The sequence below is a fragment of the Homarus americanus genome, unplaced genomic scaffold (assembly GCF_018991925.1).
Source record: "Homarus americanus isolate GMGI-L3 unplaced genomic scaffold, GMGI_Hamer_2.0 scaffold32340, whole genome shotgun sequence".
NCBI lineage: Eukaryota > Metazoa > Arthropoda > Malacostraca > Decapoda > Nephropidae > Homarus > Homarus americanus.
In genome coordinates this window covers 81,943-226,121 of record NW_024747232.1, presented here as the reverse complement: position 1 = coordinate 226,121, position 144,179 = coordinate 81,943, and the positions used below count along the sequence as shown (strand labels likewise).

Below are 144,179 nucleotides of genomic sequence, written 5' to 3'. Positions count from 1 at the left end.
TGAAAATTGAAATAAATATGATATTCCTCCCAGCATAGAGGCCCACCCCACCGCCATCCTGGGTGCTGATGCTCTCTATAGTCTGGGTATTATTCACAAATTCCATAAAAATTAATAATTGCTCAACTTCAGGGCCAGGTCTCAAGTGCTTGTAGTGCCTGTGGCGATGTAGGAACCAACCCAAACCTCAAAACCCCTACGGATTTGTTGCTCACATGGACAGTAGCCTAAACGATCCGGGGATACGAGTCAGTGTGGCAACGGGGTACGAGACAACACGAGTCACCCCTCATTGTGTGCGGGAATACGAGAGGATCACGGGGATTGAAGAAACAGTAGGCCTCACGATTTACGCACAAGACGGCAACTACTTCCAACAACCAACGTATGAAGTCAGTAGGTAAGATACGTGTGACATCGCCCTTGGTAGAGACGTCATCGGCAAATATCAATCTCTATTGGACTACAAACATGGAGACTGGTTCCTCTATGCTTCACTTGGCGTTTATCATATTAAGATGTCAAGAAAGGAATGATCTGACGACCATAAGTTAGGAAATAGAAAATGGTATTGAGGGGGTTAGGTTAGATTAAGTTAGGTTAGATTAAATTTGGGTAGATTAAATTAGGATACATTAACTTAACTTAGAATAGATTCTATTAAGATCAGATCAGGCTAGAGTCATTGTGGCTAAGATTACGGTAAAATAAACTCAGGAGCCTAATCTTCAAATTTATCGGAAATCCATCACGTGTGTTCGACCAGCTGACGCAAGAGTCAAACTTCTACCACCGTGACTGCCATCGTCAAACTTTCGTTCTCATCATTTTCTCATGTGGTCGGCGGTGTTCGGTTAAATGACAAGGAGAAAAAACCGTGAGAGACGAATGAGGATAACTCGGGAAAATTATTGAACGAAGAGAAACTGGAGTGGTATTTGGATCATCTTGTTGCACACACACACACACACACACACACACACATTGGTCTCGAATGGTCCCCTAAAATGGTCCAGGTCACAAAAATGCCTCCGATGACCCTCTCAGTCGCACCTCCTCACCACCACCACCTGCACCTCCCCCGCCTCACCACCACACCTGCACCTCCCGGCCTCACCCCACCACCTGCACCTTCCCACCACCACTACCCCCTGCCCCTCACCACCACCACCACCTCCACCTAAAGTACAGCACCTCACCAACAGGAAGGAAGGAAGGAAGGAAGGAAGGAAGGAAGGAAGGAAGGAAGGAAGGAAGGAAGGAAGCCGCGCACATAAGTATTATTTTTACCCTTTTTCCATCATAATATAAACATTATTTCTCAGAGGCGGTAAACAGGAGCAACATAGTGTTATAAGGAGACGTTAGCCACTAAGGGTAAGGGGTGTCGGGGGGTGCTTCCCTTTAGGAAATGGTGGTGGTTAGATGTTGTTCCTACCACATACCATCACTCCATACTCCTCCATCCTCCACATTTCTCCACACTACTCCATCTAGAAGCCATTATCCTCAACACCCCTCCACCTCCCTCCACCTCCACCTTCCTTCACACATGTCCACCTCCACACCACCACCATCCACTTCTGTACTCCCCCCACCTCCACACTGCTCCATTACCCTCAGCACTCCTACACTCCTCCACCTCCACATTCCCCACCTCCACACCATCACCATCCACACTCCTCCACACCACTACCATCCACACTCCTCCCCACCACCATCCACACTCCTCCACACCACCATCCACACTCCTCACCACCACCATCCACACTCCTCACCACCACCATCCACACTCCTCCACACCACCATCCACACACTCCCTCCCACACCACCACCATCCACACTCCTCCCCCCACCACCATCCACACTCCTCCCCACCACCATCCACACTCCTCCACACCACCATCCACACACACCTCCACACCACCACCATCCACACTCCCTCCACACCACCACCATCCACACCTCCCCCACCACCATCCACACTCCTCCACACCATGCCCTCCACACCCCCCACCACCACCATCCACACCCTCCACACCACCATCCACACCCTCACCACCACCATCCACACCTCCACACCACCACACCATCCACACTCCTCCACACCACCATCCACACTCCTCACCACCACCATCCACACTCCTCACCACCACCATCCACACTCCTCCACACCACCACAAGTCTTTAAAATACCTAGACACATAATGCTCCTTAATCTTCCTCATCAACTTTTTTTTGTCTTCGGCCATAATGGGTCGTAAAGGCAGAGGTAAAAACAACACTTGTGAAATTTCAACACTATTATTGTTATGTTTTCCTGAATACGTCACTGACCACACACACACACACACACACACACATCTAATCCTAAGCCGATGATGTAGTAGGTGTTAATAGTAAGGTAAAGTTAGTTTAGGTTAGGTTAGGTTAGGTTAGGTTAGGTTAGGTTAGGTTTGGTTAGGTTAAGTTAGTTTAGTTTAGGTTAGGTTAGGTTAGGTTAGGCTTGGTTAGGTTAGGTTAGGTTAGGTTAGGTTAGGTTAGGTTAGGTTAGGTTATGTTAGGTTAGGTTAGGTTAGGTTAGGTTTGGTTAGGTTAGGTTAGGATACCGAGCACACGCTAAAATACTGCCGCACTTTACTGTACATCAGGTTGGGATTTGACCTCTGGGTGTGACCTTGATCTTAATAAATAGGTTGTGACACAGTGGGTCCTGTTAGCGTGTTGTGGTATATTTTCAGGTAAGACCCGTCACATAGGTCTGATATTATGACTCACGACGAAGGGAGGAACTGAGGGAGGGAGGGAGGGAGGCACTGAGGGAGGGAGGTAGGGAGGCACTGAGGGAGGGAGGTAGGGAGGCACTGAGGAAGGGAGGTAGGGAGGCACTGAGGAAGGGAGGTAGGGAGGCACTGAGGGAGGGAGAGAAAGTCTATGCTGAGGTCACCCTCTTTGTCAGGAGAGCTACAAAAATAATGTAAAATACGATCACCGGCAGAAGTCTTCCAATTCCTCGCTTCTCTTTCCCCTGCCAACCCCCTCCCTCCTCCCTTCCTTTCCTTCACCCCTTCCCCATCACCTTACTATCCTAAGTGTTTTCTTCCCTGATCACCATCCCTCTCCTCCAACCCTCACCACCATCCCTCTCCCACCCTTGGTCACCACCCTGTCCCCCACACCTGGTCACCATCCCTCCCACCCACCACCACCACCCTCTCCCCAACCCCGTCACCATCCTCCCCACCACCCCCCTGAACTTCCTCCGCGGTAATCTCCAATATTTAGTCATGACATGTGAATCCCTAAAGCCTCGAGCTTCACCACGGGAGGTTAAAAACATCCCCTTGGTTGACGGCCACGAATTTTAACCAGTTGGGCAAGATGGTATGACGGCGAGTGATTGTGTGTGTGTGTGTGTGTGTGTGTGTGTGTGTGTGTGTGTGTGTGTATTACCCCTTTATCCTCACCCAGATACCCTTATCCCCAATAAATTACTGATATCTGACATCCTAAAGGAACACTAAAGATCACAGACGTTGCAGAAAATATAGTTGGCAAATAATATAATTCAAAGATAAATTGTGGGTTCAGTGGCCCCGACGCCCACCAGTCCAGTGTGTGTGATGAACGGCGTGACTGGTGCTGCCCCCCCATGGGTCTTGACGGCTGCTGGCTGAACTAAGACTTGATCACTCGCCCCAGAAAATGACGACTATCAACCCAAAACGCACGACTTATATGTTTGGGAAAATGACGAGGATGATCATTAAAAACTGTTCATGTGGAGTATAACGAATAAGGAAGAAGTTAAGGAGGTGAAGGAGTTAATATTATGTAGGTTAATATTCAGTTATAGATGGTGCCGCTGTCCTTCGGGAACAATGATGTATCTTAGTGATTATCTTAGTGACGTTCTCCTGGGCAGATCGTACACTCAAGTGACGTTCTCCTGGGCAGATCGTACACTCAAACATCCAAGAGTTGAAGAAAAAAAAACCAGATGATGGAAGTGAGAAAAACTTAAGAATATTTAACTGAATGTGTGAGTGTATTCTTCAAGCGAGCGTTAGTCCGAGTTTTAATAAGCAGAGAGAGAGAGAGAGAGAGAGAGAGAGAGAGAGAGAGAGAGAGAGACAACACTGATGTCCTTGCCAATGTATACCAGCTCCAACAAGACGACGTATGTATGTATGTATGTATGTATGTATGTATGTATGTATGTATGTATGTATGTATGTATGTATGTATGTGTGTGACCTCAACAGTCCTCCAGTACAACTTACTTAATGTGTACATATACCAAGTGTCTAGTGACTCTCAGGTGTCTGTAGAGAACACTGTTAATTTATGGACGTGTAACGATGCCTCTGGTGATCACAGGTAAGGTCAAACCCACAAAGGCAAGGCGAAGAATATGCAGCTCACTAACAACAACAACTAAAATACGAACAACAAGAACAAGAAAAGGATTAAATTAAGAACAAGAAGAATAACAACAATAAAAACAAGATGAAGAACAAGAAAAAGAAGAATAACAAGAACAAGGTGAAGAACAAGAACAACAAAATGAAAAATAACAAGAATAACAAGAACAACCAAACCAAGATGAAGAACAAGAAAAAGAAGAATAACAAGAACGACAAAAACATAATGAAAAACAAGAAAAAATGACGAATAACAAGAACAAGAAGAATAAACGAAATAACAAGACGGAGACGAAAAATAACAAAAACAACAAGAGGAAACAAAATTAAATCAATATTAGGAAAGATGGCGACAACTCTAGCCACCACAACGAGCCTCCCACACACCACCCACTACCCACACACCACACCCACACTGCCATATCCACACCACAACCACCCCACACTACATCATCGACAACTCCTCATCCTCTCCTAATAAGGTAGAGGGAAAAAATAAATCCCTTACGAGTGATTAACCAACCTGGTGCGTTGTAGAAATGGTCGATCTTCCCGTCTCTTAGGATGGGTTTCTTAGCCATTACGAGTCTTACTAGGCTTTACTTGGGAATCTGATGCCTGGAATGGTGAGTGGGAATTATGAGAAGGTGTCCTCTGATGTGGATAATGGGACACCTATACCATACAACACTTGATATGCAGCCTACCTATTGTATATGTCTAGATATAAACTGTAGAATATACTGTAGTTGTGTATTCTTAAGGTTATTTTTTTACTTATTTTTTTATGTCCCAATTACTTAAACTTATTCATACCATTTTATATCTTATGTTTCACAGTGTTTAGAGGAAAGGAAAGGTTCATTTATGTGTTCAAGAATTTAAAAAATTAATTTTGATTAGAACATCCCCCCTCCCCCCCTTGGGCTGGGTAAATATTACCCGGCAATACCTATGGTGTTACATAAAATATAGTGATGCCTGTCTAGGGAACAACACATATTAATGAACTCGATAATGCTGTTACGAAAATAAAAAGCTTTGTAAATAAACAGCCTCTCTCTCTCTAGTCGCGTCACAGCTGAAGCAGCTGATGATGTCTTCCTGTAAGGATGATGACACTTATAGATAATGGAGGGAGGAGGAGGGAGGAGGAGGAGGGAGGGGAGGAGGAGGGGAAGAGAGGAGGAGGAGGGAGGAGGAGGAGGGAGGGAGTGGGAGGAGGAGGAGGAGGAGGGAGAGGGAGGAGGAGGGAGAGGGGAGAGGGAGGAGGGGAGGGAGAGGAGGAGGGGAGGAGGGAGGAGGAGGAGGGGAGGAGGAGGAGGAGGAGGAGGGAGGAGGAGGAGGAGGAGAGGAGGAGGAGAGGAGGAGGGAGGAGGAGGGAGGGAGGAGGAGGAGAGGAGGAGGGGAGGGAGGGAGGAGGGAGAGGGAAGAGGGAGGAGGGAGGAAAGAGAGGAGGAGGAGAGGAGGAGGAGAGAGGAGGGAGGAGGAGGAGGAGGAGGAGGAGGAGGAGGAGGAGAGGAGGAGGAGGAGGAGGAAGAGGAAAGGAAGAGGAAAGGGAAGAGAAATAGAAGGAAGAGGAAAAGGAAGAGGAGGAGGAGGAGGAGGAGGAGGAGGAAGAGGAGGTGGAGGAGAAGGATAAGAAGGAGGTGGAGTAGAAGAAGGAGGAGTAGAAGAAGGAAGAGAAGAGGAGGATTAGAAGAAGAAGGGGGAATAGGAGGAGGAGCAGCAAGAGGAATGGCTTAGTACAGACCCTCACATAAGCTGTACAGAAGGAAGCATAGAGATAGGAAGAGGTTAGGTGATGACACGAGGAGTAACTGAGACAGAGGAAGTGAAGTTGTAAGGTTGGCTGACTATTATGTACCAAATATGTTTTCTAGTACTGGAGTGTTATAAAGTGGTGACCGTGATGTAGTGTATGTGGTGATCTGTTACTTGAAAAACTAAGTCACTGCAAAGAGTCGTGGTGTAATATTGATGTTATTCTTTTGTGTTTTTCAAATATATAATCGTTTATTTCAGTGTTTGAGATCGACATTTAAAAGTAATAGCTTGAAAACGTCCATTGACCGAGAAGTTTTTTATTTTTTTTTTTTTTGGCACAAAAGTTATACGCCCGTATTATTAAACAACATCTCCCCTTGAAGATGGTCGTCGTGTCGAACACCATATTTGTAAATGCAAAGGACCTTTTACCGCAGCGCACGAAGGAGTATGGTGGCGGGAAAACGAACTAATATTACTGAAATTTGAAGAGGTAGCGAGTAGCTGCTTTTCGTCACACTCTTCATAAATATGTTGTTAGTTTTATTGAATATTTATAGTCAATACGATTGATGTACAAAGAAACACGTATTGGTAATTTTACAAATCTATTTTTTCACATTATTGGTTTTACAGCCCAAATTATAAAATTTGCAAAAGCTGAGCTTCCTGTCATTGCCAAAGGCAAGCTGCTGGAGTCATCTCATCTTACTAACGCTGGTACTAATGAGGTAAGAACATTTAAGGTAATTTATGAAACTTTTTAGCAGTTTTATAAGTGAGTTTCTGTCTGGAAAATATAAACTGGGGGTTTATGCCTAAAAATATTAAAATGGGTAGAGGCAAATTTCACTGGGAGGGCATTGTTACAAGGATGGTAACATTACCAATGATACAGTGGATCATGATATTATATGTGAAATACTGCAGGCTCTAATTTTTCATCACCAATTACAGTATTTCGTTTTGGTAAACTTCCATTTAGCTGAATTAGGTGCATAATAAAAGAAGATCACTGGGAGATGGAGTTTGATTATTCAATGATAATGTGACAAGCATATATGATACAGTTTGTTGGCTAATATAGAGGACTTCACAGCAGCTTCCCCCGTCTCAGTAATAATAAGTTCGCCCACGGCATGTGATAAGTTATGCTAGGTTAGATTAAGGTTAGATTAGGTAAGCTTGGGATCAAATGACAACTTTAAGACAGAATTTAGGGGGGAAACGAGAAGAATTGGCAGACTTTGTCCAGTTGGTGGTGATGGTGATGACGGTGGTGTTGATTAATTGTGGTCACGATGGTGGTAGTGGTGACGTTGATGGTGGCGGTGATGGTGGTGTTCATAGTGGTGGTGATGGTGATGGTGGTGACAGTGGTGGTGATGGTGATGGTGGTGACAGTGGTGGTAATGGTGGTGACGGTGGTAATGGTGATAGTAGTTGTGGTAGTGGAGATGGTAGTGGCAATGATGACAGTGTTGCCAATAGGGAGAGTACAAAGATACCTTTGGCCTGGAGTACTCACACCTGTATCACAACTAACTACATACAGTACAGTAGTTACCAACGATGTTCCTCCACTTAACCTCACAAAACAGCATTTGGGACAAGGCAGCAGAGATCTTAGTAATTAACAAGTAAACTACGACACAGCGTCTGCCAACCTCTGACCATCACCAAAAAATAATAATACTCCTCGTCACAGCAAAATGGATTAATTACTTCTATACAAAAATATTCAAACTAATCCTTACTAGTCCAAGCCAAGGATAATGCAGTTTATAATCCATGGTCCAGGCTACATATAACAAGAGACATCGGGAAAGTGACAATATTTCCAGGTGGGGTTAACAGCGTGGCTATAGATTATGTCCACCTGTCGACCTGATGACGTGATAAACGATGTACCCCTCTTCCATATCAAGGTATAAAGGAAGGGTTCAACCAGTGTGATGACGAGCAGACATTAGCAGACTCTCCAGTAATGATGATATGTGACCCAGCACTGCCTTGTCTTCTCCTCCCCACGACCACCTCCCTTTAACATTGTCTGTGATGCCTGTGGTAATGTGGCAACACTGGTTTTATTTACTATTTGGTGACCTCCTGAATTAAGTATAGTATTTATGGATCCAAAGAGGTTATATGACACCTGAAACCATATGTAGTACTTCCTCCCCTTATGTTTACACCTGAGTTCCACCCATCGTCATGTGCAGTCCTCGTCATGGCCAGTCCTCGTCATGGCCACTCCTCGTCATGGCCACTCCTCGTCATGGCCACTCCTCGTCATGGCCAGTCCTCGTCATGTCCACTCCTCGTCATGGCCACTCCTCGTCATGGCCACTCCTCGTCATGGCCACTCCTCGTCATGGCCACTCCTCGTCATGGCCACTCCTCGTCATGGCCAGTCCTCGTCATGGCCACTCCTCGTCATGGCCAGTCCTCGTCATGGCCACTCCTCGTCATGGCCAGTCCTCGTCATGGCCAGTCCTCGTCATGGCCAGTCCTCGTCATGGCCAGTCCTCGTCATGGCCCGTCTTCGTCATGGCCAGTCCTCGTCATGGCCAGTCCTCGTCATGGCCAGTCCTCGTCATGGCCAGTCCTCGTCATGGCCACTCCTCGTCATGGCCACTCCTCGTCATGGCCAACCTTTTGCACACCAACACATGTACGGCTGTTCTGTGTCTTCACCTCATACCTAAACCCCTTCCTCTCTCACGCCTGATCCTTAGAATATCCATCTTCGCTCCAATGTTTTGACTTTCCCCTATTCCTCCTCCTCCTCTTTTCCTCTCACCTTCTCTTCCTCACCTTCTCCTCTTCCCCTCCTCTATTCACACGGTAACCTTTATTCGTCTTCTTCCCATAACCACCACTACAACGTAAGTACTATACATCCACAGTATCACACCTGCATGTTTGGGACAGTGACACCTGTACACATTCATGACCCTACATCCTGCGTTACCAAGTGACACCTGTACACCTCCATTATCAAGAATAACACCTGTAAACCTTCAAGACCCTACACCTGCATTACAAGTGACATCTACAGACCTGCATGACCTTGAAGAGAGAATACTAACTTTGAACGTAATAATTATGAGGTAACTGTCCACGTAATTACGAACATTAAATACATCAAATAGACCAACAATGACAAAGGTTAAATCGGTTTATATTCACGGTCGATCAATTTCCCTTAATCTGGTAACAGTGGCTGCGATAACTCTTGCCTCTGTGAAGTTTTGCTGTAAATTTAATAACCGTACCAAGTAGACTTCATTGTAGGGATCACCTGAAGATTAGCACCTCCCTCTAGCTTACTTCACCTTAAGAATAACCACCCTAATGATATCGGGGGGGGATGAGAGGGGGAGGTTAGATTAGGTTGCGTTATTTTGGGAGGCGGTCAGGTCAGGTTAGATTAGGTTATGTTGCATTACGCTTGATTAAGTTAAGTTTGGTTAGGTTGAGTTAGATTATGTTAGATTAGGTTACTCGTAACAATGGTTTTAAATTAGACAAATTTAGATTTGGGCGCGAAATAGGTAAACATTGGTTTGGAAATAGAGTAGTGGACAACTGGAACAAGTTACCAAATATCATCATTAACTCGAATACGCTGGATAGCTTCAAACATAGGTTGGATGGATATATGAGCAATAGGGGTTGGGTGTAAATGGGACTGCCCAGTATGGGCCAATAGGCCCGCTGCAGTTTCCTCCATTCTTATGTTCTTATATTAGGTTAGGTTAGAACAGATTAGGTTAGATTAAGTTATGTTATGTCTGGTTAGCGTTAGGTTAGTTTAGGTTAGGTTACGTCGTTTTGTTACATTAGGTTTGGTTTGGTTATTCTTCAGGTGATCCAGATTTTAGTCTTAAACAAAATAACCCTTCAACCTACGTCATAGAAATCCAAACAACAGAAACAAAGGAAAACAAAAACAGAGAAGACAGAAACGAAGAGAGAATAAGAGAGAAAACAAGAGAATAACAACCCATGCGACACAGAGAAAAATAAAAAACAGATTAAGTGCGAAAAAAACAAAAAACAAAAGAACATCAAAACAAATGACTGTGTTAACTGTCCCTCTCGCTCCACCACCACCAAACAACAACACAAACTTTCCCGCTGGAGTTAACACATCCATTAATCAAGTGGCCACAGACAGGCCCCCCCCCTACCTAGCCACAGACAACCCCCTGCCCAGGCCATGGTCACCGGCCTAGCAACTCAGAGTTCCGCCTCATCTATAGAGCTCAGGCACTCGCAAAGCCAGAATTCAGGGAGGGGAGTTCACGGAGCTGACCTGACCTGACCTAACCTGACCGTGGCCCGAATGTCTGTTCACCTTCAGCCCATCATGTTATTGCGGTATGCTTGTTGTTGCTCACTTTGTATCTGTTTTTTTCTGGTTGAAAAAACTTTATTTTGCTGGCTAAATCAACTATGTTTCCGACTAAATAAACTGTATTTATCTGGCTAAACAAGCTGTCCTTTTCTGGTTAAATAGACTACTACAATTCCCATATTAATCAAACTGTATCCTTCACCTAATGTTGAACCTTAAAAGAATATCAACTTCGATATGTTACACGTCAGGCAATGTGAGGTGTTACTATACCCCAAAATGAAATAACTACCCCCAAAAAAGTTTATCAGTGTAATGGAAAAAATAAAATTCCTGTATACACGAATTATTCCATATAGTAGCTAAGTTTCAAACACTAATTAATGGCAGGCAATTAAAAAATGAATCCAGATCTATTACACTGTGTACACTGGCACTGTAAACCCAGTTATTGTGAATTTATAGACGCTGCCATTACCCCTCTTAAATACTGCACTAACCCAACGTTTTACAGTATTATCTTACACTCTGACGGTAAACTTTTATATAAGTCTGGCCGTAAAATGTTTTGTTATTTTGAAGCTTAATTCACCTGTTGATGTACCAGACATTTTTTGTACGTGTTTATAGAAAGTCTCTTGTTTACGTAATGCAACACACCTGGTAATTTTTGTGGCATTAAACACCTGCAGTGACTACACCTGGGGATTGTGGCACTAAACACCTGCTGTAACTCTCTACACCTGGTGATTGTGGCACTAAACACCTGCTGTAACTCTCTACACCTGGTGATTGTGCCACTAAACACCTGCTGTGACTCTCTACACCTGGGGATTGTGGCACTTAACACCTGCTGTGACTCTCTACACCTGGTGATTGTGGCACTAAACACCTGCTGTAACTCTCTACACCTGGTGATTGTGTCACTAAACACCTGCTGTGACTCTCTACACCTGGTGATTGTGGCACTTAACACCTGCTGTGACTCTCTACACCCTGGGTGATTGTGCCACCAAACACCTGCTGTAACTCTCACACCTGGTGATTGTGGCACTCAAACACTAAGCTGTGACTCTTTCACACCTGGTGATTGTGGCACTAAACACCCTGTTGTGACTTTCACACCCGGTGATTGTGGGCACTAAAACACCTGCTGTGACTCCCCACACCTGGTGAGTGTGGCACTTAACACCTGCTGTGACTCTCACACCTGGTGATTGTGGCACTTAACACCTGCTGTAACTCTCTACACCTGGTGATTGTGGCACTAAACACCTGCTGTGACTCTCTACCTGGTGATTGTGGCACTAAACACCTGCTGTGACTCTCTACACCTGGTGATTGTGGCACTAAACACCTGCTGTGACTACACCTGGTGATTGTGGCACTAAACACCTGCTGTGACTCTCTGCACCTGTGGTGATTGTGGCACTAAACACCTCTTTGTGACTCTCTACACCTGGTGATTGTGCCACTAAACACCTGCTGTGACTCTCTACACCTGGTGATTGTGGCACTTAACACCTGCTGTAACTCTCTACACCTGGTGATTGTGGCACTAAACACCTGCTGTGACTCTCTACCTGGTGATTGTGGCACTAAACACCTGCTGTGACTCTCTACACCTGGTGATTGTGGCACTAAACACCTGCTGTGACTCTCTACACCTGGTGATTGTGGCACTTAACACCTGCTGTGACTCTCTACACCTGGTGATTGTGGCACTAAACACCTGCTGTGACTCTCTACACCTGGTGATTGTGGCACTTAACACCTGCTGTGACTCTCTACACCTGGTGATTGTGGCACTAAACACCTGCTGTGACTCTCTGCGCCACCTGGTGTGGCACTAAGCACCTGCTGTGACTCTCTACACAGTGATTGTGGCGCCAACACCTGCAGCTGACTCTCTACACCTGACGATTGTGGCACTAAACACCTGCTGTAACTCTCTACACCTGGTGATTGTGGCACTTAACACCTACTGAGCTCTCTGCACCTGGTGATTGTGGCACTAAACACCTGCTGTGACTCTCTACGCCTGGTGATTGTGGCGCTAAACACCTGCTGTGACTCTCTCGCCTGGTGATTGTGGCACCTAAACACCTGCTGTGACTCTCTACACCCGGTGATTGGCGCCCAACACCTGCTGTGACTCTCTACACTGGTGATTGTGGCACTTAACACCTGCTGTGACTCTCTACACCTGGTGATTGTGCCACTAAACACCTGCTGTGACTCTCTACACCTGGTGATTGTGGCACTAAACACCTGCTGTAACTCTCTACACCTGGTGATTGTGCCACTAAACACCTGCTGTAACTCTCTACACCTGGTGATTGTGGCACTTAACACCTGCTGTGACTCTCTACACCTGGTGATTGTGGCACTAAACACCTGCTGTGACTCTCTACACCTGGGGATTGTGGCACTAAACACCTGCTGTGACTCTCTACACCTGGTGATTGTGCCACTAAGCACCTGCTGTGACTCTCTACACCTGGTGATTGTGGCACTAAACACCTGCTGTAACTCTCTACACCTGGTGATTGTGGCACTTAACACCTGCTGTGACTCTCTACACCTGGTGATTGTGCCACTAAACACCTGCTGTGACTCTCTACACCTGGTGATTGTGGCACTAAACACCTGCTGTAACTCTCTACACCTGGTGATTGTGCCACTAAACACCTGCTGTAACTCTCTACACCTGGTGATTGTGGCACTTAACACCTGCTGTGACTCTCTACACCTGGTGATTGTGGCACTAAACACCTGCTGTGACTCTCTACACCTGGGGATTGTGGCACTAAACACCTGCTGTGACTCTCTACACCTGGTGAGTGTGGCACCTGCTGCTGTAACTCTCTACACCTGGTTTGATTGTGGCACTAAACTTGCTGTGACTCTCTACACCTGGTGATTGTGGCACTTAACACCTGCACCTGACTCTCTACACCTGTGATTGTGGCACTAAACACCTGCTGTAACTCTCTACACCTGGTGATTGTGGCACTAAACACCTGCTGTGACTCTCTACACCTGGTGATTGTGGCACTAAACACCTGCTGTAACTCTCTACACCTAGTGAGTGTGGCACTAAACACCTGCTGTGACTCTCTACACCTGGTGATTGTGGCACTAAACACCTGCTGTGACTCTCTACACCTGGTGATTGTGGCACTAAACACCTGCTGTAACTCTCTACACCTGGTGATTGTGGCACTAAACACCTGCTGTGACTCTCTACACCTGGTGATTGTGGCACTAAACACCTGCTGTGACTCTACGCCTGGTGAGTGGCACTAAACACCTGCACAAGCTCTCTACACCTGAGTGATGGCACTAAACACCTGCTGACTCTCTACACCTGGTGATTGTGGCACTAAACACCTGCTGTAACTCTCTACACCTGGTGATTGTGGCACTAAACACCTGCTGTGACTCTCTACACCTGGTGATTGTGGCACTAAACACCTGCTGTAACTCTCTACACCTAGTGAGTGTGGCACTAAACACCTGCTGTGACTCTCTACACCTGGTGACACCTGGTGATTGTGGCACTAAACACCTGCTGTAACTCTCTACACCTGGTGATTGTGGCACTAAACACCTGCTGTGACTCTCTACACCTGGTGATTGTGGCACTAAACACCTGCTGTAACTCTCTACACCTAGTGAGTGTGGCACTAAACACCTGCTGTGACTCTCTACACCTGGTGATTGTGGCACTAAACACCTGCTGTGACTCTCTACACCTGGTGATTGTGGCACTAAACACCTGCTGTAACTCTCTACACCTGGTGATTGTGGCACTAAACACCTGCACTAAACACCTGCTGTGACTCTCTACACCTGGTGATTGTGGCACTAAACACCTGCTGTGACTCTCTACACCTGGTGATTGTGGCACTAAACACCTGCTGTAACTCTCTACACCTAGTGATGTGGCACTAAACACCTGCTGTGACTCTCTACACCTGGTGATTGTGGCACTAAACACCTGCTGTGACTCTCTACACCTGGTGATTGTGGCACTAAACACCTGCTGTAACTCTCTACACCTGGTGATTGTGGCACTAAACACCTGCTGTGACTCTCTACACCTGGTGATTGTGGCACTAAACACCTGCTGTAACTCTCTACACCTGGTGATTGTGGCACTAAACACCTGCTGTGACTCTCTACACCTGGTGATTGTGGCACTTAACACCTGCTGTGACTCTCTACACCTGGTGATTGTGGCAATAAACACCTGCTGTAACTCTCTACACCTGGTGATCGTGACACTACACTTCCTAGCTGACTATGACTGTTAATCTCCAATAGCGAAGCATTTCACCTGTGCCTGAAGTGTTGCACCTTGTTAACCTGGTGCTAGAGCTTGTTACCAGCCTCTTCAGATGCTATACACCACTGCTATGCCCTCTACCTTGTTATCAACCCGCTACACTTGTAATTGGTAGTGTCTCTTCTAGAAACTACTCCCTAACTGTGATGACCAGGGCTGTTAGTCTCCTTAATGACGGTGTTACTCTCACCATCACAAGTGTTCATGATCTTTACCAATAACACCTTGTCAAGTTTAACTCGAATTTAATTTCTCATAGTGGTCAAAATACCGTAATTTGTTCTGAACTCAACTCAAATTGGTATTTTTAAGTCTTTATAACTATTCATTAATTTAATTATTGTATTATTCTTTATTTCTATTGGAGGTAACGGCGACTTATTCATTTAGCGGAGATGTAAGACTCCCGAGCAAGTACAAAAACAATGGTAACGAATATATAAAACTGACTTGAACAAACCTGAAGCGAAATGTGTTATGGTGCGTTACGGTCCCTCGAGGAGCTGTTGACTTTCGCCAACGTGGAAAATATATCGGATTAATCTTCCATCCCGCTTTACTCCTATATTTTCTTTGGTAAAGGTTAAGGAGAAAGTCGCCACTTATACAGGGTTATATATTAGAAGGATCTCAAGGATGTGTTTGTTTTAAAGTAAAATGTTTATTAGGAGAGAGGATTAAATTATGACTATGATCATACAATACTACCCTTAGAAGAGTTCTTATGAAATGGCAGCAGATTTGACGGCAAGATCATAACGTTCAGAAGGAAAACTATATATTTCACATTCCTATTTTTTTTTCGGTCTCATTAATTAAGCATCTATGCATTACAAAAAACGTGTCCGAAAAGATTATGTCTCCGCAATAAAAATAAATAAATAAATGATAAGGTGGCGGCCATCTCGTTAATTTTACTAACAATTGTACTTCTTCAACTATAAAGGACAACCATAGCTCTTCAAGAGTGAGGTGCTTCCCCGTCTGGAGTACTGTCACCCCGTCTGGTCCCAAAAATATGCTAGAGACTGTCAATTGATTCAAAATGTCCAAAGAAGGAGGGCCACCTCATTTACCCAGAGAGAATAGAACGCCTGCAACTGCCTATCTTACACTATAGACAGGTAAGGGATGACTTAATTGAAGTTTATGAACATCTCAGAGGGGATTACTCAGTCGAGTGTTCATACCTGGAGCTGGCGGACGCCCCACTAAGGGTCACAGCTCAAAGTTGAAGAAACCACAAACTCAGAAAATTGTCAGGGCAAACTTTTTCGAAGTGATAATTATAAATTCTTGGAACAATCTGCCAGAGAGTGTTGCGACAGCACTGGGTGTGAGCTCACTCAAGACTAAACTAGACCAATACTGGCGAGGGTTCAGATACATTTTGGAACGAGTACATGACCAGTTTTTGCCAACCGTGTAACAGACGTGACCAACCACCCTAAACGAAGAGGATAAAAGTAAAAAAAAAAAAAAAAAAGTAAAAGTAATGTAATAAAATTAATAAAAGTGAATAATGGATAAAACAAATTAATACAATGAATACTGATAATAGATAAAAATAAAACAATGAATAAAATAACATTTAAAAGGATAAATTGTCCCTATAAACAACTTTTTAGTCTATAGGAAAAGCTGAAGCTTACTCCACGAACAATTAATTAGCTTAAAATAAAGTCAGTTTACCCCCAAAGCCTTGCTCCAACTTAGCATATTATGTGTATTCCCATCAACATGTAAAGTAATACAGCATACTATATGTACGTAATGATGTTAAAATTTCGTGTAGCCTTGAAGAGCCTTGGCTTCGGCTTCATGACTTTCTTATGGCTGACCTCGGCTTCGACTTCATGACTTTTAAATTGCTGGCTTCGGCCCAAGTCTGGTACACACAGTAAACACATCAGCGACCACCGGGTAATCATACTTACAAAATATTCCTTTATATTTTCCAGAAAGTATCAACGAGTATTGAAAGTAGTCGTGTACTATTGCTTTTTTTATCCAACTGGTGAAAGTTAGCAGCAGAGAACATCGAAACTCCTACATCATGATAATTTTTATTACAATGTAGTTTTGCAATTAAAGATAAATATTGCTTTGAATGCAACTATAAAACATGCTGGTAATTAGTTCATGCTATAATTATGAGGTAATGAATTTTCAATATACAGTAAAAAAATATATACGAATGGGCTAATAGAGTTTCATTATGAACGCATAAACAAATTGTAAATAAAGTTTTTACAAGCATTAATGTGTAGTTTTAAAGGTGAATAAATTAAGACCCCCCTCTCAGTGTGCTGGCTTTTGGACAACCACGGCTTTCTGGTATCATGGTCGCTGGCTGTGAACTACATACTGTTAAATACCCTGTCCGTTACTTGGTCCTAAAGTCTCTGTGGCCATGGAGTGAAAAGTTGCCCTGATGCTCGCCTTGGCTAGCCCAGTTTAGGTTGTTAGGTAGGTTCGGTTAGGTTAAATTTTGTTAGAATAAGTTTGGTTAGGTTGGTTAAATTAGGTTAGGTGTAGTCAGCTTGGGTTGGTTAAGTTAGGTTGTGTTGGTTAAGTTAAGTTAAGTTAGGTTGGGTTGGTTAAGTTAGGTTGGTTTGGTTAAGTTAGGTTGGTTAAGTTAAGTTAGGTTGGGTTGGTTAAGTTAAGTTAGGTTGCGTTGGTTAGGTGTAGTCAGCTTGGGTTGGTTAAGTTAGGTTGGGTTGGTTAAGTTAGGTTGGGTTGGGTTGGTTAAGTTAGGTTGGGTTGGTTAAGTTAGGTTGGTTTGGTTAAGTTAGGTTGGTTAAGTTAAGTTAGGTTGGGTTGGTTAAGTTAGGTTGTGTTGGTTAGGTTATTTAAGTTAGGTTGGGTTGGTTAAGAAGTTAGTTTTGGGTTGGTTAAGTTAGGTTGGGTTGGTTAAGTTAGGTTGGGTTGGTTAGTTATAGAAGTTAGGTTGGGTTGGTTACCTTAACCTGGGTTATGATAGAAGAATACACATTATCATTATTGACCTAACTATCCTAACCTAATTTAAATACGGTGTGGTTATGATAGTAAAAGTCTTAACAAAACAGATAGCCACAAAAACAGTTAATCCTTATTAGGCAAAAACATCAATTGTGTTTCAAAGTTTAATCAAATACTTATCCCTAAAATGTGTGTGTGGGTGTGTGTGTGTGTGTGTGTGCGTTAGGTAGCTACATCTTTACACAGTTGGCAACATAATAATGATATGCATGACCTTTCAAGAACTTCTCAAGTTTCTCCCATAGAAGGAAAATAACACGGCGATAAAGACAATAATCCAGCAGATATAAACCTTCACAATGAGCCCCTCTATATTCAGCCTTAAACAAAGTTGCTAACACCTCAGCTTTTTATGAGGCAGGGAGAGCATCACTGTAGCTTTTTTAAGTCCTCCTACGTGATGCTTTTCTTGCCGTAAGGAAGTAATGAAAACTCTTAAAGAGTTAGATATGAAAGTACATTGTCCAAATCTACAGTCATTCAATTGATTCAGTAGGGTCAAAATGAACTAGCACACAAAACAGGTTAAAGTTAACGAACTGTAAGGGATGTTGTCTGAGAAGATTCTAGTAGTACACGCTTGGCAGTGTTACCAACTTCAGGTTGACGGTGCGTGATTATCGACGAAGCCCCTCGCCAGCTAGAGGTGGGTGGAATACTGTACATCGTATTTGTTACCGCAAGCAGTAATGAGTATACAGTATATAGAGTATTGAGATGGTGAAGATGGAGAGACCCAGAGGAGGAAGGGTGTTGGGTGGTAGTAATGGGAGCTTGTTTGTGTATAAACGACTTACGCAGCAAAGTCGGCCAGCCAGTGCATGTGAAGCCGGGCAGGGCACTGCAACTGTAGCTATCACCATCATAGTCAACACCTAACCTGTTTCTCTTGAGACTTTCAACACGTAAGTTTAACTTGTACTTATTGTTTACACAGGTACACTGTGTCCATTGCATCGGTTATCATTGTGACAACATAAAAATATGGCAAATTAAGTACTCATTATAAGTGTTAAGATTAGACTAATTACATAGCTATGATTGTTATGTAAATATATATTGGATTAACATTTATGTATGATTGCCTATGTATGATTTATTTGAAATACTAAAATGAATTGTATTCAACAGGTTTGACCGAATTATAACGTTCGAGTTTAACGTGAAAAGTCTGATTAACCTTTAAACGCCCGGAAGGCGTTCACAGATTTATTTCCACTATACAGGGGGGTATATCACCTTCTTAAGTAGCTAATTACCTGCTGACACAAGCTTTTAGTCTTAAAGTAGACTACATTATATTTTTTTGACTAAAGGCTGGCTGTTTGCGGAAACCTCCACTGAAAGTTATCTATTTCATGTTTACAAACACTCAAAATTTACCTAATTATCGATAATAGATGTCAACATTTATGAATTCTTCTTTAAATATTCCATTTTATGTTTTAAATTTAATTAGTTTATGTGCTGCACCTTTTTTTTAATATTACCTGGGAACATGTTATATTTTCATACTTTAATTTGAAGTTGGTCTTGGTTTTTACATATGTAAATCCATACTTCTTGTATCATCAACTTGCTCAACGTTTTCTGTATCTCCTGAGGTACATATATAACAGTACTGTATTTTTTTTACTGTTGGAATTGGCCTGTAACAACAAACTACACTAACTTCAACGGATAACCCGACCACCGTACCATCCAACCAAAGAAAATAAATCTTCACACACGGTTCTTACCTTAAACGCTGGCGTCGACGTCAGAATGCCACGCGTCTGGTACCTCTGGCTGTGAGAGTGGACTGAGTACCTGACGGTCGTCGCTAATTGGCTACCGCCTTCCCACAATGCAAGACATTTAACAAATTCCGAACGAGCCTCGAGTTTCATTGTTTACCTACTGCCGAGAACAGAACTCTTCAAGGGGATGTTGTTGTTGTTGTTTAACTCGTTATATCTCCGTTATTTCTCGTCAGCGCAGAAAGTGTCATAGAGAAAATTCGTCTTATTTTGGTTAGGTAATGTGGTTGCCAACAATAAAATGACGGAAATCGAAACCTGGCTACTATCCTAAATTGACCCCCTTATGGTTTCATGTCGGAAATGACCAGTAGTTATGGAAATATGCCTGACCCCAAATTATCAACAATTTGGAATGCACAAAGTGGGCAGGGCTTTGAAGTAGAGTGAAATTGTGGGATAAAAATATGAAAAAAAGACCAAACCAATGACACCGAACCTAACCTAACCTTACCTTAATTACCAAGATGGAGAAGGATAGTGACGCCACTTGAAGAAGGATGTGGTGCAGCATGGTGTTGTGATGAGGTTGAGACGTACAGAGCAAAATATTGGCAGTAGTATTCTTTCTCTCTGCAGTGTCCGCCTTTTACTACACTACCAAATGTGCCATCTTCACGATAGTGACAGTCACAGTTTGGACAACTTATTGAAGACAGCAGAACACCGTAAGCCTTGAATGTCTACAACTGCTGCTTCATTCTCAAAACTAATTGCATTCTTCGCAATCTGCTAACGAGTAACCTTCACACACACACACAGTAGCCATCTTCCCAGTCCACAACTCCACAATTTAAATGCCAGACCTTGCACAGGCGCACGAGTGTCACGTAACATGGACGCTTCTGCTGATTGGTTGACGTAAACAATGTTCTGTATATCCACACGAACTTGTACTTTGTAAGTGAAATTGAAAAGTCAAATTAACTCGAAAATGTTAAATTTCCAGACGGAAACTCTTCAGCATATATAGTATATATTTTGATTTATTTCCCTATTTAAAATTAATAAGAATTCCGTGCATGGACACTACCTACAGGTGTTGACTCATCTACAGGTAGAGACATACCTGTGAAGTTTCATTTCTTTATCGTCAATAATATTTGAGAAAAGTCAGGCCTTGCATTCGTGGCGGCGTTAAGTGTGGCAGTCCCTGTCCTTGGAAGCACTCGTCCAGGAGGAACAATCGAGAGGAGGTGCTTTCTCTGCCGCCTCATTTATTCTCTGGCGGTGATGATCATGACCATTCCTCTAACGTAGTTCCCCGAACTGGTTTGGCACAGGCATTTGAATGTTGTGGTTCCTGCTTCTTGGGTGGGAGGAAGTAAAGCACGGGGGATACAAGTAGTCTTAACCCACCCTCGTAACATCATGCTGTGTGTTTACGATCATATACGGCGGCCATTGTGACGTGGTCTCGTGTATCTTTCCGGATTTATCTCTGGTTCTCCACTTCCCTCCCAATCCTCAGAGCTCTCTACTTCCTTCTCTTTACTCTTCCCTTTATCTCCACCATTTATCTTGACGAATGTCGCCTTTTTCTAATACGCCCTTTCGAGTGGCTCCATTCAGTGTTACTCTCTTATCTGGACGTCCACTGTCTGCCAACAAGGATTTTCTTTTGTTGTTTTTTCTCTTAGCTATATTGGTGTGTGACCTAAATTCTGCTATGATTATTTTCATTCTTGTTATCAAATCAATTTTATGATGATGGTTAGCTTACTGGTGGTTAGGGTGTCGATTTTGAAAGTTATAGGTAGTGCTAATACTGTATCAACAAAGGGTATGGTTTGGTGAGTATGACGTGGGTGATAGCGGCCCCCCATTTTTTTTTTAAACAGTATTAACCAACCCGGGCACAGGTCACTGACCCATATCGGGGCCTGGGGGACGAAAATGTAATAAAAAAAACAATAATAATAATTAGTTCAAATTAAATAAAATTTATAAAAAATACAAAATTAAAAATAAATTAATAATAACAACATCACTGATAATAATAATAATAATAATAATAATAATAATAATAATAATAATAATAATAAAGAACCATAGAGAAAAACAAAAATGAAAATAGATCAATAGTGAGAAACGATATACTGTATGTACAGTATGTTGTGTTGTCAAAGTAAGAGAAACAATTGAAACCCTGCAATTGTAAGTGTGGCAGAAAGTCAGATCACCAACCTGGGAGTTAGGTCACAATTTTCGTGATGCCATATGGCAGCAGGGTCTACCATTATACAGCACATTATGCTTCCAATATCTTCCCAGGCGGTAGTACCTCCCTGTTTCATTGCAGCCTGCTATCTACATACGTCGGTTATATTCTTCATAAAATTTGTGGACCAAACTCTCTCAGTGAATTGTTAAGTTTGATCCAGAATGCAGCTTTAAGAACCTTAGTAGAGTGTTGTACTTATTTTTTACTTTATCTTCTTCACCATTGATTGACCCGTTGCCATTTGGGCGGTTGGTTACATGTCTGTTATGTACTGTTGACAAGTACCGATTCCAGAATATATCAGTACCTGTGCCAATTTTGATCAAGTCTGATCTTGAATGAGCCTACATTCAGTCTCGTCACAATTCTCTCTGGTAGATTGTTCCAAGAGGTTTTAACCCTCGCTCTGAAAAAGTTTGCCCTAATATTTTGTTTTAACTTGTGGCTTCTTCAACCATAAGCTGTGACATCTAGTGGGGCGGGCATCTGCCAGCTCCAGATATGAACACTCGACTAAATATTGTCCTCTAATGTGTATATAAACTTCTATGAAGTCACCCTTTGCCTGCTGACAGTATAAGCTAGGCACTTACTCATTATTGGATATACTGTACTGTATCTATAAATCCCTGAATTGCAGCCTAGTAAACTAAGGAACTTAAGAGCCTGAATAAACAATGTACTGTAATGGTGCTCAACCCTAGTCATCTCCTTGTCATGGGGGGGCCTTTAACTATGACGACATCAACAGTAGGAATAAAACCACATGGATTTAAGAGCATTTTTGTCATGTTGTTGACAATCACAGCTGACTTAATAATATTTACCTGTACAGTTCACTGGAGAGTGTTAAGTTCATAAAAAAAAATGAATATGAAGGCAGATAATAAATATTTAAGAATTTTTTTTTAGAATAAATAATAGTGAACAGTATTTTATATTTTCCTTTCGTGATGATGTTGTGTTGATGATGTTGGGGGTGGACGCAGTCAGACTCTTTCTCTGATAGCTTCACCGTTTTATCCTTATGTATCATACAGTAAACTTACTCACACCAAAATGCCAGACTACAATAGCTCTAACGCTCATAGCCAGCCTGTCTAACATGCTTACTCACATAAATGCATTACTTACTCCTAGTGGCCATGATTAAGAGCAAGCAATAAACATAAACGATTTTTATTCACCTCTGGGTGCTGAGTTTCGAACCCAGGCCACCACAGTTGGTAGTCAGACAGCAAGCCACTGAACCATGATAGTCTAAAAGCTACCCTACCTTAACTACTCACTTGTAGCTTATGGTCTCCTTCCTTGATGGGTGTTGGGCAGCCCGCCCACACACGGATCCCAGTTCTGATTTGCAGTAAGCCTACGTTGTCATCTCGTCGCCAGGTTTGCCGGGTTGTGATTGTCATTAACACGTCTCCACTCTGCCTGGGATAAAATTTACTGGATCTCTTCAACTCATTGATGTTCAACCACTAAAGCACCTGCTCTAACTGGTCCATCAGATGTGTTTAAACTAAACTGCACATTAAATTCAGAAGGATTACCTGTACCCTGCAAATTAAAACTATCAATTGTCTCAGACACCTTACTCACTTTTCTCATGCTCAACCCACTTGATAACCTTGACAAAACAAATGTATGTTGACTGCCTTGATCAAATAAACATCTGATTTCCATCGTTCCACCAATCTTGAGCATGATGAATACAACAGCAGTTGGCAACAACGTAGTTTTAATACCAGTGGAATTCTCTGACACTACAACTTTTAAAGTTATGACTCCTTGCTCTGGTTTCCAATTGTTTGCATATTTGCTTCAATCATGAAAAAAAATATATTAATGAATTGGCAACTCAACCACAACCACAGCTGCCACAAGATTCTCACATGAAATTTTCTTCATTATTTAAGCAAATACTGTATACAAACATTTGGAAACTTCTCATGATCTAAAATAATGTTGAATTATTTATTATAAAAATGCTACCCATGGTTTGTTTAATATTCATCCTGACAGTGATACAGCCAAAAATAGATCCACCAATCACAATCACCATTACATACAGCCTTACGTTACCAAATATTGCCACGTAAAATTGTGAACACGAGACCCAGGTTGGGGTAGCTGGATCTTTGGCTGACTGTACATTATTTTTGCCAAATTTGTGTGAAAATTTTTATTCCTTGGCACAACATTTCAGGATGCTGTTTAAGGGATATTGATATTTTTCTCCACACCTTCAGTCTCTTGATACTGACCTCTCTGAGTGGGGCATAATTTTCAATCGCTTTTCCAGTAAAATGATGAAGTGGGAATTGACATGTTTTTGTCATATTATTAATCTTTTAGAGTCAAAGTTTTGGTCTTATTTTGCACTCTTACATGTTTTTTCTCACCATGACTATATTACCCTGCATTACCAAAAATAAAGTAAGCCACCTAGCTGGGCTTCATACACTGACAGCCAATGGTTACTTGACATATATTTCATCTGCATTTTTTTTTCAATTAGCCAATAATTATGGATGTTTTGTAAGTGACTTTTGACCTTGACCTCTGTCTAATGTTGGTCAAGTTTCTTTACTTATTTCAGACCTGGACCAATAAGCTGGGTAAATTTCCTGACGATTGAATAAAAACTGCAGCTGCAAGAATCAGAAAGTGACATTTCCTTTTGTCCAATTTGGGTAAAAAAGTGGAGTACCTATTCTAGGCTAACCAGATGTGACAAGATCAAATACCAAATATCGATGCTACAGTGTAGTAACTTTCAACAACCTTTGACCTTTCAGTCAATGGAGTGAGGTCACCTGGCAGCAATGTAGGTACCTGCTGTAAATCGAAAGTTGCGAATTCGTATTCAGGGACAAGTTGTTGGAGCTTCCAACAACTTGCTTAGACATAAACCATTGACTCTTCAGGCTTCTACGCCCTTGATTCTTCAGGATTCTACGCCCTTAACTCATGAGACATAAAGGCAAGCATGAACTTAACATGCTTCCCTGTTGGGCGCTGTAAATGCTTCACCTTACACAAGGATGTACGGGGGTGCCAAAAAAAAAAAGAAAAAAGTAAAGTGGTCATGAGATAAAAGGTCCTATATCTCATTTCCGGATACTTTATAGTTATCAGTCAATAATTGTGGATGGCTCCTATCATGAGGGTAATGATCATTATCAGTCTAAGGTGATCATTAATAGATTTGGCTCGTTATTAAATATTAGTGTGAAGCATTCAGAATTAGAGAATCTGAGTACTGAATGGCTGAGCAGGTATCAGTTTATGTCACTCATTCATCGAGCACACAGCAGGGAAAAAAGACGAGAGTGTTGCATGTTGTGTGGTCACACGTGGAACATTCACCTAGTTTTAATATACAGTTAACCCTCACTTTACGCGGTTAATGTAACCCGGAGGGTACCGCGGAAAGTGAGGAACGCGTAAAGTGAATAACATAACATATGGGATTAATTGAAATGGAGTCCGGGCCGATCCCCAAACTCCACTTTTTGACGACACACAACTATGTTGTAGTAAAAATTTTATCTTAACTTTATGATGGTATGAAAAAACAAGTAATATAGAAGAGGTTAGGTTAGGAAAGATAAAGGTTAACATAGGAAAAATAAAGGTAAGGTTAGAAAACTAAAAATTAGGTGTAACACTTACGGTAGTAGAAGAGATGGGTCGGCATACGGGGATGGAGGCTGGTTCCGAGGCAGAGGGCAGATTACTGGCCCTCAGGTGAATCACCATTACTAGGTGAATCACCATCACTGTCACTTACAGTTGTCAGGGCTTCCCTGACAAATCCCTCAAAGTCAACTTCACTGTCACTATCACTGGCTTGGGCTGGCTGTGGTGGGTTGCGGGCGAAGAAATCTGTTATGCTTTGCTGACGGCTGGCGTTGATGTTGTCGTGATACACCTTGATGTACGGCTCCATAGCCTGCACCAGCCGGGTATGGAAGACTTCATAGCGGTCATCGTCATTGTCGCGGGAAAGGAAGGACTTCATCTTCTCTGCACACTCCATGGCACCCTTAATATCACTATGACTTAAATTGTGTTCTTCGGAGACTGACGCACCTTCTTCCTCCTCTTCACTGACGTGTTCTTCTTCCAACATCTCGTCGGCAGTCACTTCAGGATTTCTGATCACCTCCAGGATGTCGTCGTTGGTGGTCTCGGAGAAGCCTGGAACTGTAACAGTCTGCGCAGCTTCTCTGGCAAGGTCCACTGCTACTGCAACATTCTGAACCTCACCAGTCACAGATTGACTCCTCCTCTCACCTGGTATTCCATGCAACACATGTCTCCATGCGTGACGAATTGTAGCAATAGACAGCTGATCCCATGACTCCACCAAGAAGTCCACAGCTTTCTTGATGTTAAATACTCTCCAGAATTGTTTGAAGAGTATTTTTTGCTGTTCTAACTGTTGATCCTCATCTTCTTCGCTCTTGCTATCGGTGGTGGTGTCACTCAGGTTACGCAACTCTTCCCTGGTGTTGGTGTAGTCGTTCAGGAGCTGGAATTTTTTTGTTGAGAATGCAGCTTTCACATTGCAAATCAACTCCTGGTCCATGGGCTGGATTAAAGACGTAGTGTTGGGAGGAAGGAAGACCACTTTTACGTTGGGGTGACGATCTAACAGTAGGGGCGAGTGTCCTGGTGCGTTGTCCAGCAGCAACAAAATATTAAATGGGACATTCTGTCGCTCACAGAATTTCTTTACATCGGGAACAAAACAGTCATCAAACCAGGAGAGGGACAGTGTAGAGAACATCCATGCCTTACGTGCGGTCAGCCAGTGGACATTTAGCTTGGTCATGTCCATGCTCTTGTAGGCGTGCGGCTTGCGGGCTGTGTGGATCACCGATAACTTGAGCTTACAGGTACCGGAGGCATTGGTGGTAAACAGGACGGTGATGCGTTCCTTCTGCATTTTCCGGCCCCGAATCCTGCTGGCATTCTTCACAACGAAGGACTTGGAAGGTAGTTTTTTCCAGAAAAGACCAGATTCGTCCATGTTAAACACCTGGTCGTCACTGTACTGTCCTTCCTCCATAATCTCACGTAAAAACGGAGGAAATTCCCGAGCCGCAGCACGATCAGCACTCGCTTCTTCACCACCAATGTTTATATTGGTGATCTTGTTCCGGATCTTAAACCTCTGTAACCACCCAGAGGAAGCATTAAAGGGTTTGGGCTCTGAAGTTCCCATCTTTCGTGCCACTGCCATGTACAGTTCACGTGCGTAGTCCTTAACAGAGCGCGTGTCGACCGCCATGTTCCGTCGCGCCTGACGCACCAAGTACCTCACAAGTAATTTTTCTGTCTTGAGAAGCACCTGGTTGTGAAAATACTTGATCATAGAAGCACCTGTAGACTTTGTGATCTTCATGTGCTCCTTTATCTTGGCTGAATCCTTCTTTATAGTCCGGATCGTAGATTCGTTCACGCCATGCTGGCGCGCCAAATCAACCTGCCTTGTTCCTTTCTCCAACTCTTGGATGATGCTATACTTCACCTCGTAGCTTAAGGAACGTCGTGTCTTCTTTGGTTTAGTGCCGCTGGGTCCAGGTAAGGAAAGGTTTCTCTCTGGGGGTGGTGGTCCGGCGGAAGCCATTTTACGGAACAATGGATGCGCGTTTACACGGAGTGGCCTTGAGGGATGAAACTGCCGCGGCTAGGTCAAGCGTCGTCTTTCCTCCCTCCCTCCCTCCCCCGGGTGGACACGTCATAATACTTTAAGCCAATTACAGCTAGCAGCAGAGGGGGGTAGGGATGCATGGCCAATCACAGGTCTGATACGTCATATGACGTCAGTGATAACGCAACAAAGACACACACTGCGCAACCTTACCGCGCCGCTTGCCCAAGCGGAGGGAGGAGGAGGGAGAGGCAGGCAGGCAGGCGGGCGGGTGGCGGGTGGGGCGAATCTAAAAATAGCGTCGCGCCGGACACTCTCCGCGTAATGGGGTTCACGTACCGCGTAATGTGAGCACGTGAGGTTCTGGCAAGGCACCGCGTTAACGTGGAAACGCGGAATGCGGGACCGCGTAAAGTGAGGGTTAACTGTACAGTACCTGTACATATAATTTTTTAACGATTTCCTCCAAACTATATGTGTTATATTGAAATAGCATTTTAAGAGACAGCATTTTGTATTCTTTGAAGATATGAAGATAAATTGATATGGTAAGATAAACATTTTTTAGGCTCTTTTACATATATTTTGGCACCAAAAGTACATGGTATTTATGAATAATAATATATTACTAATAAAGAGCAAGTCATAAATCATGATTACCAATTATTTTTTAACAAAACCATTAATTTCTTGAACAGTATAACAAAATGTTTGTAAACAATTGTTGGTTGTCCAAAAATGCTGATGCATTGCCATAATGTAACCATAATTGCAAAAATATTTTAGACCTGAAAAAAAAAGGGAGAGCAAATTATCATGATACTAAGAGACTTGAATACCGGCATATGCTTTAGGACAAGTAATAAAATATGGATGATATACAATATGATATAGTGTGTTGCGTGAATATAGAATTTTTAACAATCACTTATCTCATAATTCATGTTTTTTATCTATTATTGTTATGGAAACAAAATAAATAGTTTGTTGATCATGACCAGCATGCCATATAATCTGCTTTGGTGCCTTAATGGATGATTCCATGAACATAACTTAACCTATTGATTACAAAAAGCTGCCCATGCTAAATCTTTCTCAAGGAAATTGTCCCAATATACAATGAGTTATGATATGCAAAGTTATTAATCATAATATTGAATCACTGAGTTTAAAACTACTGAAAATATTTTTTTCAGAACATCACATACAACAATACAGTATTTAAAAAATGAAACCCTAGCATTTCCAACTGACACAAATAAATGCTTTGAGGATATACAGCAATGTACTACTGTACTTTATTACAAGGTAAAACTTAATCCTAACTACAAAGATCAGCATGATCAAAATATTTTGGAATGATTAGCAAAAGAATGAGTTATCTATACAGTATGTGAAGTAATAAACTGTTGGTTGTTTTTGCCATATTCTTAAGTGCCACACTGCCCTACACTGATGGGTAATTCAGCTTACATTAAATGTGCAATTAAGATAAATGATTCCACATCAATTTCACCCCAAAAAGTAAAGTATAAGACTATCAACTCATAACAACAACTTACTAAATGATCAATATCCTCAGATTAAAGGCCCATGAACTGCATTATTCATCACATAGTTCTATAACTGTTTACCAATAAACATCACCAAATAGAATCCTGTATTCTATTTGACATTGACTATACGTGTACCCTGATTAATTCTCAAATTTAAAAACCTAGATTGAAATATAAATTACCTACAATGACTTAATTCACAGTTCAACTAATGTGTCCCATATGATATACCTGACATATTATAATATTTTAATAAGCATTGTTACTGCTATTGCCACCGCTTAAGGTACAAGTGTAAACTATGACAGAAAAATTAAAATTCCTCCATATTGTAAAGTACCTGTACATCTGATTATGCCATCTGCTGAGCAAGGTGATACCATATTTGTTATCAAGGGGCTGCCAGTGTGAAACCTGTTGATCCCCAGAGACCACCTCTACAGGTGATGGCATGTAATACTGTCCACTTTACCCTGCACCAAGATCAAACCTGGGTTCTTAAGTTGTGAAAATTCACACTTTATACAAGAAAATAGTTGGTCCACAATGTTAAAAAAAGTTTCAGGATAAAACATCAATTAAAAAAATACTTCATATCAGCTGAAATGCTTGAGATGAACATAATCAAATTAATGTCAAAATTCTAATGTTGAAAATTTTCCAATATACATTCATATTAAGGGAATGTAACTATAGAGGTGAGCTAATGGAAGCTTTGAACCACTAAGTAAAAATGGGTCAGTCCTCTTAATATTTCAATTAATGATAAGGAACATGTTATGCAAAAAATATATATATTCCTAAGACTGCTGGACAAATAAGGAATTGCTGAATATAAATATATAACACATTCAACATTCCTAATATTATCACTTATTTTCAATACACTTTATCACCAACTGATACTTGAAACTATTCATTTACTTCATATAAATATAGCAAAAGATAATTCACTGAGCACACCACATGCAGGTAAGCAATGTTACTTGCGTGTATACTGGAAATTAATTATTTGTGAACTTAACATTAATTTAGTTTGTCTTTTGTTTGTGACAAAATAAATTTTGGGGATTTGGTTTGTTAATTCTTGTATTACAGAGTATTTAAATTTAAGTACAGCATCAATTTTCACCAATTACTGACTGTCATTTGATACAAAAATATGTTTATACATAATAAAAGATGTCATCATAAACAAAATGAACATATACATATGAACCTAATAAAATTAATAATAAAAATAAAAGGAATAAGTCATCAATAGATTTGGACTCCCTTTACAGGGCTTAATCTTTACTTATTGATTAACCTTCTTTAAGGGTCTACTGGATAACATTCTCACAGTACACAATATTAGTGCAGGAGGCTGTTGCACCCCCCACAATTGCAAACATTAGGTATTTTATCAATTTACAAAACTATCTTAAATATTCCTAAGTGTGAAAGAGTAAAACATGCTCTAAATTGCATCTGCTGGACTCTGGAATTCTGCAAGAGCCTTGAGTGCCGAGACAGGCTTCTTTTGACTACCCTTACGTACTTTGGCTCTCACCTCTTCTGCTTTCTCACGTCGTACTAATGGTTTCTTCTCTGGCGCCTTCATCTTCCATACAACAATGGGGGACTGAAAAAACGAGACAAATAATCATTATGTTCCTAATAATGGATATGCATTATTTACTTGAAAGCAGCTTTTTGAGTTTATTACTAATACCAGCTGTGATACTCTTGAAACCATCAATCACCTTAATGAACAATTTACAGGGAAAAATGACTTCCTCAAGACAACAAATAATGGATCAAATATTATAAATAGAGGCCTATATCACTGTCTCATTTTTTCATTAACAGTTTAAGTAATTTGACAATTAATCTCTTACAGCAAAAAGACCATAATGTACTTAAATATGACACTGTACAACTATTCCCCACATTGAAACATCGAGAATAAATCTGAGACAAGAAGAGTACAAAAATAAAGTATTATGTGCACAAATTTTACAACTGGTCGTTTTAAATAACATTTACCAAAAGATATATTAAATAAATTCATAATGGTGAACTTAAATACTGATAAAAATTGTGTTAACAGCAACCATTCAAAATTCTACAAGGAAGGTAATAACTGTGCATAAAATTAGCATTTCTAAATTCGTTTTTACCCAAGTTATATGGTAAATAGGTTATGAACACAATCTACATTCCACACTGCAGGTGATTTAACCTAACACAGAACACATAAAACAGTTTGATAGTTGTAAGTGGCCTTATCACAATTCATTCAGAAAATTCCATAACAAGATATGCAAAAAAATCAGTAACTTTCTCCTTAAAAACCATCACCGTCCTTTAAGATTTAATGAGAGAAAATTACCAAAATCTCAAGTTTTGGGCAACAATTTGCCCCCGTTATTTTCCTGTTTCTTCATTGTTTTAATTTTGAAAATCCACCATACTAACATGCGAGTACACTGTGAAACATCGTTGCTGTATTAATATAGCAATAACTGTTACAGTCAATCATAACAATATCTATTTCATCATTCTTTCCCAATCTAATGCCATTAACAGTTTCTATTTCTCGTCTATTTCTAATAAGCCATTTCCCATATCAAAAACAGTATCTCTGACAAAACATCATCATCCACATAAATTTTACATCTATACACACTATGGTTTCCCTAAATAATCTTTCACTCTGTTTTTGTTTCATTTCCAGGTGTCACGTGAAGTGCGGGGCAGAGTACGTACGGTATATTAAATGCACAAGATATCCTCATATAAAGTCGCTTCAATTAACAATGTTTCTATATAGCATTGCTGATGAATTATATCCCATATCTAAATTATCTACAAAGAGTCACACAATATTTGGTTATAATGTTGACCTTTGTCCACAATAGCACAACTACTTTGTGATGTCATGTGTGGGTCAGCAAAGAGGACACTCAATGTTCCCTCCTTGATCTGCACTTTCATCATGTTTGTTTACATTGTGCCCAGCAGCTAATGTTTGTGTTCTGGAATTTTGGATATTTTCCTTTTATTATTTCTCCACACATACTGTACTAACTACCCCAAGATGAGTGCAAAGTGCCCAAGAAGTGGTGGTGATGGCGATGATGATGATGTCCCTCAAAGAAAAGGATATCTATCAGACTGGGCACTAAGTTAGAAGTCTTATGGCATTTTAATGCTGCTAAGCATGTGGTGGACACTGTTGTTGCTCTTGGTCTCACTCCCACCACTGTGAGACCTATTATTGGCAATGCTGACTGATTTACCCTCTTTGTGACCTTGACTCCACATACAAAAACATCATCCCCACACCCTCCACTTCAACCAAGCTTTACAATCATCATTCTTGAGAACTGTATAATATTTTTTTTAAACTTATTTCCCTGAACTAACCCCCTATTTCCATTAATTATATAAGGAATAATTGACCTGCTATCATTATTTCACTTAAAGTTGCAGTTTCAAGGATAGCAACCCCAATATAAAGTGAGGACATCCTGTACCAATACAGTACTTGTCTTTATTATTCTTCCACACAATCTGCAACACTCCACAATTTCTTCAAAGTACATATAACCAAGTTCATGAATAATCCTGCACATGAGGTGTACAGTAAACATAGTCTATAAAGTCAATGGGAAATACAGTGGGTCTCTCTCAACAATATAAAACAACTGGTTTTTATCCTACAGAACAAGAGTAACCTTTGATAGTAAAGCTTGTCTCTACCACTGCTGCCATGGAGGATGGCTCTTACTCTATTTCATGGAGATGAGTTAAAATGTTTTGTATATTGTAGAATATGTCCAACTTGAACGATGTTTCAAAAAATAAGCTGCGTTCAGAAGCTTGCAAGGACTAATTTAATGAATCAGTACCCCATCTCATCCACTTTAAATTATTATGCTAAACACCATCATGTTGTAGAGTAAAGAAATATATTTGAATTATGAACAACTAATGCAAATTTTTAAAATAGAACAAGTTAGAGCACACGTAACATAATACACTTCCTGTCGTAATGTAATACTGTACACCACTAGAGTATATTTTTTTTCAATTCACATATATGATGTCACTGTCCTGACACTACAACAGTGCTAACTTAATGTTCACAGTCCTAACTATATATATATATATATATATTTTTTTTTCTTTACAATTGTTATATCCTACTGTGAGAAGCTCTATTTTTCTCACTATGAATATCTTGATATCTTCAGACACACTCACACTGTTATCTCATGAAGGTCAGGAACCCCTGCTTATTTAACCTGATGATTAACCACTCTAATGCTAATCCAACCAAACACAATCTAACCTAACCCTCCTAGGCAGCATTAGGGTGTTTCATCATCAGGTGAAATAAGTGGGGGTTCCTAATCATAATGAGATCCCAAGCATGATATACTTATATATCTTTCTTCTGCAGTAAATATAACATTGGAAGCATTGTAAAGAAGTGAATACTAAAGTAAAATATTGATGACTGAATTATGTTAGTGACATCTATGCAGCAGCCATATATTACTGTACTGTACAGTATATTGGCCTGTTGCTTATCCTAAAGAAAAAAAGTATAGTACAGTGCTGTACAAGTACAGGTATATTCCATTTCGCTGTACTTTAACACTTTTTAAATAGTCCATAAATTCTTTTAATATATACAGTACTATCAATGTTGTAAGACTCATAGGAAAGCTTTACCCTCTCTTTTGTAACTCACGTAGAACAGAACAAACCATTTTTGTATAAATATAAAAGCTTGAATATTATATATCGTAACACTTGCTGTTGCATTCATTAATGTCACATAAACAGATTAAGGGATGTCAGACATCTATAAACAAAATTTTATCCTCTATAAAATAACAATGAACATGAGACACCTGTGGTAGTTACTGTTTCATATGGCATAACTTAATAACAAGAAGTACAATCACTCATAAAATGAAACTTGGCCTACACTGTAAATTGTTGCAAGTTCCATTCACATAAGATGTGAAAAGACATTATTTATGGAACCTCAACTTAATGAATGGAAATGGAAAATCCGAATTGCATATCGATGGCAATCAGAAAAATAGATAGGAAGTTAGAGATGAATGGATGGGCAACTGGGGGCCATATGAAGAGATAAGGAAAAGAGCAAAAACAGATAGAAGACTAGAGACAGAGACAACACAGTAGCAGAATACACACCGTAACTTGCATATAATACAATACAATACAGTGGTCCCTTGATTAACCAACACAATTGGTTCCACAGTCGGATGTGAACCAAAATTTTGTTAACTGAATCTATTATTTCAATGGTATATTGGGTAATTGGTTCCAACTCACAGAAAAAGTATACTGCACATACAAAGTTCTGTATACCGGTAATAAAATTAACAAAACATTAAATATAAACTAAATACAGTACTGTACTGTACAGTATACTGTATAATAATAAATAAAAACAATTGAATACTGTATTTTAACTTACTTTGAGGTGTGTATGTCGTATTACCGGCAGCTTTGTTAACATATCAAACAGCTGATTGTAGAGGCAGTCGATGATGACATGCCATATTCTTTACAGAGTGCATTGGTTCTAGTGCCTACTTCATGTTTCATAATAATTCATGCACTGTATATTATCAATATGTTAACTAAATTTCAGAATGACCAATAATTTTAATGTATAAATGCAAAAGTATTCAAGAGCACAACTTTCTTGATATTTACTTCACTGGAAAAGAATGTAAACATAGAACTGATTACTGTATTGGCGGACTAGCCGATCAGCTGATGCGCACAATAAAGCGTGTTTCTCGTAAGGCTGTCGTTAATCGAAGTTTTGTTCGTTAATGGAACTGAAAATCTTTATGGGAGCTAATTTGTTAACCAAATTTTTTTTAATTGAACCATTCGTTAATCAAGGGACCACTGTATTAGGTTAGATATGTTAGTACACAAAGCTTGTACTACATGTTATACTGCAGTTAATGACTAAGATTCCAGATAGTATTTTCACCATATTTTTAACCACTATTGTAAGAGCTATTGTATTAAACTACCACTACCACACCGTGAAGCATTCATTCAGTTATGTTAGTTCTTTCTCTTATAATGGATAAAGAATTCACTCCAGACTAGTTACACCTCAAAAACAATTCATGCCATCCCCACATCTATACCAATCTGACTCCGTAGAGCACCGATATGTCACTGTTGACAGGACAGTAGAAGACATGGTCGTTGGAAGCTTTAGTGTTGGTAGTACTAGATTCAGTGGGAGTTTGGTGTCTCAATGGTGAGACCTGAGGAACACTTGTCTTTACCTCCCGTTCCCTTGATTTAACATGTTTTCGGGGAACAGGATGGGCCTCCGTCCCTCGTTTCTGTAGCCCTGCACCTGCACTCACTTCCTGTTCCAACAGATGGTAGACTTCATCTAATCTATGGTCACTCTCTTAAAGTGACTTCAAAGTAATACCTAATCTATCACTACAATAATTTAACCTCTGGTACAAATGAATTTTATCACATAATATATAAACAATACATGAAAAAAAATAAGAAGCTAACTTGAACAATTTGAAAAATATAAATTCCTTATTTTTATTTTAATCCTTATCATGTTTCAGAGTCTAAATAGCCTGATGCAAGTCAATAAAAATGTCAAAAAGCATAATTAAGTTATATTACAACAATTTTCCAATAATGAAGATTACATACTAACTCAAGTTTGCTATTAAAATCTAATTACAGAATTCTCGATGGAACTATCATACTGTATACAAAAAACCTTTAATGTAAAAAAGAAAAATCTGGTAAGAAATAAAAATGGCTGAAGAAAAATCCAAATGAGTAACATTTAATTGTGTATCAAGTTTATCGCTCACTTGAGACAGATTTAAATATACAGTATATGTATAGTAAAGCTATGCACATTAATGTATCATTCCCAAATGAAACATAAAAACAATTAATTCATATTGCTATGAAAAAGCTATTAATATAAAAAGATAAATAAAACCATATAAGCACATAATCATGCAAAAGCAACAAATATATACAAAAATGCAAAATGAAACAAAATTTTGATACATCTTAATGGGATAATCCTTCTGTCTTAAATATGCACTTGGTCTTTCATAAAAACTCTCATTTTACCTCTTTCTTATCTTTTAAATCCTACTAATTATTTGCTTTAAAACTACTAAGTACAACTCCAGATAGTGACAAGGTTATACCCAACCATCATCATAAACCACAATGAATATTTAACTTCAATATGGATGCAGCAATTTTTTTATGATAATATACAGCAATACAAACTGTAATTATAAACATGATATCTCTTTTGTCATGCGTACAAAAAACTCCCAATTAGACTAAAATTTAAATGATACATACCTACAGTAAACTGTACTGTACAGTACTGTATATCTTGACAATAAAAAAAATGCTCTATGGTTCAGACAAGTGGTTTCAAAATTTAATGTAGTCATAATTATATTCATAGGTTCTTACAATGACTATTTTCCAATTTACAATGACTTTCATTTTAATTAATTATATTCATTGGTTCTTACAATTAATATTTTCCAATTTACAATGACTTTTTCATTTTAATTAGTACTGTACCTGTAACTTGCATGTCAGGTATAGACTTCTGGTAAGTTTGCCTTGGTAAACATGGAGGCACAAAAACCAAGCACTTGAGTTTTGTGATTAAACCTTTGGATGCTACATACAACTATAATTGAAGGGAATTTTATACCCACTGGCTACAGAATTAAACTTTAGTCCAAAGTGGAAAACTTGTTATCTTTTTTTTTGGCTGTAGTTTTTAACTCTGACTGCACGAATGTCAAATCTGGAATGTCTGATTTCTACATTAACCAGCACATCCTGTCATCTCTCAAATGTCAGAGAACATTATTGGATTGATGTTACATTCTGAAATTTTTTTGGCATTCTTATCTATTTAAGCTTAAATTTCATAGCTTTAGAGTTCATCATTATTTATTTCAATACTAATTATGTTTGAAAACCCTACACTGAATTAAAAAAGTAGAAAACCAAAAACACGATTCTGTATTTTGAATTTTACTATTAAGTGAGAATTTTCACAAGCCCTCTTGAAATTCAAGTAGAAGCTAAATGATTAATCATGGTGAATTTTCATCAAGATTCTCTTTTTAGTCTATGTACTAAATGGCTCTTTAGCTCAGCATGACAGCATCCACCTCACAAGCGAACGGTCCTGGGTTCCGGGTTTGATTCCCTGCCAGAGTCGGGACACTGGGTTCCCTTCTCATACACTAACTCATGCAAACTCAGCAATAATATAAGTAACATATTGGGTACAATTGCCAATGGCAGAATTACCCTTTAGTGGACTACCATCCTGCCATGGTAACGGACTAGATGCTGAATGCAAAAAATCAGAGGATCAGCATCAACTTGACCTCCCTGCATCATAGCAAGAAAAAGATTACAATACTGAAAATAAGTGACTATCATTTAATTGCTGTTGTTTTTTCTACTGTAGTTTCTTTTAAGATAAAATTGTCACTCAGTTTTTATATAAATTAAATTTTAGTTTTAAATGCAAATTTCTTTTAATGATCAATTGCTCTAAAAAAATCTTATAAGGCTTCTCTTTTTTTCAAAATGTATTTGGCTCTTTGACTGGAAAAAAGAAAATACAATATCATTGATATTGCTACAGGCCACACTAGCTTTACAAGTCAATTTTCTCATTTTTATTTTGTTCAGTGTAAATACACGCCTTCCTATCTTTCAGCTTTGTCTGACTTCCTACTTTCACTTTCCCACTTCATGTGTATATTGAAATTTTCAATCATGTCTCATCTCACATAGTAAAAGACGATGACTTAAAACTCAAGCATGCACCGTAACTGGGAAAGTAAAAGCCGAAGAACAATATTGCATAAAGATGTATTGTAATAAGGAAAAGGACAACTTTTGAAGGCTAGTATGCTGTTAAGCAAAAATAGTTATACTTTCCTCTAATTCAGTATAACTTTGAGCAGATAACTTGTGTACAACTTTGTTCTGAATTTGGTCAAGACAGAATAAACATGAGCTGGAGTTTATAAGTAAAATGTTAATGAGTTTCCCCTCTTTAAAAGCATTCAATAATTTTCTAAGCTCTTAAATTCTAAATGTTTGAATACAATGCCAAAGAAATAATTAAAGCATACTCTAAGAGTCTTTATGTATCTGCACTGCTAAAGTTTAACCTTATGCATTTTTTTCCAATCATAAACAACAAAGGGCCATTATTAATTACAGGAATTTTGGAATGGATGAGGACAGATATCTATCAAATTCTGTTGTACACCAGAAATTTTGGAACTTCTGGAGCAAGCAATAGTGGAAGAATATCGTCATTCTGTATGAAACTTGGCTAAGAAGGTACGTTCATTTACACACACTCGAATGATTACAAAGTAGCAAATATAAACTACATTCCACTACCAAGTGAATGAGATAGCTCCCAAGGAAAATGACTATTTATTATCGTTGACAAATAAACTTTTATAACATCATAGAGAGGAATTACTGTCTTTTCTAAAACATTCAAGTGCTAACTCTAAACTTTATCTGATTATTGTGATTTAAAAGACACAAAGAACATGTAAATTGTCATTCAGACAAAAACACATCAACTCATGCAAAGCTCGCCACATAAAAGACCTATTACATGCCTGCATTTCCATACCACATGGTGAATTTTTGCTGGTAGGCAGACAAATATGAAAAGTTTGGTTAAAACAGTTCACAGCATATGCCCAAGTGAACGTAAATATTTCCTAGACTGTATACTTCACATTGAACTTGGCACAACTACCTCTGCAATGTAGCTTAATTATACCTAAATTTAACCAAATATTAATCAATACAGTACAGACACTGGCTGTGCTTATTCATAAAACATGCAGAAGCAAAATCAGCAATTCACTATCTTAATCTTTAAAGAGTATGCTGTGAAAAGATAGCAAATATTATGTAAGTGCTTCTGGCATTTTCAAAAGATACAGAACAAACAACTAAAAATATATTTCACTTACTGCTGATCTTGCCCCAGGCTGGTATTAAAAGCATGAAAAATAGAAATGTTAAAGGAGAAACGCAAAGCAATGACTAGCCTAAGAGCATGGCAACTTTAGTACATTTGTCCTGAATTGAAAATAACAATTTGCTAGACTAAAAATTATATTACTTGATTGAAAAAAAAAGAAAAGCAAAGCTTTTGTTAAGGGTTATGGAGTATACTAAAGCTTCATCAGCTTCAAATAACTTGTAAGTTTAATCTAGTTACTTCAAAGGCTATTCAAATGCTATGAAGAAATTTTAGCAGAACTTTTTCAGTCATAAAACTTATAGTGTACAGAATGAAAAGGTCCTGTTTTGATTGGGGGAATAAACCTTGAAAGCCCATCATAAGTGTTTTAATGTGCATTCTAAGAAAACATATTACCAATTATTCCTAATACATCATGAATGATCTGTCTTGGTACATGCAGTTTTCCCCATAACATAGTGGCTAGTGACTGAGAGCAGCCAGTGTCAAGTTAATAGACACAATAGCAAACTTATAATACATACTGAAGAATTCTAAATACAATAAATTCTCATTAATTCTTTAAACTCTTCTGCTTTCAATATACTGTATTCACATTATATGTCTCACTGTACTGTACTGTACTGTACCATACAAATTCATAAAAATTACTGAATTGTAATGTGAACTAAGTGAGTCAATATTTTTTCTCTGCAATGTCATTCTAGGTAGTGCATCACCTAATTTTGCCTGACCTTTGAAGTTTGAGTTTAATTACAGAAGGGTACTAAGTAAAAAAAGAGATGAATTTGATAACTTACTTTCTTTTCCCTCTCACACAATTCTCTCTCTCCATTCTGAGGAATAAAAAATGAGATGCACACTTCCATATATGATACTACTATTTTACAACTGTTTATTTCCCTTTCCTATACATTCTCTCACTCCTTATTTCATTATCCTTGTGAGACCTAAGTTTCTATCAATCAAGTAAGTAGCCTGTAAAAGTGGTAATCATCAGCTCATGGAGGCACTCACAACACTCCATGATATTTCTGGAGATAAACAATGAAGAGTTGCTTTGACATTACAGTAGCTGGAAACTTATATTTATTTTTATTACACATTTTCAGTGATGATGTGGCATTTATACGGGTACTGTCTGTACCCCATGACTTTTAGCTTGGTACAGTCATATATTCAGGACCACAAATGAGATTGTTTGCAATTTTAGCCATTATAGATCACTGAGGAACATCCCCCTCACACAGTTAATCTGTGGTGAATCTTCAAATGATCCATAAAGGTTAAAATTCTATGTGATCTTGTTCATGGTTTTGACTACAACACCTCTTTAGTGTAAAAATTTTGAAGTGTATGTACAGTATACAAAAATGTGGAAGTAAAGTAATTGACATCATTAAACTCCCTGGAGGAATACAATGAGCTTTCAGTGTTCTAGTAATATTCTAAGCCTCTCACTAATTATCAAGCCCATCATTACTAAGTCTATTTTATATCCTATGGAGGAGCACACTGATCCACTCCAGGCACTCTGATCTCTAATTAGCACACCCTTGCACTCACCACTCCTGACGTCTGTCCTACCAACATGTTTCCCTCTACAACATGCAGCCATGATTATAATTTAATTTCACCTCAGGATTGTTTCAACAATTCTTTTCATTTTTTGTAACCAATTTATAAATACTGTATATGGTACTGTTTGTATATTCCACTCATGTATGTCAGGTCTTATATAGAGTACTGTATATTATTTCATATCATATAGGTATGTTAATATCATCTGTTCAAAAGTGGTTATATTTTCTTAAATGCACATTCTTCAATCAATACCATCGACCAAATCAATGTAATAAAAAGTAAAATATAATAATGTATGACAACAAATGACATTTAACAATGCATACATCTACAGAACACCATAAAAAAAAATGAATATCTTGATTTGATGAGAAACTATTGTAGCTAAAGATATGCAAGCCTACTGTATAATAAAACTTTGAAAATAATCACAGCCACACAAACAGCTTCCTTCAGTTATTGAATAAAACCTGAAAATCTTCCTTGTTTATGTCACACGGGGATAGACAAGCACTTAAGAATTTATAACAAATACTAGAAGTAAAACATCCATGAAAATGTACAATATTTCAACCTAATACTGGTAAACAAACTCAATACATAATATATGCATTCCTTAAAAAATACATCAAATAAGTGATTAATATAAAGACTTTTGATATTATATAGATAGGAATAATGATATAGTACTTACAGGTAAGGTAAGCTGCCGAGAAAACTACATTAGTAATAAACATTTTAAATACTAAAAAACGTTCTTCACATCACCATATGAAGGTTTTATTCTCACATCTAGAACAAGTAGAAAGTAAGAGAAATTATTTGAATACTCACAGCAATAGTTCCCTGACGCGGATACTTAGTTGAGGCAACGTATGAACACTTCACAGTCAGGACCACAGCATTCATTAAGTTCTTTGCTGCCTGAATCAAAGATGTGGCAGAATCCAGCTGAAAAGGAAATTACCCATTAAGAAAGTTAAATAGTCTAGATAGTAACTTACACCATAATATACCATACAAGTACTGCTACAGGTTTTCAATATCTTCTCTCATGATGTTAAAATCTTAAGTGATGTGTTTCAGTGGTGGCCTTGAAGATTAGGGTCATCAACACCATTCTCTTCAGCAATGATAAAGGTTCATCATCCATGAAATAGAGCACATTGTTTTAATTTCACAAAACAATCCTTTCATCTCAGTGCAATGCTCTTAAATCATGTTATCCATTGTATTTTTCATGAAGTACTTACCCCAGACACAATAAGTTCACCAGAAATGTTCTGTACATCTGCCTTGACCTTTGATGTAATATTCAACTGGTGACAATACAAAGCAATACGGTCCAAGTAAGCTAACATATCATCTTTGGTTCTTGATTCAGGACACTGATCAGCAATCTGTCTCGAGAGTTTGTCTAACTTTGTTCCTGCTTCAGAAATCTTTTTAGCAGCATTGATGACATCCATGGTTGTCTTGAGTGGGCCTCGGCCTCTGAAATTAAAATAGAAAGAATCTGTATATGAGAGAATTTCAAAATAAACTACACTGATACTTTCAGAGTAAACACCCATACCCAGTACAGAACACTGACATATTAACTTTTACAAGACAAAATATGATGTTAAACAGTCAAGCCACACCTGTCAGCAAGTTTCTCTTTAAATTTTTTTTATGCCTTATAAATTATAGTAATGCTTTGAAAAACATACAGGGTGTCCTAAATTATTACCCTAAAAACAGTATGCTCTCATGTTTTAATCAGGGTAATCATTTATGGATACCCTGTAAAAAATTTGGTGCTAAAACAGTAAACACTAACCTTGTGAAATCTGTCATCTCCATCATGATCATACACATATGCTTGGCCAAAACAATAATGTCATTACCAGTATCGTCCCACTTAGCAACTTCCTGGTCAAACTTCACCTTCTCCAGACGGAAGTTTTCAACCTATAATGTGGTTAAGTAAAGAAGGAAGCACAATATTATATCACAGATACATATAATGGAATAAATGTACAAATATTAGGACAACTTTGTTACACAAAAAAGGAGTGACAAACAATTTGTTTCCATACTAGTTGCACATTCATTTTTTTTTAAATATCTAACTTAAGTCACCTCCACATGCTAATTTAATTTTAAAGTTCTTAATAACAATAAAATAAAAAAATAAAAAATAAAGTTGTACAAAAAAATGACCTAAAATACTGAATAACAATTTCACATCAAAAAATTAACCCATCAAAATTTTGTTTAATAATTATATTATATGGTGATTTTCTTTGGAGAGGGAATAAAAAATACTAAATGAGAAATAAATCTAAAAATAATACATATTAAGATGTACAGTAATCCACAGCAATGTTAGACTTATCTGAATGACTGTAAGAAACCTTTAAACTTGTTCCAGAATAAAAAGAAAAAAGAAAAAAGGTATCTATTATTAACTTTTGCAGGTGAATGAAGCAAAAAATAAACTTGTTCATTCACGCATAGTTCTTGAAGAGTGTAAATGACACACACATACACATACATATTTTCCTTGATTTACTGTCCTTCATTCATTCTAGCTAATACAAAACAAGTACAATATTCTACTATGGTAATCCACTCCCACAAGACCCCATTTCTAGTTAACACCTGAACAAGCAACACCCCCCCCCCCCACCGTCCCCAATGTACATAATAAACAGAGAGTGTAACCAACCTGAGCTGCAATTTTGTCCTTGTCCTCCTCGCTCAAATTTCTCATGGCGTCTCTGGCTGTGGTAATGCCGCTCACTCCTGGGTACTCATCAATGGTGGTTTCTACTGTGTGAGCACTCGCTGTAAGACCAAGCATAATTACCAGTTTTCTCTCACTAATATACCATGGAAAACTATAGAATGGTGAATACATTTTATCCAATAACTTCAAATTAAAAACAAAACAAGAAAACCAACTCCTATTTACTTCTCCTATGGCAGTGTTTCCGTAGGTGACAAGAGCTATTACACGAAGGCTTTTGGATGAAAGTGTCTTATCATAAGCAGATTTTACAGAGCAACTTGAATGTAATATAAAAATAAATGGACTCCACCTACACATATGCACAACTATCTACTGTATGATGAGTAACCTTACATTATGAAAAAGTTTGTAAAGACACCTGTGACCCAAGTCATCTGTACAGGTGTATAATGAAATAAAAATGATAGAAAGCTGTTGGGAGAGGACAGAATAAGTAAACAAGTGAATTAGGAAATATAAAGAATGAAACTTAAAGGGCCATACATGAATTTAGTCTCAATAAGAGTTTTCCTTATCCGATATTGAAAGTTTGTTTGGTTATACAAAAGATATAATTAAGTATATTTTGGTGTGAAGATAATTAATGAAAACTACTGACAAGAAAATTGGTAGGTAACTTACATTTGCTTCTTATCTCCACAGTGTGATAGTCGTCCATCAGGACATCATCTGGATCAAGCTCATCATCAGCTTTGTTCATTAGCACGGCCATACGGATCTCTCTCACCCCATCGTACACCAGATGTGAGGCATCGATAAACTCGTTCTCATCGACCTCCTTGCCTGGAGTGCTACTGAGAGCTTCAACAGCCACATCCACACGTTGGGCAAAGTTTGGTAGCACTGAGGAGAAAAATCTCTTTCAATATCAAACAAATGCTAACATGAATTCAAGTTCACTTACCTGATCTCTAAACTTTCATTACATTCAATAATGACAAATTTTAGTGGATTTTTATATAAAAAAAAAATTACCTACTGAATTGTTTTTTCCCTATAAATGGGATAAATATAACTTCCATGCAGAGCACCAAAAAACATCAATGCCAAAGCCACACACAAACACTTAAATATCTCCTTCCCTCCAGCACCACGAATCTGAAAGTCATCTTTCTTGATCACCAATACAGTTTCTGCCAAGCAAGATTCACAGGTAATATTCTTATCTTTATCACCAATCACTGGGCATCCTCTCTAAGACATTTTGGGGAATCTGATGTTGTGGCCCTTAATATTTGTGAAAGCCTTGGTTTGAGTCTGGCAGAGGGCTCTAATCTCCAAGCTTTCCCCTTTGTAACACATGGGCTACTTACAACCTCTACAGCAGTAAAAAGATTAATAATTTGATATAAGTTAAGCATGATAGTCAATCCTACAATTTAAAACACATGTAAAATACAATACTTGAACATGTTTAAAATATTCTTACCTTGGTCTCGTAAAACTTTCACAGCCTCTAACACTCGATCAGTGTACATGCATGGCTCGTAATTGTCCATTTCAGAAGCAACCACATGACAAACACGAGTTGAGCGGCCACGGATGGCACCTGCAATGCGATCTAGGGTCTCTGGATCACCCTCATTAATGGCTCTTACACAGGTCTTCACATCCTCCAGTATGTGACTCTCTGTCAAGAAACACAAATGGGAACCAGCTCTTACAAAACAGATAATATTTTTAAAACATATGATAATCAGTTTTAAAATTAAGAAAGTATAGAATGTATTTATCAAATGTCTTGAGTAAAAAAAAAAGTTTCAGTGGCAAATAAAAAACAAAACTAAACAAAGCATAAAACACTATCAACCAATACCTGAGACGGCCAAGAAATCGTCAATCGTTGTTATGTCATCAACAGATTCTGTCAAAATGCGTACTTGATTTTCCCAAGCGTCCTTGAAGGCATCCATATTCTCTTGTGTTACCTACAGTGGTGTGAACAACAGGTTTGTAATAGGAAACCCATAAATTATGATTATTACAATACACAGTACAGTATAAAACAATCATTATCAATATCAAATGCTAGATTAAATATGCAGAGCCATACAACATTAAATATTACATTAATCTACAGATAATATATACATGTCATTATATTACTTGGATATTATGAGGGAAAAAGGTATACCAACTTACTTCTCCCAATAATTCTTTAATAATAAGATAAATACAAATTAGATACACAGTGTTTCTCGAAACTTCACACCTGATGTTATCCAGAATTAACATATATATCACAAGGCTGTACATTGGCTTGCTGCACAACTGTACAAAGTAAGGCCTAGTTTAGTACACTATCATATTCATGAAGGTCAGTGAACTACCAGTGGTGAGAGAAGCTATTTCTCTCAATACAGTATTTACACTAGTTCTTCAACCATTAAATACAACTATTCCACAAACCTTAGACTTGGGTCTTGCTGAGAGGATGCTTGCAGCATTAATAACCTGAGGACACAGCTGCTCAATTTGGGCTGCACCATATCTCACCATCTTAACGCCATCTTCGTTGTTGGACATCGTGCAGGCCAGATTGGCAACTTCCACTAACTTATTAGCGTGCTCAGTAAACACCTGCAAAGTAATATTGCATTAATAATGACATTCACTAAGCTTCTAGTTGTAATGCTTCTGAGGATATATCATTTACTGGAATGACAGTCATACCATGCAAATATGTGATTACTGTTTCACTTTCATTATCTTTACTTTCTCATTTATAAACCATTTCCAACTCTAAATAAGATCATAAAATGACACCTATTATTAGCTCCCACTAGATCTTCCATGTGTCCATGCAGCTCTCCATCTGTAAGTCCATGTGTGACATTTAGTCTGTGTTTTTGGTTTTCATGATATGAATGATCTCCCTGCTAGTGTCTGACAAGCCACCTACACACAGTTTGTTTCTCATGCATCTGTAGATATGCATGATATACATGTACAGTGTGAATGGTTGGAAATAATGCATCCCCTAAATGACAAGAGATAGAACTCAAAAACTACTTGGGCTTGCAACATTCTCAACAACCCTAAGAATGATCATTTTATAAAACTTTCATAATAGAATTGAAATAAATTTATTGAATCTATGTTAACTGTACAAACTACCCAGTCTGTAGTGAGTTATCAAAACAAAATTCTCACATGAGTAGCCCATAAAACTTGGTTAACAAACCTGCGCATATTCTTCCACTTCCTTCTCATTCCCATTTCGTGCTGCTTCCACCAAAACAAGAAGAGGTACATTTGTCTCCAGGAAGCTGCAAGAGAACCAGATTTTGAGCATATTAAGTTACTGCACATTTAGTAAGAGCAGAACAATGACGAGGTGCATGAGTTGCCTGACCAGCAGCTTAAGTGATGAGTAAGTAAGTAGTAAGTTTAAGTATACAAGTGTAAAGTGTATCCTTCTCACATGTCCATATCATCTCTTTACTCAATCCACTAGTTTACACCCTTTGCTAATCTGCCATTCCAAACATTTCACAAGTGTTTTCAGCTGTTATCACCTACAATTTTACGATCTATCAAAATGTTGTAGCATCTTGAATATACTTTAGAAACATAAATCAAAATCATAAGATATGAAACCAATTAAAAATTCATCTCCCAGTAAATTAAAATCAACTATAAAAATTTCAAGATATCAAACCAAATATAAATTTATCTTAAAAGTTATCTAAAATAACACATCAGGTAAAACTGTTATTTTAATGAAGAAATCCAATAAATAATGTGTACTGACCTGTCCGACACGTGATCAACCACCGCTTTACGAAGCTGTCGTCGCAAATCCTTCGTCTTCCGGTACATGTGATCAATAGCCTTATCTAAGTTCTCTGATGGTTGTTTGCGTCCCATCTACAACACAGGACAACAATGGGTTATATAAAAACTTAAAATGAAGACACTAAAATATCACCATGACTTACACAACAAACCTTGAATTTCACTTAAGTGACACGAGCTTCATTTGTGAGACAAATACATCAGTTAGTAGAAATATTCCCTAGAATACTTCAAATGTTACTACTGAGGATTATACACTCAAAGAGTGTGGGATAGTTTAATGGTTGAAGTACTTTGGGAATATTCTACAAGCGACCAATTTTTCTACGGTAATTCCCAGAAGGAAATGATGTCAGAGAGCGGATGGGTAGTAAAAGGGGTGAAAACAAATGGTGGAGACCGGTGCAAGTCTTGTGAATAAGTAATGCTGGATGTAACTGGCAAGTAAATTAGCTGCTGTTTGTACAAATGAAATGGCTCTACAGGGCTATTTGAAAGAAAAGTTACATATGCTACTGAATGGATTTGGAAGACTGTGTACACACTAGGAGAAAGATAACAGTGCATGTAAAAAAGGTGACATAAATCTGGGTTAGAGAAATTCAACCTGTATTTATTTAAAGAGATACAGGTTGCCTATATTTATACTGTGAGTTTGTTCTTATATAAGGAAGAGGTACAAAGGAACACAGGTTGCCATAGTTGTTTCCATCCAAAACCAAAGTCCCCCTCTTGACAATAATCCTGTGCTGTAAAAGTTTTCATGCATAATCTTATAGCATATTAATACATAATTAATGGAAGGTGAGTTTCAATTACAGGTAGAAAGTATTACCTATAGAAATTATAATTATAACTAGCTACTTCTTTAATAAAAATATGTTGGATGAGGTATTAGTGTGCATACTTTACTCAAACAGAGGTGCAGCTGTACATATACTACACATCTAGGACAAACAAGTAATGTACTAAATAGTGTTAAGATTTATTTTAAAACATCTTAACATCTGGTGGGTTTGTATTGCTTAAACGTGCAGGAGAGGATGGTAGTGAACAAACAATACATTATGAGGCTGCACACACATATATAAATCTCATGAACCCAAACAGTCAGATTACCAAAGACAGTACTGTATAATAATATATATATATATATATATATATATATATATATATATATATATATATATATATATATATATATATATATATATATATATATATATATATATATATATATATATATATATATTTCATTAGCCACGCTGGACTTTCTACATACAATCAACACCTCAACCCGCCAGGATTCGAACCCACGGCACACAAGCCTATGACTGTGACCGGGGAACGCTAACCGCTGGACCACCAGGATACTAAAAGCAGTCCTAGACTTTGTTATATTTCACACAAAGCCTGTTCAATGAGTAATATTATACCTGTAAGGACATTATTGGATGGTTGGTAATGAATGAAATTATCAAAGTCCTCAATCAACTAATTCAGTACAATATTTTGGTTAATACAAATGTGCTGGAGGGAATGTTAGCATAGTAATTTATAGGTGTTAATATATTGTCTAGTATGCAGTATACTGTAATGATAATTAGATTCGTTTGGTGGAAATGAACTGCATAGAATATAACAAATTTATATTGTACTGTACAGTATTTACACTGTAGTCACTGAAAGCAGTCACATTGCAGAGCAGTGTTTTATATCTTGACATTATATATCAATAAAAGGCTTTATAAATGTACAGTAGACACCCCTGAAGTATTGTACTTTACTTTATTCACTGAAAATGAATTAATTAAATAAATCATATAGCTTTTAACCCAACGAGAATGCATATGTGTGTTAGGGTGATAGTAGTGAGGTATGGAGGGAGTGAGTCTACAGCAGTGTGCTCTCCATAACTCATTCATCAATACCTGTACTTGTACCTTTTGCCTTCAGTCCTTTAATGCAAACATTTATCCACATGTTCTCTTCCCTAAGTTAACATCTTCCTCTAATTCTGGTGCAACATCAAATCTAATCGATATGTATTGTCCATTAAAACAAGAGTAATCTGGGGTTTTAAATTTTCATTATGGTCAACATGTTTTCCCTCAACTAATAATGATTCATTCCCTTGTCATGTTAATTAACTTACCTTGTAATAATCATCTGTTCTATCCCACTGTGATTGTCAAGGAATACAGTTACCAGCTGTATATATCAATTTTTTATTTAATCAAACTCTCCATTTTCAGGAAATCCTGTTAACATGATTCAATTTAAGTTGGGTCATTAATAAATCATTAGACATTTTACATAAACTTACATTGTCCATATATTCAGTTAGGAGATCTTGCAGCGCTTGTCTCACTGCATTACATTCTTCCACTATCTTAAGACGGCGATCATCACGCGTACAGAAGGAGTCAGCCATGAGGGCGGCACCACTAATGATGGACTCTAAACGTTCTTCCAGTGATGGACGGGTGCGCACCTCATTGTAAGTCAGAGGGTCCATATTGATGCGTTCCTGAATCAAAGAGAGTTAGTATATTCATTTCTTATTACTCAAAGAAGAAGGGTAAGGGGAATAGATATATGAAGTACATGCCCACCTGGTTAGTGAGGCATTACAGATACAAAATATTGTGTTTGAAAATATATATTATACATACTGTTAATATCCACTGAATAAAACATTACAACACTATATTTTATTTACAAAACTATATCCAGTTAGCTGTTCCCTAGACATTTTACCTCTAATTTATGTGTAAAGCCCCAACAACATAGTAGATACTGACCCCTTCAAGCGAGAAATACACAGCATTTGTACTGTATATTTCTACTTATAAAACAATTTGCTTGTACAAGTGAACAACCAATACAGGTGCAGAATCCTTTATCCAATATTCCCAAAACCATTGCAATAATGAATAATATTTTAGGCCAGGAAAAACACAAAACAAATAATAAAGACCTATACTGTACACTATAAATTGAAACCGCTGAAAAAAATGACCATAAATAACAAACACTAGATCATTCAACTCTTGTTAAAGCACTTACATCAAAGTCATCCAGAGCAGAGGCTAGTTCTCCAGGTCCCTCATAAGGCATCTGGCCAGCCCCTGTAGCCTTACCCTGCGCTACGTCACTGATGGTGGTAACTGCTTCACATACTTGTTTGAACACAAAGTCTCGATTGGCCTTTGCTGCTGCTAGCTCAGGATGTCGCACATATGCCTGTGAGATTAGTTCAAGAAGAATTGTAACTAAAAGACTCAAGGTCACATAAACATACTGTACAGGGCATTAAGGGACCTAAAGGGGTAGGGTTAGGGGTTTGTTATAATTAGAAATAACATTATTTATTTATACAGGGAGTTTGGATTAAGTTTAGGGTTGACTAGGATAAGGGTTTTGAAATAAGGATTATTTTCAAAACAATAAATATATTATAAATGTATTCATTGTCAACACTCCACTCTCAATCTAATACCTTTGAAGCTGTGAGCAGCATCATTGAATTCTTCTTAAGTACAGCCCGAGCTGAAGCCAAGTCATCACGAAGCCTTGGGTCCTTGAGTTCATTTTGTCGTTTGGCAGCTTGGTTAATGAGGTCACTTGTGTTCTTACCAAACAAACGGAAGTTATCGAGGAGTTCTGACTGGCTTGATGCATTTTTAACCTTTTCTAAATCATCTTCCACCTAAAAAATAAATAAAGAAATACCGGTAAATAAATAACATAAATCTGATATAAATGTGACTTATTAAGGAGCTGTTCACATATTTCATTCAAAACATGAAAGAAATTACAACTGTTAAAATATTGTAGAAGTTATAATCGCCAGCATAGATGGTTTAGTCCTATGACTATTCACAGATAAAACAATTAAAATAGGTATGCACACGCACACACATGCACTCACACATACAAAACATCACATAAGGTTGAACAATAGAGGCATGAGACTGATTTTTCAAGATGATATTATAGGCAGATAGAACTTTAGTAAAAGGCTAAATTTAAATATCTGTTATCATCTAATGCAATCAACTGTTCAAAAATCACCACTGAAAAATCAATGCCACATAGACAGCAGTTGGTGTGAGGCAGCAGTGATGTGCACAAACCATTTTGTTCAGCCACTCAAGATGCCACTGAGATATGACCACCACTATGCAGTTGCCACATTTTGTATATTAAGTAATAAACATTATAGGCACCTGATAGACAATTAATATGCCAAGGCTAGAGTTGAAGATTTAAAACAAATTTATGAAAATTTTCTTTATTTTTAGGCACTTATATAAAGCTGCTACCCCTCTAGCATATCTGAATGCTGTGATGCATAAAAAAAAAAAATCATTCAAAATCACCCCTTTTGTATATTGCCATTTTTCATTAAAATAATTGAGTACATTCTGGGGGAAGATTTCTATAATATACATGATTGCATATTGAGCACAGGTATCCCTCGCTGAGCATAGTTCCTACAATCCTTGTACTGTATATGTCAAGCTGAATAAAAACACACTTAACAACCATACAAACACATGTATTGAGGGAGTTGCATTCCTCACTAAAATTCTTTTGGACATGGGAACTTTAAAAACATGCTATATAGTCATAGTAAATTTTCAAACACTGAAATATCAATATCAATTACCTGATCACCTTACTCATGACACGTAGCCACAGTTAGTTTCATCTCTAAAGTAATAGCAAAAGGAGCTGAAGATAATTTTCACTTTAGCAGACATGATAAGGGATTGAGGGTATATATATATTGTACTGCATCAGTCACTTCACTACAGATGTTATTAACACTGGACAATGTTGTATGTACATAAATATAAAGCATCCCATAGAATAATTCATATTGAAACAAGTTCAACAGGACATAACATGACAGCTGATTATTTATTTGTCAGATACATTTATGTGTACATACTCACCCTTGTGCTTATGTCATGTTTGCTCAATATTATCCCCTCCTGAGCAAATATATCAATAAAACATTAATACTGTACATTATCAAACTACAGTATATATACTTGTTTTCAATACAAACCCACCAGATATTAAGACAGGTAAATATAAATGTATACAGGTCACTACTTGATAACACTGGTGCTTCATTCGCCATATACTGTACATATAGTGTACAGCTGCAGCAAAGTTATGCTGTATAAGGTATGCACACTTATATCCCCTACAGCACTTTTTTATTTAAAAATATGAATACTGTACACTATAAAGTACCTGCACTTGTATGAATTACTTATTTCCATAAAAACTCATCAGATACTAAGACATGAAAATATAAATCCATACAGTATTTATTAACTCAACCATTTTGTTCGTCACAGTACACAAACAGCATGAATAATCAATCTTGGCTAAGGTTTGTTGGGAGTAACATTCATGGAAAACATCACAGATATTAAAGCCGTGAATACCAAAACTAAGAGCATTTGGGGAAAAGATGGTAAGTTTAAGGCTCATATGGAAAAGAAGGGTACTTCCTGGCTAACATATGGCTACTCAGGGGTATTTCTTATGTGTACTGTATGGTCTTCTATCCATATATTCAGTGATCTCCATGTTTGGATCATGCAATATAAATGATACTTCAATAGCTTTTAGAAACATTTGCTGCCACACTATTTCTTACGCCTGCTTCATTAATCTGTGTAGTGTACGGTGGACTAGTAGAACTGTGAAAAACATAAGCCTACAGTATTTGTATTGATTGGTGCTACTCCGGGGTAACCACAAGACCACTGCGAACAAATGGCACATCTCATGTGCCATTTTGCTACAAAACAAAACTTGATAAAAAATATCTGTGTTGACTGGGCACATTACAGTACAGGGGTATTTGAAAACCACAATAAAATAAAAACATGCTCAATGAGGTATACCTGTACTGTAAATTGTATCTATGTTTTTGTCTGATAATTATCTTAAATGGTTCAGCTCCTTGGATGGTGAGTATAATTGTACTGTTTTACACACATATACAGTATATCTATTTTTAACATTGTGCTTCTATTCAACTTAGGCTATTAGGGACAATGTTAACTTTAAGTACAGTACAGGGTGTCATAGGTTGCACACCATAGGAAAATTAATGTTCTCTTTTTTTTCAGGTGAAAGAACCAATAGAAACCAATGAGGCTTGGGTAACAGGGACCAAAGGAATGGTCAGTGAGGTCTTTGGACCCCACACCTTCTGATTTTTTCCTCTGGGGGCCCACCTTAAATCTGTTATCTATCAAGACTGCCCAAGGCCCATGATAATCTGTGTTTATGGTCTCTGGGTCCAATTTTAAACCTTTCATAAGTCCGATGTTGCAGGTTCCCGGTCCCAAAGTCCACTGCACCCATGATATATATCACTCTTTAGTTCCCCTAATTCATATGCTTGCCAAACAGTCAACCCCAAAGCTGTGAAAACTAGAGTGGTTCTACTGTACTGTACTTGTACCATGAATTGTAAACAATATCCAATTTGAAATTCATTAATTTGTACTGTAATCTATAGTACGAGAAGTACATTAAATTTTGGTCCATATAAAATACAGGAAACTCTTATTTTGGACTTGAAATATTTCAGAATTCACCTTCTTCTGGACATTTAGAGACCATCTGTAAAAAAGTTTATACATGTGGGAGAATTCCTAAAGCTCAAAATAAAGATCACAAATGCACACACAGACTCACACTCAGCTTAACATAGTACTGTACATATATTGCTGTGAAATACTATATTGTGTGTACAGTAACTACAAAGCACTTATACCATATCCAACTGTATCACAAAATTGTCTTGATCTTGTAGTGTTAAATCAACTCTTTTATGCTTTTTAGATAACTGAATGCTTTCCCATCGTGGTTTCAAAATCATACTGTTTTGTGTTTATGGTAAGCAGTGTCAGTAAAATAAAAGACAGTCATGGAGCTCAACGTACAGTGTGTTCAGTGGTGGAAGAACTGAAAGAACGACTCAAGTGGCAGGAAATGTAAACTTTCACTTTTGCTTTCACTCAACACACTCTTTCAACTATAGTTTTTTTTTAACTGTTGGTAATAGGTTAAGAGGCCACCCCCCCCCCCTGCAGCTCCTTGTTTTTTTTAAGACGAACGTTATGTGAATATGTGGTGTGTACACTTGATTCTACTACTGTATTTATAAAATGGTGATTATTGTCCATTGCTTTATATGTTTGGTGTTATTTCTCTTTAAATATATATATATATATATATATATATATATATATATATATATATATATATATATATATATATATATATATATATATATATATATATATATATATATATATATATATATATATATATATATATATAATAATTAGTGAAAACAGAAGAAGTAGTGATGAATGTGTTCTCCAAAAGCGTAAATTTGTTTATGGCTTCGTCGACAGTATATAATCTTTTTTTCCCACTCATAAATTTGTTAAACTAACTAAATCTTGAAAGTTAATGTTTTCAAGCCATTAAGTCTTTACATACATTAAATTCAGCATTAAAGCAAGCTAGAATTGGGTATCCTTAACAGTTTTATATGGATTCATTTGCGATATATAAACACTGAAAAAATATTAAGTATGAGCCAATGAGCTACATGGGGAGGGGGCGGGGCCTTGTGCCATCAGCTAAAAACACCAACTATGGTGTCCATGACCACAAAATACAAATGGAAAGTTGATGCTTACAGATATTACAGTGAATATGCAGATAGCAACAGGTATTACTGAGAAAAACTCTTGGATATATGCATAAAATAAATCTCAATTTTATATCTTTTTACCAACTATCCAAATCTCTCATCTTTAAATTAAAAAACTTAAAAGTTCCAGTAAAGTATAAGATTGTCCTGTATAACATTACAGAAATTCAAGCACATACCACTTGCAAACTCTTCAAGAGACGATGAACATCCACCATATCCGCTAATATAAGAAGGCGAGTGACAGCAGATAGTAGATTCCTGGCAGCACGGACCATGTTGCCACGCTTGACACTACTGCAAGGGTCTTCGGCAAACTCCCGGGCAGCTCGTGACATAGTATCTCCTTGGGCAGGGTAATGGAGAGAGTGAGTCATTCTTAATTCCCAAGCCTATGATAACCTTCCAGAGACAAATCTACTAAAATTAACTTTAAAACAAACAAAGATAAAAAGATACAAGAACAGGCTTACAAAAAAATAAAAAATATATATTAATGAAGATTTAAAAAGAATGATCTTGTATGAAAGTCAAGATTTAATTATCTAGAAAGGTAAATTGAAGTGAGAAATACTGATGAACTAAAAGAGAGAGAGAAAAAAGGCACTTGGCACCACAACACAATATCTGATGATGATGATGATGATGATGATCTCATCTTCAACAAGGGGAGAAGAGTATTACAACAGGCAGTAAGAAGTAAACCTACATAACCATGGTATATAAAGGCTTCATTTACCACAAGTGCCATGGATCCATACATAAAGCTTAAGGGGAGAGTCCGGTTTTTGGTGTAGGTGCTTTTAATTTTGGTCGATTGCTATGATATTCCTGTCATCAATCAAGGATCATATGCACATCAATTCTAGCCCCATAACCCCCCTTCCGAAATTTTCAACCCTTTACACATTTTCTCATACAGTATTTGTCTAAATTTTCAAGGTATAATATCTCCATTACTTCTTTCTATTTTGCCTTGAAATTGATAGTACTAAGATATCTAATTCTGTCATTGAATATTACAGGGCGACATGTTTATTTTTGTCTTTTGGGTTTAAGGATAAATTTTTTTTAAATTTGGTTGAAATTTTCGTGAAAATATCGAGATTAAATATTCAACCAAAAATAAATCTTACAAGATAGGAAAAACTGGAATCTGTAGTATGTTGAGGAAAGGTTTTTCCACTGCTGGTTGGTTGTTTGTTTCATTGAAATCAGTCAAAAACTGGCAGAGAACTGTCAATCTGAGTAACGGAAAAGTTAATTTTGAGATACAGGCTGATAAAGGTTCTCAACCTTTCTCCCCTGTATAAGTTCTCAGTCTGAGCTGATTTTACATGTAATAGCTTGTTTTTTTGTGTATTTTTACATCTCCAACTGAACTCCAGTTATATTCTTTACGTGAGGTAAAGGGTAGGGGACTCCGAGGGGTAGAAGGCTGGGGCTGGGCTGCCTCAGGTGTCCCCCGAGAGGGTTGTTACTGTCGTTGGTTTTAGCGAATATTTTTGTCTTTCATCCTCTTCGATTTAGCAATGCTCTTGGCATGTGCTTTCTTTTGTTGTCTTTTATGTTTTGAATCGCATGCCATCCCGATACTCAAAGAGAGAGGCCTGGTACAGCAGTACAAGTGAGGTAAGATATGCGGTGCAGCAGAGTACACACCTCTCCTTGACAAGGTCCGGGACCTTCTGATGACACGTGACTGTTTGTCTACCCCTCCCTATACTCGCCAGAGAGGAAGATAGTTGCCTGAAATGAATTTTTAAAGTATTTTTTGTGCTATTTATTCCATATTTTTGGGTAAAAATAATTTACCACAATCATTCATGTCTACCCAAGGGGATGTAGGAAGGTTTGAGGCAGAGGGAGGGGGGAACCATACATAACTGCATAAATATTACGAATATTGCCATAAAACTCCATCCAAACACGGCTATAGGCAACACCTTTGCTCGGAAATTTTTTCACATTTTATGATTTTTTTCATTGATCTAAGCCAGGCGCTCCCCCTAACTAACGTATTGACGCCGAGGCAAAAGATACACGAGTAGATTCGTTCTCTTTTTACCCGAACTTGACCAATACCCAGTAAGTTGGTGGGAAGGTGAATCAGGTGGTCAAAAATGATGATGAAAGTAAAGACACAAAAACACTGTCAACACATGCATAGAACTGAAATTACAATTATCCAGGTAAAGTACTGCATGATTTTGAATAGATGAGAAGTGATTGGTAAATATGGAAATTGTTGTAATACTTTTCTGTGAGATCACACGCAAATTATGGTGAAGAATAACAATGATAAGACAAGGACACGTATAGAATTTTTAGAGAAGAATAAACAATAAGGAATGATACATGTGCAGGGGGTCAATGCAGAGAAAAGATCTTAGAAAGTGACTCCATACTACTACACTACATTATGGGAAAAAAAAAAAAAAATATATATATATATATATATATATATATATATATATATATATATATATATATATATATATATATATATATATATATATATATATATATATATATATATATATATATATATATATATATATATATATATATATATATATATATATATATATATATATATATACTGTATATAATAATAATAATAGCAAAAAACACCAGAGCAAAATACTGTTATGTAAGAATTAATGAAACAATAACATACTGTTTGTAAATCTAAATAAAGGGATGATAATTGATAATACCTGTCGCATTAACATGAAAAACAATTTCTAATCAAAACAGGTGCAGTAAAATGCCATGCAAGCAACATTACGAATGCCTACCTGTCTTTCTGACTTCCTCCACAGCACCGAGCATCTCTCCCCTGATGTCGGGGTTCTCATATGCAATCTCCTCCCCCCTCTCGATGAAATTTGCCGTGGCTGCCTCAACTGCCGCCACCAAGACATGAGCTCGTTTACTTCGCCCTTTCTTCTTCTTGGATGGTCCTTTTGTGTTGACAAGGGTTGTGACCTAATCATTGAGAGTGGAGTTAGCATAAACATTACTCATCACAGTAGAATGCCATTCCGCCTTAATAATATTCAGTACTGTAACATGTTTTCCTGTAGAGGGAATACATACTTCTATATTGTAATGAATATGGTACATAAAACGGTGCCAGGAGTGATGCCTGATACAACTACTGATATCAAATAGTGTTCAATCAAGGAGCATAATTATATTAGTGACCATCATCAATCAATATCACACCAGATCCTGTGTTTTGCAAAAAAGACATACTGGTATTAACACAAGCTGTGAGAATGTTTCCTTGGGAACTAAACTTAGTGAATGAAACAACAAGATTTAAAAATCATTTGAAGAACTCCATATCAAATTAGAGTAACTTTTGACTGAATTTTAATATTTTTTCACAGACCTCAACTAAACCTGACTCATTTAAGTTCCATAAAAAATGAAATTTACTTATTTTTATGTCCAAAGACACTTGGTGACAGAAATGTAAAGCTGAGGATGTGTGACCCTGAGCTGTGCTTTATGATTGTTCAAAACTCTGGTGCTTTTTATTGCAAGGGAGTGATTTTGGTGTCACGGTAAAGATTTGATTCATTTATTCTTTTTTATTTTTTAATGGGAAAAGTTAAAAAGTGCAAAGAATTTCTTCAATATCCATACTCTTGGATCTTGAGTCATAATGTTGTCTTACCGTTGCATAGTAGTGTTATCAAATACAGGACGTATTGTAAGCCTCCCATTTAAATGAAAAACCATGAAAAAACTGGATGGTGCATTCCAAATTTCTTCTCATGCAATTTTTAAAAACCATGACAAGATAGCCACCCATTCTTACTTTTCTGTTATCCTACTCAAACCCTCCCTAACCCTTTTCAATATTTCACCCAAAAAATTCTTCTGGGTAATTTTGATACTGAAATCTCACTCATTCAATAATTAGAATCTAGAGCATGACTCATGAACGTTCACAAGTCAAACTGACTCAAGGTCAGAATTCTGAGACCAAGTGTCTTAAAAGTGGGTAGGTGGGAAGGGGGGGGATCACATTATGGGGGTGGGGGGTTGTTTCCAGTTAACAAATAAATGAATACCACACCATATTACTCCTTGTAAATTGCAGATATCGTATGTAAAGATTAGAGCAACATAGATGAATTAATAACATTAAACCGTGATAAGGTTGACAGGATGCAGGTGAAATTCAGAGAGAAAGACGGGAAAGAAAAATGGGAATGATGACATGAAAATGATGTGGAAAATGGAATTAACTCTCACAAAAAAAGATCTTCAGGGTATCACCATAAATCTACCGGTGACTTAAATTTTGATACCTTGAATCCAAGATGACTGCCAGGTAGGTCTTCTTGAATATTAAAAACAATGGAAATTAAAGACTCAAAGTGGCCCATGAGAAGACTGTGAATGGGAAGATACATGAAAAATGCACTTCTTACTAAAGCTTCCAGTGAGGCTAGAAATTTAGATGATCAGGAGCCATTATGCAAAAATGTAATAAACTGTTTGAAACACCTGACCAAATATACGAACTAACATTAACGTCTACTGCTCTATAAAGCACCCCAACTGGTCTACAATTTTAACTAATTGGGAGCCAGACTGACTAATCACTATGTATAAATTTTGCTTATTATGTAAGTAATAAACTGCTTAAGGCATCGAGTAGGTAGTAGGCAGCTATCAAACAGGGAGGTACTACTGCCTGGGAAGATATTGGAAGCATAATGTGTTGTCTAATGGTAGACCCTGCTGCTATGTGGCATCACAAAAATTGTGACCAAGTTCCAGGTTACTGATCTGTCTTTCTGCCACATTTACACACAATTGCAGGGTTTCAATTGTTTCTCTTGCTTTGACAACACAACATACATACTGTATATCGTTTCTCACTTGATTTTTTTCATTTTTGTGTTTCTTTATAGTTCTTTATTAGTTATTATTATTATTGTTATCATAAGTATTTTATTTTTATTTTATTTTTTATTTATTACTATGAATTATTATTTTATTTATAATTTTGTATTTTTTATATAAATTTTATTTACTGTACAGTACTATGAATTATTATTATTATTATTACATTTCCACCCCCCAGGCCACGGTGTGGGTCAGTGACCTGTACCTGGGTGGGCTAATCCCCGGAGAAAAAATTAATAAATAAATAAATAAATAAATTAAATAAAAAGTGTATAGGTACTTACAAAGGTTCACTGAAATCTACTAAGCAAACAGTTAGGGCATATGGATGTAACAAAGTCTTTCAGAGGGACAACTATATACTGTACTGTATTTTATACCATAACAAAAATGTCTATCAAACAGGCTTAGAAATAAAGATAAAATTATCAATGATGAATGAACTCAATGATTAGTAAATAAGAAGACACCCAATGTGTAAGTAATAATCCAATATAAAAAAATTAACAATACAGTAATCAATATAATAATACAGTACAAAGCAAATTAAACAAATCATCAGTTAATCTATGGCTTATAAACATATTTGGATTCCTTACTTCACAACAAGGGACACACACCGCACACAAATTGCAATGAGAGATCAGTGCACCTACACATCTAATTTACTCTGACTGTGACAATAAATTAACATGTTTCACTGACTAGTCTGACATGACCCCTCCCCCTTCCATATGTTAAGACCCAAACCCTGAATGACTTTGAAGAGGTCAAGGCTACCAAAGTCTAGTTAAGTCTTAAGATAGCAAAAATTCAGTCTAGTTCTGATAATAGTTCTTGAGAAATGCTGCTGAGAAATGTACGACAAACAAGCGAAAAAATAATTATACAATGTTAATATGTCTCCTCTCCTAAAGTGAGACATAATTAAACAAAAGAAAGAAATTCAGAAAAAAGCAACAAATAAAGCAATGAATTCTATGAAAACCAAAGTTAAAAACAATAGACTAAAATCACCAGCTTATCACTGGTGTTACTTTTTAATAATACAAAAACTACTACAGTATATACAATTCTTGAAACTTTGTGTGACACTGAAGAGCAAAAACACAAAATTCCTGAAACAAAACAGCATTAGTTCAACTTTCACTGCAGAGATCATGAAAAGAGAAACAATTATTTGATAAGTGTTTTGTTTTGTACAAGAACTGTTGAAAACCTGCAACTGGCAAGCAACTTAGTCGAAAATCATACCCCAGAATATGTTTTGTCCACAGTCCTTTCTACAAGTCCTCAAGTTAGTACCTGCAATGTGGTTTTGAATTTTGTCCCCCAACTGTAAATTACAAGTTCCCTATCAATTAATCTTTCTCTTTGATCCATTCTTTACTTTGAATTCTTAAAAGTTGTCTGTTGTAAAAACTATGACTTAGTGAAGTGTATATCGACTCTGGCAGATGACTCACCTAAAACAAAACAAAGCAACTTTGATTCAGAGAGTAATTCTGGCAAACAGAAACCAATTGATTGGAGTAAATAAAAAGACAAGTTACCTGTATAACAAGGGGCTCTAGTGTCTTTTCAACTGATCTGGTCTTGATCTCCAGATTCTTAATATCCCAGCGGAGAATGAGACCACTTCCATTGTCTGTGTTTGACATGGTGGGGTAGTTGGTCTCTGGCATTGTGCAGGTGTGGTAGTGGTTTTGTTCTACAGTATCAAGGTAAACTCTCTTTCAATCAATTTTCAACAGTCTACAATTAACAGGTTATGTAATCATTCACTTTTGATAGTTAATCTGTGTGTAGTTGTTTGTCTTTGTTTTTCTTTCACGTTTTTTTCTAAATTTTTTAAATTTGTTTCACTACAGATAGGAGTTTATACACTTTCTAGAAAGTTCATGCACTAATTCACTTGCTGGGTGTTTAACCTTATCATGCACTTTTGGCTAAAGTGAACACTACATACAGTACACATCAACCTAAGAAAATGAGAAGAAAAGAAACAAAAATTAGGAGTTACCAAAACAACCCTAGATGTGGCTTAGTGATGCTCAAGTGCTCAGGGAAGCTAAATTTATATCAGCAAATAAAAACAAACTACAGTACTGTATAAGCAAACATTTCAATTCACATGTATATATATATATATATATATACACACAGTGCATACATACACACACACACACTTGTATATACTGTATACACCGAGTATATATATAAACTGTAAATAAATAAACAAAATAAAACTAATAAAGTGCAGAATGCTGTTCAAACTACAAGTGCAACTTAAAAACGATTAAAACACTTTTATTTAAGAAAGAAGGTTGTGACATACAGTACAACAACACCCTATGCTTATACAAATACATGCAACACAGCAATTAAAGTGACTCCAGACAAATGTAATGCCAGTTATGCTGTATATCATTCAATAAATCTTAGGTTTTAATCCAACACACAAATATATAAAAAATATAAAATTATGCAAAGCATTGTTTTATATATTCAAACTACAGCAGAGTTCTGTATGGAATAAGGGGAGTTGATACACGTAAATTATATTGATAATTAATTCACAATCAACTTGATGGTCCAATAGTGTCAGAGAAACTTTCAAAACAAGACAACAGGAGTGAGTCAGTGGGAACTTGGGTTGTGATGTGGTCAATAAAAATCAAAAGCAGCCCATATGCTTATATACCTCAATAATCCAGAACCATGTGATCTATTTTTTGTCATGTATGAAAAATCACTCAAAAATAAAGATGCAAAAGGCATGAAATATTGTACTCTACAATTAAGTACTGTATCCCTAAATAAGGCACATAACCTGCAAAGACTCAATTATCACCCATAAGTGATTTCATAAACAGTACGGTATATAACGGTCCTGGATATTAAAGGTACTGAGATATTGTAGAGGAAAAAGTTCTTGACAGAACTAAATCACATTCATGTGCAACAGGAAGGGGTAATATTAGAGATCTAGGTTGGTGGTGGTTCTACTGTAACTTTCAAGTGATTCTGTATCAAAAGCTATTGTTAAAGTTGCAACTTTTCAAATGATTCATGTACCATACAGGAGGAGGTGGAGAGGTATTAAATCCTTGTCTAATATTTTTGTTTCACTTCAGTACAAAAGCTGTGTGTTTTAAAGTTAGAACAAAAATAAGTTCGTTTTCTCCACTTGTACCGGCAAAAGTTTCTTAGCGACCTTTAATTTGAAATATCAAGCAGCAATTTTCAATGTAGTACAGTAGTCTGCTATATTTTCCATGTACCTAATTTTTCAGTGCCTCCTTTTAACTAAAAGAATGCAGAGAACATACAGTTTTCTAATGAACATTAAATTTCTTCTCAATCTCGTCATCACTGAAAAACACAAGATACATTTTCACATTCATGTACAGTAATTGAAAAAGTTAACTGTGAAGACCTTAAGTCAGTACTGTATACTATTTCACTGCATTAGCAGCACATAGTAAGGGTATCACCAATGCTTTACATCATCCTTTGGTCCTTAAAATTGCTTTAGATTTCTAATAAATTATGATTAGCTTATTCCACACAGCATTGAAGGTGCACAATTTGTGTGTGTCACAATGTTTTGCTGGTTCTGAGCATCACTATTTCACACATGAGGAGCCAAGTGCTAATGGACTCAGAGTGAACACGGTTTACAAATTTATGTATTTAATAGCTAAACTGTATTATAAAATGCTCATCTATCTTACAGAATATGTGAAATCCTTGTTCTGTACTGGACATACTCTCAACTGAAATACAAAAGCCCCTTTCAGCTCAATTCGGAAGCATTTAATACAAGCCTAAAAAAAGTACAATAGTACAGATGAATTTACAAAAACTAGTAATACCATACATTGCACACATCTAAAATATCAACACAAAGGTGTACTGTAAGATAGTTAGCCTCTGAGCCATCAGCATAGCCCATACAGTGTTGCCAAATCCAGGGGCTATATTTCAAATCAAAGCTCGACATCACCTGAATCACCAACGGCTCTAGAGTCTTCTCCACGGACATGGTGCGGATCTCTAGGTTTTTAGGATCCCACTTGAGAACCACAGGGGCTCCTGTGTTATAGTGATCCAGAGTCATGGTGGTACAGGTAGATACTGAAGAAGGTAATGATGTTCTGCCGGGTACAGTTACGACACGTGCAGACACTTCTTGCAATGGTTCTCTGTGTTACCTATGTATGTGGATCTGAAAAGGAATAAAAAAGAGTAAATTATATGCCAATGTAAGTTAGTCATAAACGGAAAGGCAGCGTAAAAATTCAGTAGACCTATGTACGTAATTCTGAAAGAGAAAACAGCCAATAAAAATTCCTATTCCAGAAAGTGAGAGAAACAGAGGACAAATGGATTCTTGAGGTCTAAGTTTACAATGTAGCAAGTTAAGTAAGTATACCGTGGCTTAATAATTATATAAAAACGTTTCATCCACTTTACTGTATACAGTACTGTACTTAAACTTTGAGAAGAAACTATAACAGTTTTCCTTATACCGTAATGCAAATACTGTATGATGTAAATTCATAAGTGCATATGTACTGTAGTGTATAAGTGTGAATGCATGCTTGAATATGTATGGAAAGTGATCACGACATTTCATTAAAGGACATGACTATCTGTCTGTAAGTGTGTCTATTTCAGTCATAGATTCAAAACGGATGTAGTTAGAGATCTGAAACTTTACACATATTATACTGTACAGCATATCACATGGGTCAAGGGTGGTACGTGCAAGACTCAAAACTCTTCACCAATTGAGATATCACAACGCCGATTGACGAAGGTGGTTTATCCTAGCCAGGGAGGGCAAACTGTAATGGCCAAGGTTATACAGTATATAACTAACCTGAGCAAAGCCTGGCAATTTTGCTGGAAAACAAATAAAACAATAAAAATAAGTATTTTATTACAGTGCTGTTCCCTACAGTTGTCTACCACTGTCTAACTTAATGTTGCAACAAAACTACAGTAACCATCCACAGAATAAACCACATCTGCTGCAACACTACAGTTCAACACAAAATAAAACCAACATTGATAGTGGAAAAATTTCTGTGCTAACAAGATTAAGTTTATTGTCTAAAGATTCTGTAGACATCTAAAAAATAAAAACTTACAAAGCACTGTCACGCGTTTATAAATGTTCCTATGAAACAATACAAGGAAAGAGAGGAGAACAAAGCACAACGCCCAGCCCTTTCCTCTCCAGGTACACCTGTGACGTTCTTTCCGGTTGACCTACTTGTCTCCTCCCACACAAGACTTTGCTGCTTCTCACCTCATCCGTGTGTGTGTGTGTGTGTGTGTGTGTAAAAATAAAACCTATATCTATAATTCTACCCACAGGATATAAATGTACTCTAAACCAGAACATTTATCTAAAGTAATATACTGTAGATAAACAAGATTGCATTAGGTGAACTCAGCCAATAACAAAAGGAAGAAAACCAAGAACAAAACACACGTACTGTCAGTCAGTCAGTCAGTCAGTCAGTCCACTTGCGCTGCGGGTTAGTTTATCAGTAAAGTCCGTGAATCATCGCCACACTGTTGAAGGTCTGACACACACACACAACCCTCTCCACCTCCACGGACCACCCCCCACCACCACCTGAAGCAACCCGGACCTCCCCCCCACCTCTCACAAACCCCATTCCCGTGTTGTACTGAATAGACCACTTTATAAGCTATACAGTAGTAGTAATAGTAATAGTCTAAGATGTACTCAAATGCTCCCTCTGCCTGTAGACTACCTCACTCACATCTTACCTCCACACCTCTACCTCACTCCATCTTTAACCTGACACATTTTACTAGTTTATCGCTCTGTATTTTTTCATCCTTCTCTCATTCGTCTTCGTGTTCAGACACCATCAGCGTCAACGTGTCGGCAGCATGATAAAGCTCGTTATATCCCCCGCTTGGTTTGAAACCCGTCGGCATGGCAACCACCTGGACGATAAGATTCCGGATAAGGACACGACCAACAGTATATCAGTCGTTTGTTATCGTTAATGCTTTGTCATCTCGTTCTCTATTACTAAACTCATCGGTGTTTTCTCTATGTAAATATAACAATAAGGACAAACAAAATATATTAAAATTAAATCTTAAGGTTGTGGTGATATTCCCAAGTGAGATAAATAGAGGGTGGAGTAGCAGAGGTAACTTCCGCTAAGGTGCATCGATAGCTGGCAGCCTCAGGCAACTCCCACCACCACACCACCCACTCCGACATACCGTAATGATGACGTCATGACTTACCACATCCCGCCCATCCCGCCGCTGCAGACACACACACATGCATCATGGTTTCCCAACGCATGTTATATGCAATAGCAAGGTTTAACATTCTCTAAGACACAACCTACAGAATAAAATGACAAATTGAGTTTTTACCACCCGGAAAGCGACTGGGAAAACACCACACTAAATTAACCACACCGTCTTCAGCCAATTGTACATCTTGTATCAGTATAGGAGGGCGAGTTATTAGACATTATAAGAGCGAGCTGCTAATTGCTTTAAGTTGTTCACACACATACCTACAGACACGCCCAGACACTAGAAAACCTACACGCCATAACACTTGACTTGACACCATACACCTACACCACCACACCACACTCCACCACCAACCCGGAAAGACTATAACGACATTCCAATAATCACACAACACACCCGTTTTCAACCTCCGTATAAGATTAAAAATAACACCAAATAATAAATAAATTGTGACGACTTATATATAATTTTTCCTCCACAAATTTCGCGACATAAAAAAAAATCTTACAATTAGTTCAACTTAAAAGTGGTTGTTAATGACATTTGTTTGGCCGTCAACTGATACTGCCCACACAAGCGCCCACAGTCTAGTTATGTCTGCCACCACATCAATTAAGAACAAAAGCAACGTCAGGGATGATAAACAGGTAGAGTAAAGCTGATATATCATTACGGTACTACACTAAGCTTCCCTCTCCCGAGTGGGCGTAATTAAACCCTAAGCTGACCATCACGGTGTACTGTATTGTTATGTCGAGAACAGGTTCTTCCGCTGCTGTTAAAATCCCTTCAATGAAATTCCCAAGTGGAAAATGTTACTACAGTCTTACACAGCTGACGGGGGACCGACGTGAATGAAATTACTCTATGAAATGCGTGCCACACAACCGTCATTCACCAGCCCACGCAGCCAGTGTGTGTGTGTGTGTGTGTACCTTCACCGCCAAAGCGTGTAGAAGTGCAGTATGAAAAAAAAAAGCTTTCTGCTCGTATGCCGATCAATACCAGCAGCAATGACATGAATACTATCAGCCAACTCCTACACAGTGACCTAAAAAAAAAACCCCACCTGTGACAGTACAAGCACTTGCACGAGCGAATAGCAATTGTATATCCCCGCGTCCCTCACTGACCTACTTCCTGCAAGCTCATCGACCAGACGCTAAGTAAAGGTTTCTTGCATGATATATCCCGCAATAAATACAGTAGGATAGAGGGCAGCAGGGAAGGAGCAGCAAGTTGGTGCCCGCATACCTCAGCAACTGTCCTCACGCAACCTCTTCACAAGTCACACATAAACTACTTTTATTGAGGGGGCAACGTACTGACTTATTCATGGACACAAACACTGGATACCGTGGTGACGTGAATGAACAAAGACTGAAAATTCCAAATAATAACAAAAGGTTTATCACTAATTCGCTTAATTCTGTTTTGCTTTGAAGATTAACCAGACAAGTGTCTCTAAACATATGCTTGTGTGTGTGTGTGTGCAGGTGTGTGTGTAGATACCTGTGTGTATGAGTGCTTGTGTGTGTAGATGTGTGTGTGAGTGTGTGTAGGTGCTTGTGTGTGTAGATGCTTGTGTGTAGATGCTTGTGTGTGTAGGTGCTTGTGTGTGTAGGTGCTTGTGTGTGTAGATGCTTGTGTGTGGGTGCTTTGTGTGTGTAGATGCTTGGGTGTGGGTCTTGTGTGTGTGTGGGTGTGTGTGTGTAGGTGCTTGTGTGTGTAGGTGCTTGTGTGTGTAGGTGCTTGCGTGTGTGTGTGTGAGTAGAGGCATGTCTGTCTGTGAGTGGCGGCATGTCTGTGTGTACGTGAGGGCATGTGTGCGTGTTTTTACGTTCCTAGGTACAAAGAAGAGCGAGTGGCCATTACTGAGAGATATGGCCAGAAAAAGAACAGTTTACCAGCACCAGCGACGGAGACAGGAAATGTATGTTCGTTCTTGTGAGATTTAACACAACCCACCCAGCTACAACCACCGCGAGTCTTAGTGCTCCCTCACCCACCCAGCTACAACCACCTGAGTCTTAGTGCTCCCTCACCCACCCAGCTACAACCACTGAGTCTTAGTGCTCCCTCACCCACCCAGCTACAACCACCGCGAGTCTTAGTGCTCCTCACCCACTACAACCACCGCGGTCTGTGCTCCTCACCACCCAGCTACATGAGTCTTAGTGCTCCCTCACCCACCAGCTACAACCATCTCGAGTCTAGTGCTCCCTCACCCACCCAGCTACAACCACCGAGTCTTAGTGCTCCCTCACCCACCCTACAACCACCAGTCTTAGTGCCCTCACCCAGCACCCATGAGTCTTAGTACTCCTCACCCACCCAGCTACAACCATCTCAGTCTTAGTGCTCCTCACCCACCCAGCTACAACCATCTCGAGTCTTAGTGCTCCTCACCCACCCAGCTACAACCACCACGAGTCTTAGTGCTCCCTCACCCACCAGCTACAACCACCGCAGTCTTAGTGCTCCCTCACCCACCCAGCTACAACCACCGCGAGTCTTGGTGCTCCCTCACCCACCCAGCTACAACCACCATGGTCTTAGTGCTCCCTCACCCACCCAGCTACAACCACCGCGAGTCTTAGTGCTCCCTCACCCACCCAGCTACAACCTGCAGAGTCTTGTGCTCCCTCACCCACCCTACAACCACCAGTCTTAGTGCTCCCTCACCCACCCAGCTACAACCACCGCGAGTCTTAGTGCTCCTCACCCACCCACACACAAACTACATAACCAGATAGTAATTGTTCACTGGACCCGATGAAACAGTCGTCTCCAATCAGCTAATTTAGTCTCCCTGAGTCCTAAAGAATTCAGTTTAAAGAGGCTTATCCTCCTTACGGGATGTCAATGCCAAGTTCGAATATCAAAGTAATCACAAAATATACACGAAATGAATTATTGTAAAGTCTCTAAATTTCTTTGGCGCGGACGATAGCGTGAGGAAGCGATGAGCATTTTAATTTATACGAGACATTAACCTTGCCCTTTAACTGAAGCAGGATAGAGGCAAGGTCGATAGAGGTAAATGCTTAACAAGATTTATTTACCTCCAATCACACTACGTTAATCAGGAGACAACAACAGGTATCATAAAATATCATCCCAAACATATCAATCGACACAGACATCAGATGGCACCGAGGGCAGCTGTAGTCAGCGTCAAGCATTGATGAAAAGGTGTTGTTCCTTGGCACGCAACTGGTGAGGCTTGGCTACACTGGTGTCAGTCCTCTACCGTAAATAATCAAGATACGCAAGTGGAGAGGCACACGAGGGGTAACGCCCAGGTTGTGAGATATGAGGGCGCACACGCAGGAGATGAAGGGGTGGGGTGAAGGGGTGGGGTGAAGGGGTGGGGTGAAGGGGCTCTGACAATGTGTTGTAATGATCTAACGCCACAACAAACGCGACAAATACAGGGTAGTTATATGTTTTACAGAGAAAAGACAAAAAGGGTAAATATTTTTGTTTATAATGTTATCACACAGCTGAAAGTAATTGCATGGCGACCTATCACATCACGATACAGTTCTGTGATGCACTAATATCCCTGTACATTAACTGTTTGCAGTATTGTATCACTCTTAGTTACTCTTATGGCTGCATACCTCAAGATTCAGTATCATCTCCACTGCTTATAGTGTCTCTACATACAACTCACAAGAATTTACAGGTTGTTGTGTTGTGCATGTTGGTATTTCCTCAGTAGAGTAACACCACAACACCAATCCAAGAGAAATGCCAAAATTACCTTCTGCAGCAGCCTCCACCGCCTTCGCCCCTCCTCAGTATATAAGTTCTATCGAGGCACTTCCTTCCTTACGATCTCACTTAACACAAACTTTGACCATCCACAGGCCACCACCAGCCAGGTAACAATGGGCATATATCCACTAAAACACACGTGAAAAATATGCTAAATCTTTTGACAGCCGCATCTGGTCTGGATGGTAAATACAGTCTCAGTTTATTCCTAGACATCAGCACTGTAGGAACTATACTGTAAAAAGTGAAGAACAAGCTACATGGTGACCTCATCTACATAGAGCTACATAAAGGTACGGTACATCGTTAAACGAATATTCACGTTTTACTACAGCGAGTCGACCATAATACAAAACTCTACTTCAAATAAACAACAATTCATTCCTATTAAAACACTGGCAATGTTTTCATTAAATGTGATGGATCTCTATCTATCTATCTATCTATCTCTCTCTCTATCTCTCTCTCTCTCTCTCTCTCTCTCTCGTGGGGCTGGGAGAGAACAGCTTCAACTGGGCGGGAGGGGGGTGGCAAGTGGCGAGGCAGATCCTCATCGCGATATAGGGGGCGATACAGCCGCTTACCTTATCAGATTTGACTACGGGAGACTTGCGTATAGTGCAAAGTAAAAGTATAATCAAAGTAGTTTTTTTGCGATTCTTCATCAATGGATAGTAATACTTTGTTTTTGAAGAGAGTTGTGTGTCGCCGTGAGGGAGGATTCTGTCAGTCACCCGCCATAGTGGTCCTGCTCACAGCTCCCTCTCCCCCATCCACCACCCTAGCGTGTGCGTCCCCTCGTTCGTAAGATCGATGAGGAACGGGGAAGGGGGAAACAGCCGCTGGTGAGGTTGTGAGAGGCTGCCTCATCACGGGAATTACACCCAAAACGACCGTGCTATGAAGCCCAACTCCCCTCCGCCCAGGAAACTACGGTACACTTTCCCTTTAGTGATATCAGAGAAAGTGGGCCTCACTGTCACAAAATAACACACCACTTTATACTGTCCTACAACACCAGTGCCTCGCTCATCAGTGTAAAGGGCAGCGAAGTGGGTCAGTGAACCTGTAGCAAAACTTAACTCACGAAGCCCTAGACCATTAAGAGGACTGGACATATTGACCAAGGTACGGTACATCCCCAGCATATAATAGTGTCATAAATATATCATATACCCGACGTAATGGAAGTTTCGATTTAATACACACACACATAAATATATATTATGACCTAATATATTAACCACAGATACCACCACTAGTTAAACTTTCCGGTATATAATGAGAAGAATATATCACCATTCTGCCGTGTAACTTGTGCCTATACATATATCATTGACTATATCTCTCGCCTTAGGTCAGGTATATAAGAGAGACGATATACTAACTTAGTCTCTTCACTTCAACCAGCGAGGCCATCATTACCTGTCCTCTGTTGTAAGCTAGAAAACGTGGGTCACATGGGGAGGGGGTGGGGAGAGATATTAAGGTGCAAGGCTCCAGGGTAGCGCACACACACACCTGGGCATAGGTAACCCCCCCTCACCCACCTCTCCCCCACACGTTTTCTCTCCGCCTAATACCCCCTCCCCCGGCCAAGCCTTTCGGGAACATGACTCGGCAGGAATCCCTAAGCCATGTTCTAGATGAGGCTATAAACACGTGGATCCTCACAACACCTGCAATTACTAGCGACAACAACCTATGTCCTCAAGGTAAGGTGTAGAATGAGCCAGGTCAGTGAGTTGGCTCCTACTACACGCCCTCCCCCACTACACGCCCTCCCCCACTACACGCCCTCCCCCAATCCTGTGCTGGTAGTTGGTCGCTGATGCCTATTGTTCTGTTTATTTTTCAGATAACAGCACGAGGCCCCAAACCTTCGGCACTGTGAAAATAAGTACAGGTACCCATACTACAGGTGAATTGGCTGTGTCCATTCCACAGATAGATAGATAGATAGATAGATAGATATATAGATTGATAGATAGATAGAGGTTATATTCATTAAAATGCCACGCCCACTAATATGTGGGTAATTTCCCTAAACACATGTGTGCCTTTGGGGGAGGGAGGGATAACACACACACACACACACACGACATTTGTGGTGGTGTGTCACTTTAAATAATGATCGTACAAAAACCAATAGGAATTTTCATGCCACTCATAACCAAGTTTGGGTATGAGATCCTCTTACGTCTCAGGGAATATTTTTTTTAAGAGTGTTGTTGTGTACAGTAAAAAAAATTACTATGGTGAGATGAAGGTGGTAAGTTAATCCTGATGGTGAAATATAATGCTCTCTCTCTCTCTCTCTCTCTCTCTCGGTTCCTCCAGAAATGATGAAGGTAAGTACAGGTATAAAGCTCGGTGGCAGACGTCTGGTGGGTGAGGGAGATATGTGTTGCGTGACTCGTGTGGGAGAGGGTGTGTGTGGGAGAGGGTGTGTGGGGGGGGGGTTGGCATCATGTGGGGGGGGGAGGCAGGTAACATGATAGCTGTGGGGGATAGTGGGGGAAGGTATAGAGGGGGGATGAGGGGGGGTAGTGGAGGGAAGTCGGAGGGTGTGAAGGAGGGGAGAATTATGTGTGACTAGCGGGTACTGTTATGGGAGCCACACACTGCCTCTGTGACGACCATTACCTTAATTAATTGCCCCCCCTTTCCCTCATTTAAAACTTTGGGTCGTAACAGGACACAACGACTCAGGAAACTTTTAATTTACTTTTCCATTCCAAATCTATACTCAAACTTTTTTATGGAATTCTACTACGATCGTAAAGTTTCCCTAATTTAGTATATGTCAAGTTTTTATTGAGTGTTTTACTACGATAGGGATTGTTAATGTAACGAGCAGTCTCTAGTTAATTACACACACAGAGCTTTCTCGTGCACTCCACCCTCATAAAATTTGTGCACTCCACCCTCATAAAATGGCCTCGTGCACCCCACCCTCATAAAATGGCCCCGTGCACTCCACCTCATAAAATGGCCCCGTGCACCCCACCTCATAAAATGGCCCCGTGCACCCCACCCTCATAAAATGGCCCACCCCCTCATAAAATGGCGTACCCCACCCTCATAAAATGGCCCCGTGCACCCCACCCTCATAAAATAGCCTTCTCTTAAGTCTTAACACCTAAGTCCCTTGAGCCGTACTCGAGCCGCAGCCACCGTCTAACACTCCTCTTTAACCCTCAACATTTTCCCCCAGATGACCTTGGCTTGGCGACTACCAGACAAGAGAGAGAGAGTGTAGACAGCAAGGGAAACGGAAAGGAATTTTACACACAAGAAATAACCCTTAAAATCGAGACACATGTCAAAAGTAACAGATAATATAATTGACGAATAAAATCAAAGGTAAACAAACAAACAAACAAACACAATAATTATAAATTTCATAAAGATTGATAAACTTCAAAAAAAAAAAGGCTGGGGGTAATTTAAAACCCTCCTCAGGTGTTGTTAGATGAAAGGCTGGGTAATTACTGGGCAGATCAAGAAAATTGAATCAAAATAATAATCCTCACCAAACCTATGCATCCTAAGTAGATAAACAAAATAGCAATGCTGGCGAGAACCGGAATTTAAAAAAATATATATATTACAGTAGTACTTTTTCATTTCATGTTTCCAACACAGGACTTCAAACACATCTAACGAAGCCCGTGTTGACGTCAGTGCTCGAGATTCTGGACGCGGGACAGCGAGCCTTCTTCGACATCAGGATTTTTGATCCCGGGCCGTTTGTCACCGTAACCTAGCTCTCGATGCTGCACATGGGAGAACGAGAACGACAAGAGAAGGGCATATGGGAGAGAATTCAAAATGTCGATCAGGCCTTCACTCCGCTAGTGTTCACAACCTCTGGTGGGATGGGCCCAAGTGCAAGATGTTTCTACGCCAGACTCGCGGAGCTGATCTCCGAACAAGCAGCAGCCCAGAAGTTATGTCAAGCCTGGATGAGATGTCGACTGTCCTTCTCTCTCCTTCGGTCGGCTTTGCTCTGCCTCAGGGACACGAAGCTGCCCCTACTCCGTCAACTGCTGCAGATATCGACTATGAGGCTACAGTCACCGAATGCCGCATCGATCTGCGGCTCAACTAATTTAACACAGATAGGATAGTTGCTTATGTATTAGGATAGTTAATATTAAGGTAAATAAATGGTGGCGAAGGTGTGGCTATTGGGGAGGCTGGGCCACGTTAAAAAAAAAAAAAAAAAAAAGTAGTAGTAGTAGTAGTAGTAGTAGTAGTAGTAGTAGTAGTAGTAGTAGTATGTAGTAGTAGTGGTAGTAGTAATAATAATAATAATAATAATAATAATAATAATAATAATAACACTACTACCACCATTTCTACTACTAGCACCACTATTACAAACATTACTACTACTACTTTTTTTACGTGGCCTCCAGCCTCCCCAATAGCCACACCTTCGCCACCATTTAATTACCTTAATAAATATCCTGTAGCTGTCTATCTGTAATTAAACCTCAAGTTCAGTCTGGTAAAACATCTTGCACTTGGTCCCATCCCCCAGGGATGTGCTGGGATGTTGGAAGATCTCACCGTCCAATGGAAGGAGGGTCGGTTCTACCATGACAACCCGGCAGATTTCCTTCAACATATTTGCTGTAAGGTCCCTTACTTCGCCATGCCTCATGCATATGAAGCCCCCCTTCTTGCAGACCATGGCGTGATCGCCGTCATAGGAAGAGCCACACACACATTGGGAGGGCAAACCTTCTACTGGCCGACCGTACCTTAGAGCAATGGCATCTGTAAATTCTTGTTTGTTAAGACTGAAACCATTTGCCCTTATCAGTAACGTAGTTAACTACTACTACTACTACCAATAATAATAATAATAATAATAATAACAGCAGGTGGCGATGATGATAATGAACCTTGTTATTCATTCTCCAGTCAATGTCAGTCAGACGAACACACACACATGCTGATTCACTGTGTCAGGCAATTATCAGCGACACAACACGATATGAAGTACTGTAGTCACGTCAAGTTCACTTCATTAAGTATTCAAAGTTTATAATAAGACACCCCCCCCACACACACAGACAAACAAAAAAAAAACACGGAAATATAGACGTGGATAATACGAAAAAAAATGGAATCACCTGAAGATTACGACACCTTTAGGCTTATTTCACCTGTCAATAAAGCTAATTAACCAAACACTTCGGACAACACAGGTAAAATTAAAGTGTTTATTACCATCAGGTGAAATAAGCTATAATATCCAGTCATCCTATTTTTTTTAAGTAATCCAAATTGGCTTAAAAGTATATATAGTAAATTTGCATCTGTATATTATGCTAGTCTATGATATCCGTATAATTACCACGCGTTCAGCTTTATTTAACACGTCAAAAATGAAATAAAATAAAAAATAAAATCAAAACACTCTTCCACGATGCAGTAGCCATGGGATGTATTAAGAGGGTTTCCCAAGAGCGCCACCGGTGACAACACTATTGGAAATTGTCTAAATTGCCTCCTGCCTCCCCCCTCCCTCCTAGACAAGATGGCACCCACTTTCACCCTCAACAGCTGACCTAATGCTGGGTCCCGTATCACCGTGTCTTCAGGATGTCACTTGAATATGCTTAAGGGGTTCAGTTTTAGCGGGTCCAATGCGGTACTGTTTTCTACACCGACTTTCCACCTGAGAGAGAGAGAGCGAGAGCAAGAGAGAGAGAGACTTAAAGACTGACTTCCCACCTTCCCCTCTCAGGAAATTACCCGACACAAGAAAGAGGTCACAGGTACTCCAGGTGTGGTCGACTCCTCTACTTTAAACCCAAGTCTCCAGCAACGCCACACCCTGTCATCAATAATTTAAGACTTGTGGAGCTGTCATCCCACAAACCACTATCATACCCCCCCCCCCTTAACCAAGCCTCCGACATCTTCCTGTTCCCTTCTCTAGCCCACTAAGACAATTCTCAGCTGGATGTTCGTCTGTTTGATATGATTTAGCCTAACCTAACCTAAGCAGAGCTAACTTATTCTGACCCAACACCAACTAACCTAACAAAGTAACGTACCCTAACCTACACTAAAGTAACGTAACCTAAACCAACGTACCCTAACCTAAACTAGCGTAACCTGACTTAATCTTTGCCCTGGACAATGTTCCTCTTGTTTAGTGTTCCTGACCACCCGAGTAATCACCCCCAGCTTAATTCACCTAAAGATTAACCACCCTAACACTATTGGGGGGGGGGGGATAATGTTAGGTTAGATTAGCATTAGGGGTGGTTAATCTTTAGATGAAATAAGCTGGGATAGAGAATGTTCAGGTGATAACTTTTCTAACACAACACCTCAATGGCCAATACCTTCTTTCGAAACACGGGAGTCAGGATGCCTACAACTCATGTTCATTGTGTATTCTGCCACCAGATATACTGTACCTATTGCATTTTTAATATCACACAGGCAAAAAGAGTTAATGAAACCTGTCTCATTCCTGTTTACACACCGCCATTGTTAACACATTTCCCAAACAATATGTTAATGCGTGAGTAAACATTGATACACCTGGGGGTCTCTATCTTAACACAACACCTTTAAAAATTTTCTCCCACGTGTCAAAAAAATTAATCTTTCCACTACATTTAAGAAGGGTGAAACATGCACACACATGTACTAGCTACCTCTCCAATATCCGTAAATCATCTCGGTAAAAGACAGTAAATAAGGACGAAAATTTAAAGGAAATTCTGGAGAAAAGAAGCAAGTCCTGTAGTGGTGTTGTAGCAAGGTCCGCGGTGCTTCTCAGGGTTACATAAACGTCGCCACATTATGAGGAGGAGGAGCCTGGAAGCGGATACCTGCCATTATAAACCAGCCGGAGGAAGCAAAGGGCAGAGTAGAACAGTGAGCTCAGCTGCCGTCTGGACACAAGAAGTGAGGTCGCTGGAGACGCCCGCCGGCTGCAACTGACCCGCCTGATTCAGCGACCTCGCCACCAAACCCTGTCAGGTTTACCACACTCAGCGCCCCTCGTCACCACAACAAAATCGTGCGCGTGTGTGTGTGTCATATCTCCACCACCTACACCCCACTCCAACGTTGCCTCCATCATCACACTCTAGGCTAATCATTTCTCCCACTCTCAACCATGCACTCCATCCAATTCCTTTACCACTCACCACCAACTCTTTTCCACCTCACCCTCACCACCACGTCCACACTCATCACCCCTTTTCAACGCCCTCACCATCATCACTACACCACAACGTACACTTCGCCACAGCCAAGCGATAACTTAAACTGAATATTGGTCACTAGAATAATCACATAGACACCAAACAAAAAAATCATGAAACTTTTCTTTAAATATAGCCGGGAAGAGAGAGATTACAGTACATGCAAGCGCCGCACCCACCCACCCACCCAGTCGCTGGCCTGAAATAGACTAATACCCAGCGTGGGACGAATTTTTTAAACGTACTGACATATACAGAAATCTTGGTAATGGTCTTGTTATTGTTTGAAATCTATACGACTTTGAATGCTAACAGCATAAACAGGGAGGAACTCGTGTTTTAAATTTCTCCCTTTAAAATACAACAGTTCACCAGCGCTCGGATAGTGAAACGAACCCCTGCCTGTCATTAATGCCTCGCCATGCAAACTGGAGATGGGAGGAGCTACCAGGAGGAGGAGAGAGAGAGAGGTGAAGTACGAGATGAGGGACGGTGGATGTGTGTGTGGGAAGGCAGGAAAGCAGAGGGGCTGGAGCAGGAGAATCGATAGAAGTGGTGGCGGTGCCTGGCGGGGTCGACACCGCTGTGCTGCTGCTTAACTCGCGGCCGACGCTGCTGTAGCCACCTCGAACAACGCCCCAGCTCGCTCGCCCGCCGACTCGACGTCTGACCTGGTGGGCGTGGGAACTATACAAATGTAGCGACACCCTCACATGTTACAGGCTGACGATAACCTGTACAGTCTTACTCTCGCAATGACCTGTAGCTACACTTCATAACAAAACATTCTTTTACAGGGTGTGTTGACTTAAAGCTGTTTTTCAACGACCAACTCTCTCCACGTTTGGTGATTATGAAAAATGTACTGGTGTGTGCGAGAGAGATTTAGGAGTAATGATAAGTAGGAACCTTAAGCAAAGCAAACAATGTGTTTTTGCTCGTAACAAGGCTAATAAAGTACTTGGGTTCATACAAAGGAGTGTTAGTTACAAGACTAGCGAGGTCATCCTAAAACTGTATCTTGCTCTTGTGAGACCACACCTGGATTACGCAGTTCAGTTCTGGTCACCGTATTACAGAATGGATATAGAATCCTTGGAAAGAATTCAGAGGAGAATGACAAAACTAATCCCGGGCATTAGGTACCTTGAGTATAGAGACAGGTTAAAGCATCTTAATTTGTACTCCCTCGAGAGACGTAGCGCGAGGGGCGACCTGATAGAGGTGTATAAGTGGAAGGCAGGGCTAAACAAAGGGGACATTACAAAGGTACTCAAACTATCCAACCAGGAGCGAACTCGTAACAATGGTTTTAAATAAGACAAATTTAGATTTAGGGGTGAAATAGGTAAACACTGGTTTGGAAACAGAGTAGTGGATGAATGGAACAAGTTACCAAATATCATCATTAACTCGAATACCCTGAATTGTTTCAAACATAGGTTGGATGCTTATATGAGCAATAGGGGTTGGGTGTAAACGGGACTGCCCAGTATGGGCCAATAGGCCCGCTGCAGTTTCCTCCATTCTTATGTTCTTATGCTTTGATTCTGTGTACAAGGCACTGTTTTAGAATTTGTCGGGGACGCACTATCATTTAATATTGATCTGGTTAAATGAACACACACACACACACACACACGCCCAAACAGAACATACATATCCCCAAACACAACACACACATGACCAAACACAACATACATATACCCAGACACAACACACATATCCACACACACAGCACATTACACACACGGCCAACACAACACACACCTATACCCCAAACACACACAGCTCCCCTCAGACAAACAGACACAGTCAAAAGTTAAAGAGGTGTTGAGAATAGCTACCTTCGTGGTTGGCGTCCTGATAATGAGAACGGAAGACAGGGTTGAAGGCAGTGGGGGAAAGAAGAAAAAGAAGGCGGAAGAAATGGGATGAGAGCGAGAGAGAAGTAGAACGCATGAAGGGAATGAGAAAAGAATAAAGACCTAGGACAAAAGAGAGAGAGAGAGAGAGAGGTGAGGAAAGGGGAATGGTGTGGTGGGGGCGGACAGGCGGATACCCTATGAATAAAAAGGTCAATCATTCAGGGAGGGAGGGAGGGAGGGAGGGAGGGAGGGGGGCATGTATAGCACAGGTCGATGACGAGAGCCCGTTTGTCGAGGGTGTGCCACATAGATCCCCGACACTCAAGAGATAAACACGTTTAATACTCAATTAATTTAAACTTGTATGACAATTTTACTGAAGATCTATCTATAAGAGGTGACCCACCCTTAATTCAGTGTAGCCAAGGGGTTAGTTGTTGTGTGGGGGTTTGGTATGGTGGCTGACCTTCACGAGAACAGCCCAACACTTGCATCTCATTATCTATTACAGGTGATGGCATTTATACAACAGCCATTACGATACAGTGAGAGAGAGAGAGAGAGAGAGAGAGAGAGTTCAGGCCGCCCTCCACACTCAGCCATCCATAACACAACCTGGTGAGGGAGGGGAAGGGGGAAGACTGAGGGGGGAAACTACAGGGAACTGAGAAGGGGAGGAAACAGGGAGAGAAGAGAGAGGGAGACCTAAGGGATGGTACAGGGAGCTGATAGTTGGAGACCTAAGGGAGGGTACAGGGAGCTGATAGGGGGAGACCGAGGAGGGGGGATCATGGGAGGGGGGGTGATCGAGAAGCCTCCCCCACACACGCTACTTACTGTACTACCTACTCCTATACAGTACCTCATGGCCGCCTTTACCACAGCACACACTTGCTCACACCAACACTAGGCATATATATATATATATATATATATATATATATATATATATATATATATATATATATATATATATATATATATATATATATATATACAAAACAAAAATGAATGAATCACAGGCAAGATATAATGAATTAAGATATAGTAAAAGGCTAGAGCACGTGAGGAATTAGAAAAATCACGCTTAAAAATACCTAAATGACAGAAGCTCTTAAAAACAAATGAATAACAAATGGGAAGGAGAAAAACACAAGGAATGAGACAGCATTCATTTAAAGAAGAGGATGGGCGAGTCTTGGTCGATGAAAAGGTAAAACAGAAAAAGCTGTGAAGGTGGAGCCATCGACTTAAAAAAATACACGGTCAGTAGCCTGGTGTCAACAGTGTGCATATGTAATCTCCCGTATGTTCTGAAAATCTATCAAAACACATTGCTCGTCCAGAAGAAATATCTGAAATTAATGAAACAATTACACAGGAGGATAATAAAAAAACTAGAGATCCGAGCCATTGATTAAAAAAAAAAACACTGCATACTTGAACTCCGAAGTGAGAAAATGAGTCCGATACAAAGATGACACTGAAAATGGTGTCCAATAATTATATACCTAAGATTTTATCGTAGTTAGGAAGTGGAGGATTTCCCCAAATATTCTAGAATCTGATTATATGGCGGTTATGGCGAACCATGGTAGTCAGAGTGAAACAGTGGCAACGACCAACTCCAAGCAAGCCAGCCAATGAACGCAATACCAACACAAATCATACGCAACACTGCAATAGTTTACACGATATAGAAAACTTGATAAGTTTAAAACCAAAATGTAACCCAATAAATAACATGAAAATTTTATTTGATCACTCTTTACAAAGGTCCCAGTTGATGATTTACTGGAGTTCCTCATAGATTCCCTGGATAATATTTCATTGCCTGTTTCGAAAGATGACCTCATCGAACTCATCAAACTATGTATTAAGGATTGTAAATTTGAATTCAATGGAGAATATTATGCTCAAAAATTTGGCATGGCAGTGGGTAATCCAGTCTCACCTGTATTAAGCAACCTATACAGTACATGGAATTCTTTGAAAAGAAACTATTAAGTAATATCTTACCACCTTCAGCAGTCTGGTTTAGATATGTAGATGATGTATTATGTCTCTGGCCATGTAATGAGGACCTAAAAGCGTTCCTGCCACAACTTAATAACTTAGCCCCCTCGATCAAATTCACTGTGGAATTAGAGCATGACTGTAAATTGCCTTTCCTAGACTGTCTGATCCACAGAATAGGTAACACCTTTAAGTTCAGTATTTATAAAAAAAACAATGTTTTTACATGCTTTGAGAATTTGCAGCCCGGAATTCATTGATGAGGAATATAAATATATCTATAATATTGGCTCAAACCTTAAATACCCTAGATCTTTCATAGACAAATGCCTGAACATTACTAAGAAATCTTTTTATAGAACTGATCCCAAGCCCACCCATGACCATAAGAATCTCCTAGTATTACCATTTCACAAAAATTTCTCTCAAATTCCTTTACAACTAAAAACCTGGAACGTCAATGTGGCATTTAAAAACTCATGCACTGTTAAACAGATGTTAATCAAGAACTCCCCCAATAATACAAATGGCTGCATTTATAAAGTCCCTTGCAAGGAATGTAATAGTTTTACTTAGGCCAAACAGGTAAAGATCTTGTAACTAGACTTAAACAACATAAATACAGTGTTAGGACAGGCCAGGAATCCAATGCTCTGTTCGTTCATTTGAGGGATAATAAACATTGCATTGACTGGGATAATGCCTCCTCAATATTACCTTGTAATTCAATTGACAGTAGGAACATTATAGAATCTAGTCTCATTAAACATACCGAATCCGTTAACATGAATTTGAGTAACGGTATGTACAAATTGGACAATTTTGTAATTAAGAAGATTTGTAACCAGGTGAGAAGGTTGGGTCAGTTTTCCCTCTGACCTGACTACCGACCGCTGCGGTGCTTTTGTAAAGATTAGTAGGGTCATTACCTATACTTGACCTCTGTGGACTTGTTCTCACCCTCCTCTGTATATATATAACTTGTTCTGCACTTCTATTTTAGTCTGTACTCACCCCTGAAGATGTGAATTACACGAAAGCGCTTGGGAACTTCGTGTTTTCTTTTTCCTTGTGGTTATCAGCATATATATATATATATATATATATATATATATATATATATATATATATATATATATATATATATATATATATATATATATATATATATATATATATATATATATATATATATATATATATATATATATATATTTCCCGATTTTTCCATCTCTGATAACTACATACAATACTGTACTGTACAGTGTGGAACTCGAACTCTCATGGCAACACGGTTGATGCCGAGGAACTGTTATATAGCATGATACTGCACCATATAACAACTATAACAACAAACCTGGGTTATGCCTTAACATGGTCCACCAATATATCATAACAAGACTCCAAACAGAAAGATCGGTCACAATGAGCCACCAACTCACCAAGCGTGGTGGTGGGGGTGTTGTTCCGAGTGGCATTCCTATGTAACACGTTCAAAACCAAAGTTGTGCACAATGAGGCAGAGAAACTACTTTATTGATCCATCAACAAAGCCACCATGTTATGGGCCTCCCAGTGGACAACTAGAGCCGGGCTGCGAATTATGAAGCGGATTAGACCGTCATTATTACTGCCCTGTATAATTTACGTCGTCCCTGCCACTATCGCACCTTAGATTAATGTGGCATCAACACGTACTGTACAGGCCAACACACAAGTTCGTGGTATAGTTGGCTCCACTCCTGCGTTTACCACCGAGTGCTTACCAATCCTCTCCTTGAAGTGTTAAGTCGAAGCATTTACCTGTGGGTGGGGGAGGGGGGAGAGGTGTATCTGTGTACAGTATGAGTCTTTCTGTGGAGGGGGGATCCGGGGTACTGGGGGTGAGGAGGGAAAGTGTACAGTATATCAATTAAGAACATAAGAAAATAAGGAGTCTGCAATAGGCCGGTTGGCCTGTGCATGGCAGCTCCTGTCGAGAGTTACTACCACTCTCTATCATCCATGAATCTATCCAGCCTCCCTTTGAAACTTTCCAGCACTTACTACAAAGTTGCTAAGCTTGTTCCACTCGTCCACCACCCTATTTGTAAACCAGTTCCTTCCTATCTCACTTCCTAAACTTGAATCCGTTGTTCCGAGTCCTATCCTGCTCGGATATTATAAGAACTTTATCTATATCACCTTTATTGATTCCTTTCACCCACTTGAATACTTCTATCATATCTCCCCGCACTCTTCATCTTTCTATGGAATGCAAGTTTAGTTTCTTTAACCTATCCTGATATGGAAGGTTTCTAAGTCCCGGAATCATTTTCGTCATTCTTCGCTACACCGACTCTAGTGAATTGATATTCATTCTATAATAAGGGCACCAGAACTGAACCGCATAATCGAGGTGCGGCCTAACTAGCGCAAGATACAGTTGCAATAAGACCTCTGCACTCTTATTACTTATACTTCTAGATATAAAACCCAATACTCTGTTTGCCTTATTTCGAACAGTAACGCACTATTTTCTAGGCCGTAGGTCCGGGCTTACAAGTACCCCTAGGTCTCTTTCACAAGTCGACTTCTCTAGGTTGATGTTGTTAAGGCTGTATACATTGACAGTATTTGTTCTTCCAATATTGAGTACGCAGCACTTGCTGGTGTTGAATTTCATTTGCCATTTTTCAGACCACCCCTGCAGTTTATTTAGATCCTCCTGTAATGCATTTGCATCCTGCCCCGAATTAATCTGCCGCCCTATTTTGGTGTCATCCGCAAACTTGCTTATGTCACTGCTGATCCCAGTATCTAGATGTTTATGTAGATTATGAACAAGAGTGGGCCTAGTACTGACCCCTGGGGAACCCCACTGGTTACACGACCCCACTCAGATTTAACACCATCTATGCTGACCCTCTGCGTTCTATCGGTGAGCCATGATTTTATCCAATTTAAAACTTTCCCCTCGATACCATGAGCCTTAATTTTTCTCAGAAGCCTCTGATGCGGTACTCTGTCAAATGCTTTGCTAAAGTCTAAGTAAATAACATCGTAATTTTCGTCATTATCTACTACCTCGAAGACTTTCCTAAAAAATGTCAGCAGATTTGTTAGACAAGATTTTCCCTTTGTAAACCCATGTTGAGAGTCATAGATTAATTTGCTTTTCTCTAAATGCGATCAGTTGGGGATATTACAATGCTGAATAACGTTTTGGTAATACCAACGGGGTTTCCTCAAATGAGTGTAATCGTCTAGCCCAAACCAGATAAAAATACTAAAGTTACAATAGGATGAAAGGAAAGATGTGAGGAGCAAATGGAGTAGCTACCACATTGATCTTGATATTCTTTTTACTGTCAGAGCCATTGCCAAGCAGCTTAGGATCCTTCCCTCATGCCTTCTGTTCAGGACTAGTTAGCTAAAACTAAAGACAATATGACAGATTATCCTGGAATCAAAGCTGGCTGACAGTGGCCTTGACATAGTGAGTGATTAATGAGCAGTCATAGCTCTAATAAACCTTCCAACATAATAAAAAACTGTTGCATATGAAGTCAATGGTGTGATAAGGAACAAAGGGTGAATGGTATTTCAATCATGAATAAACAGATCAGACCTGACTCATTGACATAACGGGGAGTGGTCTAAAGAACTTAGCACCCCTAAGGAACAGAGCAAATGACATGCTGCTTGGTTGTGAACTCTCTCAGAAAAAACCTTTCAATCTATATTAGGAAAGGCTAGACCATCCCTGGTAGGATTAACAATAAAAAACTAAAGCAAACGCTGGCAGGATACCAATGTTCAATACTGGTAATAAAATTTATATGAAAGCTTTTCTCTTCTTTCAATCTAATTTCACCTTTAATTCCATGAAATCTTTACACAAGAGGTTTAATTACTATAGGTACACTAAATGGTGTACAGTACCAAACATACACACTGAACCTAATGATGTCTGGTACAGTAAGTCCTCGTTTAACGTCCCCCCCCAACAACACTGTTTTGTAATAACGTCACTACTCTTTAGATACCCATGATTCAGACAACGTCCTGCCGATTCGGTACAAAGTCGTCACGGACTACTTTGTACGGCACATCATCCTCTCTCTCATCTTGGCGTACTACTCTCTCTCGCCGAGCGTCACAACGTCCCCAAGTGTCTCCAATCTTTGTTAGGCTTCCACAGGATTCGTGCGTGATTAAGCATTTTTACTCTAAATACTGTACTGTAACCATTCGAAGTGGCTTCCAAGCCTTGCTACGAAAATGGAGGTTTTAAACAGTTTTGAGAAAAGTGAAAGTGCGGTGGACATTGGTATTGCGCTAGACCTCTCCCCCACAACACTGAGTACTGTCCGGACCAGCTCAGACAAGATTAAGGCTAGTGCTGGAAGTGGTACTTCTATGAGTGCAACAAAAACAAGTCATGCTCGAAGTTCCATGATTGAAAGATGGAGAAGATGCTGGCTATGTGGATGGAGGACCAAAATCAACGCAATGCCCCTGTGAGCCTTATGCTTATCTAGCATGTAGCAAAATCCTTGTTTGACGACTTAAGGGCATAGAGGGTGAAGGATTGAAGGATGAGACCTTTACGGCCAGCCGAGGATGGTTTCAACACTTTAAGCATTGTTATAACTTCCACAATATTAAGATGACTGGTGAAGCTGCTAGTTCAGACACGGTTGCGGCAGAGATATTCCCACCTGAGTTCAAGAACATTATCGAGAAAGGAGGCTACTCAGTGAAGCAATTCTTCAATGTGGATGAGACTGGTCTCTTTTGGAAGAGGATGCCTGAAAGGACCTATATCTCCAAGGAAGAAAGAAGAGCGCCAGGATTTAAAGCGGCAAAAGACCGCTTGATGCTGCTGCTTGGTGCAAACGCTGCTGGTGACTTCAAGCTTAAGCCAATGTTAGTTTTTCACGCTGCCAACCCACGGGCCCTGAAAGGTTACTCTAAGGATCACTTTCCTGTCATGTACAAGGCAAATAAGAAGGCATGGATCACCAGCGCCCATATTTAGCCAGTGGTTAAATATGTACGTCGTCATCTGCAATGAAGGAATATTGTGCCAAGGAGAACCTAGACTTAAAAATTCTTCTTGTCGTTGATAATGCTCCAGCTCATCCTCCCAATCTAGACTAGTTGTATTCCTGCCTCCCAACACGACAGCACTGATGCAGCCTATGGACCAAGGCGTTATCGTCTCATCCAAGGCCTATTATTTACGGCGTACCCTAGACCAACTTCTCGAGGCTACTGTTGGAGAAAATAAACCTACGATCCGAGAATATTGGCGGGGATACAACATTCTTCATGCAATCCACAACACTGGCAAGAAGTTTCAGAAAGTTGCCTGAACGGTGTGTGGTGTAAATTATGGTTAGAGTGCGTGAACAACTTTACGGGACTCACGGACTTAGTCCAATCTGTGAATAGGGATATCCTCAGCTTGGCTAGACAGGCAGGCTTTCATGAGTTGGAATCTGAGGATATTGAGCAAGTCCTGGCACCCCATACAGAAGAGTTAACTAATAAAGATCTGCAACTGCTAACAGAACAAAGTGCCGCTGAAAACGCCGACACCGAAGAACCACAACGAACGCTAACTACCAAGAGGATGGCAGAAGCGTTTGACATGATCCAGCAAGCAATGCAAATCTTCTCTGATGACGACCCAAACAGAGAACGTAGCCCAAAGATTGTACGCAACATGGAGGAAACTCTTTGTTGTTATAATAAGGTCTACTGGGAAAAAAAGAAAAGGAGCACTATGCAGTCAACGCTGGATTCTTTTTTTAGTCATTGGGAGGCAGAAGCAGCTTCTTCACATCAGCCTGCAAGGGAGGAGGAGCAAACAGCAGCCGAGGAGGAACCCCAGTCAGAGCAGGAGGAGGAGCCACAGGGTCTGTGCTCTCCACTACCCACCACACACTCGCTCCATCTCTGACCATCAGTGAGTACAATACAAAAATGATTTAGTTTATTTATCTTTTTGGATGTGTAATATGTAACTTCTTTAGTTTATCTATTTCTTATGGGGAAAATTGATTCCGTTAGTGTCGTGATTTTCAGGAACGGAACCACGATGTTAAGCGAGGACTTACTGTACACTATTTTAAGTTTCATCTGCTCAGGCTATTTTCTTTCTTAAATTTTTTCATTTTGCTATACAGTACAGTACAGTATTCCATTGCAATCATTGGAAGCCTAATTGGCCCCTGTTTTTACCACTGACACAATACTGTATTATGCCTCTTCATAAATGTACATAGGAAAGAGGGTTCAACATGCTTGACTGCCCATTAGAAGCAATGTGGATACAGCACACTGTATATAAAGCCTTCAGCATACAAGAAAGCAGAGTGCCAGGCCCCCCATACTAAACCAATTCTGCTCTCCAACTTTTGTAGTGATGTATCGATACTGTACCCATTTACAGCTGTGAGGACTGGGAATGCCCTGTGATCAAAACAGTGCCCTAAGGATAAGAGGTAAGCACTGTATCCACACGACTGCAACACACTAACACCAAACATGCATAAGGCAATGCCACGCAGCAGTACTTTTGATGGCAGGAAACATAAACACCATAGCCCTTTTAACTGGAACCAAACATTGGAGTTGCATTTACCAATGAATGCAGCAAAAGATAAGATTATTGATAAGATACTAACGCTAGTCATACCACATTGACTAACTCTTTTAACAATTTCCTCTCTGACAGGTTACAAAGGTACTGTATATGCTAACAGTGAGAGAATGACCTGAAAGTACATTAACACATGTAAGGATGTACAGTATTAAAGAGTTGTGTTACAATGTCAAAACAAAGAATGCAATTTAGCACAAGGTATTCTTAAAACTATAGTTGAATGCAAAATTAATACTGTACTGTACAAGTACAATACTGTACTACAATACAGGCAGCTCCTGATTTACAAAATTCCCAAGTGACGAAAAAATTAATCTTGTCCCATGATTTGATTTATGAATGAAAAATCCAAAAAAATAACATTTTATCACCATTTTCTAGTTTTCTTAGGTACTGTAATAATGAAATTTTGCTAAAAGAATGCTTTTTGTTTAAATACCAACATGCCTTCTTATTTTTTTCACTGATTTAGTTTATTATTCTCTAACACTCGCAATGTAATTAACCCCTTGGGTACAAGGGGTCTCACTGTGCAGAATAAAATATTCTGCGTAAACCAAATCAAATATTTATAGTGTCCTGTAGATGAAGGGGGAGAAAATGACAGCCAGTCTCAGATGATAGAAAACACAAGCCGATAACACTTACTTTAGGTGTAGAATATTCTGCATATGACTTAATCCCTTGTTTAGAAGTTGTCTTATTTTTAGAACAATATGAAAGGTGTTTATTACTCTAAAATAATTACGTATTAGTTTAATAAGTTTTCAGAGAAGTTAGTAATTTAACCAAGTTTTACTTTTTTCATCCATAACGAATGACTGCTGAATGGGAACCTTTAATGTTTTATATTTTATCCAGGGGTGCAAAATAATACAATACCTTACATCATCATCTATAGAGGTCGTGAATATGTAAAATATTTGTTAAATTCATTAAAGACATGTCATAAATGTGGTGCATATGAATATTTGGTAAATTCATATTTTTTATTCGATATACATTTCAGCCTATAACAATGTACTGTACTGTATACCTTTTAATTTTCATGTCCAATTATAAATCCGCAAATTATTCCTGAATGTCCCTGAGCGTATATCATATTATTTTGTTTCAAAATACACTACAATCTTAAGTGCATGATTTGTTCTTTACAATATTCTTATGAAAAACAGCTTTAGCAAAAATAAAGCGAGTCTGGCAGTTGCCAGATAAGTAGGGGGTCCCCGAATTACGAACAGGTTCCGTTGTTGAGCACATTCTTAAGTCAGATTTGTACGTAAGTTGGAACACATGCTCTGTGCATACCATACTTACAGAAATCTTTTTTTAAATCCCACTAAAGTATATCATAACCTAGTCCTTATATATTCTAAAATCACTTAATTTAAGACAAAAGAAGAGATAGAATGACAAAATACAGTAAATGAAATACTGTACATGTATACTGTAAATTTCAAGTTTAACCCTGTTCGTATCGGCGGGCGTCCATTAGTCGAGTACTTACCACTATCTGATTGAAAGTCTCTGAAAATTGTGACACCATTCATTTGGGCAATTGTACAGTACAATAAAGGTGTAAAGTTGTAAGACAAAGTATGTAATGGAAGTGAACAAAAATTTGGAAGATGTGGATATCAACATCAGCGCATTAGAGTGTAAGTGTAGGGTCAGCTATCTGACGGCAGCATTTACACCATGAAAACAGAGCAACAGCAGTTTAGAATAACGCAATAACTCATCAGATGCCGAGCATGGGATTTTTTCATAAGGAACGTACCAATACAGTCTCACCCAAAAGTTCGTTAACTCTCCCAGCCAGCTATTGCCGACACTGCCTGCTTCAGATGTTTGAAACTGTCTCGGTACCAACCAAACATGAAACAGAGACGAATGAATCTAAAGGTTCGAAGTAACAAACTCACGTTCATACATCTTTTTTTTTTTACGGGAATTAGCCCACCCGGACACAGGACAAACGACCCACAACGGGGCCTGGGGGGCAAAAAAAAAGAACAGAAAGAAATTGAAAATAGAGAAGAAAAAGGTTATACTGTGTTAATCTACACCACCAAGATGCCGGAAAACCAGCTTTTTAAAGTGAGACATTGTATAAGTATGGAAACACAGAAGAAGGCAGAGCATTCCACAGTTTGGCTGTGTGAGGAAAGAAGGAGGTACTATAACGGGTTATTCTCGTGTGACCGACATCCACAGAGAAACGGTAGGCACCGCGGGCAAGACTTGTGTTACGAGCCCACGGCCTTGCTGGCGGTACACAGGATGCCAAATCCACCGAACATTGCCCATTAAAGTACCTGTAAAAGAGAGATGGTGAAGCAACATTGTGGCGAAGAGAAAGGGAAGAGAGATTGTCGACTAAAGGAGGAGAGTTAATAAGACGAAATGCCTTTGATTCCACCCAATCTAATAGTTGGACAGAAGAAGAGCCACCCCAGATATGGGAGCAGTACTCCAAGTTAGGACGAATGAATCCCTTATATACTTGGAACAACTGCTCAGGAGTGAAATAGTTACGGCATCTGTACAGCATTCCCAACTTTCGGGAGGCAGCTTTAGCTATATTAAGGATGTGTGATTTCCAGGACATATTGGAGGAAATGGTGAGGCCTACTATATTTATTTCAGAATTTGGGAGGATGATAACGTCCTGAAATGTAATTAGTGGGAGATCGTCTAATTTACAAAGTGTAATTGGTAAATATTGAGTTTTATTACTATTGAACTTAACCAAGTTTGTACCTCCCCATTCGGAGATGCTGCACAGATCCGCATTGATAGAAGTAATGATATCAGCTCTAGAAACAGATCTAGTTTGAGAGTTAGGAGGAAGGGGAAAAAATGAAGAAAAGTGAAGAGTAGAATCATCAGTGTAAGAATGGATAGAATTAGTTGTAGTGTGAAGTAAATTATTGATAAAAAGAAGGAAGAAAGTAGGTGAAAGAACAGAACCCTGTGGGACACCACTGCAGTATTGGTAGAGAAAGAGCGAGAGATCGATCCCTCGACGACAACTGCCATGGATCGGTTCTCAAGGAAGCTAGAGATTAGAAAACAAAGTGGGGGAGAGAAACCAAAAGAGGGAAGTTTAGAAAGCAAAGACTTGTGCCATACCCTGTCAAATGCTTTGGAGATGTCGAGGGCCACAATGAAAGTTTCCTCATAATCCCTAAGAGAGGATGACCAAAGATGGGTGCAATGGGAGAGCAGATCACCAGTAGATCTCACCTGATAAAAGCCATACTGATGATCAGACAAAAGAGAAAAGCGTTCAAGGTGACGGAGAAAATGAGAGTTCAAGATAGTTTCGAAAATCTGAGAGAGAGATGAAGTTAGGGCAATGGGGAGATAGTTAGAGGGATTAGAATGATCACCTTTCTTCGGAAGGTATGCTTCCAAGAAGAAGGAAAAGTTTGGGTTTTGAGGCAGAGGCGAGCAAGCACAGGGGCCAGAGCTTCAGCACACTCCCTCAGAACACAAGGGGGTATTCTGTCTGATCCATGCGCCTTACTCACATCCAACCTGGATAACACACCGGCAACCCTGCGAGTGGAGATTATAGGAAAGTGCATAGGTTCAGTAGGAGGTGCCGGGGTAGAAGGGATAGAGTGGGAATCATCTAAGGTGGAATTAGAGGAGAATAAGGTGCCAAAGAGATTGGCTTTGTCAGGGGGAGAGTTGGCTATAGAGTTATCAGGTCGGAAGAGAGGAGGAAAAGGAGTGCAGAAGTTGTTACAGATGTTTTCGGTTAAGGACCAAAACGATTTACTAGAGGAAGAATTAGTCAGGACAGCGGTCTTTCTTTTTATAAAATTCTGCTTGGCCCTACGAAGAATAGCCTTACAACGATCCCTAGAAGTAATGAAAGAGGTGTGGGTAAAAGGAGAAGGAGATAGTTTCATAGCTCGATATGCCCTATCTCTCACCCTGCAAGCAAGAGAGCAGGAGCGATCAAACCACGATTGTAATGTGAAAGTTTTGGTAGAAGATGGGATAAATGCACTCATACCGCCCTGTATAACCCCAGCAATGCTGTCAGCACATACCGAGGCGTCCCGAGTGGAAAAGCAACATTCATCCCAAGGAAAGTCGGTGAAGAATTCTCGCAAGGATTGCCAGCTTGCCCTCCGATAGTGCCATAGTTGACGTTTCGAGGGGGGTGGGGGTCGTGCCCAGTTTGATTTAATAGAAATAAGGTTGTGATAAAAACACCCTAAGGGAGCAGAAACTGAGTATGAATAGTGTGAGGGGTTAGAGGTAAAACAAAGATCAAGAATGTTAGCAAGTTGATTGTGTCGATCAGGAACACGTGTAGGGTGTTTGATTATTAGTTCCAAATCATTAGGTAGGGAAAAAGAAAGTGCCTCAGCTCCACCTGGGTCATTCCTTGCACAGCCAAGCCACTCTCTGTGATGTACTGTATATTGAAATACCCTAGGTAGAGGATCTCGGTGTTGGGGTGTGTGGACAGCAACGACTCATGGCAAGAAATGAGATAGTTAAAGAGTTCGAAATAGTTGGTAGATATGGGAGAACAGTACAGTATAGACTCGATTTACGCGGATTTGGTTTACGCATTTGGTCATTTACGCGGCACCTTGCCAGACCGACAATTTTTATTTACACGGTTCATTCCATCATTTAAACGGGAAGCGGCGCGGGCAGGGTGCGCACAAGGTCACCCAGTCAACAAAACATTACCGAGTTCTTCACCCGCCACCCACCACAGCCGGCCCAAGTCAGTGATAGTGAGGATATGGACTTTGAGGGGTTTGACAAAGAGGCCCTGCAAGCCTCTGTGGTGGATAGTGATATAATTGATACAGGTGAGGGCCAATAATCTGCCCTTTGCCTCGGAACCAACCCCCCATCCCCGTGTGCCCAGCCATCTTTTCTACTAACGTAAGTGTTAAAAAACCTAATATTATTGATATTTCTCTTAAATATTAATTGTGTGTGCATACCATCATAAAATTAAGATGTTACTTTTACTACAACGTACGTATTGTGTCGGAGAAAGTGTAGTTTGGGGGTCGGCCCAGTCTCTATTTCAATTAATCCCATATGTTCTGTCATTTCGTTTATGCGGACCTCCACGGGTTCAATTGACCGCGTAAATGAAGACTATACTGTATAGGAAACATAGAAAAATAGTCACAGTTGGTAGAGATATTTTGAGCCAGATGACATCATAAAGGGAAGATTCAAGATACGTCAGTCGAGCTATAGGTGTACGTGTGTTGCAGTAGGAGCATACACCTCCCTTAGAACGGAAGGAGGTATAAAGATTGTAATTGGAGACTTGAAAAGGTTTGGGTGAAGCTGCTTTGGACAGTTGAAGTTCGGAAAGTAGTAAGAGGTTAGTAGATGGTGCTCTACAGAAGGAAAATTGGATCTCAGGCCGCGAATGTTGGAAAAATGAAGCGTGAAAAAAGTCGATCCTCCAGCAACCGCGGTGGTGTCAGTTGAGGCCCCAATAACTTGATGATCAGGTCGGCCCTGGGGTCCACAACCTTCCCAACCAGCGGGACCCATCTGAGAAGGCCCCACTTCAATATTAATATAAACTGACATAGGAGAATAAAATAGAATGAATAAAACAGATCAAAAATGAGTATGGTTATATTTGTGGTGTTGTCAATAGTAAAAGAGACAGTTGAGGCCCTGCAATTGTGTGTAAATGAGGCAGAAAGATAGATGAGCAACCTGGGACTTGGTCACAATTTTTGTGATGCCATATGGCAGCAGAGTCTACCATTAGACAACACATTATGCTTCCAATATCTTCCCAGGCGGTAGTACCTCCCTGTTTGGTAGCTGCCTACTACCTACTTACTATCCCATTATGGCATAAAACGAATCTTTACCAAATGGATTTCGTCTAAGACTCTAAATCATAATATCTGTAGATTTCATAGATCCACCACATTTATCATTTTTGACTCAGGATATAGGTATAGCAGCAGTATGTGAAACATCGATGTTTATTGGTACAACAGTTAATGAACATGCGTGACGTGCCTTCTTTCTGACAAACCTAACATAACCTAACCATTGATAATACAATTCGTCATTAAGGCTGCTGTACCTATAGCCAAAGTGATTTTGGTATACGGCTACTGTACCTTTTTCCACTACAGGTATGTTCTTTTATATTCCAATCCTGATATTGAACTTTGAAAGTGAATTTCCTTAAGACAAAATAAAAAAGGCCGAAGGTACTTACACACGACTGTGCAAATAACAAAATTATTATTTGCACCCAAACCTCGTCATCAAGGTGTATTGGATGCAAATACTGAAACATATCTGCACTCAAGGCGTGCCCTAGCAAAATTCGGGTTAAAATTATTGCACCCATTTACACCTGATATTACCTAATCATATCCAATGAAAGAAAGATGAAAAAGAAGTGTGTAACTATTCAAATTAGAGTAAAAAAGACCAATGACGTTATTTGTGCAGACTTCTATTTTTGCCAATAATGTTTCCAATGGAATTGTGAAAATTAAAATTATCTCATATATTATTTACTTTATTATCGTATACAATACTTTGATGTCTGGTACAGAACTTGGTAATATTTTACTTTCAAATACGGGAATCTTCGGAATTTTATCTTTGCAATCAATAGTTTAGACAATTCTAAGACACATTTCTTCTGTGATATTTCCCTCGTAAATGACTTATTTATGCCGAGTTTCCAGGGGGAAACTTCATAGAAGAAAGTGTCTTAGAATTGTCTAAACTATTAATTACAAAGATAACATTCCTAAGATTCCTGTACTGTCTGAAAGTAAAATTTATCCAGAACTTAACCTAACTCCCTAGCAGCCCCCCTGGACCCCCATAATGTTAAGCAGAAAGAACTTACTTTGATATCTGGTACCTAAACAACCTAACTTTACCTACTGGTTTGTTTAAGAGATAGTGAAACTGTTATCAGCACCCGAGTTTTGTCACTGCAAAATTCTTATATTCGATAGGCAGCGGATATTGCGGATGACACCAAAATAGGGCGGCAAATTAATTCAGGGCAGGATGCAAATGCATTACAGGAGGATCTAAATAAATTGCAAGGGTGGTCTGAAAAATGGCAAATGAAATTCAACACCAGCAAGTGCAGCGTACTTAATATTGGAAGAACAAATACTGTCAATGTATACAGCCTTAACAACATCAACCTAGAGAAGTCGACTTGTGAAAGAGACCTAGGGGTACTTGTAAGCCCGGACCTACGGCCTAGAAAACAGTGCGTTAATGTTCGAAATAAGGCAAACAGAGTATTGGGTTTTATACCAAAAGTGTAAGTAATAAGACTGCAGAGGTCTTATTGCAACTATATCTTGCGCTAGTTAGGCCGCACCTCGATTATGCGGTTCAGTTCTGGTGCCCTTGTTATAGAATGGATATCAATTCACTAGAGTCGGTGCAGCGAAGAATGACGAAAATGATTCCGGGACTTAGAAACCTTCCATATGAGGATACGTTAAAGAAACTAAACTTGCATTCCCTAGAAAGATGAAGAGTGCGGGGAGATATGATAGAAATATTTAAGTGGGTGAAAGGAATCAATAAAGGGGATATAGATAAAGTTCTTATAATATCCGAGCAGGATAGGACTCGAAGCAATGGATTTAAGTTGGATAAGTTTAGGTTTAGGAAGGAGATAGGAAGGAACCGGTTCACAAATAGGGTGGTGGACGAGTGGAACAAGCTTAGCAACTTTGTAGTAAGTGCGGGAACTCTGGAAAGTTTCAAAAGGAGGCTAGATAGATTCATGAATGATAGAGAGTGGTAGTAACTCTCGACGGAAGCTGCCATGCACAGGCCAACCGGCCTATTGCAGACTCCTTATTTTCTTATGTTCTTATGACTGGCTAAGCTCCTACTAACGCTATTTTACCATGAATGCGCTCTGATTGGCTAATCGTCCATTATCGGCGAATAACGCAAGAACTATATTTGACTGTGACTCTGGTGGCATTTACTTTGCCAATGAGTCAATCTTTGTTGTGCAAGGAAACTTATCATTACAAAAGAGGCGACATTTACTAGAACCTAATAGAACCTGACCTAACTAACTAAAGAAACCTACCTAGCCTTACCTAACTTCCTAGACAGGGGGGCACATTAAACAGAAAGTACTTAGCCAATCAAAGCACACTCACGGTAAAATGGCATCAGTAGGAACCTAGCCAGTCAATAATAGCGTTGAAATCGAGGTTCAAATAATGGTTTCACTATTTGCACCAGATTCTCGTCATCAGGGAGATCGGTTTGACATTGCGAAAATCGGGTGCAAATATCGAAAACGTTATTTGCACTATTGAGTGAAAATACCCACTTCAAATAAAAAAGGTCTGGCCAAATAGCAATTCTACAATAAACGTGAAAATTCTACTTCAAGAAAACAACAGGTAAATTTATCTAACCTAACCTAACCTAACCTAAGCCTTGAGTATATTCGCTGCAAGACCGAAACGATTATACCAAACAAAAAGTACCATCACATATATTACATTAATAAAATCACTTCCATAAACGTATATCTAAAACAAAACACAAACAAGAAAAAATATTTGTTAACAGAAAACCACAGCATCATCAACCCTATCATAAAATTCTTTGTATTTAGTATCAATAAGACAATCAATGACCTTCTTTATAGGTTTACAAAGCTAAATATTTGCGGAAATGTATTTACAAAGGCGAGGATAAGAAGAAATAGTCTATAGGTGAATCATTTCCTCAAAACAATATAACCGACATTGTCCTTCATCATCCCATTGTCAAATACTCCCTCTCTTATACATACAATCTAATGTTTCTTGTTTAATTACTCTATAAAAAAACTCATCCTTCTAATATAACACCAAAAATGTGGTAAAAGTACTTACGTTCATGTGTAAATGAGCTATTACATCCAGAGGTATGACGCAACAACCTCCCTCATATCACTCTCAAGACATGACTGACCCTCCCATGGATTGTTTACGGACACTTCAATGAGTCCGAGTAGTTCGCATCCTTTGTTACTTCTCTATCTCAACTTATATGGTTATTTATATCAGGTTTATGATTAAAATTATTTTTTTAAAGTAACCATAGTAGTTATTACTTAATATTTATTATTTTTTTTATGTTGTATCTATCAGAATGTGATATGTATACTTATATTTGAAGTCGTTCTGCAAGTAAACGGACACAGTGCGCGTTAGAGAGTTGTTTACATGCGTAGACCAGAGCGCATGCGTCAAGAAAGGGGTAAAGTAGCGGTAACTTTAAATAGTGAATTTTACTGTTTCTGTTGTTACTTTATGGTTAACTCAAATACTCAAGATCTCTCACATTAACAATAATTTAAGGGAACGGTGCAATTTCTTCCTTGGGTGCAATATTCTTTCAAAGTAGAGGTAATTTTTAGAAACTTTCATCATCTACTGTAAAGCGGGGTTATTGATAATTATGTCGAAGGCTATTTTGCTGTTTTGAAACCCGGTATTGTTCCACAGCTTGAGCTAGTTGGTCTACCTGCACCCTGTGTGAAGAAGTATTACTCCTCCATGTTTGTCCCATTGAAAGATTAAGAGAGTTTATTGCTTGTATTGAGATTACAGGAGGAGTAATATGCCAGAAATTGCCTGACTGCCTTAAAGGACTTCATCTGGACCCTCAGTTGTGTAGAGCACAGACTTATGATGGTGCAGGGAACATGGCTGGAGAAACCAATGGGTGTGCAACAAATTTCTAGAAATTGGTTCCAAAGGCCAATTACTACCACCGTGCTAGTCACAGCCTTAATCTGGCACTGAACAAAGCATTTAAGCTCCCAGAATTTACATCAAGTATTCACCGAAACGACAGCTACGTCTGGAAAAAGCACTGCACACCCTCAATGCAGAGAAAATGTCAGTGACAACTGCTAGTGAAACCAGAGAAAGTCAAGCTTCTCTGTGAAACAAGGTGGATTGAACACCACACAGCCTTGGAGGACTCCCATCATATGTATGAAGCCATCCTCGACTGCCTAACAGGAATCACCAATAACGGAGGCCACAGATGGGACGCCAAGGCCATGACTGAGGCCAACACCCTGATGTGTTCAATCACAAACTCACAAATTCACAATTGATCGCAGTATTCCAAGTGAATCGCGAAGTCTTTGCCTACACCAAGGGTCTGGGGCAGCTTCTGCAGGTTTAACTGAAGATGTGGTAAGAGCTCACGGAGAAGTCGAAGCAGTAAAAGACATTCTCAGCGGCCTGAGAGAAAACGGCAGCGTTTGAGTAGTACTCTAAGATCTTCAAGACCACTGAACAGATGGTTGGAGTGGCTGGCACGACAATGGCCATACCCAGACATTATGGGCAGCAGACGCATCAGAGGTCTACTACAGACGTGTCCTATTCATCCCATTCCTAGATGAACTGCTCCAACAGCTGAAGTTACGCTAGATGACCTTCTCCAACAGGTGAAGTCACGCTAGATGACCTGCTCCAACAGCTGAAGTCACGCTAGATGACCTGCTCCAACAGCTGAAGTCACGCTAGATGACCTGCTCCAACAATTGAAGTCACGCTAGATGACCTGCTCCAACAGCTGAAGTCACGCTGACTTCATCCTTGACCACCGACGGGTCAAGACGGGTCAGACGCACCTGGCCCTGCTCAGCAGCAGCCACGTCAACTGTTATGTTGGCCCATACCAACTCCCTCCCCTGAACCCTCCTCCCCACCGGAATATCAACAAGTTCTCGCCAGAAGTTACTATATCATTTGGGAAAGGAATGGAACCAGTGTTGAATCGTGGTGAACAGTGCTTAAGTCAGTGAAAAACAACTCGGCAGTTGAGTCTGAGCCAAGCTAACCTTCACACAGTGAGGTCCCAGGTACCCAGTGATAATCCCCCTGAGACTCCACGATTGGGAGGCCTGGGACCACACCTCACAGACCACGTGGTGTCGCCATTATACACGACACCACGTAGAGAATGAGTTGCTACAGCATCATGTGAAGTTCCTCATTACACCATCTGTGAGGGAATTACTACACCACGTGATGCCCCTCATAACACCATCCGTGAGGGAATTACTGCGCCATGTGATGCCCCTCATAACACCATCTGTGAGGGAACTACTACACCACATCAGGCCCCCCATACACCATCTGTGAGGGAATTACTACACCGCATCAGGCCCCTCATAACACCATCTGTGAGGGAATTACTACACCACATCAGGCCCCTCATAACACCATCTGTAAGGGAATTACTACACCACGTGATGCCCCTCATAACACCATCTGTGAGGGAATTACTACATCATCAGGCCCTTCGTAACACCATCTGTGAGGGAATTACTACATCATCAGGCCCCTCATACACCATCTGTGAGGGAACTACTACATCATCAGGCCCTTCGTAACACCATCTGTGAAGGAATTACTACACCACGTCAAGCCCCTCATAACACCACCTGTGAGAACATAAGAAAATTGGGAGTCTGCAATAGACCGGTTGTCCTGTGCATGGCAGCTCCTGTCGAGAATTACTACCACTCTTTATCATCCATGAATCTATCTAGCCTCCTTTTGAAACTTTCCAGAGTTCCCGCACTTACTACAAAGTTGCTAAGCTTGTTCCACTCGTCCACCACCCTATTTGTGAACGCCATCTGTGAGGGAGTTACTACACTACGTTTCTGCTGTTCAACACCTCAGCTCACATGATCTACGTGTGTAAACATTAATCTGTATGTTCACTGTATGTTCCTTCACCTTTCTCTAATGAAGGCTTTTGTTAAACCACCAATGTATGTAATAAGTCATTTATGTCCAAAGTATATTTTCAGCCTTCGGGCTGCGAACTTTTTCAATAAACCGTTTATTATTATTATTATTATTATCATTATTATTATTATTATTAATATTATTATTATTAAATGACCTGCTCCAACAGCTGAAGTCACGCTAGATGACCTGCTCCAACAATTGAAGTCACGCTAGATGACCTGCTCCAACAGCTGAAGTCACGCTAGATGACCTGCTCCAACAGCTGAAGTCACGCTAGATGACCTGCTCCAACTGAAGTCACGCTAGATGACCTGCTCCAAATGCTGAAGTCACGCTAGATGACCTGCTCCAACAGCTGAAGTCACGCTAGATGACCTGCTCCAAATGCTGAAGTCACGCTTGATTACCTGCTCCAACAACTGAAGTCATTCTAGATGACCTGCTCCAACAACTGAAGTCACGCTAGATGACCTGCTCCAACAACTGAAGTCACGCTAGATGACCTGCTCCAACAACTGATGTCACGCTAGATGACCTGCTCCAACAACTGGAGTCACGCTAGATGACCTGCTCCAACAACTGGAGTCACGCTAGATGACCTGCTCCAACAACTGAAGTCACGCTAGATGACCTGCTCCAACAACTGATGTCACGCTAGATGACCTGCTCCAACAACTGGAGTCACGCTAGATGACCTGCTCCAACAACTGGAGTCAGGCTTCAATGCAACTGACGTAGTTGCTCCATGGAAATATCAACAACCCTCTGATGAAGAGGCTACTGACCTAGAGGATCACTTTGGTGATGATCTTCCATCCATATCGGCTCTACATGAGGAGGTTCTCATCTGGAAAAGGAAATGAGAATGTACAGACTCCAAACCTAACCTGCAGGACACAGTTGTATCAAGTCCTCGGTTGCTGTACCCTAACATCCACAGGATCCTATACATGCTCTTGATCATTCCAGTCACCAGTGCTGGAGTTGACCGTTGACCGTAGTAACTCCAGGCGACCCACAAGCTGGTCCTCCTCTGAGCATCCTCACCAACCAGCTCTCTCTACATCACGCTTGTAACCATGCTGCCTTCCCAGCACCAAGCTGCATTGTACATCCAATACAACATGTATACAGAGAGCACATTGTGAGTTTCCTTTCTCCATCCCATCCTGAGTGTGAACCAAACATCCCATACCCCACAATAACACCATACTATTACTTGATTAACAAACATTGGAACACATACCAGCCCATATCAGTTGGTTCACTCACATACAAAACAAACACTAATACTGGTGATAGTAATATTTATGGTCTCAATACTCGATCTGGGACAGTTATATATCCGATAATACATCCACAATAATGCTTACAAGAAATATTAACACATTCAGGGATTACGCCAACTGGGAGTAACCACAGCAGTGCGTTCAGCTCAGTCGCCTAGTGAAACCGCGGCCGAGCTCACGCTTTGAAGCTGAGTTCAGGCTCTGGGTTCGGCTGTGAACAGCCGCCTACGTAGGTCTACTACTCTGTTCTGGCACGCCACACTCTCCGATATTAATCTCTGTGTATTAAATGCATCCTGCATCGAGCATCTTTCTTGCAGCTGGCTACCGACTCTCTCCAGTGGCAACAATACATACAGGGTCTGTTAGGCGGAGGAGCAGCGATCAGAGAGAAGCTCCTCTGCCCGTGCCCCCGCTTAAATACACAGGGTGCCACCCAAGGGACTTCACTCATATATTCATTGGCCTCATTTACGGTATACACTGAGCTATGAGAATCAGGCTATGGGTGTACATCAATTTCTTAAGGTTAAATCTTACAATCTCACCAGTGTTTGAGTTTGTAATGGCTCAAGTAAATTACAACTTAGGTTCCCAAAGCTTCAATACTAAGACTACTGTAGTGGATTCCTCCCCTACAAACGCTGTTTGTCGCTGAGTAGCCGACCCCAAGAATTCCCCAGTATATGCCTCGTGGTCTAGGTCAACCAGCGCCGCCTTACATGACGGAGGTCAACTATTAAGCCACGCCTACCTCCGCTAAATAAGACCTGACCTCGTGGTGATCTACCTCTCTTTCTACCTACAGCCAGTCTTCAAGCAACACCTCCACCGCTCCTGCCTGGCGGCCCTGGCTCCCGCCGGCAAGCATGGCGACCCACAAGCTGGTCCTCCTCTGAGCATCCTCACCAACCAGCTCTCTCTACTCAACGCTTGTAACCATGCTGCCTTCCCAGCACCAAGCTGCACTGTACATCCAATACAACATGTATACAGGGAGCACATTTTGAGCTTCCTTTCTCCATCCCATCCTGAGTGAGAACCAATATCTCATAACCCCACACTACCTCTATTGTTAACTCGAACTCTCGATTTGCTTGACAATTTCGCTACAAGTAAATGTAGTTGAAGATTTCAACATCACTCAAGATGGTTCTTGAATGTTTAATTATAAGTAGGCATGTAATCCTACGGTAACACATACGCATTCATTCGTAATTTTAAATATACAAACATAAACATGGGATTTTCGTAGTCTTCCTGAACCGGACGACAAGAGAAAACGTAAGTCACAGGCGGATAGAGAAAATGTATGCCTAAGTGGGGAGACTCAAGAACACGTCGGAGCTAAATGTTTTATGGGTTATTGAGCGTACTATGAATCGTCTGATTTTACGTCAACTAACATGTATGCCTGTGGTCAGTACATCAGCAATGATATTAGTGAAAACCTTCATGATGTCCACAATGCAGCAAAACAGACTCAATGGTTTTATTCTTGTTTGTCAAAAAAAAACCCATCAAACTCAACTATGAACGTATCATTCAAGAAAACATCCAAGAAGATTGCTGTTCTTGAACCCACTCTCAGCTGGAGCTAGTTGATGTGACCATACAAATGTTAATTTTTTATCTTAAGTATATACAGTAGACCAGCGCTTCTCAAACTATCTGATGTAGCGGACCGGCATGGTTTTTTTTCAATGTGCCACGGACCGGCGAGCGAAGCGAGCCAATCCCGGGGCCTATAGGCCCCCCCCCCCAGGGTTTAATGCAATGATCATCAGATAGCTTGGAACGAATTGAATCGACCAAGCCTTCTGTTTCAATTTGTCTAGATTTGTGGATACATGAATGGAACATAGTCATAGTGGATGGAGAAATGTGATGAGAGTACCTGGTATTAAAATGTTCTTAGTAATAACATTAATAGAGTAACTAATGTTAGGATAAGGAGGTTATTATAACATATAAAATTATATTACAAACAGGATAAAAATTGGAATGTTAAGGCCGGTCCACAATAATTTTTTGTTTTTCAAATTTACACAGGAATAGTGTGAACCGGCCTTTAAGATTATTAGTACTTACATTTTCAGATCAGTGGGTTGGGATGGGGTCCCAAATGATAAACACGCAGATACCCGTATGATGCTCTCTGTTCCACTTCTTGATGGTAACTAACCACTGACCTGTGACCTGACATCACAGACTGCTGATCCACACGTGTGGAATAGCAGGGTTGCCAGCTGTGTGACACCCTTCACGGCTGGCACGCATAGTAAAAAATCGGCCATTTCTTTTAATGGGATGCATACATTTATTTTATCCGAAATTAAATAACTACCATACTTAAAATAAAAAGATTTATGTTTTGGGTGGATATGGCGTAACTGGTGGCCGAGAAACGTGGCAATTCTGGCAACACAAGGTGATGCGCTCTATTGATATCCCCAGGTGTGGTTCCCACAGAGTCAAACGCCACATCATCATGAAGGTGTTGTTATACGTATTTCAGTTCGCTGTTTTGCTGTTCATTATATCGCATTCGTTAGTTGCACAGCAATGACTTTTAACATGAGTGAGTAAATGAAAAATATAGCCATAATAAATATAAAAACTACAATGAAAATGTAAAAAAAAAAAAGACCGAGTCAGATGTCCCGGCAGTGTCACGTGGTGTGGAACGTGTCTATCGTTTCTTTCTTTTCTGAAAACTCTCCGCGTACCGGCAGACGATGGCTCACGGACCGGCACCGGTCCGCGGACCACACTTTGAGTAGCACTGCAGTAGACTATATAATAAAGACTCATGATAAAAAGGATTCCATTTGTCCGTTTTTCTATCCTCCAGTTTTAGCCAAAGTGTGCTTTAGAATGTACCATATGTCATTTAGAATTTCAAAATTTACCCGGGGGAAGATGCCCCCAGACCTACTTCACGGACTCAGCTTTGCCAACCTCAAATACCAAACCCACTGCCACCCCCCCCCCTCCTCCCTCTTACAAAATCTTGGATCCGCCCCTGCTACCATGGGAGGGTGAAGAAGATTGAGGCAGTCTAGGCAGAGCGAGGGAGTCGCTTTCAGACGTGACGTCTGTCTGTACACTATAGAAAATGGCAGTGAAATTGGGGGTGACTGCAGCAACGACTGCAAGGTTTATGGAAAGATTGCAAGTGTAGCCTAAAATTTCGTTGTTTAGCTAGCTTGGGATTCCCGACCGCCCCTTTGGGAGGGGTGCTAGACGGGTTCCTTTAGCGCTCTTACACTAGGTAGGCGCAGTCCAATAATTAACCAAGATGAAATTGGTGGCAGGGGTGGTACAGCGGTAACGTGCGTTATCTTTCACCATTGTCTTCATTGTCATGGGTTCGAGTCATGCTGGAGCCGAACACACGTGAGAAGAGTGTATAGGTATTATCCAGTGTGACTACCAAGCATCACAGGTTTCCTACGGTACTAACACTTGACAAATAAAGTTCATAGCGATGTAACAAAGAGTGGACTAACTGCCCGAACGGCTAGTACGCTGATAATTCGTGAGATTATAAATAATAATAAAATTATCACCAATCAGTTGAGAAAAGAAATACCAGCAGCTATTTAACAGATTATATTCATCTTTGATCCTCTTCACCACTGATCGGCTCGTTAGCCGCTTGGGCGAAATGTTTGCACAAAAGTTTACCCTCACAAGGTATGGTAGTCGGGTAGCGTGCCATATCGCTCCGCCGCGACTGTGAGAAGGTGTATGTACTCCGTGCATGATGTAATGTCATTCAAGACTATGAGAAAGAAGGTAAATAACAAAAATACCAAAAGATTATTGTTTAAAATTAGAAGCAAATACAAAGTACATAAAAGTTTTTGACTCCAGGATATCTTTAGAAGACTTTTCGTGAGATATTGATTCATTTGGGAATTTTGGAAAAGAAAAGAAAATCACATGCTATTAATGGAGGGGAGGGGAGTGACTGCCGAAAACTGGAAAATAAATGTGCACGATGTGGTCCAGGAATTAATTTGTAACATTTGACAGCTAAAAATTGAGAATTCAGAATTTCCAGCAACTGGATAACGTAGGGTGATTATACTAAAATTCGCAATTAAAAAATAAATAAAAAGGTTATCTCAAATGTCATTACCAAGATTTAATAAAATATAAATAAATCATACAAGATTTACAACTTATAAGATTTACAACTTATAAGATTTACAACTTATAAGATTTACAACTTACAAGGTTGACAATTTACAAGATTTACGACCTATAAGATTCATGACCTATAAGATTCATGACCTATAAGATTTATGACCTATAAGATTCATGACCTATAAGATTCATGACCTATAAGATTTATGACCTATAAGATTTACTACTTACAAGATTGATAAGTTGCAAAATTTACAAGATTTACAACTTGGGTGAGATTTACAGCAGGATCCAAACTCGGCAAAAACTCGGCCAAACTTAAGTAATGTATTGCAACTGGGGATTAACGTGGTGAGGCAGCCAAAGAGTTCAAGTGGCTCTTCCCAAAAGTAAAAACCGCTAAAATGTTAAAAAAAATTATCGATAAAACAACAACAACTACTAGAACAATTAAAACTACAACAACAACATTGGTATCAGTAACAGGCTATCCTTACAACTACCTAATACTACCCCTGGGATTACTAAAATCTTAACACCATTACTACAACTATTATTTCCATCTGTGCATTATTACTACGTCTACTACTACGAGTGCTACAATTGCTACACACATTACAACAACAACTACTTCTACGACTTATACTTTTACTAAGACAACAACACGTTTAAACAACCACAACAACTCCTACCACAGCTAAGAAAGCAAGAAGTTACCACAGTCTATATCCTATTGTTCCAGCAAAGCAAATTATGTAATGTGACACGAGCTTTCCGAAGAGCTCTTGGGAGCCTGTGAACCTGAGTATAATTTCACGGTCGGTGTGGTAGGGGGAAGGGGGGATAGTGTGCTGCTGGCTTGCTCACTGTGATCTACCCCACTTAAGGCCCAATAACTGATCCTCACATCTAGTTCACTAGCTAATGTATCATCCCCAGTTAACTATTAACTTATCATTCCATCTATTAGACTGCCGCGCCAATTAATCTGTTAATATACCGTCTTAGGTAAAACTGTATACTATTTCGTCAGTACTTGTATGGTCTCAGGGCAGGGAGAGAATAAGAAGCTGGTACCAAATGTATTATAGATTACGGTCAAGACTTATGGCTAAATGATGCAAAACCTCTTCTTATCAGCCAAGATAAACAGCTAAACAAATGTGAATGTTAATATTAAGTCAATAAGGGTGATCAAGAAAGTGGCCAATCACAACGATTTCTCCGAACCTCGTGAAGGAGAGTCTCTTAGTCAGTCAGGAAAGTTCCTTGGGTCGAGGAACACTGTCTAAGAATTAATGAAGCTGTCCCATATTGAGATGCGTTTTCTCATCCCCGGTTAGGTGAGGTTAGGTGAGGTTAGGTTAGGTTACACAAAAAAAGAAAAAGAAAAAAAGAACTAATCATGGAAACTTCTCATCCAGGATTTCGGTGATTGGTCCGGGTGACGCCTCAAAATTCGTTAAGGTCATTGGAAAGTTCAGCACGATAATCTCTTCCATTACTGGAACAAATCCTCGACGTTTCCAGTCGATCAGCGCCGCGGCGGAAGGCTTGGAGGGCTGGAAGGAAGAGAGGAAGAGACTGGAGGAGTGCTGGAACAAATGACGCCTTAGTTCCGGGTTTCAGAGATACGTTGTTTTATTTTTTCTCGTACTTAGATATGAGATAACTTAAAGACTCTCGGGTATTATTTCGACGCTATGTTTAGGTGTCGTCAGTGAACTAAGCTCCTTTAATGTTTTCCCTTAATTAACCCATTATGGTGACAATTAAACTTACGAGAGTTTTGTCAAACGTTCACTGGACTGTTCCACAATCAAATAGTTTGTAGGAGTCTGCAGGCTGTTCTACGGCCTCTCATCGTGGGTGATTTTTCGGGCAAGTTTTAATTGCTTATGGAGTAATTATTATTAATATTTTTTAAATATCTGTATGAAGGAGATAATGTCTGTGATGCTTATATTCTAACCTTAACCTAATGTGTGTTTGAGAAGGGGGGGTGATGAGGAGGACATGAGTTATGCTTCACGATACATTTTCAGGCGCCAAATCTCTGGGCGAGGAAGTTGTGGAATGCGTTGAAAACCCTTAGCAACATTCTGGTGCGAGACTTGTAAGGATGTAGGAATGAGAGGAGGAACATGTCGCATTCCACGAAAATTCCCCCCCCCCAAATCTGTGCTCCAGAGGCTAGTGGGGGTGAGACTCATGACCTGAATTCTCAAAGGTCCCTACGTCAAACTTTTCCCCCATAATGAATTTGTGAGAACGAAATTTCATTGTGTTCGAGAGGAAAATTTCCCCCGAACAATTATATTTCTTCGTTAGCATTGGAATGCGTTGTAAGATATCACTAACATATACTTGCACATTAACGAACTTCCATCAGTTACGAGATATGAAGTCCCTATGACTCATGGGTTAATATTCTTCTCTATAACTTGTAATACGAGACAACACATTAACCGCATCTTCTCAGGTACAGCATAAACAAGGCAGGTAATATGGCGTCAACATTGCCTTGGAACTGTACCGTAAAATAAACTAACTTTTTATTATCCACTAGTTAGGAGGAAGAAATTACCATACTAATCTCTGAGAATTGGGGACCCTGAGCTATGCCAGTGACCCCAGGCTGCTGCTGCTGCTGCTGCTTCGAGTTCTATTAAGAGAAGGCGCACTGAGCTGGGGCATAAAACTTAATGGTTCACGATACATACGGCTCTTCCTTGAGTTATCTAATAGGTTTGTGTCACTGACCAGACTTCTCAGGAAAGAATCATTGACTGATTTTTAGTTGTGTGACAAAAGAAAATTACGAATAAACATATTGTTGGCTCATTGAGGCTAGTTCAGTGAAAACAAATGAGCGTGATTTATTTATTTTTTACCTGTAAGAACCTACAGAAGCGAAAGTGTACAAATACGGTGCAAATATTCCTTGTTGTAGAACCTTTTAATATTAAATAAATTGTACCTCGTTACCTAACAAAGTATAACAGTCTTGTTTAACTGTGTATAGTTCAGAGGAGATGGTGCTGAAAGAGAAAGAAAAGAAAAAGAAAAGTCTACCTTTCTTGCTTATGGTATTTAAATATTTATATAGAGAACTTCAGAATCTCCCGAGGGACACTTTTTATAAATCAACTATGATTTTTATTCTTTAGATTACATTTACCTTCGGAATTTTCCTTAAAAATATAGAATCTTAGCAGTGCATACCCCAGCAGTCACCGTCCTGAGAACATTATCAGTCAGTCGACCACGGGCCCACTCACAGCACCTTCACGAACTTGACCTCATTACTTTTGGAACAACACAACACAACACAACACAACCACCATCCTACAGTTCTTCATTCATTACAATAGGTGTTCGGTACAGATCGTCCTATATACCATACTCGTATATATGTAATATTATTGAGGATAGTGAGAGGAATTTTCATATTAACATTTGTCAATTTTTCAACTCATTATATATCAATTATGTTACACCATTACTAAAATCTAGAATAGAGGTAAGAGCTGGGTTCAGTCTCGACGACTATCACAACACAGTAACTCAAGAGTGTCCCCCAAGCGTCCTACCTGACGAAGGACTAGAGACAACGGATCATGTTTTAAACTTCCGGGTCTTCATTACTTGATCATAATGAACATGAATCTTTGACTCATTTCTGTGGATGATGACACACTAAATTTCCTGGTAAGAAGACCACCCTTGACACGTTTCTACCTTTCATGGAACTAATGAAGTTGTCTGGTATATTTACAAGTTCAATTACTGTACTGAATTTCTCAACAGTTCTGGGAACGCATCCGGTACGATAGACACATTAGGCAAATATATTTCGCTGTAAAGAAGTCAATACAATTTCATTCGTCCTTTTCGAGTTCCACTTTTTGTACCCAGTTTCTTTCTACAATTCCTAGAACTCTGCCGACAGGATTCTGAGAGGAGGAGGCAGGCAATGTTGAGTTGACAGATATAGCTACCTCCTTCACGGCTTACGGCCAAACCTGCGCCATTTCGTTCCACTTGTTTCTTTCACGGTTCCAGACGGCCATTGACTCCGTCGGAATAGCTTCCCTTCCACCAACAAGGACTGCCAGAGGCTCCTGAACAGTCAGTACAGGGAGGAAGTGAAATAACTGAGTACTATCTCGTTTTCAAAGGCGCCTTAACTTTTGTTAATTGGTGCAGAGTGAGGGAGTGTCGGGACAATGGAGTTCCCCCTCCTCTTGCAGCGGGGCGTGAGGCAGTAGTGAGGGGAACTGTACTCCTCATTTTCAAAGGGGGGAGAGGAGTCACCGGTAAAGGCAACATCTTCACCTCAGTGTGCGAGAGTGAGGCAAAAGTGAGTGGAAGAGAGACACTAGTGAGTATATCTTTTCGTGCAGTGAACAGGGAGACGAAGGTGAGGTGGAACTTTTTCTCTCGCCGTCACTACGAAGGAATGGTGAGGCGCTTCTCCTCCCTCTCGTTCACGGAGGCTGTCAACACGTTCTCATCTCTCGGGGGTCTTAGTGACTACACGTGGCAATCTTGCGGATCTTCTTCCACACGTTACTCCAGGTTCATTCAGGTCTTTATACGTGACTCCGCGCGCATTTGTCCTTCAACGAAGCCCTCTCTGCCTTCACCCCTCCTTCTGTTCCTTCACTCACACCCTCTGTTCCTTCACCTCGCCTTCTGCCTTCATCCATACCCTCTGTTCCTTCACCACGCCCCTCTACATTCACCTCGCCTTCTGCCTTCACCCACACCCTCTCTACCTTCACCCACACCCTCTCTACCTTCACCCACACCCTCTCTACCTTCACCCACACCCTCTCTACCTTCACCCACGCCCACTTGACCGTCAACACACTAGTAGTCAGATAAAAGATTAAACTAATTTTGTGATGAGAACACTACAACAGGCGGCAGGGTTAACCTCTCAGCGATCCTCCATTTGCACAACACAAGTCCAGCACAAAAGAGCCTCTCATTTTAACACTGACTCACGGCTTTGTTACAGAAGTGCCTCAGGTGTTGACATATACGACAAAAACCTCTTTATTACCTTACACACTTTATATCTGAGTACATAAGCTTCAAGTATTAATTCAGCGAGTGCTTTTGAAAGAACATCCGGCTAACTTTGACTGATGGCTTTTGTCTATTAGGGAACTGGCATAGTTGTCAGTAGGTGTACTATATTTATCAGGCATGGGTCAATTAATTAACTAAGCTTAACTAGTTAACTTTTGAAATAACAGTTTAACGTAACTTAATCGAAATTTTGGCAAATTAATTGATTAACTTCGATTAATTATCAATTAACTCCTTAGAAAAAATAACAAATAATATATAACACACCAGCCCTTGAGTACCCAATATAAAGTGTAATAAGTAGGTGATGAAAAAGTTGGAGTTTAAACTGTCATTGATTATTATTTATTTGATATGCAGAATTATTATCTTATCATGATATAATTTTTCAAGTAAGAAAGTCTAACTTAGTTTTACATACTGAAATAATACAATTATTTACATGTGAAAAACTGTTGAGTAAAAAATAAAAAAGTTAAGAATTTATAATTATTTTATCTCAAGACTTAATCATACCAAGGAAGTAGTGTGCCAGACTGCCTCACGATTCAGGTATTCAATCTACAGTATTCATTGACTCTTCTGGAAAACATTTTGGAGGATATTAAGTTATTTAATCCACATAAAAATTCCCCTAAGCAAATTTGACACAGACTGGTTAACTTAACTTAACCGAGAATATCTTAACTTAGATAATTTACAAAAAATCAGGTTAACTTAACTGGAAAAAATGAAAATTAACTTAACTAGTTAAATTTGAAACTTAATCGCCCCATGCCCGATAAATGAGTGTTATGTGTGGCTATTTTAACGTTTAATTCGTATTAAAGATCATACAAACACAAACAAACAAACAAACAAATATATTGTTCTCCATAACAATTCAAACAAACACACTCCTCTCCTTACAACCACACTTCTCTCCATACAAACACACTCCCCTCCACCAAAAAACAAACAAACACACTCCCCTCCACCAAAACACAAACAAACACACTCCCCTCCACCAAAACACAAACAAACACACTCCTCTCCACCAAAACACAAACAAACACACACCTCTCCACCAAAACACAAACAAATGGCCTTTCCACCAAAATTATAAACAAACACTTTCCACCAAAACACAAACAAACACACTCCTCTCCACTGTTAATAAACAAAATGACACTTCCACCAAAACACAAATACTGCCTTCAACACCAACATGAAGAAACACACTCCTCTCCACCAAAACACAAACAAACACTGTATATAAGAGAGCAGTCAAATGTGTTATGTGTAGATTTCATCACTATATAAAAAAATTATAAATCTAACCTTCAAACTCGACATAATGATCCTTATACCTGTGTTCACGTTACCTCCTCCTCACCTTGCTACCATAAACAAACTGACCCAATTATTTTTTTATTTACAAGTTATCCAGATGGCGTTTATGTCCCTCAAGGAATAATCTACAAGCTGATACTTAATTGTACCAGGAACGTTTTAAGCTTTATTTTTACTACTAATTCTATGATCAAAGCTTTGTACAGTGAAATCTTTATTTAACGGACTACATGGAGAGGAGATTCCGTTATATCGAAGGTCCGTTAGTAGTAAGACCTCCATTTAACGTATTATATAGATATGAAAATCCGTTATATCAAGTGTCCATTAGATATGGAACCTTCTATCTAACGGATTATATGACGAGAGAAGTCCGTTATATGGAGAGAGAAGTCCGTTATATGGAGAGAGAAGTCCGTTATATGGAGAGAAGTCCGTTTTATGGAGAGAGAAGTCCGTTATATGGAGAGAGACAGTCCTTTATATGATGAGAGAAGTCCGTTATATGGAGAGAAGTCCGTTTTATGGAGAGAGAAGTCCGTTATATGGAGAGAAGCCTGTTATATGGAGAGAGGTTTGTTATGGCGAGGAGAGGGCCCATGGAGGTTTACAGTTGTGGAAAATGGTTAAAAAACTTCAAGAGGATGATTTGTACTGAGAGCTTATTATGCCATGTGTATGTATGGACGTGTCGTGTCGTGTCGTGGTAGCTGTGTGTCAGTCCGGTCAAAATGTGTCAGTGGTGGTGTCGTGGTGGTGCTGTGGTGGTGTCGTGATGGTGTCGTGTCGTGTCGTGGTGGTGTCGTGGCGTCTGTGCCGTGTCGTGGTGGTATGTGTGTGCAGCTGTCAGACGTCGTGGTCGTCGGTGTGGTGCTGTGTGGTGGTGTCGTGTCGTGTGGTGTGTGGTGGTAATGTGTGTCGTAACGTATCGTGTCGTGTCGTGCGATTCCATTTTCTTTTGAGGGACAATATGAATATATCATTGATACGATATACTGCTGTCAATTGGTTCCAGCTCAAAAGATTTAGTGAAGGAAGAAGAGAGGGAGAGAGAGAGAGAGAGAGAGAGGAGAGAGATCACGGCACCTTACGGGAAACAGTTAGAACAAGCTCCTTATTTGTCACCTCATGTCAAAAAAAAACAAAGAACATGTTTTCATTAGTTCTTTTTTGTTTGCATTTCATATTCCACACACACACACACACACACACACACACACACACACACACACACACACACACACACACACACACACACACACACACACACACACACACACACACACTACGCCCTCCGTTGTCCTGGAGTGGCATCGGTCGATTAACGTCGATATTTTATTTATGAAAGATTACCACGGAAATAAAAAAAGCAGTGAATACATATAAAGTTTTTTATTGGAGATGTATATTGGGTGTAGAGAGAGGAGGAGTATTTACATAGGACGTGATTGAAGAGAGAGAGAGAGAGAGAGAGAGAGAGAGAGAGAGAGAGAGAGAGAGAGAGAGAGAAACATGCACGTCTTTAAAGCTCAATTCTATGAGGAGCAACAATGTCATCAGGTTCTTAGGGTGTCTAAGGTCATTTACACCTCTCCCTCCCACCTCCGTCGCTACACTGACTCAGAGTATCAACAAGTTCCTCCCATATCTTCCATCTGCTGGTGTATCAAAATATTAACTCTAGAATAAGAATGAATTAATTTTATGCCAACTTTTTATGAGATGTTTAAAAAATGAATTCAATTTTCTGACACTGCAGGTGAGTGACTCAGGTGGGTGGAGATTGAGAATATAAATGAACTGTCTCCCTACTCGGGTACAACAGGTAAGGTGACTAGTACAATATTGGTACAAGAAGAAAGAATAAAGTACATTTGTGGGTTTCATAGGACGTAAAGCACTTCTTACAGACTCAGACACGTATTCACATCCTCAGTAAACAGAAGCTGGGACTAAACGGCGGCAAGCAAGAAGTGTAAAGCCGGGTTAAAGCCGAGATTCTCATCACGGGAGTAAAACCAGCCGGGACGCGACACAGTGTTGGAACCCTTTACAACCCAACCTTATTTTTTCTCTCGTCTTTTTTAGTCTCTTAAGATTTTTGCGCGACAAGACTCCAGCTGTTAAAATATTTCCAAGACTTTTCCTTATTTTTTTTGTTAAATCTCTCTTTTAGAAGTTTAGTCTTTGTTCCAGTCCAATGATCGTATAAGCTGTTGGTTGGTCAGTTTATAGTAGACCTTAAGGACGAGTGAGAAGCTACAGGATAGTGAAGATACAACTTTGTTCGTCAGTACAATAGTGACTGAAAACTGAAAACAAGTAACAGTAACATTTACGATACTCTAAAGTAGAAATTAAATTTATTCCATGAGTGAGTGAGTGAGTGAGCGAGTGAGTGACTAAGTGAGTGTGTGAGTAAGTGAATGTGTGTGTGCAACTGAGTGAGTGAGTGAGTGCGTGAGTGAGTGTGTGAGTGAGTGAGTGTGTGAGTAAGTGAGTGTGTGTGTGCAACTGAGTGAGTGAGAAGCATTCATCGTGCAAAAGATAAGTGAGAATTATTATACGAGTTCAGGAAATTTAGGACTTGATCAGCCTGGGAACCTGTAGCTCCGAACCCAAGTTAACCTAACATATAACCTATCGTACCTTAACCTAATCTAACTTATTTTTAGCCTAACCCAAGTTAACCTAACCTAACCTATCCTAACCTAACACAACTTATCCTAACTTAATCTAACATACCCTCTGACTTACCTTACCCTAAACCAATTTGACCTGACCTAACTTAACCTAACCTAGCCACATGACCTTGTAGTGACCGTGAACTTTACCTGGAAGTCATGGAGTCGAGGGAACATAACGGGAACCCCAGTCAGCCAACTCTTTTCCCCAATACCCCAAGTTGTTTAGTCTCTACAGTGGGGGGGGGGGGGGGGAGCGATGAGGTAATTGACCAAATTTATCAGTTGGGTCAAAGTCTGTTATGGTGAGCGTGTGGTGGGAGTTTAATGACAGTTTCCCCAAGTTGTTTCTTTCTGTGGTGAGAAGGGGAGCAGGAGGCTAGGAGAGGGGTGGTGTGGTGGTAGTGTGAGGGGTTAGTGTGGTGGTAGTGTGAGGGGTTAGTGTGGTTGAGAGGGAGGGTAACGAGGTGGACCTGTGAGGGAAGGGGTTATGGGAAGGGGGAGATGCACTGAGGGAGGGAAAGAGGGGAAGTGGAAGGGGTCATTGTACTTACAGGTAGCAGGTAGTGTCACGTGCCTGTTTACATGTCATATGTAATTGGATTTTAAATTATTACACAACAATGTACAAAGATTTAATTAAATTATTTTTGTTTGTGGAAATGACCTAATTAGATCTGACGGAAAAAAAACACATGTATATATCAAACTACATAAGGTTAATTACCCGATTAAGCCTCAAAAAACACTAATTACATTTCTCCCCAAAAAGGATAATTGTTTTTATTTATATAACTTCATTATTATTTATTCAGTTGAAAGAAATCCCTGCACCTCTGAAGGTATAAATGTACAAAAAAGACTTAATATCTAGGTTAGGTTAGGTTAGGTTGGGTTAGGTTAGGTTAAGTTAGGTTAAGTTAGGTTAAGTCCCTCCATCATAATATCTCCTTATGTTCTCAGTTCCATCCATCTTCATTTCCTCCCTCCACTTTGGTTTCCTTCTCCTCCGGTCTCTCCCTCTCTCTTTCTGCATCTTTCCTCCCTCCTTCACCAATCCTCATGAGGGAGAGGAAAAGGGAGAGGAAGAGGAAGAGGAATGAATCACATGTTCCTCCTCCTCCTCCTCCTTTGGTCGTCATTTTTACATCTAAACGTGTAATTGTATTTATAATTCCCAATAAACTTTCTGCATCGGGATAATTATTGTTACCATCTTAATAACACACACACATATACGGTACCTCCAATGGCTTCTCTTGTCCTCCTACGTCATTCATTCTCTCCCTTCTCTTCCACCCTCTTCTTTACTTTCCTTGTTTTTTCCCTCATTCCATTTTTTTTCATACACGATTTCCCCTTCAAGAACATCCCTTAGTTTTGTCGTATTTCCCTTTTTTCCTCACACAGCTACTCAATGCCCTCCATCTTGTAGTCCTCTGTTTTATTCTTCATGCTAGGCTCTTTATCCTTCAGTCTCCCTTTCCACCAAATCCTCTTTTTTATTTCATTATTCCAAGAAACTTTATTAAAGCTTTTCTTCCTAAGTTTCCCTGGCATTGCACTTATTTTTTTTCTCGTTTGTTTTGTCATTTTCTTCTCCCCATCTCTTCTTCTTTACATCTGTTTTTTTCTTCCTCTTATATAACTGTTTCCTTCTTTATTTATGCCTCCATTCACTTCCTCTATCTCCCTCTACCATATTCTCCCTCTTTCTCCCACGTCACCGAATACATTGTGGTCAGTGGCACTAAATATACCGAAGGAAAACGATAATGTCAACAGAAAGACTCGGATTTACCTCCCAACATCGACGCTATGATAACTCCAACATCCTGCTAGTAACCTGCCTTCGTCTCCCTCATCCCGTCCATAACATCATCCCACACAACATCCAACATCCTGCTAGTAACCTGCCTTCGTCTCCCTCATCCCGTCCATAACATCATCTCACGCAACATCCAACATCCTGCTAGTAACCTGTCTTCGTCTCCCTCATCCCGTCCATAACATCATCTCACACAACATCCAACATCGTGCTAGTAACCTGTCTTCGTCTCCCTCATCCCGTCCATAACATCATCTCACACAACATCCAACATCCTGGAACGAAATAGATTAATTAACATCAAAGTTTATCCAGAAATGTCAATACAGGTAGGTTAATTTACCATCTAGTGCCTTAACTTAAATGTGATTACAGAGACACTAACTAAATCGTATGTTAAGTGAGATTAAATCACCTGAAGATTAGATACATAAGTTTTCACGTTATTAAACACCACTAACGATAATTTTACCTGATTTAATCCCTTAGGTGTGTAATGAAGTGAAATTAACTTGGGTACCTAATCTTCAGGTGATCAGTTATCTTCACAGTGACATAAATCGAAATGAAAAAAAAAGAATGATAAAAAGGGAAAGAGAAGCTAAAATATATACAAGAATGAACAGAAAGAGGACAGACAATATGTAGGGCGGAAGAAGCTTAAGTGCGTCTCAGTTCTATGAAATTTAATATGATGGATTCAATTTCCTTGAGGCGTTAACCATACAGCAGTGGTAGAAGAGGGAGAGAGAATAATGAGACAAACATGAAAGGGAAGGTGGAAGAGATGCGTGAAATACAAGGGCAGTGAGGCAGGCAGCTCTCTTTATGGATCTTGTTAAGGAGAGTGACGGGAGCGAGGTAAGGTTCAGGTGTAGCTAATTTCCTTCTGTTGTGTATGTGTAATTACTTGTGTATGTGTAATTACTTGTGTAACTGTACCTGTGTGTAGCTGTACCTGTACTTGTGTTGAATTATATTGAAGTACAAAGAAAAAAAACAAGTATAACTTTATGAAATAGACGTGGTTAAAATAAAGTAGACTGATATTAAGGCAATATTCTCCAAAATATTTGAGTTACTCACGTGGAACGAGTAGCCGAGATGACGCGAGATCCCGATATATTGGCGAGAACCGTTTTCTTTGATGGCGACGCAGAATATCGGTGTCCAATAAAAATTACTCCTTTGATTGATGGATGGATGCAATTTATTGTGAATTATATCACACGAACAATAAAATTTAAGGATTACCTGAGGATTCGCCCCCCCCCCCTCCTCAGCGTGTTTCCCCTGAATATTAACTACCCTAATGCTAACCTAACCTAACCTAACCTAACCTAACCTAACCTAACCTAACCTAACCTAACCTAACCACCCTAATGCTAACCTAACCTAACCTAACAATAACTAGAAGCAAGGGATTCACGTTTTTGAGTCAATATAATGAAAAGACGAGAACAAGGTGATGGATATGAGAATCGAGTAAGATGGATGTCAACACATTAAAACATATATTGTCCTCATATTTTTTACTCATTCTCATTATAAGTTTTTATGAGTAAGACAATAGGTAAAAGATTGATTTAAATTCTCTCAAGACGTGTTTCAGCGTCTTGACAGGAAGAAGATGAGAATGTGTTTAATTAAATGAGTGTCAAGGGAGAGGGAGCTCGTTCATCAGTACCTCACTCAACCGTCTTGGGTGCTGCCAGGCGTGTAAACAACTAACTCACACCCATCTTCATATTCTCACATCAACTTCATTCAAAACTTTTCCTTGACATTATCTGTTGCATATCCTAATGTAAATAAGCTTATGATGTGGCTTTATTGGACAATTTCTTGGTTAACTTGAGTTACGTTTTAGCCGGGTTTACATACCTGCATTATCAACGTATATTTTGTAAAAGTATACAGTACTTTCTCTGGCTAACAACAACAAAAAACAAAATAATAATAATAATAATAATAATAATAATAATAAGTATTGATAAGTCTTGTTAAAGGTGCAGTAAGGGAGGGAGGTCGTGCAGGGAGGGAGGGGGGAGGCTGGGTGTGCTGCAACATATTATACTGTATGGCCGTGATGGTAACAGGAGTGGGGCGGTGAATCATTGTACACAGAGCAATGGGGTGATTTGGGTTCAGTAAGGTGTGGTTCTCTCTCGTTAACTTAAGATTTAATGCTTCATACTGTGTGCTTTCATGGTTCCCAAGTGTCTACAATGTTAGGTGATTGTGCTTTAAGGTTATAATGAGTTACAATGATGAATACAATGTTTTTTTTTCGTTTCATTTTGCTTGTGAAGAAGTCAGAGTGTCTTGGTAGTACTGTATGGCTCATTACAACTTATTGGTATTGGAAGATTTTATAAAGAGGAAAATAAAAACGAACTTAACGACATGAAAATAAAAAGAAGGTCAGTGTAGAAGAATAAAATATATATAAGAATGAATGACTTATTACCTTCATCGCTAAGGTCTATAAATATCATCAAAAAATTACAATAAAATATGACTAGTTGACGACAAAGTGAGATGCGTGCTCACTCTTAGTAAGCTGTTGTTTTGTTACACCTGGCCCGGGGTATGAGGGAGACTTCGTGGTTATTTGGGGTTCACAACTTTTAACTTCCCCCCGCTTATGTAACTACCAATTAAGCTTTTGTTTACATTTAATATTCTGTATAATATTCCAACCTGTGCCATGTCCAATGATAATTAATTAACTCAGATATTTAAATTTATTCGTATTGCCTTTTTCTCCTGGTCATTTGGGAGGAGGAGGAGGGGAGGGGGGGTACGGAGGGTGTAATAGAGGTAAATAAACGAGGAAAACAGAACAGAAGAATGAGAGAGAACAAGAACAAGAGGAAGAACAGGAAGAACTCTAATATCTCATGGATGGGTCATTTTATTTGTTATGCCTTATCATTCTTATATTGAATTTATGTCTGTCTGTAGAGTAAGATATGATTATTTATTGTTTTGAGTTTTGACTGAATTATAAGGCAGAGAGATATCTGTCGAACTGCTTTAGTATTTGAATATAGATATAGAAAGATAAAGAGGTGTTTTCTTATCACGAGCGTCCCTACAGAACCGACAGGAGATAAGGGGGTGAACAAACAGAGCTTATTTTGTAGTAGTCATTTAGAACCTCATCTTTCATAATTGACGATGATCAAAGCCAGCCCAAACCAGAACTGTGTAACAAGAAACAGAACTCTTCATTCAGAACCAAAACACTTCATTCAAAACCCAAATTCTTCATTCAAAACTAAACTCATAAAACATATGAAAGTTAAAGACCAAAAATTTCACACGATCAGGTCAAGTATCACCCATGTCTTGACCTTACTTGACCTCAGGATATAAAAGGTCATTCCCAATTATCATATTTTATAGATATTTTTTTCACAGGGTTGTATACTTAATAATTGTCAATTTTCCGTGTTATATGGATGATAATTTTTTTTTCTTTCTTTCTCCTGAAGTTAAACCATGTGCCATTCAGCCTTCTTATGCCTACAGGTAAACGAGCGGTAAACAGCAATTAACACCTGTACACCTTCAGGTAGGTTCTCGGATCTGTTTAGAACACACACACACACACACACACACACAGAGTAAACAGGGTTAATTAACATATATAGAAGTATAAGAATGATAACATGACATAGGTGTTACTTAAGGATTAACGTATTATCTTGTGCATTACGGAACACAAAGACACACGTATTAAATTTATGTTGAAGTTGAATATCTGTTGGGTTGTATGTCAGTGATCAGTTCCCTCTCCGGGTTGTCCTTCCCTCTACCTCCCTCCTTCATCAATCCTCATGAAGGAGAGAGAGGAGGGGAAGGAGGAGGAGGAGGAGGAAGGAAACCACTGTCCTTCTTCCTTCCCCTTTAGTAACTATTTTTCTCCTCATTCATTCCCTCCTCCCCCCCTCACTCTTACCTTTTTTTCCCTCACTCTCTCCTTCTTCCTTTCACTTCCCTTTCCTATAGTCCCATCCTCTCCTTCCTCCACTCCCCATTCCTCTCTCCATCTCCCTTCCACTCCCCCTCTCCCAGTCCTCCCCCTGCCTCCCTCCCCCCTCCAGTCCCCCCTCCCTCCCACTAGGACAGAATAAAGTCAAGTTCTCCCGGGAATATTCAATATGGAGCCCAATGAAGAAATTTATCCTCGTCTCCTCCGGTCAACTCGCCTCTAGACTCGCCATTTTTTTGCCCGGTGTTTATTTCGCGATGGTTAGAAATACAATCTGTAATTTGGCGATGAATATTTGGCGGATTATGGGTTTCATCTGATTGATTGATTGAGAGAGAGAGAGAGAGAGAGAGAGAGAGAGAGAGAGAGAGAGGAGGAACTAAAAACAAGAAAACACAATGTAAAGGGAAATGATCATCGTATTGAGTCGAACCACAACACCAGGACAACACCGCCTCTCACACCGCGTTTTGCCCTGACTTTATTGTGGGTGAGTACAAAGATCAACATAATACATCATAAACATCTATAAACACTCGTCCTGGTCACTGTAAACATGAGTCCATCGGTTATTGCAGGTAGCGTGTCGGAGAACTAAGGGAAAAAGATCAATATGTAACAGCACACGAATGGGTATAGAAAATAAATAATTCTTTCGTTGTCTCTCCCCATCGCCTCCCATCCTCTGCATCTTATTATGTGAGTTCTTACACAGTTTAATTATATGGTTTAATTAGACTTTGAGTTCTGCTGCTGGTTGACTGTACAGTATCTCCTTAATGTACTTCAATATCATTCAGTGTTGAGTTTTCTTTACCCACTCAATACCAGTTACAACACCTGACAGTCTTGTAACTTGTATCTCTCTCTTTCTATTGGTCTTTTACCGTCTCGTAGGAGCCATTCGAGGAAGACCTTGGTTCATTAGAGATTTGGTCTTCTTGGAACGTGGCTCCTCAATGTTATTTCAATCTCTTAAAAACTTTAAAACAATGTAATCTGGTTAAAGATTCCACCCGTTTGTTTTGTTCTGGTATTTTGTATAATTAAAAATCACGAAACACACACATCCCTACACCGAGACACAGAAACTATTCAACCAAATGTTCTCGACTGCTGCTCAACTAAGCTTCCAGGATTTTTTCTTTCGCTTCAAACTCCTGGGTAGTTGACCTGGAGTTTTATTCTCTTTTTCCTTCCCTCTGGCCTCTGGGGACCCACAACACTTCCAGTATTTCTCGGCCGCCTCTCTTGGGCGTCCCTCCACTCAACTTGTGGTCAACTCCTGCAGAAGGGTCGGGAGGAGGTAGGTTCTTACCCTGGCCACATGACCCACCTTGACACTCCACCTCGACCCTCCACCTCGACCCTCCACCTTGACCTTCCATATTGACCTTTCACCTTGACCCTCCACCTCGACCCTCCACCTTGACCTTCCACATTGACCTTTCACCTTGACCCTCCACCTTGATCCACTGAAGTTTGTGTACTTTATCTTCCTCGTTAGTTAGAGATGTGAGAACGAATTAGTCAGGCGGTCTTACCTAAACATGATATTCAATATGGTGTAAAATAACGTCACCACAGCCTGATACCGAGTCTGTACTTACTCCTTCATCCGTAATAACTCGAGAATTAGTAATATGTATAAAAAGTATATATCAATCTTTAACCCACGTCGTGTTCATAATAATCAATTCTATTACAAAATATTACCAAAGTCATACATGTAAGTTCTCATTCCGACCACCCAAGACCTCTCAACTTCTCCCGTGGTCCACCAGGCAGTAAGTTCAGCCACTCCTGACTTAAAGTGTGAAGTCATGATAAAATTCTATCTCCTCTCCGCTGTAAATGTTTCACTAAGAGCAGTTAATAAGATAGTGATTATGTCTTACTAATATCCGCTAAAGTACTGATGAGTTTGTTTAGCTACGTAATTACCTCTATACAATATAGTTTCTCAAATGACAAACGAGGTGGTATTATATTCCACTCAGATAGTGAAAAGAAAATATCCATAGACTTCAGTATAACTACAGGTTCAGGTACAAGGCTACAATCAGGACTACAGTAAAATCCATAGCTACAGAATCGTAAAACTGATAACGTAAACTAAACCAAATGGAAGTTTACCTTAATCCATAATATACCTGGTTAATTAGATTAGTGGACTTAACCTGTTGCTGATCTCAAGATACAAAGGTGGACAGTTGAGCAGCTTTTAGTAACAAGAAATTATAATGGAGTCATATTAAGGAGTTATAGAGTTTGTTTGATACGGTCGTTGATTAAAACAAAACAAACAAGCAAACAAACAAAAAACAAATACTAATTAACAAATACAAACACATACACACACACACACACACACACCACTAATACACAGACAGACAGACAGACAGACCTTCCTACAACCCTTTAACCCTTATATAAGATCAACTTTACACCCCCCCCCCCCTTGGTAGACTCCCTTGGCCACGTCACTCACTAGACATACAAACAGACATACACAGACGGTTTTTAAATAAGGCCATTACTATAACCTTCGATCTTGTGACCTCGAAATCCAGGGTGAGTTTGAAGCCACTGAGCCACCAGGTCCGGTTGTACGAATTTGTTAAAATCTTAGGATTGTAAACAAGTAAGATGTGGTATAATATGGATTACTTAGCATATTAGGAACCCCAGCTTATACCTCCTAGGGATTAACCACCCTGGAGGTATTATGGTGGGTTAAGTTTGGGTTGGGTTTGGTTAGGTTTGGTTAGGTTAGGTTAGGTTAGGTTAGGTTAGGTTAGGTTAGGTTAGGTTAGGTTAGGTTAGGTTAGCGTTGATAATCTTCAGGTGAAATTATCTGAAATGTCTAATCATCAAGTAATTTTCAAATCTCCCTAAAAATATATATATATATGACGCATATCGACTTGCTTTTATTTATTTATTAATTAATTAATTTATTTATTTATTTTAAGTAAACTACAGTGACATGTCTCCAATTTTATTCATTTTCGTCTCTTTTCCAATTTTTTTTTCACTTACAACCATTACTAATCTCTTCACACTCCTTAATCTTCTCAATTGCCTCGTTCCAGACTCGAGCTAACTGCCTCGTCGGTCGTTTGAGGTGAATCTGGTCACATGAGAATTGACATATCTCTTCAAGGTCGACCTTCACGGGTGGAAGAATTCTGGAGAGTCTCTAGGGTAGTGGGCCTCGATAACTCGTCCTTGACAACCTCTCTCTCTCTTGTCTGTCTCTTATTTATTTCCTCTCTTTTCTCTTTCAAATCCCGTCTATTTCTCTCTCTCTCTCTCTACTCCCTTTCCTCTTTCTCTAACCCCCTCCTCTCTCTCTAGCCCCTTCCTCTCTTTCTCTAGCCCCGTTTTTGCTCTCTCTAGCCACATTCTTTCTATCTAGCCCCCTTACTCTCTCTCTACCCTTACTCTCTCTCTCTAGCCCCTCTCTCTCTAGCCCCATCTCTCTCTCTAGACCCCTTCTCTCTCTAGCCCCCTCTCTCTCTGGCTCTCTCCTCCCCCTCTCTCTAGCCCCACTCTCTTTCTCTGCCCTTCTCTCTCTCTAGCCCCTCTCTCTCTCTAGCCTCCTTCTCTCTCTCTCCCCTCTCTCTCTGCCCCTTCTCTCTCTCTGAGCCCCCTCTCTCTCTGCCCCTCTCTCTCTAGCTCTCTCTCTCTCTCTTTGCCCCATCTCTTCTCTCCCCTTACTCTCTCTCTCTAGCCCCTCTCTCTCTAGCCCCATCTCTCTCTGACCCTTCTCTCTCTCTCTAGCCCCCTCTCTCTATCTCTTCACACCTTTCTCTCTCTAGCCCTCTCTCTCTCTCCCCATCTCTCTCTCTCCCCCTCTCTCTCTAGCCCCTTCTCTCTCTAGCCCCTTCTCTCCCCCCTCTCTCTCTAGCCCCTTACTCTCTTTCTCTAGCCCTTCTCTCTCTCTAGCCCCATCTCTCTCTGCCTCCTTCTCTCTCTCTAGACCCCCTCTCTCTCTATCCCCTTCTCTCTCTCTGAGCCCCTCTCTCTCTAGCCCCTCTCTCTCTCTAGCCCCTCTCTCTGCCCCCTCTCTCTGCCCCTCCTCTCTCTGCCCCTCTCTCTCTCTGCCCCCTCTCTCTCTGCCCCCCTCTCTCTAGCCCCTTCTCTCCTCTCTCTCTCTCCCCTCTCTCTCTGCCCCCAGCCCCTCTCTCTCTAGCCCCCTCTCTCCTCTCTCTCTCTAGCCCCCTCTCTCTCTCTCATGCCCCCTCTCTCTCTAGCCCCTCTCTCTTTCTCTCTCTCTAGCCCCCATCTCTCTCTCCCCCCCTCTCTCTCTCCCCCTCTCTCTCTAGCTCCCTCTCTCTCTAGCCCCCTCTCTCTAATCTCTTGCCCCTCTCTGGTCTCTCTCTCATTACGTGTCTCTTGGTGTCCCACTCGCCCATCTCAGAACACACTTGCCTCAGCATGGCGCCAACTGTTTTAGTACCGACAGATTCTTTCTTTTTAGATTCTGTTTTGTTTGTATTTATTCTTACGATAATATGTAACTTTTCTTTAGCTTTCCTTAATTTGTAATATTTTGTTTTACTTATTTATCGGATTATAGATTTATAAGTCAAATTTGAACGATTACAAGTTACTCGTTTGCTCAAGTGACACCAAACAATCTTTTTAGTGGGTGTAAATATTACTCCATGACTTACTGAGTGTATGAAAGAGTAATTGAGTAAGAGATAGAGTGAAGTACAGAACTGTTGGTTTGGCTAAAACTGTCATATTGATAGTAATTTAGCACAGGTAAATTTAACGTTAGTACCTTCTTGTATAAATCAAGCTTAATCTACAAATCGATACACCGTGTTGTACTTTTACCACCAACAGCACCCACTTACCATCTTCCCTACATGTCTTATTCCACGTTAAAGTTCTTCTGAATATACGAATTTCACCTTCAGTTAAACTCAGAGAATATAACAGCGAGGTTTGTGTGTGTGTGTGGCAGGGGGAGAACCTCTTGACAGCCAACAACGATACATCAGGGTAGTATCAGACACGCGCACACACAGCACACCTTCCTCCTCTTCTCTGGGCCCAACACACACACACACACTCAACACTCTCGCTTCATCTGTTTGGCACATTTTTATGAAGTGCTGATCGTATTTCGCCAACAAACTGCCTTAAGGCTCGTTTAGCAATAACCTGTAAATCTTGAGGTCCAGGGAGTGTTTGTGGTGTGTGTGTGTGTGTGTGTGTGTGTGTGTGTGTGTGTGTGTGTGTTGATAGAGTGTGCCTATAAAGGAGTGTTGTTTGTGTGTGTGTGTATGATTATTTGTCTGGTATACAGGTGTACACTTTCACTATGTGTGTTGATTGTGAAAATGTGTGCATGTGTATGTGTCATGTACTGAATGTATGTTTGCAAGTGTGCGTGTCGTGTGTTGATTATATGTATGTATGTATGTATGTATGTATGTATGTATGTATGTAGTCTAAATGTTTGTATATGGAGAAAAAAATGACGAACGCCCAAAAATAAAAAAAAATCGATCCAATATTTTCGAGCTGTGGAGTTTGACCTTATGAATGCCAAGACTTCTAGGGTCAAACTGGACAAGAGGACATCCAGGCTCCAAGATGTATGGGAGTTAGGACACAGAGATGTAGCTAAACTGTCGTCAAAATTACACTGAGACTCTACCATTAACAGATACATTTTACGACTGCATTACCCTTAAAATTTCACAAGTTTCCTTAACACAATTTCCAGTAATAATTAGTTTTGGTGGTTGTGTGAGGCGGCGTCCTGTGCTGGCTGCAGGGCTGAGGGTGGTCAAGACGCTCTTCCAAGAACCATTGCCTGACTCATAGTGATTCTGCCCAGTGCCGAGTCAATTCACGTCATCATACTACATGGTGTGTGTGTGTGTGTGTGTGTGTGTGTCATGAAGACTAATACACATATGGCTGTAAATAAGAACATCTGTGCATCAGGGTATGGACTAGTGGCCGTGTGGGTGTGTATGTGGAGCGTGTGGGTGTGACTGTATTATAAAGATGCAAAGAAGTGTGGCTAGGTGACATTCAACTTGGACGATTCCCCAAAAAGACGACTCCCATCCTAATATAATTCATAATATATTGCAATAATAAACACAGTATTTATAATAGAATTTGTGATATATGGACGATTTTTAGCTGTAATCGTCCATGTGGAAATCGTCTTCGTGGTATGTAATCACCTACGTCAATGAGGCCGCCATTACATTCACAAACATTTAGTCATACACACATACACTGCAGGTTACAGTGTTTGATGTATGACTGTAATAAACTTTAAATTTTATGAAGGGTTTGTAGTGAAAGAACTACATTTCCGTTTTCACCAGCGTCGACGTGTTGACTGATGAGATGTTTGTTTACTGAAAGTCTTGCAGCAGTTTTGTGTTAGTGTACATCGCTAGCTCACTGACTCACACCACAAGCGTTCACTTAAACCTCGAGTACAAGCGTTCACTTAAACCTAGAGTACGAGCGTTCCTTTAAACATTGAGTACTAGTGTCCCTTTAAACCTCGAGTACTAGTACTCCTTTAAACCTCGAGTACTACTGTTCCTTTAAACATTGAGTACTAGTGTTCCTTTAAACCACGAGTACTAGTGTTTCTCTAATCCTTGAGTACCAGTGTTCACTTAAACCCCACGTACTAGCATGCCCTTAAACCTCAAGTCCAAGTAAAAACAACATTTAAACCAGACTGAAATAGCATCTACGTAGCTGTCTCGCTCTGGCTATGACTTCAAGATAGCGGACAAAACAGCATTGAAACTTGAGTGAAACGGAATGAAACTGTACCCGACACTCAGCAGATTCACTCATAACTCAACCAGCGCGCAAACACAAGCTGGCGAATCTTTGGATGTAAGTATTCGCACCCAACTGTAGATAATATACTCTTGTGTGCTGTAAAAACTACCCACCCCCCAAAAAAAAAGAACACTGCGACTCCTGTTGTCTCGGTGGGGTTGTCATAATCTTTCGTCCATTGTGTAATATTGTCTCATATAAAACCGTCGAGATACTTTTTTGGGGGGAGCGAGTGTTACAGCCTTGTAGTTTTCTTTTTCTTTTTTGAGATGGTGAGTGACTGCTGGGGGAACATGAGCATTATGGCAAGAGATTAAACTAAAGTCTTAAATCATTATTCTAGAGATGACTTGATTATTAGGCAATCCAGGTTAGTTATTAGCGCTTAGTAATACATTATAACATCAACAAGACGTAGAGTAGCGTTCACAAATGTTCACACTATGTACTATACCACAACAGCTCTGAATGATAAACTAATACCATATAAATAGGTATATCTTATAACATATACTATTATAGAAATTGTTTAAAACTATAGATCAAATTGGTTGAAGATATATTAAAAAAAAAGTTATTCCTTAAAGCAAGATAAAAGGTTAATGGTTATAGTTTTTTAGTGAATATAACCAGACACTTTGGGAACCCTGGGCACGTACACAGGCTATTGGTCTGATACAAGAGGTAAGGCTCAGTACTTCCCCGGGCACACACACACACACACACACACACACACACCGTCGATAATACTCATATCTTTGTTATAAATGTTTTAATTCGTCGATAAAAGACAATTCTGAGAGGCTTGAGCATATTTCTGTTATTTCAATATTCTATCTGACGAACTTTCAGCAAACACCTGTGTGAGAGAGATGGAACAGACAGCCAGGTAAACACTGGCTCAAACGTCTTTCTTGTAAATTCAGGTGAATAGTAAAAGCCCCCCACACGAGGTACTAGGGAGGCGGCAGGTGATGAAACACTATAATGAACCCACAAGGTGTAACACGGCCGCTACCTGAGTCAAAGGTGAGTTGTCCTATGATCATCACAGCCAGAGATATGTTTACCTTCATCACCCTTCATCCTCTACCACCACCATCATCCTCTACCCTCACCATCATCCTCCACCCTCACTATTATCCTCCACCCTTACCATTATCCTCCACCCTCACCATTATCCTCCACCCTCACTATTATCCTCCACCCTTACCATTATCCTCCACCCTTACCATTATCCTCTACCCTCACCATCATCCTCTACCCTCACCATTATCCTCCACCCTTACCATTATCCTCCACCCTGACCATCATCCTCCACCCTCACCATCATCCTCCACCCTCACCATTATCCTCCACCCTTACCATTATCCTCCACCCTCACCATCATCCTCCACCCTCACCATCATCCTCCACCCTTACCATTATCCTCTACCCTCACCCAAACTCATCCTCCCCACCCTCCCATTATCCTCCACCACTTACCATTATCCTCTACCCTCACCATCATCTTCTACCCTCACCATTATCCTCCACCCATACCATTATCTCTACCCTCTCATCATCTCACCCTCACCATTATCCTCCCACCCTTACCATTATCCTCTACCCCTCACCATTATCTCCCACCATTATCCTCCACCCACCATCATCCTCCACCCCTCACCATCATCCTCTACCCTCACCATTATCCTCCACCCTTACCATTATCCTCCACCCTCACCATCATCCTCTACCCTCACCATTATCCTCCACCCTCACCATCATCCTCCATCCTCACCATTATCCTCCACCCTTACCATTATCCTCCACCCTCACCATCATCCTCCATCCTCACCATCATCCTCCACCATCACCATAATCCTCCACCATTATCCCTCCACCCCTCACCATCATCCTCCACCCCTTACCATTATCCTCCACCCTTACCATTATCCTCCACCCTCACCATCATCCTCCACCCTCACCATCATCTCTACCCCTCACCATTATCCTCCACCCCTTACCATTATCCTCCACCCCTACATCATCCTCCACCCTCACCACCATCATCCTCCTCCCACACACCTCACCATTATCCTCCCACCCTTACCATTATCCTCCACCCCTCACCATCATCCTCCACCCTCACCATTTATCACCATACATTATCCTCCACCTCACCATCATCCTCCACCCTCACCATCATCCTCCACCCCTCACCATTATCCTCCACCCCTTACCATTATCCTCCACCCTCACCATCATCCTCCACCCTCACCATCATCCTCCACCCTCCCCACCATTATCCTCCACCCTTACCATTATCCTCCACCCTCACCATCATCCTCCACCCTCACCATTATCCTCCACCCTTACCATTATCCTCTACTCCTCACCATTATCCTCCACCTTACCATTATCCTCTACACCTCACCATCATCCTCTACCTCACCATTATCCTCCACCCTTACCATCATCCTCCACCTCACCATCATCCTCCACCCTCACCATCATCCTCCACCCCTCACCATTATCCTCCACCCTTACCATTATCCTCCACCCTTACCACATTATCCTCCACCTCACCATCATCCTCTACCCTCACCATTATCCTCCCACCTTACCATCTCCTCCACCCTCACCATCATCCTCCACCCTCACCATCATCCTCCACCCCTCACCATTATCCTCCACCCTTACCATCATCTTCTACCCTTACCATTATCCTCCCTCACCATCACTCCTCCTACCCTCACCATTATCCTCCACCCTTACCATTATCCTCCACCCTCACCATCATCCTCTACCCTCCCCATCATCCTCTACCCCTCACCATCATCCTCCACCCTCACCATCATCCTCCCCCATCACCATCATCCTTGCTGAACGCAAGCACTGGGTGTCGCCAACAAGCAAATTTGAGACTTCACCGTGGGGAGTTTTCAGCCGCTACAAATTATTAATTGAGATATGCAGGAGGAGACGAACTGGCAGTACTGCGGGTTTCTCCTGGTCTAACACTGGGCAGTAAGTTCATAACAATGTAACAAGACCAACTGGCCGAACGACCTGATAGCTGATAAATGGTGAATAAATCAGGCGACCATCTCGATTTATCTTAGTCAGAGGGAAAATGGTACAGTGAACCGTGTGTTCATTACGCGGGTGGACCTCACACAGGAGTGGACCTGACACGAGGTGAACCTCACGCGAGGTGGACCCTCACACAGCCACTTACGTTTCGCAGATAAAGAAGAAGTTTTGTCAGTAGCCTTCATCCTCCTCGACCGCTGCCCAACTCAATACTGTCACCTAAACTGCCGCCTCAGTTACGTGACTAAATTTAAATAAGATTTTCAAAATACATCTGATAATGTGTGTTGTTGTTGTTGTCTTTGTAAGTTATATTTACACTTTAATTCTTTACTAACACGACTTAGATGATGTGTGTATGAGATGTGGAGAGACTCAGTGGTGATTACCCAGTGTGTAGTGGCTGGCTGTCACCTCCAACCCCCCCCCACCTCGTCCACTCAACCCTCCCCCACCTTGTCCACCTCTAACCCCTCCCCTCCCCTGCCCCCAACCTCTCCCTCCACCTCCAACCCCTCCCCTGTCCACCTCCAACCCCTCCCCCTCCTCTGTCCACCTCAACCCCTCCCCTCACCTCGTCACCTCCAACCCTCCCCTCCACCTTCTTCACCTCCAACTCCTCCCTCCTCCCGTTCTCCAACCCCCTCCACCTTGTCCACCTCCAACCTCTCCCTCCCACCTTGTCCACCTCAACCCTTCTCCCTCCACCTTGTCACCTCCAACCCCTCCCCCCACCTTGTCCTCCAACCCCTCCCCCCCCACCTTGTCCTCCAACCTCTCCCTCCCCACCTTGTCTACCTCCAACCCCTCCCCTCCCACCTTGTCCCCTCCAACCTCCCCTCCACCTTGTCACACCTCCAACCCCTCCCCCTCCCCACCTCCAACCCCTCCCCCACCTTGTCACCTCAACCCCTCCCTCCATCTCGTCCTCCAACCCCTCCCCTCCACCTTCTTCACCTCCAACCCCTCCCCCTCCCCACCTCCAACCCCTCCCCCACCTTGTCCACCTCCAACCCCTCCCCTCCCTCGTCACCTCCAACCTTCCTTCCCCTCCACCTTGTCCACCTCCAACCCCTCCCCTCCCCCCCACCTTGTCACCTCCAACTTGTCTGCTTCCATCCCCCTCCTCTACCTCCAGCCCCTCCCTCACCCTGTCCACCTCAACCCCTCCCCCTCCACCTCCAATCCCTCCCCTTGTCCATCTCCAGCCTCCCCCACCCCTTGTCCACCTCCTCCCAACCCCTCCTTACCCCACCTCTCCCTCTTGCCTTCCACCCCTTCCCTTTGCTCAACTCTGCTCTCCTTGTCCAGCTTCCCCTCCCCTTCCTTTTCCTCCTAGTTCAGCTCCCCCCTGCTTATCCATCTCCCCCCTCCCCCTGTGTTCCTCCCCCTGTGTTCCCCCCTGTGTTCCTCCCCCTGTGTTTCCCTCCCCTCCCCTGTGTTCCTCTCCCTGTGTTCCTCCCTGTTCCCCCCTGCTTATCCATCTCCCCTCCCTGTCTCCCCCTGTGTTCCTCCCCCTGTGTTCCTCCCCCCTGTGTTCCTCCCATGCATCAGAGGACCGACCAACTAAGCCGCCTGATACACGTCTGGCTGTGGCCCCGAATCTTAAGTGGCCGCTTGGCTTAACTGGGTGTGGCCATGGCCAGCTGAGAGCAGTTGCCTTTTAGCTAGCAGGGAGTGAGGCCCAGTAGCTAGGTGAAGTGGTCTGCATCTGTGGTTAGCTGTGAGGGTTGCAGCTAGGAAGTTTGATCAGCTCACACACACACACACACACACACACACACACACACACACACACACACACACACACACACAGGATTTATATCTTATTAAATCATCAGGACAAAAACAAAAAAATATGTTGACTGACAATAAATCTGAGAACATAATATTGGACTCACGATAAAGCCATTTTTGACTTGGTCCCCTCTCCATCCTACTCATCCACACCTCTCACTACTCATTCACTCCTCCTCTTCCTCATTCACTCCTTCCCTTTCCTCAGTCACTCCTTCCACTTCCCTATGCTACTCACAACGTCTTAATTGTCTTCACTACTTAATAAAAACAACACACACACACACACACACACACACACACACACACACACACACACACACACACACACGATAAATTATGAGTCTGCCACGAGTGATCATAATGGTGGTAGTTTGGAGCTGAATTTATTTATAGGAGAGGATGAAGGCGGTGGGTGGGGGGTCCTTCCCATGCTGCAGCTCGACGGAGGGAGAGGGAGAAGAGGTAGAATGGGGAGAGGAGGGAGGGGGTAGAGGGAGGGTAGAGGAGGAGGAGGAGGGAAGGGGTGTAGGGGGAATGATAGGTAGGGGGGAAGAAAAAAGACGGAGGGGGAGGAGGGAATTCCGAACGCGTACGGAACATAAGTCTTTGGAATTTAAAGCTAAAGTCGTTTTATTAAGTTTAACCCAACCCCCGAGTAGAGGAAACACACACACACACACACACACACACACACACACACACGATTATGTTACAGTACTTCTTCTTCTACACATAGTAAATAAAGGCACGGATTTTATATCACTTTAATACGAAATTAGCGAAAAAATAAGGCAAAAAGACGAACACAGACAAAGAAACCATGAGACAGCATTGTAGAGGGCTTGAAGTATCATAATAAAGATGGCGTCAACATAACACTAAGACTCTACCGGGACAATATCTGTCTTCTTGTCTCTAGCTACAGGGAGATTGATTAACGTAGGGACGGAGCCTTAAGATAAAGCTGTAGTTAAGGAAGTGAATCATTATCACAGAATATAAATCCAGATCCCACAACCATGAACCGTACGGAAGTTACTCATAAAAAAAAAGTCGTAATTTATATTCTGGAGTGAAACAAAAATAACTTACGATAAGTCTATTTTGAAGAGGCTTGAACGGGTGATCTAAATTGCTATAATTTTTCAAGTATAATCATTAATAACTAAAATCACATCTATAATATAACTCGTAAGAACCTCATGGAATATTTATCTTCACTACTGGATGTCTTATTTCCACTTGTAGTTCAACGTGAAGGAAATGTAGAAATGACCTGATTCAAGAGATGGGAGAGGAAACAGCTACAGGGAGAGGCAGTGCAGTGGGAGTAACAGGAATGAATTATGAACGAAAAACGACTAACACCGCATCGCAGGAACCTCTGATGATAGACTTTGTGCTGTGAGAACTCTACCACCATCTTGTAGCGCCATTGAATCCACAGAGACGAACCCCCTCCCCCCTCCTTTCCCCACCCTCCCCACACCGGAAGGAATGGTTGTTCTGTGTGTGTGTGTGTGTAAGAGGAGAACACTGAGATATGTGACCACCAGCTGTTCCAATGCTCTGGTACGGCTGTGTTATGGATGGAGGCGCGACCACACCCTGAGAAAACTGGCAGCTGTGTTAGAGGCTGAGAGAAGTAGGTAAGTGAGTGAGGATCCTGAAAGCCCAAAGTTTGTAGGATTTGTGAAGGAAGGAGAGAAGGAAGGAAACAAAAAAAAAGGGGGACAAAATCATGCAAGAGGCTGGAGGAATCCTTGTAACCACACATGACTGCCAACTCAAAGAGATAAAAGAGAAAGAGAGATGTTATTTCCTCCAGAAGTTCTCCTCGCAAACACGTACCTCAGTAAGTTATTTAAGGTCAAAGCGAACAAAATAAACTGAGTTGAGATGTGGTAACAGCCTAGGAGAGGAAGATGCTGAGGTAGGAGGACTTGATGTAGGCGTGTAAACAGACAGGCTGGAGGACCTGGTGTTTCTACAGACGAAGACGAGATCAACAGATGCTCCTGGAGTGTGGCCAATAACTCTTAAACCAATATTTCTGATCCACAGGGAAGAGGAAGGCGCTTAAACTAACTTAGACCAGATTCGCGAGAAAAATGTACACTGCCTAGCCTTCCTAACGTGACTCCCGGCAATAACATATACACGCTCCCTCGCCCTCCCTCAGCCACTACTGGAGTAAGATCCTAAGTTTCTGCCCCAACAGCCTTTAAAAGTAATGCTCTTCCCTGATGAATTAGTTTGGGGAAATGTTTACCTTTTTGAGGATGAGATACATAATTATGAAACACTATACCAATAATACTCTCTCTCCTATAAATAACAACAATCAACTAATACTCAGACACATAGGTAGTGGGTAGGTACTACGCCTGGGAAGATATTGGAAGCATAATGTGTTTCAACAACAGCAACAGACATACTCTCCATTAGAATGTTAAGGTACAACAGAGACAAATGAATGACAAATATCTCTTATTAAAAAAGAAACGACAATGATAGAAATTACAACATTAAAAAAAATGTAGTTGGCAAGAAATTTCTCAAAGCTATTTCACGTTAGTCACTATAAGAAAAAAAACTATTATAATATGGATAAAGATTCACCCAATTCCGTATTAATAATCAATGTGTATTAGGTAGAAGAAAGAATTATGAAAACAAGTATTTTTTCAATGTTGTTGATATGTACTCGGCAGACTTCTTAACAAAACCAGAATATGACTCCAAAAAACACACTAAAACACACAGACTTTTCTTTTTTCTTATTATTATTGTTTTAAATATCGTTGTTATCAAATGTAATTATCGAATTGTGGAACTAGTAAAATATACATATACACTGGCATGATAAAAACAACAGCACAATTGACGTGATAGCTTCTACATGTTATCCAGTGTAAATAATAACAGTAACTATTAAACTATTATCGGTATTCTATGTGAACTCGTAATAATAATAATAATAATAATAATAATAAAATAATAATAATAATAATAATAATAATAATAATAATAATAATAATAATAATAATAATAATGATAATAATAATAATAAAAATAATAATAATAATAATAATAATAATAATAATAATAATAATAATAATAATAATAATAATCATAATAAATCTATTACTCTTTACTCATTAAAACAAAAAAATCGTGTCATTCGTAAATCTCATAATTGTCCTCAGATACAACACGAAGCAACACAGTTTTTTCTCCACCATGAAATTCAAGAAATAAAATGAATTGATCATCCTATATATTATCACACTTGTCATCTGTTAATAAAAAGATAAAAGCAATAATCTATTTCTCGTTCAAAAATTTCAGGAGACAAAAATTAAATCTCTCGGTGTCCTAAATTCTGGTGTGTGTGTGAGAGAGAGAGAGAGAGAGAGAGAGAGAGAGAGAGAGAGCAGCAGCTGAGGCAATTCTCTCTTCATCTTTCAGAATCTCATTGTAGGCGACTTCCAGTATTACGAGCTTCAAGTGAAAATCCCGAGGCTGTTGTTGGTATGTTCTGCCGAGATAAAGACAACTCCTTCCAACCGAGAGAGAGAGAGAGAGAGAGAGAGAGAGAGAGAGAGAGAGAGAGAGAGAGAGAGAGAGAGCGAGATGAGAGAGAGAGAGAGAGAGAGGAAAATAATATCCCTTTGGTGGATATTTTAAAAATCCAAAAATGGCTGTCACAAGATTAAAAAAAAAAAAAAAATTCTAGAGACACTGCCGCCATGATATTATACCGTACCTGTATACAATTATTTACCTGTGATTGTCCTTCTAAGTTTATGTTCCTGATTTTGTGTTAAATGTCCGTGACCCGTCTGTGACCCTTCCGTGACCCGACCATGACCCGTCTGTGAAGTCCGTGACCCGTCCGTGAGTTTCCGTAAGTACAGAAATTCCTGAATTTACACATTGTTAAAGACAGTAGGAGTAAGAGGAATAACAGTAAGGTAATGAGGGAGATTAAGGGTAAATGAGGGAGGTTAAGGGTAAATGAGGGAGATTAAAGGTAAATGAGGGAGATTAAGGGTAAATGAGGGAGATTAAGGGTAAATGAGGGAGATTATGGGTAAATGAGGGAGGTTAAGGGTAAATGAGGGAGATTATGGGTAAATGAGGGAGGTTAAGGGTAAGTGAGGGAGATTAAGGGTAAATGAGGGAGATTAGGAGTAAATGAGGGAGATTAAGGGTAAATGAGGGAGATTAAGGGTAAATGAGGGAGATTAAGGGTCAATGAAGGAAATGAGGGAAAGAGGGAAGGGAGATGAACGTTGGGGAAATAAATACCAAAATAATGAAGTAATTAGTGGAGTACAGAAGCGAAGTGAGAGAGAGAGAAGGAAAGAGAGAGGGAGAGGGAAAGAGAAATAGAGAGATGAGGAAAAGGCAAGAATGAGGAAGAAAGTAAATAAAATGAAGCAGTGATGGAATAGGTAAGTAAATGGCGAGGAAGAAGATATAAGGAAAAACGAATAAATGATAAGAAGAGAATTAGGAAGTGATAAGAGGAGCTAAAGAACGAAAGGAGGAAGAGACAACACGTACAAATAGACGAAAAACTCATAAGAATAAAGAAGTAGGAGAATAGGCATAAAGAGAGACTGAAGTAGGGTAAAGAGAATAAAGACGGAGGTATTAAGAGAAATGAACGAGAAAGAGAGAGAGAAATCAACACCCAGATTATGAAAAGTAACATATATTAATCTCAATGTAACTTATAAAACACTATTTACATCACCAGTTCCGTGTTGTTCCTTAAGTGAGATACTTTAATTAAATCTTCACTTATAAAAATTTATTTACGAATTTTTAAGAATCTATGTTTGAGTGAAAATACAAATCTTATTTTTTTTTCTGTATAAATGATGATGATGATGTCAATACAGAAATGTGTTTGTGTAATGCTCTTGAAATCACTGTAACTGTAGTTGTTTATGTATTTGTATAGTTTCAAAGGCGCTACCTCGAACTGTATTTAGACGGAATTAGAATATTATTTTTAACATTTGAAGTCACTAGAATTACGTCAAATGGATGTATTACTTTTGTTAGGATTTTAATTATAGTATTACGGCAAAACTGTAAATTATATTGATTGGTAAATAAAAACTACGGATGAAGAATAGTAATATTAATAAATTCGTTTCAAATTAACTGTTGGTGAGGGGTAGTGGTGGTGGAAAAGGTGGTGAGGGTGTGATGGAGAGTGATGGTGTGAGGGGATGGTGATGAGGTTGGTTGTGGTGATGGTGAAGAGACTTAGACACACACACACACACACACACACACACACACACACACTAAACACACACACACATACACACACTAAACAAACACTCCTTATGTGCAACTTAAATAATTTCCTCCTATCATCTTGCACATCAACAGTGTCAAGACGCATAATAAAGGCGCATAACGAGCTTCTTTAACCGTGTTCTGTAATCATTGACTTGTAAGGTGTTTTGGACAACTTATCGAAGAATCTGATACACTATATATGAATCGTAACTCAAAGGAATATTCTGCAGCCATATCACGAGGAAATATTTTACAACAGAATTTTTGGAAAAGCGTTCTTGATCTACCTGGTTGAATATTCAGAAAAAAAAAATATCCTTATACCACATCTGAAAATGATATCCAGGTATTATAAAACAGTGTTGTGTTCTTGACCGTCTTAGAAGCGACACTCCCGAAAGATGTGAAAACGACTCCCTGTAAAGAATGATTCGGAAAACGTATTGTTGGTCGGATTCGTGCAACAAACCCTGACGATGTATGTTAGTGATTCCTTTCCTAAAGTAGGATACCTGAACGTTAGTCTAAATCAGCGTGTCGTGGAGGGAGGAAGGCCATGGAATCTCGTGTCGGAATGTCCTGATCACGACAGTAAGATGAACGAGTCACCTGAGCCAGACGGAGATGACTCCCTGGGACACACTGGTCGGAGGCATCACTAGTCGAGTTGGGAAATTGAGTTTCTCTTTTCCATATACCAGTCACATCGAATAGACCTTTCGTGTGTTCGGGATTCACTCAAGAATTCTTTGAAAAAAAAGAAGTGTTTGTCACCCTAGTGTTTGATACGGAGATACTGCCTGTAGTTCCAATCTTGATCAGAGGTTCGTGGATTCACTTCAGAATTCTATATCAGTGGCTGGTGGAAGTGTTGCCTGATGCTATTTTCTATAATTTAACGATATATTGTTTGATTCACTTCAAAATAACTTAAAATGGCCTCTCTAGAATTCTGTTTTTTTTATATAAATTTACTAAATGCTAGAACAGTTAAATCATAGCTGTTTAGAAGTGTTTTTTTTTTCTCCTACTGTTTGTTAAGGGAACTATAACACCGTTTAATATTTGCTTAAAGGTGATCTACTCCCGGGATACATATCTTCAGTCTAATGTACTGTACTGTAAACCGACCAACACGTCACTCGACACCCGGAGATGTAATGGGAACTACTAATATCGTTTTTACTAAGCACTTGGTCACTGCTGTGTCTAAATTTTAACTTCCTATCACAAACTACAATATAACTCGTAAGTGCCTCGTATACGCCTCAGGCGGCACATGAAGACCGAATATTGTACCTTAAGTCATTTATCTGGTGAGGTGTATGGTGGTTGGGCAGGTGAGGTGATTATTCGCTCACCTTTGTTCCTACCGAGTGAAAATAATTATATCAATTTAATACTGATAATTAGTAACCACAAATCAGGTAGAGATACACAATTTGGTGGGTGTCTCAACATTTTAGGATTCTGGTGGAGACATTCGCTGTCTTATTAATTCTCAAAGTTATCAACGCCGCTTTATCTCTTAGAAGCTTAAATTATAGACGAAAGGCTGTTGTCGTCTTCTTTTTTTTTGTAAAATATTCGGAGGAGGAAAACAAGAACGTGAAAATTACTTCCCAAGAGCGACGGATGCTTACGTCTTGTGTTACCAAGATGTTATTCTCTCCAGCAAATAAAACCAAACCATTACTGAACTATGAGTTTCACAGGAACGAATCATTCCCAAATTGATAATAGTGTTTTCAAACTTTAAGCTTTGATGACAACACTCAGTATTTCCTTCTTGTTAAAGTTTGACGTAGTTCAGTGTTAGTTTATTGTCATTCGTTGTTTCGTTGTTCCACCAAACACTACCAGATCCATCATGGTGTCACCTGTTGTAGTGTCCGCTATGTAAACAATGGCATGACTTACACTCGTAGAGGGAGACAAAATATCACGTTTTGTTGCCTTCACTCGATTTTTTTTGGCACGAAAGGTTATAACATCATTTATTTATATATAGAATAACATGAACTTATGAACACAGTGACACCGAACATTCTACTAATTGCAGACATCCTCACACAAAACTTCTTCCAATAATATGCACTTCTGAATGTTATGCATAGCCATTAAACTTTAAATACACTAAACTACACTACCAAGTGTTGCATAAGAATAAACTTTTACCTGAATGACGACGAAGTGAATATAAATCTGCCTTGTGTTGATGTTCACGCCACAACGTCTAACTTCCAACTGTTTACGACTACAAATCAGAATTCGTCAGTGAAGTGTCCAAACTTTTCAGTGTCTTTGGAAAATAAGTATTATCGGGTTGTATGTATGTATGTGACGTGAACCATGACCAATTACTGAAACACAGGTTAAGCCACAGGTAATTTATGTCAAGTCTATTAAAACACTGTTGTTATTAAAATAGTAATCAGTTTAATACTCGACACCATTATTGAGCTTGAGTAAACATGATAAAACTTTCTCCAAATCCTCCTTAGAAATTTGGGGAATCATTTTGAAAGTTTCTTAGTTCCTCCTCTGCTACCATCACTTGCTCGGCCGTCTGGTAATCTGTTGGTGATAGCAATAATCTTAAACTGTTAGAGAAGATATTTCCAGTGTGCCATTTCTGTTTTTTCAAGATGGGACGTTATTATACTGACCAGAGGTAAAGTTTGCCCTCTTTGTTAACATGCCACATCACCAACAATATCCGCAGCTATTTTCATATACGATATCTTGACACTACGGTGATGTCTCCATGTAAAGGACTTCTTTCTCTATACAATTCGTTAAATACAGGTTTCATTGTACGTTGCTCCTGAAGACGACCCCAAGATGTAAACAAAACACTGTCCAGGTTATTGTGTGTCGTTATTTTGATTGGACTAAAGCAACAATGATAACGATAATAACTAATAATAACAATAATAATAAACAATAGTAATAATAATAAAAAATCCTAAGTAATCGATGAACTTACCTAACACATGAAGCACTCAAAAGAAAATGTCAAAAGAAACTCAGGGGGCATTATTGTATTTCTCATTTTATTTCTCCTTATTTATTTATTTATTTATTTATTTATCTTGGTTCTATATTTTTACTCTTGGGGATTACGGAGAAAAGGCGTCACTCTTCACCTCTTAGCATAAGGGTGAAGATGTAGTGAAGGAAACAGAACGTATGACCCTTTTGCTCTGATGACGACAAAAGTCATTTCTTTATCCATCCGTCAGCATTTTTTTCCCTGTCGTGGTGGTGATAGTTGTAGTGGTGGTAGAAGTAGCGGAGGTGATAGTGGTAATGGTTGTAGTTTTAGCGTTAGTTGTGGTGGTGATTGACAGTGGTAGCGGTGGTGATAATGGTAGTGATAGTCATAGCGGTGATACCATTCATAACTCTTCAAATCATTCTTTGCTCACGTTAGAAAAAACACGATAATTTGAGTTACAATGGACAATAACAACACCAATCAACAATTTCGATTTATATATAACAAACTTTATAAACTTCTCAATAAATTATCTGTAACACTTGAGTAACGACCATAATATCATTAGCTTTTAAAACATGAAGTTCACTTGTGTTTTGAATGCTCAAAGAATAGTATCAATAAACCATGAAGGAGTTAAGATAAAAACACATTCAGAGCTAAACTGTTTTCACCATTCAATAAAACTAAAAGATGTATTTTTTTTTTTGGTTCCAAGATATAAAATATATGGGCGTCCTTACAAAACACAATAATTAAAATACTCTACAGGATATACATATCAGCACTTCATGTAAGGCACTTTTAGGTAAGGCACTTAAAACGATGGATTGTAGGTATACATGCTTAGCTCACTCAAGTATGTATACTAGTGAATATTTATACTGGGTACGTGTCATAGGTCCACATACAACCTTGACCCCCTTCAGAAGCAGACTAAACAAACCTCAACTAGGTGATAACTGACGCCCTTCCTCCCGAGTAATGCTCGCCTGTATCTGTCTCAACTACTTTAAGTGAGGAATTTTGTGACATTAAATCTGTTTGTAAAGGGATTCAGATTCCCTTTGCCATCTCAAAGGGTTGATTACTGATTATAGTACAGCTGTAGATGGGTGACAAAGTGAGCATCATAATTCCTGTTGAGTTAGGGGTTGACTTGGGGCTTTAGGAAATCAGGTCCCCCAAAATTGGTTCCCGAATATTTGGTTTCCTGAAAATTAGGTCCCAAGAAAATATAGTTGGAAAAAAAAAACCACCGAAATTATGAAAGGAATAAAATAACTGTACTTGTTTAGGTATTCTAGTATGTTTTAGAAGAAGAGTAAAATGCACATTAAAGCACAAACACACGTTAGGTAAACTGTGCAAAAGACTTCAAAAATTCATGTCAAAAAAAAAGCAAATAAAAAAATTACAATTAATAAAAGTTTACAAAGGATGTGAACCACAATACTTATGTAAGGACCTTCAAATAACCCATGGTAGTTTTCACCAACAGTTGCCAGGTGTTTATAAAGGGGTCTAGGCAGTCAGTTTCCAACCTTCGTCTATTAACCACAGGGGGATCAGTTCTCAACAGTCATCCAACCTTTGGCTAGTAAGCAGAAAAACAATTACCCAAAATGACAGGGTGTTTTTTTTTTTTTTTTTTTTAAAGTCTGAGATGAAAACGTAAATAGATTAACGAATTGAATTACATTTACGACTTTGATAAAGCTAGTGCAGAGTCCTCCACATTTCTGGCTCTGTGAAAAGGCGTCTTCGTAAAGCCCGTACACTCACTGTGCCGGATACCGCAGAATCAAGTTTTTGTCTACGTCGGGAGCAAGTTCATCCGACGTTGAGGCGAGGGTTCATGTTACAGAACTAAAATAGCAGGTACAGACCGGTATGACTTCCAGGATTAGTAATCTTTTATCCGTTACTGTTTAAAGCCTCTCCAGTTGGTCGGCAGCATACTGTACTGTATGTGCACGAATGAATTAATGTCCTTCCCTCATGCTGTCATTCTTTTACCTATTAAAACTGAGGTAACAGCTTTGAACCCTAGCTAGATAATGTTTGATTTCGAACGAACTGTTCAGAACATTTGACGTCGCAGATTTGCAGACTGCACTACAGTTTGCGGCTTTCTTCATTGACGTCAACTTGTCTCCTGTAGAATTTGCCAACTTGGGTTTAAGGTTCAATACTATATGAACATTTATTTTTTCTATGAAAAGAAGAATGTTGTGGGTTCTTGTCTTTTACCCGAGAAACATGTAGATACTTTTGAGGGACAGGATGAACCGGTGCCGATAAAATTCATTAGCTATTTTGAACGGACATACGTCGGTGCTCTTAGGGTCAGACGCAGGCGTCGTGGAACATCTTTGTTTCCACTTTCATTGTGGAATGTTCATCACAGTTATTAATGATTTGCCAAGGACTAACAATGCACTGGAATCATTAATTTGCCAAGGACTAACAATGCACTGGAATCATTTATTTGCCCGGCAAAAGAAAGAAGCACTTTTGTAGAGAAGCGACTCAGGCATTAATAACACCGTGCAGCAATATGATGCAGCGGTGAAATGGGTTTTTGAAGGTCATTACACATAAAGTGACTGTCTTTAACCGATTTTATTAATGTGCATGTTACGTTTATTTTTTTAATACTGGATAAATATACAAATGCATTTATAGTATTGGAGGTTTTTAAATTTGAAAGGTTAGATTTGTTAGCTTATACTCTTACGGTTAATTGAGTGCACGTGTAACATGACACTCCATCCCTCAAACTGCTCGACCAGTGACCCACACACAGGTGACAACACCCAACTAGCAGAGAAGAATAAATATATATCTATTTGTTATACTTTTTGCTCCTTTATTGGAATCGATAAAAAATCACCATCACAGTTATCTTCGATCTTTGTCGTCGTGTAAATTATAAATTTCCCATCACAATAAAAGCATCTTGACCAAACAAATCAACCCGTCAGGTGTTAGCGCTCTCCTGAACATATATCACAAATTTTCCAGGGATTACTCTCCGGGACCAACTTTCACAGTGCACATTATTTACTCATTATTTCCCGAGGGACCGAATGTTCGGAGACCCAATTTTCCAGCATTAGTGCAAAAGAGGAGGTACTGACGGGAGCAGCACCGGCACGGAGAGATTCTTGTATTCCTGAAGGGACCAAAACACCCTCAGACCCAGGATCTTGAAGACTGGCAGACACTCCCTCTGCACCTTCTGCAGGTAGCGGAAGCTCATGTGTTCCCTCCAACTGAAGGCCTGCTTCTGGGTGTTACGCGAGGTGGTGGACCCCTTGATGTCTGCAGTTTTTGTTTTACTCAAGATCTGAACCATACGAGGAGTAATCTCGAAGTCCAAGAACTTCCAGAGATCCATCATGGTCTTGGAGGTGTTGAGGGTGAGGTCCTCGTACCGTACAAACATGTACCTGTGTGGTCGACACACGAATTAATTCATATCTTTTAAATTAAGAAACCACATAATACATATACAGGTTCACTGAGAGATATAAACACTGGTACAGATACAAAAGGTCACTTAAGTTATCTTGCATGATATCAGGTCAAAACAATATTTTCAACGCATCGGAAATGTTTGAAGGCAATGGAGTCAGAACGAAGGGGAGGGGAGGGGGTAGCTACACATTGTAATAACTGTGAACAAGTGACCCACCTGCGTGAACAAGTGACCCACCTGCGTGAACAAGTGACCCACCTGTGAACAAGTGACCCACCTGCGTGAACAAGTGACCCACCTGTGTGAACAAGTGACCCACCTGCGTGAACAAGTGACCCACCTGTGTGAACAAGTGACCCACCTGCGTGAACAAGTGACCTGC

The 144,179-nt window shown here is 39.9% G+C and overlaps 2 protein-coding genes across 17 annotated transcripts in view; both read right to left on the bottom strand.

Annotated features, from left to right (window-relative positions):
- Nucleotides 1-28,555: 28,555 nt before the first annotated feature.
- On the bottom strand, nt 28,556-97,081 carry LOC121879505 (catenin alpha-like). Of its 16 annotated transcripts, XM_042386147.1 has the most exons (22): nt 96,987-97,057; nt 64,390-64,403; nt 61,726-62,154; nt 58,042-58,231; nt 55,420-55,586; nt 50,978-51,187; nt 50,545-50,721; nt 49,802-50,005; nt 47,432-47,547; nt 46,862-46,946; nt 46,087-46,257; nt 45,494-45,605; nt 45,107-45,307; nt 44,299-44,520; nt 43,594-43,712; nt 42,703-42,833; nt 42,134-42,374; nt 41,715-41,831; nt 41,575-41,586; nt 40,097-40,132; nt 39,283-39,300; nt 28,556-30,797 (listed from the first exon to the last, which is right to left on the bottom strand). In XM_042386147.1, exons 3-22 carry the CDS (start codon nt 61,855-61,857, stop codon nt 30,633-30,635), a joined length of 2,826 nt encoding a protein of 941 aa, XP_042242081.1. In that variant the 5' UTR covers nt 61,858-62,154; nt 64,390-64,403; nt 96,987-97,057; the 3' UTR covers nt 28,556-30,632. The 16 variants fall into 16 exon arrangements, with proteins under 16 accessions (XP_042242081.1, XP_042242088.1, XP_042242082.1 ...); XM_042386154.1 differs by lacking the exon at nt 61,726-62,154 and having other exon boundaries at nt 64,182-64,403; nt 96,987-97,081; XM_042386148.1 differs by lacking the exons at nt 64,390-64,403; nt 96,987-97,057 and adding an exon at nt 64,182-64,311.
- Nucleotides 97,082-140,795: 43,714 nt separating this feature from the next.
- Nucleotides 140,796-144,179, bottom strand: part of LOC121879509 — a 65,522-nt gene continuing 62,138 nt past the window's right edge. Inside the window, exon 9 of the mRNA XM_042386167.1 lies at nt 140,796-143,768. Coding sequence (XP_042242101.1) covers nt 143,432-143,768 — 337 coding nt within the window. The 3' untranslated portion in view covers nt 140,796-143,431. The remainder of the gene's footprint in view (nt 143,769-144,179) is intronic.

Bases quoted from the DNA above. Each gene is read 5' to 3' on its own strand.
- LOC121879505 (XM_042386147.1), bottom strand. From the start codon at position 61,857: ATGCCAGAGACCAACTACCCCACCATGTCAAACACAGACAATGGAAGT. The intron at 45,606-46,086 runs GTTTGTGGAATA...ACACCACTGTAG, and splicing joins CAGCAAGACCCAAGTCTAAG to GTAACACAAGAGAATATGGA. The intron at 42,375-42,702 runs GTTAGTGTTTAC...TTTTAATTTCAG, and splicing joins GAGATGACAGATTTCACAAG to AGGCCGAGGCCCACTCAAGA.